The sequence below is a fragment of the Cucumis melo genome, chromosome 9, assembly GCF_025177605.1.
Source record: "Cucumis melo cultivar AY chromosome 9, USDA_Cmelo_AY_1.0, whole genome shotgun sequence".
Classification (NCBI taxonomy): domain Eukaryota; kingdom Viridiplantae; phylum Streptophyta; class Magnoliopsida; order Cucurbitales; family Cucurbitaceae; genus Cucumis; species Cucumis melo.
This window is the reverse complement of record NC_066865.1, coordinates 3,571,249-3,715,008: the sequence shown is the minus strand read 5'-3', so window position 1 is coordinate 3,715,008 and position 143,760 is coordinate 3,571,249. Positions and strand designations below refer to the sequence as shown.

Here is a 143,760-nt window from a genome sequence, read left to right as displayed (position 1 = left end):
GTAGTTCAAAATAGTCATATCTTTAAGTTGCACCAAACTGAAATTGATAAAGTGGAAAATGAGCTGAAGACTAATATGATGACAAATTCACTGAAAGTATGGCCACATTTGATGGGGGACAACTTCGACCAATGAAAAGTACCGAGAGTCTCAACTAGTCTAAGTGCAGAAGGAAATGCAAGATATTCAATCAGTCCCAGAAGCAATAATGATCTGCATGCATGACATGAAATGGAAATAACAGGCAACGAAATAAAGTACAACATTTATTCACCGTAACAAAGAAACTTAAAAGAGAATGAACCCCAATTTATAAGAAAAGAGAAACAATTTAATGTCAAAATTTTGCACACAAAAAAAAAAAAAAAATCATTGATGAATCACAACTACAAAGTAGTTTATCTTAAACTAGAGTGTTTTAAAATGAAAATTTGCAAAATGCTCATCTTTCTGAAAATATTCAAGCAGCACAAGAGACCAAACCACCTGACCTTGAGTTTTGTTTCTCCCTAACGTGGTCGTGCTCACATAATTGGTCAAATACAATGACAATCAAACTTCATGGTTTTCCAAGGAAAAAGGTAGGATAATAGATAGTGCTTTTTATCAAGTGCCGATTCACTTCAGATAAATGCTGCACGTTACTAAAATTATATCTCTACAATTACTTTCCTTCTAGAGTCTAGACATGATCAGAACCTGCAAGGTGTTTGAGTTTTGTACAAGATTTCAAAATTAATGCAAAAATACCTTTGGACTAAGCTCTGCTGAAGTAACTTTAAACCGCCCCTTGCGCTGAACAACTGTTCCATCCGATGCATCTTCAACTGAACAAAATATTTTAAGAATTTTGTAAGGTTAATGCACTTAATATGAAACAATTTAAGCCTATAGAGATATAGAAGCCAAAAAAACGCACCAGATGAAACATTATTTGTATCCCTCTTCTGGCGATATAATAGTGGACCACTGTAATTGCGCTCAGATGGAAGTTTCGACTGCAAATAGTCCCTTTATTGAAGTTTGAAAAAAAGAAGAAACAAAACAAGTTATGGTCAGACTTGCCTAAACCAGATGGTGAACTTTGACTTCCAAAACAAAAACACTTATTCAACCAAAAGAAAACATGTATCTTCTGCTGATAAAGCTCATTCTCAATCTTAGAATTAAAAGCAACAGCATAGATTCCATTGACACTGGTCCTTTTCAACTTGAAGCTCAAATTCAAAGATCTAGTAGAACACACAGAGTGATTCTCTATTAACAAGCTTGCAACAAGCTTATTATCTAATACAGAGTGAGGGCAGATGGACAGACTTCTCTGGAATTATAAAACCATTTTCAGGAAAACATAATGCATGCACAATAATTCAAATCAGAATAATAAAGCATACCTATCACCATCTACAGTAACCTTTTTAGGAGATACAGAATTATCAGAAATTAGTGAACCGCTGAAAGATCTCTTGTTCTCTGACATATAATGACGTGGTAAGGAACCACTTTGCCCTGAACTCTCACCCTCAGTTCTTCCATTTTCTCTATCCACTGGCCTTACACTGTCCGTGCTTATATCTTCATAGATGTCAAAACAATCTCTGGATCAAAGTATCAAGACACATGATTAGTCACAATAACTAGAAACTGTCAATTTGATTTCTCCTAAATTATCATATCAAACCTCATCTCACGTTTTCAAAAAATTACCAAGTAAATAAAAATGCAATATAAGTTAAAAAGAAAAAACAAAAAACAAAAAAAGTTGACAAATTGTTCAGAGAAATTTTATTACTGAAGTTTATTTATGATAAATGTTTCGGAATTTTTTTCCAAATAGCTATAATACAGCTTTCTGGGGAAGGGGAATAGAAAAAACCATACTTCAGTGCTTCAAGAGGTTTCATAGGGAAAGAAGCAAGGGAACTCTCCAGATCATGAAGATCATTGAAACCATCCTAAAACAAAAGAACGGGAAAAAAGATGTCAGTAAGTATTCAATTATAGGCAAAGATTATTCAAGCTATTGATTCAAAGAACAAATGCCTAGATTCTCCATGTCGACGTTAAAGATTTTAGTAAAGGTTATCATAGACAGTAAAACCTCCTGACTAGCTGCAGCAGTGGGGTGACTCAGCCTTTCAAGTGATGAACCCTCTACCGGAAAGGTAAATTCATTATTCTTGTTTCTTTGTTGTGTAGTATGTACATCTAGATCTTCTATGTTTGACATATCATCATCTTGAATCTGCAAGATACTCAGTAGTCAAAATGAAAGGATGACTGCAGTAAACATTCTTATATATTACTAAAAGCAAGCAACTGATACATATATGTACATACTAAACCAGTCAATATTGATACTTACAAGGGCAGCCTGATTCTTTAAATCCTCAAGGTTGAAGTTCCAGGCACTAATTCCTCGAATATACTCTTGCTGCGCAGGATAAAGGAATTTAGATAACAATGACACAAAGGCAAAACAGCAGATATTAACTTTTACAAATTAACATGAGGTACATTCAATGCTAGGACTTGAGTAGAGCTGCGCAGAGTTAGCCTGAAAACCGATCCGAACGGCTGAAACCAGCTGAACCAAAGAAAACTAGTCGAATTTCCTTAAAATCCAATCGGAATCGGTTTTATTCATAAAATCAAGGACTATAAAACCAATTTGTTGTTTATTCTCTTACATTTACAAATTATTTGTCTCCCACGAATGGTCTGGTAAGTTGCATCCTTCCACTTGCTAGAAAAACATGATCTAATATGGATCTCCATACTCCATAGGGTTCTTGACATGGGTCATGTTCCCGTGGCCCAACTACTTTTAAATAAGAGAGTTTCTGGCTTAGGCATCTTCAGTGGCACCATCGTTAAAAAGAACTTGGAAATAATATCCCCGAAAAGTTGAGATTTTTCTTGTTGGTTTTGATCCTAGGAGGAAACTAGAACGGCTGAGTTGGTGTAAAAAATAGGACATGGCACTTTCTACTCATTGCTGGGAAGTGTAAAATAGGCAGGAGAGCAAACATCACTTTTTGGTGCAATGCCTTTGCTTACAGGTATCGGCAAAAACTTAGCATTTCTTTGTGCTTCCCAAAGAAATCTACGGTGTATTGAGCAACTTGAATAAAGGCATCCATCTAAAGGTAGCCTACAGTTTTTTATCCATTAGAAAGCTTCAATGTACTGTGTTACTGGGGGTCTGCCACTGCGCCACTTGGTGCTTTGGTATTTCTCTTCATTTCATTTACCAATAAAATTGTCTCCCTTTCATTAATTTAAAAGAATATATACAAAAATGCAAACAAAAAAGTAGCTAAGCTTTTTTGGTGAAATGTGATGTTTCCATTTTTTTTTTTGGGGGGGGGGGGGGGGGGGGGGGGGGGGATTTGGTCAGAAGAAGTGTAGAATCTTCAAGATGCTTCTATAAATTTTGATAAGCGTAGACATCATGCATTTCATTAAGGTCCAGGAGCGTTTTCTTTTATCCAATATTCATTCTAATATACACCAACATGAGGTATTTTTCATAATTCTTTTAAGTTGCTTGAATTGGTGTTTTCTTTCCCTTGCATGCTTTCTTCTCACTTCAATGAAATATTATAGGGAAAGAAGAAGATTAGGGGGGAAAACAAGCAAGTCCTGTGTTGAATGCAACACACTTTGAAATCTAGGGGCCAAAGCCCAAAGGCTCCAGAAATTAGCAGAAGCATGCATCAGACAATGAGTTTTATAGTTGGAACCTGTGATAAATGCTCCTTGTCTCCATACAAAGCCTTGTTTTGTCCCAGAAGATCAGCCTCTTTTGCCTGTAAAGAAGATACGGCAAACCAAACAGGTTGAACAAACTATCCACAACTTCCAGAGAACAATCAAAGCTAGTAAAAGAAAGGCCTGAGATGAGCTTGGGACCTTCAGCTTCTTAAAGCGATCCCCTAATGGATCAAGGCCATCCAGGATCGTTCGAGCAAGGTAATCAACTGAACGAGCATGTTTAAAAAAAGGGTGCTTTAGGAGCTTCTCAGAACTTGGCCGTTTCTTTGGATCCTTCACTAAGCATGTAGCAACCATTTCTTTGAACGACTGAAATCAATTTTTTTCCATAAATTTTTAGTACAAAAGGAAGATATAAACAAGAATGGGGAGGAAAATATACAGAAAGCTCCTTAAATAACAAAATATAAAGAAAACTATACAAATTGGAGGGTATTTAAAGTTTCTTACGAGTTTACATACCTTAGAAAATCTCTTATCTCTTTCATAGTCAAGACCAGGCGGAGCATTTTGTAGTGTCATTAGCAAAACCTGTAATACCAAAGGACCGAGTGACATACAAAAGTTGAACTTGGTCAACTACAGCAGTCAGACTAATTTCACAAGGTTTCCTTGTTCGAGGAGAAAATGACAATGCCAAAGAACATGTGACAAAAGAAAGTTAAACTTAAACAATTACCCCAGCCATATACATCACTTATTTCACTTGTGTACACGCACATAAAAAAACTGATATGGGCATTGAGTACATACTTTCATTGGTGGGTATTTAGAAAATGGAGCATGCCCATGAGCCAATTCAAGTGCTGTTATTCCAAACGACCAAATGTCTGCCCTATTGCAGAGAGGAAGAAAAAGATATATAAAAGAAAACATATTGCAGAAAAAAAAAACCTTCTAGCTCACCCTTCTGCATGACAAAAATCACAAAGAAAGAAATACTATGAAATAAGATATGAGATATCACATCACATGCAGATGAGCAACCTACTCACTTGAAGTCATATCCGTGTAATTGCTGCATAACTTCAGGTGCCATCCTGAGGATTTCAAAAGAGGAAATGTCCAGAATTACATCCATTCTTTCTATTACTAGCTGTACATCAAGGCACAAAAGTGAGAAATGGAAGGGTACCAGCAAGGAGTTCCAACAAACGTGTTTCTTGAGCGTTGCCTATCTCCAGTATCAAACATGCAAGCTGAGACTCCAAAATCAGCTAATTTGACTGTACCATTAGAATCAAGCAAAATATTCCCAGCCTGCCAAAAAACAAGGCTTATGTCTTTACCCAGAAAGGGAGAAAGTCACCTAACAACATTAGGTTGAGTAATGCCTTGATATACTGAAGAACTCCAATGCATCGAATGGACAAAATACAACAAATGAGCTAAATTGTTCAATATTCATTAAACCCTAAACTCAGGGGACTTCTGTGGAACTACCATTGTTGCTAGGCATTACATGAAAATGTAGTTCAATGCAACGCATCAGTTATCTTAGAGGGAACAGGGAAGGAGTATAAAATTATATCATCTCTAACTTCATCTCCAAACAGGATTTCATATGGATAATGAAGAAAATTAGCTCTTCTCTGGGAAAAGTTATAGTTGAAAAAAACAAAATTAGAGGAGAAAAAAAGTTTTGCACTCATATCTAGTCTTGCAAGCACTTGACATGTTTTTCGAACAATTTATATTTAATACATGTGACATTTAGCATCACTTCTTACTGAACGTTGCATTGGCATCCAGCACCACAATCAAAAAGAAAAAATGAAAAAAGAACCATCTGCAGTTATTAAGAATATATTTGTCAAAATATGATAAGATCTAGGTGCTATAGACAACCTTAACATCTCTATGGATGTGGCCATGAGCATGAAGATAAACAAGAGCTTTCAGAACCTCCCGCAATAGGGTAGCTATGACAGGCTCATCAAAACCTTCCGAATAAGCAGATTTCATAATATGAAGGCAAGATCCCCCTGACATGTATGGCATCACAACCCAAAGGTGGTGACCAGCAGTGAAAGAACAATGTGCTCTTAACAAATTTGGATGATCAATCAAAGTCATTGTTTGAACCTCTCGCCGAATACCATCCTGGACAATTTCCTCCAACATTAGTCGTAAAGACACATTACATATAAAAAAAAAAAGACAGAAAAGAGTTTGTTGTTTAATATGTCAAATTTTGAGTAGGCAAGTCTACAAATATGTTCCTGATTTAAAATAAAAATATAGGATTACATAAGTAAATTCTATTAGAAAAGAGAGAGAGTATGTCCTCAAAGGAATATTCTTAATACAGTGACCATGAAAATTTCTTCAAAGTACATTGAATGATCAAATGAATTAAACACTACATCAGATCAAGAAACACACTAAAGCCGACAAAACAAAATCATCAACGTAAAATCCCAGCTTTCATGGTCCTTCAGAATCTTGATCCCAAAATGAAGATGATGAATACTTGAGAACAGAAACTCCACTAGATAAAATAAAATATTTAAGTTACGAAATAAAAGACATGTATAATCTTATTTTGAAAGTTACACTTATGACTTATGAAGCAAGGTAAACCGAATCTGAAAGGATGGAAAAAGGTTCAGAAATGAGCAATTAATGAAAGGAAAAATACAGGAGATTGATAGACATACTAGGTCATTGTTGCACTTCTCCAAATCAAGAACCTTTATAGCGACAATCTCATTTAGCGGAATGCACAGTGCCTTGTACACAGTGGCACTGACGCCTTCTCCAACTTCTTCATGTAAGTTATAATCCTTGGCATTCACTGGATACTTTTTTTCTGAAGGATTCTCCATAATTTTCTTTTTACATTACAGCAATGAACCTTTTTTATCCAAAGTTGTCCCAACTGACGTAAAACTAAATAAAATATATTCTGAAGAAATAATCTTCAAATCAATATAAGGAATTTTCCATCTTGATGGCATTTTTGTCAGATCAGCCGGACACTGTAAGTAACTCGTAACTGCATCAAGAAAAATGGAAAGTGAGTTCATCTGGTGAACCCCAAAATGTTGATGTCAATAAGCATTCCATCTCTTTAGCCTTCCGAAGTTTAAGTTCTAAGACCATCTACCAGTCCACAACCAACAAAGCTTCCAAAACCTCTAAAAAATTTCTGCACATATAAACATGATGGAACAAGTCATGTCAGAGGGAAAAAAAGAACAAGTTCGGTAAAGAAATGCAGAAATCCAACAAAGCTTCCAACGGAGACTTACTCTTATATTCGCAACTGAAAACAACCAAAGACAAATCAAAAGACAAAAGTTATTTCACTACACGAACTCTCTGAAACAAGCAACAGATCAGGGTCAAAAAATCAGCACAAAGTTTCAATTTTTAGATCGGATTTTCCAATAACAAAAATTATTAAGTGAACATTTCTTCCCGGTTTATTCCAGTTATAAGCATGACTTGTTTGAGTTTTATCAAGCACACATCTAAGCATAGAAAATACATAAGTAAAGATATACGACAATCAAAGTAGATTCAATTCGTCCATCCTGACATCTTACAGAAATAAGTAATTAATGCCTGTATTTTGACGTAAAAAATCACTAGACAGCCAGCTAAGTCCAAAGGTCAAACAAGGTATACATAAGGTTGTAGTAGCCACACTAACTAAGAATGTTAAGTATTGATAGGATCGAATTCGAATAGAGATCATATAGAACAAAAGATACAGAAAAATAATCACGTAATTCAAGGAACTAGGATGGCCTGCCCTCTAGTAAGTTCAAGCCAAACTAAAACTATAAGTCTGTAATGCCCTGAATTTAGGAGGGGAACATGAATGAGCCGATATCACATCTAAATGAGAGGGATCCTGAGGAGATGAAAGTATGGTTAAGAAAGACTTAAAAGAATTGAAAGTTACTACCTAAACCAACAAGGTGCACCTTCCTTTTCGGTGGCTAAATCATAGAAACTCGAGCACTCCTATGTTGGGTGACCTCTTAGGAATTTTTCAAAGATGCATGCGAGTGACGACAAAGCATGCTAAAGGAACCCGTGTTGGTTTGTAAGGAAAACTTTCACTCTTTAAAGCATTTAATACAAGTAAGGATGACGTAGCAGGGTCACAAGGAACGCAGGTAATGTCGGGGCCGTCAATTGCTGAATCCGAATTTTGAATCCTGGCCTGAATCCTAGGCCTAGGGCGTTACAAAAACTTTCCTACCATCATTGCATATTGCGCGTTTTCTCTTTAACGCTTTATGTTACTGTAAATATCCACACCTCTTTAAAGCTATAGTCTCTCTACTCAACTAAGGATTTGGAATTCTTTCTTGTAACTCAACTTCTATGGTCTATTGATTTCTTTCATCAAATGAAATTTTTGTTTCCCTCTCAAACACCCTCCATCTTGCATAATCCATCTATATAATCATCTTTAAGCTAATAAAGTCCCAGATCATGACTAATACAACCTTGATGACAAATCATAACTCATCTCTAAAATGCACCTTGTCCTCAAGATGTGCATCAAGTGTGTTGGCACCAACTCCTCCCAAATTCAAAGAGAGAGATTTGGAAGCTTGCCAGTTGACCAAAAATTAATGTTTTGACAAGGGAATATGACATTGTGTGAGGTTGAAAGGATGATCCAGACCACATTCTCCCAAACTTTCTCACGTAGCAGTGCAATGGCAGCTTGCATACTATCTAAACGTTCCATTAGTGCCAACTTCTGATTCCTACACAATAATATCTATCTCCAATCCCTTGTCACCCTCAACCATTGAGATACCACAGTGTCTACAATTAGTTGGCAATAATTGGCAATATCCTGCAGCCACATTGCAGCTATACTTGCAACTTTCATTAACAAAAACATCAGTCAATAACAGCTCCTGAAGGAAAAAAGAAAATCCCACATAATTCATAATTAGCCTCTTTCCTTCTCATCTGCTGTTACACCAAACCCCAACTACTGCCATCTCTGTTGAAACCCCAATTTCATCCATCTCAACTAGAAAGTGAAAACCTCAACTTCTTCCAACCTTCGTAGTATTAGTATTGCCCTTCTACTTGCCCTAATCCTATCTTAAGCTAGTAGTCCCAACCTAGTTATAGCATCAACCATCATAACTAAGCCACAATCATAGAGCCCAAGTATTAGCTCCTGCCATTGTAAAACGAAAAAATCCATACCTAAAATCCCCAGTCCCAACAAGCCTCTCTCCTTTCTACTTAATCTTCCATTGTTAACTAACTGAAGGTGTTGATTCCAATTGGTGGAGGAAAAATTTTAAATAAACTAAAAATATCTTTTTCCGAAAAATGAAAAATATAAACAAATTTATATAAATAAAAAGAGAGAGGGAAGTGGATGGAGAATCACTTAATTCTACACGGTCCACCCATATGGTAGAGGCTAGGAGCACAGTTATGCCTGTCAGATTCTCCTAAAATCACGCTACAGAAATAAAGATGCAAAAATACAGAAACAAATACAAAACTACATTTACTTATTTTACCCGTATCCCCCAACCCAACCTAGCCTTCTTTAACAAAAATTTTCAAACATTGGATTCAGAACTAAACTACCCATCGATCGCCTAACTCACAAGTAATTACATCCTACCCGAAGCACAAAATTTCGAGAAACACCACAACCCCAATTTCCAAATCTGCAAAAACTAAAATTCAGAACAAATACTCCCCACAAAACCCCCCAATCCAAACACCACATTCAAATCCCAGAAACACAACAAAATTTCAACCCGAACACGAAATCAACACAATTCCAACTCCAAGATGCACAATTGACACTCCCACAACAACAAAGCAGAAGAAACCCAAGAAAGAAAATAAAAGAGCTGAAAGAAAGTGTGAATCAGATTAAGAATGAACATAAAGAAGATAAGAAACACAGAAATTGACTTCCCAACAATGTCAAACTTAGCTAGGGTTAGAGGAAAGGAACTCCAAAAGAAAGAGAAAAAGGTAGAAGAAGCTTACAGAGAAATGAATCGAAGTGGAATTCTCAAACAGATTGAAGAGTCCAAGTAGAGATAGACGATGAAGCTTCAGATTTGGACTCCCTTCAGTGATTATGAATGAAATTTTACCTTTTCTTCCCCTTTGTATCCAACTAATTATTGACTCCGAGTTCCCGTGATCGAATCTCTCGCCGTCGCCGCTATTAAAAAAAACAGAAAAAAAAAACAAATAAATTGAACAAACAAAATTAATTATTTTATATAAATATATTTCTGGAATTTATTTAAGAAGAATTTCCAGAAAATATGAATTGGAGACGACTTTGATTAATTGCAAATGAAATGGTTTTATTTATTTCATAAAAAAAATAAATAAAGAAATAAATAAAGTAATGTTTAATTTAATAATAATAATAATAATAATAATAATAATAATAATAATAATAATAATAATAATAATAATAATAATAATAATAATAATAATGGTAACAAGATGGTGCAAGTGGAGATGGGTAGGGAGGGCCCCTCAGGGAGCTCTACCATTTCAGCCTTGTAACGTTTTCCTTTTCTATTTTCTATTTTTATTTCTAAGTTTTTATGAAACGAATATGTTTGATAACATTCCATGTTTCTTATTCTCAAAATAATTATAAATATTCTTCGTTTAATAAAAAAATCTATGATTTTGTTTGTAAGAATACAAATATCTTTGCCACCATGAAAAAGATGGAATATAGATGAAGTTAGGTAGACATATAGTTGGGTTGAGATATAAAATATTTGGATTTAGTTAAGAAATATTGTGGTTGGATAGAATAAGGAGAAAGAGGAATTGTAGTTTGAATTAAGGAGGATTGCATCAAACAAGATGGAAGAGAGATCAATAGGTAAAGAGTAGGGGTTTGGGAAATATTGTTTTGAATTTTGTATTTGGACATTCTAAAGAAGTCAACAAGTGAAACATTTGACCTTGGAGTCGTTGACTTGTAGAAGGAATTCAATTTCCATAACAAAGGTATATAGTAGAGGTTCTCACCCCCATTGATTTTCTCTATAATAGGCTTTAAAGGCTAAATTAATATATGTTTTAGTTTTTAATGTTGGGTTTGGTAGGTGGTGGATCCTTCGATTTTGCTTTTCTTTTTTTTTTTTTCCTGATCACTAATCTTTGTCTTCTCTCATCCTTCTCCTTACAATCTCACTTTCTTACTCTTATTCTTTTGCAATTTCTCTTTTTGCAATGCAAATTGAATAGAGAGAGAAAAGAAGAAAGACGAAGTTAGCATGAAGGAGGTTGGTCGCACTAGAAACAGAAAGAAATAAAAGTAATTTTATAAATTGCTTGATGATGAAATAAGCAAAGAAAAAAGAAAGTTACAACTCTAATGTACCAAAATTAGGATGAGTCTTTTAATTAATTTTCTCTTTTAATGTTTAGGTTATTGTTTAAAAAGTTATAATTTGGCAATTTCTCTCAATATTACTTAAATTTAGAAGTGAATTAAATATGTTATTTGAAAGACAAAAATTTTAGAATTCAGTCAATTTCTTAGAATTTTAGAGAAAGCAATTAAAAAGACAAAATAAATAACATTTTCAAATATAGAAAAAAAAAATATTTACAAAATATAACAAAATCTCCTATAATTTATTTAAGTAATTTTACTATATTTCATAGATAGTTTCAAATTTTTGCTATCAACAAGAGTTTTTCGACTAAAAATTTTGACTCACAAAGAATAAGTGGAAACTTTTTTTAACAACAGAAACTAAATTGTAAAAACACTTCGAAAAATAATTGACCATGAACAAATTCTTATATATCCACATGTATGTAGAGTTGTTTTCAAATATAGTAAAATGAATCAAAATAATTATAAAATATAACAAAATATTACAGTCTATTGTGATCTATCACAAATAGATAATGATGTTTTTTTATATTTATAAATATTTTTAGAAGTTTTATCATCTAAAATAATTTAGTTTCTCATATATATTAAAATAATAAAATTAAATACATTTTAGGAGGGTACCCAAGTTGCTACGTTCACAAAAAAAGCTTGAACTTGAGCTCCAGGTGCTCTTTTGGTATGGACTCATCGAATGGAATTGGATTGCAAGAGAGTACTTGAACGACATCTTCTCGAGCTAAGGACATAGAGTACTTAATTTAATTAAGCACATAGAAAGTTAAATTTTCTCATTTACCCCTTGATTCATTAGGCTCTTCCTTTAATACCAATCGTTTAGGATTATGTGTAGCATCGACAGTGCTAGAATAGGCCAATGTGGCCCTCGAAGTTGGAAGGTGTAAATGACAATCTCGACTCAATCATTTTTTTTTTTTTTGGTGAAAATCAACCAACTCAATTGGTCGACCAAAAACTCAATAAACTGACTTTCTTTTAATTTTGAGATGATGTGCAAATTAAACCCTAATGCAAGTCTCAGTCCCCAGTGAACTTAGAACATAGCTCTCGGTTGCTTTGGGATGATCCTCTACACATTGTTAAAGTGAGAAACTTAATTAACAAATCAATATATATAATTGTGTTTTTTTATATTATTATTATTATTTGAATCATGAAGTTGAAAATTAAATTGGTCAAACGAGTGTTCAATTACACATAAAACTTTGGTTATCTTAAACCATCGAAGTTGATACTTTGTGGCCTTAGTTTTTAGGTAGATCTCTACACAGTGCTTCCTTTATTAATATCTCTAAAGTTATGGGTCATGTTTCAAATGGTATATAAAGAGGCATGTGGCATTGTTTCAAATTGTGACAACTAAAAATACTTTTAATTTTCATACACATTAATGTATTTATCCTTTTCATTTTTCTTTTTTTAATTTACCATTGGTAGTCTCTCATTTGAGAGTAAGCAAAAAAAGAGCAAGTGATATAAAATTTTGAAATAGTTGTTTTTTTCCCTAATTAAGTTGGAGAAAAATTTATTTTGTCTGATTTTTATATAAGTAATTCTACCATTTGTTAGTCTTGTTATTTCATTTTAATTTTGAATTTAAGTGTGTTTGGTTCAAAGAGTTTGAAAGTAGGGAGAACCGTGAACTCTACTCCTTGTTTAGCCCAATGAGTTTGTGAGCCCTATCACTAAAAAAAACATCAATTTTATATTTTATCAACCATTTACACTGTAGGTCGCAGAAGTTAACAACTTTCTAAACTTCACAACTCTTTATTCCTTAATATTTCACTCCTTACCTCAAAAATCCCTTAATCAATCTAGAATTTTGGTCCATAAACTTCAAATATATCTAATATATTTTAGACTAATACGTAAATTACAATTTTTAGTCCATGTTTAGGCTATGTGTCAACTTTGTTCCTATGATTCAAAATGGATATGTTGTCGGTATCCAAACCTCAAAGATTTGATTGTATGATTTTAAAATCATGGGGCTAAATTGACATGTCGTTCAAAGTTCAGTGACCAAAATTGTAATTCTCTCTTCTTAAATTTATTTTATATTCAATATATATTAAAAGGAAGGCTTAGTCGACACACAAAAAACTTGTTACTCAGGATGTGACAGCAATTCTAAAAATATCAAAGATAAACTCAGAAAAACTAAAACCAAAACTAAACACAAAATTTGGAAATCTAGTTTGGTGCAATACCACCTACACTTGGGGGGAGTGTATCCATGGAAAGATATTGGAAAATTGTCAAAAATAAGATTATTTTTAGGAATATAGGGGATGAGTTTTTAAAAAGATGATTTTTAGGACAAACAAACATGTGCAAAGTCTATATTGCCCTTAAGTTAAAAAAAAAAAAAAAACCCTAAAAATCAACTTTATACAATTATTCTCCTTCTCCCTCACTCTTTTTCTTCTTGCATGCGGCCGCTCGATCAACAGGAAAATTTGAATTGTTCTTTGGGTAGAAACTATTCTTTCATTTCTACTCTTTTTTTTTTTTTTGCCTTCTGGGTTTTTGGTTTTCTAATTAAATTTTCTAATTTGTAAATTGATCTTAGTTGCCAAAATTTGGTATGAGTAGATTAAGAAAAAAAAGTTGTTATACATCTTTTACATTAAAATGTTTATTGATTTTTGTTGTATTTTAAAGTATTATTTACTTAATTTTTTGTTGCTTGCGAGATAAAAATTTGTAACTAAAAACTTAAGATTAGTAGAAATTCAATTTTGGAACGCATAGTAAAAGGTTTAGAATGTGTGAGATGTGTGTGAGATAATACACATATACTTAAAATGCTTCATAAACATGCATAAAAGCACTCCAAATGATTTAAGAGAGATAGAAATTTGATTTTGAAACACATAGTAAAAGTTTAAAACGTGCAAGATATGTATGAGAACGAGATGTGGTATTGCCTTTAAGCGATAACAGACAAATAGTCCACAACCTATACAATTCATGCGGTCCTTTCATGTTTCATCTTCTTTGGCTACGCAACCTAGCCAGCTTGTCGGCAACTACAACATCAAGTCGAGCTTCCCTCTCAACAATCTCTTTCCTTTTCTTTGTTGAAATATCATGAGCAATCTCAGCACAGTAGGTTCTGCAATAAAAACAATTATACATCAAACAAAGACAAAAAATGCAAAAATGTTAGAATAAGTGCACATCAGAGCTTGCACAAACCTGTTGTGCATCATCAAGAGTTCGAGCTCATTGACATTATGAATAACAAACTTTGATTATATAATTAGAAGAAATCGATAATTTAGGTGTTTTGCATCATAGATTGTAGCCATAAGTTAAGAGCTAAAAATGGAAAAGAAAAAATGTGATTAAAATAATATAAGAAATAAGATTTACAACAAAGATCATATGGTAGTGCATGAAAATATTCATCATTCAAATGCAATAATGATGGGTTATAATCATCACGCCTTGTTATGGGTAAGGGGAAGAGTCCACTGATCACTTGATTCTACATTGCTCTATTGTGGGTAAAGGTTGGTCTTTTATTTTAAATGAGTTCGGCTAATTCATTTGCCTCCCTAAGAAGATTGACGATTAGCTCTTAGAAGCACTGCCCAGAACTTGCTTCAGAGGGAAAGCTAAGATCTAGTTAGCTTATTAAGAATTTTAAGCTTGGAAGACTCTTTTGTTCATAGCATACAACACACCGACTTATTGAAAATTCATAGCTTTGGAGACTCTTTTGTTCATAGCATACAACACTTGACCTCTTGGTGGAGCACAAGTTACAAATATTTTTGGTAATAAGTCTCTCCCTTTTTTGGGAAGGGTTCTCTCTACTCCTTGCCCTAAACTCATTCCTTTTGTCATATTTCCTTTAGACCCTCGTTTTATAGGAACTACCACACGTGGTCAATGAATGATTTCCAACCAATTAGCCCCTCTACTATTACTAGAGCAAAAATGTTAACTTTTCTCCCATTACTCACAGTCCACACCTTGGAGACTTCAACATATAATTTGCTCTTTTATTTATCACCTATTCAATCCAGAAACAACCATCCTCGCTCTTAAATGGCTTTATTCGTATAACCAATTTTGGTTAATATGAGGAAGCTAAAAATCATTGAGCAATAATTGGTTAACCAATCTACTAAAAAGTGACTAACACGAGCTTTAGATCTCAAAGTTCTCAAACGCAGTAAAAAAAAAAAAAAAAAAAAAAACCTCTCTCAATTTTATGAGTACGATATTCGAACAATATGAATCATTCATTCTAAAATTCATACAAGATGCACTGCGATAGGAGAAGAAATCAAAAGAAAAGAAAAGATAATTCTTTTGGGACTTGATTCATCCTCCATTCTGACAGGAGCCTTGTTGGCACACAAGCTAATTAGAAGAGAAAAATGTTATACCCATTTTTTTTAAAGAAAAATAAAGTCTTTTCGTTTAAAAAGAAACAAAAAATATATTAAGTAAAGAGAAATAAACAACCTAAGAGCTAGGGAAGAGGAAACTCCCGCCCAAAGAGAAAGAAACATAAAAATACCTTGACGGAGATCTTTTGATCACTTTGAGAGACCTCTTGAACTTCTTGGTCCCCTTCTTCATGATCTTCTTCCTTCACAATCTTCTTTGACAACAAAGGCGCGCCATTTTCACATATATAATACTAGAGTTTCCTTTAGGTTTTTTGAAGTGAAGGGTAATATAGACTTTTCCCAGATTAATTATTTGTCCTAAAAATCATCTTTTTAAAAAACAATCTCAAAACTCTTTGTACCCTTAAAAACAATCCTAATTTTGGTAATTTCCCAAAGATATTGTCACTAATATAAAGTTAGTTAATTACAACAATATACTTATCTCTAATAAACGACAGTTACAACTTGAATAGTCATACTTAGAGAACGATCACTTAGGCTCCTTCTCAATGAATCTTAGGATCCTTCTATATATAAGAATACTAGTGAACGATGACTTCGGTTCCCTTTAAGTCTGAAACTCATTCTTAGCTCAAAATTTTATATTTTCCCACTTTAAATGAAAATGAAGACCACTTCACTTGGAATATTCAGGCTAACTTAAGTATGAGAAACTCTTCTTAAGATGCAGTAGAATGATTCAATATGACCTAAAAAATCTCTTTGGATCGACAATAGAACGCAAACTTCACAATCATAAGATTGACATACAAGGCAAATGTCTTTTCCAACAATCTGTCATGACAACATCTAACAACTTCAAACATTGGCACAAATTTTTCAAAAGTGTAAACCCTAAAAAGAGAACCATATTTGTGGGATGTCATATTGTCTAGAAGGATAATTATATTGCTTAAACATCCTCAAAGACAATCTAAGGTACGTATAAGTGACAAATGTTATATGGTCATTAGCCACAACATCCTTAAAAAAATATTGCCAACAATCTCTTAAACCTATAATTTTGTAAACAACTTTTAATTTTATGTAATAGGTCTAGACCTCTTACAGTTATGGAACATTTTAAAAGGATTTTACAAATCTATTTTGAAAAAGGGGTGGAGCTAATAGATGACACATTCTCAAGCATGATATCACAAACAATATATCCGATAAGAGGGCCATTATGAAAGTAAGTAGAAAAATAATGACACAGAAATCAATAACGTGGTTCGATGCAAAATCACCTATATCTGGGGAGATAGTGTGCTCGGTGGAACAAAACTTCACTATAAAGAGTTTAGCAATTATAACAAAAGTACTTATTTGATATACTATCTCTTTTAGTGACTTTTGTATAGCTTACTCCTCAACATTTCGAGTTAGGCTCCCCCTACTTCTACAAAAATGCTTCTTTTTTAAGCTTTGTATGAGATCCCCTCAATGCAATATATTGAGACTCCCCCTAAGAGTTGAGATCCCCTCACATTCATTATATTTTGGCTCTCTCTAAATAAAATATTAATATCGAACTCCTCTCAAGTTTAACAATGGCTACCAAACCAAAAGTCTCAGCCACAAACACAAGGATTTTCAATATCAATACATGAAGGTTGAGGCTTAGACAAACCCTAAGCTCAAAATGTTGGACACATTTTCCTAATGAATCGGCAACCCTAAAAATGAAAAAAGTAACATATACATTGGCTAGCCTAGAGAATATTAATTTAGGAGAGAATAAATATTACTTGCATTAGAAAAAGGAAGGCAAAAACGTCTAGAAAAAGAGACCCACAAAATCTGCAAATCATATGCAATTATATACAGAAAGAATCTTTTGCTGAAGCTACTACCCGACGCTCTCAATGTGTTATTGTCAATGTCTTTGACATGTTGTTCAGTATGTTGTGCAAATATTTTCTTTAGTAAAATCAGTCAACAAATGCAATAATATATATTCGACATAAAGCGAAAAAAGTTGTCTTAAATTTTTTTTTTAAAGTATAAACATTAGGATTAAACTAATAATTGAACCAAACAAAATTAGGAGAGAATTAGGAGGAAGTTTGTTATAGTCTTCCTTACAAATTCATTATTAATCTGAATTTGCAGTAATGGGATGAAGAAGCATTTATTAATGGTTTGCTTTCTTCTTTCTTTTTTCTTTAGGAAATATTGAAAAGGAGGATAATGACATTTGAAGAAGACAAACATGTTGAGAAAAATGTGGCCTATTGATCAAACATATTGTTCTTTCTTTGCTAGGATCTACTACATTACAATTTCAACTCATTTGAAATATTTTTTTTTTCATTTTTTCATTTTTATTTGTATCTTTTTGTGTTTTCTTAAGATTTATTTGTTATGGTTTTCACAAATCCTTGTTAAACACTTAAATAGCCAAATTCTATTAAAAAAATTACTTTTTAGGTGTTGTTTGGTAATTATTATTTGATTTTTGGTTTTTAGTTTAGAACAATTATTAAGCATATAAACATTTTTTCCCTTTTCTTTCGATAGCATGAGTCAAAATCAATTAGTAATGGGACGAGTAGCTCATCTATTCTTATACATAGAGTGTAATGTCTTTTGATTTTTTTTCAATATGGGATTCTCAACAATTATCAACTTTTTTCCATTGTTATGATAAAAAATTAGTTAGTCAAATTTCAAAAACGAAAAAAATAGTTAAAAAAAAACGAGTAGTTTGTGAAGTTTGAATTTTGGGTAAGAATTTAACTCTCGTACTTAAAAAAAATGAACATCAATTAAAAAATTACGGGAAAATATGCTTAATTTTCAAAACTAATAAACAAGATACAAAATTATTATTAAATGAAACCTAATATCAAGGTAAATAGTACAAAGTTTGTACGAGTTGACAAATGCCGATCATTTTGACAATTTAAATATCAATAATGGATTGCCATTTTGCCATCTTAAATACTAATAATATTTAGTTGATTAGTGCTCATTTTAACAGTTTTTTACGGAGGACGGGTAAAAAAAGTTTAATATTTAATCTAGTTGAATTACGTTCATTTTACGATTGGATTATGTTTTAGGGTTCCGAATTCAATAAATTCACAATAGACAAAAAAGATTTAAAATTTAGAATGCATGGTAGTAATTAGTAAATAGTAAAGGATACAAAATAAACTTTGGATATATTTTATGTATTTTTTTCAATGGTAGAAAGTAAATGATAATTAATAAGGTAGGGGGTGGCTCCTCTTATTTGATAGGATAGAATAGGATAGGATAATGACTTCACAATTTATTGTAAAGAAATTTTGTTCAACCTTTATTTCTTGAGGCAATATGGTTCAAAATTTCTTAAATGTGTTTGCAAAGTTATTATAAGAAATTATGTTTTCTTTTTATTTTAAGTAAATTATAAAGTTGATTGTTTTTCTCCTCAACAATATTATAGGTAATTAATTATGGTCAATTTCAAATTATCTCAATTCATTATTTCTTTCCTTCAAGTCAAATAATTTGTACATCCCAACAAATTTTGCAACTTAAGTAAGGTAAGATTACAAAAAGGAATCATATTAAACTAATTGCTTTGAGATATTACTAAATTCTAACATTAGCCATAAAAAATATGGACTATCATTCGTAGTCCCGCAACATTTACATATTTCTCTAACTTAATAAACTAAAATATTTACGACATATAACAAAATTTTAAATTTTATCAATACAACTGATAAAATTAAAGCATATCGGTCTCTATCATTTGATAAAATCTAAACTTTTGCTATATTTCGTAAATATTTTGTCAAATTTACCATTTTTCACAATTTTCCATAAAGATTCTTATTTAGACGATAATTGTCTTTCGATTCCAAATCCATTTTCGTTCTATGAGAGTAAACTTACTTGTAATTGAATCCCAACCATTTAATATTGACGATGTTGAGTTGATTTAAATTATTTTAACCTAATGATTTAAATTAAATTGATTATATGAATATAAACTCCTTATTTAGATTTTTAAACATTACTACTGTATTTTTTAACATATATTAAATTAGCAATTCGTCAAGGTCTAATTAGCTATGTATTAAAAGTTTGGAGTTATATAACTCAATTGACAAATAAATGTATTAACAAGTCAAGAAGTCTATAATCCGTATCGTATTTGTTTTCGTGTACTTAAAAAAAAGATTAGGTACGAAAACAAAACTCAAAACCATTTTAAAGAAACTAAGTTTTCAAAAAAACTATTTGAGAATAATTTTTTTTTAAGTGCTTTAGATATTGAGTATGTTTTCTCTTCCATATTAGAAGAGGTTGATTTTTTTTGGGTTGTTGCCGTTGGAATTGTATCCCCTACCTGAATTAAATTGAATTTAATGATCTCAATAACTTATCAATAAGAAAAAAAAAATTGAAGTTTTAATTCATTTTTATTTATTACAACTTATCATATTTGTTTGATAAAATAATTAAAGGTATGTTAGGATTGACTTTTTAAATATTTATAAGTGTAAAAAAAAAGTATTTAAAAATTTAGAATAATTTCTATTTAATTGATTTTTGTAGTACATCATTTTTCTTAGGCACATATAGGTGTTGGTTTTAATTATAATTAAAATTATATTCCGTCGTTGATATTATTACTATTATCGTTATTTTGAGAACAAGGAAAAGACAAATAACAAAGCAACTTAAGAAACGTTTAACAAATTATCGAACAAGGGAGACTTTGCCCATAGATGATAGTATTTGAACCAAAGGGTAAACAAGAATAGAATCATGTGATGGCGTACGGCCGATATTTTTATATACTAGAGCCTTAACAAGGTCCACAAATCTTGTGAAAAGAAAATGATGTTCTATAGCAACTATAGCACCACAATTAGAATTACGAACAACGACGCAGATATCCATGTCATCATTTGTCACATGAAAAAAGCTTACATTGAAAAAACTTTGAGGAGTGTGATTGATAGATGGATCAATTCTTCAAGTGTATTGGAATTAGATATTTTTGGATACTGAAAATCCATTTAGGAGTCCTCTTATGGTTATGGTTAAAGAAAAAGATAGAGCTTAGCTTCAATAATTTTCTTTTCTAGGAAATATGAAGAGTGACCGAGCTAAACCTCTAGCATTAATGAATGATTGAGAACAAAATATAATTATCGTTTTATCTTGCATCGTTTATAGAGATATTTATTTTCTTCACTGAACAATTAAGGTAAATGATAAAATTGTTAATAATATTTATAAAATATAATGAAATTTTAGATTTTATCGAGGATAAACATCGATAAACACTAATAGACTATCAATATTATTGATAAATTTCAAATTTTGTTATAAGTTATAAACGTTTTGGTTTATTTTGTTATATTAAATATGCACGTATGATATTTATATTTTGATTGTTATTCTTTAATCAATGACTTTAATAATTGGAAATAGTTTTCTTGAACCAAACTGTTGCTTTGCTTGGATTGTTTTTTGAGTTTTTATTTGAAAAATTGTTGTAAATGATAGCACTATTAAAAATATTTATAAAATATAATCGATCTTATCACTAATATAGACAGATAAACATGGATAGACGTCGACAAAATCTATCCATGTCTAATTAATAGAAATCTAACATAAATCTGAATTTTGTTATATTTTGTAAACATTTTGATTGATTTTCTTATATTTAAAAATGCCTATTTTTTATGTTTTTATTGTAAAATGAAATAATTTAGATAAATATAAGAGATCTTTTAAAAATAGAAAATTTTGAAAAACTATTTAATTTTAAAAAAAAAACCAACAAAATTCATTAAACTTATTTTTCTATAAACATAAACATTTAGTCAAAAGGTTCTATTTTTTCATAATTTTTTTAAGTTTTTATAATTTTAATTTAATAGGTTGTTATATTTGTTTATATTAGCATGTTTTAAAAAAATTTGGAAGATTTTTCAAATGAAATTAACTATTTAAATTAAAAATTTCAATGAAAAATTAGCCTTTATTTGGTAACTTCATTTCTTCTCAATCTTTTACAAAGATTTCCATTTTTCTTAGGCAAAATAGTTTTTAATTATTCTTAACCAAATTCTAAAAAAAAATTACTACTTTTTTAGTTTCATAATTCAACTTGATTTTTTAAAAACACCGATAAAAAGTAGATAAAGAAACAAAAAATTTAGAGATAGAATATAAGTATTTATTATTTTTTTAATCTATTTTTTTTACCTATATTTAAAAAATCAAATTCAAACGATTACCCAACAATAGTTTCAAATAGAATCCTAATTATTTATTTTTTTTCAAAAATTCAAATAGATGTGATAAGTCGATGATAAACAATCAAATAAAATAAATAGGATATTTAATGATGTGAAATAGAACGGTAATTAAATATGTTGAAAGAAACTTGTTCAATCTTTTCTAAAAACACGTTTTCTTCCCAAAATAAATTTTATGACATATATTGAATAATTTGGTTTATTTCTTAAGTCATAGTTCTTAATTTAAAAGCATTTATTAAAAAAGAAAAGAAAAACTTTAGAAGACATCAATTAATTATCAAACAAAATTTCCCATAGCTTTTTATTACCTTTTGTGTAGGGGATCTTTCATACCTAGTAAATATAAGGAAAAGGAAAAGAAATGAGAATAATTAACTATACATATTTCAATTTTAATTATTTATTAACAATTATTTTTTAAATTCATATACTACATCATAAATACAACAATAATGAAAATTATTACATCACATTCAAATTTCAATCTTTATCTCCTATTTTAAGCGGTTGCGGTTCCTTTTAAAGAAGATGGTATGCCAAAAATTATAAAGTACGTAGTAGCAGGTTTTTTTATAAAAGGGTCACTTGTCGTCCTTATCAAAAATTTAGATTGTTGGTAACAATCCTGATATACCCTAGTTTTTTTAGCACACAAAATAGTTATTGGTGAAACAAACTATCTGGTAGATAGAGTCTTCGTCTTTGTAATAGAAACCTTTTAGACTATAAGAAACTATTCCAAAAAAAAAACTAAGAGAAAAGTTCACATATTAAGTTATAACTTCTTCTTTTTTTTTTTATCAATAAATAAATGTCTATTTAATATGATAGAATTTTGAGAAATAAATGTCACAACTATATTATATGTGTGTGTATATTAATGTTTAGCACATATTTAAATTTTAAAAGAAACCACAACTCAATATTATGGATAATAGGTCGACATATGTCACATTGGTAATAATTATTATTTAAATAAATTTTTTTAAACAAAAGGATATGGATTGTTTCTTCTCATTAGATGCTTCCAAAATGTATAAATATTTCTTATGGTCTCTTTATAATTTCAAATTCATTTCACAGTTATTCTATCTAATATATTTTGTTTCAATAAATATAGGGTCATACTTTTTTTTTCTTTTGGGTTAATTTACAAATATATAATAAAATATTAAACTATTTACGACTTGTATAAACAATAGAAAGTTTGTTGAATTACACATTGTATTTTCTAATTATAGAGTTATCTTTCTTCTTAATTGAGCCAAATCTAGAACACCTACGATGTCTACGGTCCAGAATAGACCACCGAAATCAACCCATGTGTCTTGAGATGGAGATTTTGAGACCTAAAAGAAGAAGATGGAGATAATTCCAAAAATGTCAATGAGACAAATATTACAACTTTGCCCTCAACTACGACAATGGACTTTGATTGTGCTCGAGGAGCACTAATTGTGTATCTCGAATAGGAATAATAGATAGATTGCTACCTGTATCTATTTAATACATTCGAGCTTAGCTCTGATCAACTGAGGGAACTCCGTCTCTTTTTGCACTCCGAAGGTTCATATGTCCTTATCAATGAGACGGGTCGTCCGAACCCTTGTTTATCCACAGGCCTAATTAAGCTACGTAGGACGAGTCAGAAATCCATATTCATCTGTATTAAATATGATTTCTAATTAAGTGCATTTTAATAAAGATTCTAAATAGAGGTGTAAATTAATTCGCTAACTAACTTTTAACTCAACGTATTTCCTTTAATTATTTCCATTTTTAACATTATAGGTATCGCACACTTTAGTCACGATTGCTTGCTTTTATTTATTTACATACGTTTTTTCAATTGGGTTTCTTTGTATTCTTACATTTGTTTTTCGTCAAACTGCATATCTTTCTCATAAAATTAAGGTCGTTTGCACACAAAAAAAGAGAGGAGAAAGGAAAAAAAGAAACCTTACCCTTCCTACCCGAAATCTGCAATTACAAATTTGAAAAGTCTTAAAGCTTAAGTAATAATCAAGTCATTATAAGATTTAGTATATATAGAGTCGAAATCTCAAGAAGCCCTATTGAATTATTAATTAAATGTGTTGACTATATAATGGATCCACTAATTACAATTATAGCTTCGTTTTTATTCAACATTACCCCACCAATTGGAAAGAAAAGCCCACAGTTTATATATATATACACACACACACACACACACACACACAATGAAAGCTAATCTTAGTATTAGGTGAAAATAGGGAGAAAAATAAAATATTTACATAATTTATTGCTATTTCAACATTTTATTGACGTATTCATCTTATCAATTATGTCAAATTTTGATTAAGGAAAATGCATTTAATCTCCACGTGACAACATCAGTGAATTTATAATTTGAAGAAAGAGAGGATCTGCAAAATAAAGAAAAAGACTCTATACCTAAGTGACGAAGTGAGTTGGAGTGTAGAAATGAAATTAGAAATATACGATCAACTTGACTTACAAAACAGATTTTAACGGCTGGCTTTCAATTTTATTTCCTCTAATCACATAAAATAAACTAATTTTCTAAAATCTTTTAGTTATATAAAAAATGAATGGTTTTATTTATTCAAGTCAAATTTTGGTCAAGATAAAACTCATTTGATATTTATTTGCTTAAAATCAACGATAAATTTGTAATTTGGAGAAGAGATAAACTTAAAAAACAAAGAAAAATGATTTTAATGTCTAAATCGTTAAGATAATTATAGAATAAAAAAAAATTATGCTCTTAATTACTTTATATATGGATCCACAAAGTTTTCTTTTTCTCTCTATATTATATGGATCTAATTCTAATCTTAACGAAGCTTTTGTTAGATATTAATAGATAAATCCACTTTATATACTATTTCTCTTTAGTTATCTTATTTAGGATTCTACATGAACAAACCAACATTCTATCAAAGCAAATTCAAGTTTCATTTCTTAAGGCTTAATTAAGTTGCGTCTTTGGATATTGAGCCAATCTTGGAGGATTGACTTTGGTTAAGTTAAGTCGAGGCCGATCATAGTTCGATCAATTCATCCCATGGTCTATCTCTTTGATCTTTTCTCATGCCTTATGCATGGTTATATACATATTGAGTAGGAAGAGAAAAACATTAAAAAAGAAAAAGAAAAAGTGGAAACAAGACTTAGACTTTTCCATTTTAGACATAAGAAGAATTAAGAAGAAGGAAGGGGGTGGGTCGGCAAATCCAATTATTTTACTTATTAATTATTGAACAATAATTTAATATTAATAATTATTAATCATAATTTAATTGGCTCTCTTCTGTTCTTAAACAGTTAACCTTATGCAATGGGTCAACCTCTTTCTCCACACATACATTTAATAATTAATTAACTTATTTATATATATATATATATATATATAATTTCTTCTTCATCTATATATGTTTTTCTTTTTTAATCTTATTGTTATTATTATTATAAATTCCATTATTCTTTGGCTTCTAGAAGCTAAAAGAACATACCCCTAATGTATTCCTAGGTTTGAGCATTATTTATTTTAAATAAAGATTCATCTAATTATGTTTCTCCATTTTTTTTTAGTTCAATCTTCAATACTAAAGTCTTGTAACCATATGAATTCAATTAGTTAATAATGTATATATGTATATATATATATATTAAAATATCGTAAACTTATATTGTTCAATGATTTAAGTAAGCTTTCAACGGATATAGCAAACCATATTTAAAATATTACAAATATATAATATTTTAAAATAATTATAAATATATAATAATATTTATTAATAGGTTTATAAACTTTTATGGTCTATTACTTTATTACTAATTAAGTTTTATGTTCTATTGTGAAAAAACTATTTTTGATAGATTTTGCTATAATTACAATTTTTTTTTTATTTGTTACACAATTACTCTAATGATAATCTTCTATTCAATCCATTCTTGTAAATTGTTGTAATAGATCCAAACAAGTAGATGTACAAATAAAAAAAATTATGTTGTACTAAAAGAGAAAAAGTTTGTACACTAATATTATACCAACAACTATACTTATCTAAGGAAAAATAAAATCACTTTTTAGCTAAGAATTAAGTGTTTGTATCTCAATCAATTGAGTTTTGATTTGGTTGAAAATTTATTTAACTTTACATAGTGTTATCTAATTAAACTTTAATCAATAATTAAGAATTTGATAAATTTACAACAACAAAAATAAAAATATTAATGTGTTGTAACTATGAATCATAACATAAATAATAGAGATAAATAAGCTTCATATTTATTAGATACAATACATATAAGAATATTGAAACGAACCTAACTCAAGTGATACATAGACGTGATGTGTTGATGAACAAACGAAGTTGGGTTTGATATTATGTTAAAGCTTGAGGATGTGAACTTAAAAATAATTAAAGGAACTCAATGTAGAAAATATAATGTAAAAAAAATAAACAAGGTTCAAAGAGTCTTAAAATAAAATAATTTACAAAAGAAATGTGATTGATAGGACAATATGTAGGGCGTAGGATGTAGATTTTTGTTAATAAAAATTTAGGACTTTGAATCCACCAAAATATTTATTTTCAATCTAATTATAAATTATTGATATAATATGATCCATCAAGACTTTTTAAATTTTAAAATATGTATTTTTGGAAAACTATTTATACACCTTCCTACGAAGTTTCTGATGTGTGTTTCATAAGGAACAAATCTCTACTTTTTTAGATTATTTATAAGATGACTTCAAATTTTCAAACTATATATTAAAAAAAAAAAAAAAAACATATATTGTATTTTAATAAAGAATTGAAAAGTAATAGCTTATATAATTTATAATCTAACTTATTAACATTTTCTTTTCCTAGGTCGAGAAAAATACGAGATTTAATTGTTATTTATACCAATTTTAGAGATAATAATAATTTGTGTAACAATGTATTTAAAAAGATAAAAATATAGTAAAAAATTTATTAGTGTGATAGACTTTTCGATGTTTGCAATATGATCTATTAGTAATAAATTTTTATCATACTCACTCTTATTATGATAAACCGAAAAATCAAACCGACCAAAACCAACAAAATCGAGTGTGGTCAGTCAAACATAAAGAGTGGATTGATAATGTCAGTTTGAAAAAAATCCAAATCGACAAACCGACAACATTTTTAAAAAATTTCAAAAGCTTAAACTGATCTAAATAGACCAACGACCGATAATTTGTACTCCTTCATGGTTGATGTTGATTTGAATATTTACTAAACCGGTCATAGTTGGTTTGGTGGTGGTTTGGAAAACCAACTTCGATCGATCATACTCATTAGGAGTGAGTATGATAGATTGAAAAATAAAGCTAACCGACCAAACCGAAGTCGATTGGTCGGAAAACAAGAAGGGTAAGTTAGAGTTAGTTTCAGAAAGTTTCAAATAAAAAATTTTCAAAAATTAATTTTAAGTTCTAAAATGACCTGACAAAATCGATTGGTCCTTTAACTGTCGATGTCGAGGTCGTTTTGACACTTTACTAAACTAACTATGATCGGTTCGAAGTCGATTTTGTCAAAAACCGACTTCGACCGATCGATGTTCATCCATATTATTCATTCCTAATTGATAGACTTTAACTTTTTTATATTGTTATATATGTTAATGTATATTTATCATGGTTAAAAAATGGAATATAGAGTAAGAGAAATGAAACTTTCATATCTTAATATTGACAATATATGTAAGTTAAATATAATCATAAAACTGATGCAAAAGTTTTCAATTTGATATATTTATCATTTCAGTTGTTATTATTATTAATATGTTTCAATAATAATGGAATGTCATTTAATAATGATTGAAAGCATTAAAATAGAATTTAATAATTGCAAGAAAAATGAATTATTACATTATGATTATTTCTCATATTACTATATTTTCTCATATTACTATTGTGTTACCATGAAATGAGCTTTCAAAATGGTCTGGATTTGTTGTAAAGTAATAATAATAATAATATTAACAATAATTAATAGATAATGATTTGAAATTCATTAAATAAATATAATATTTTAAATGAAATAAGTGCATTTATTGCAGTTAAATTAAAAAAATCCAGTAATAATTTTAAATATTATATAGTTGGAATAGTAATTTTAGAAAAAGGGATTCCGGTACCATTAATTTTGTAAAATTAATTTCAAAATTATCAAATTTATATTTGGTAACACTTTTAAAATTGATTTTCACTTATTATATTTGATATCAAAAGTAATTTTAGAACTATCAATTACTAAAATGGGTATTTTGGGTATTTCAAAACTACATAAAATAAGTTGATGATTTCGGGTTGATCATGGAATCTACATAGGTAATGCTTCAAAAATCAATTTAATTTGAGTGATTTCTAAAGTGATTCCTTTCTTTAAGTTGCCAAACACCATAGTTTTATAGTTCCCAACGAGATTTCCTTTTACAATGTTTTCTTTCATTTGTTTTTCTCCGAGTTATTATCATTTATATATTTACATAGCTAAATTAAAAGATTAGTTTGAAAATATTCCATGTGAAAAAAAAAAAATCAAAGTTTTGTTAGATTTTTTCTTTTGTTAAGTTCCAATTTATCGTTGAATTTAAAAGGCATCAAATAGGATACTCATTAAATACAAAATTAAAAGCTTGACTTGTGAAATTTTTTAAATTAAAATACGTTCGTGAATTTTTAACACATCAATAGATTGTTTAGTAGATACAAAATTAAAAGTTTAAAAATTTTATGTAATTGTGTGTGCAATATGGGACCTAGAACTTTTGTTGCTCCTAAAAGTAGAGTTTAAACTTAGTCTAGAGGGAACAATAAGAGACCTATTTACTCGCATGAGCAGGAGCCCATACCAAGCCTATATGGAATCCCTTTGAACCCTAGATGAGCCCTCATATGTGTAAGTTCCAATTATAGGATTCCTGTTTTAAGAACTCAAACTACAGTTGACAAAATAATATTTAGGATTTTTTTAGTAGAATGGATACAAATAAAAATTGAACTTTCACCTCCAAGAATAGCGTCATTCTACACAAGCTTAATTTGATACATTAAGGTTTAATAAAATTCATAAAATTATGTGTTAAAATGGAAAAGAATTTAGGTAAGTGATAATTGAGATGAATTTGTACAGGAGATAAAAGCAACTAAACATTTTAATAAAATTAATGTAAATATAAATATAGATATCATCATTTTAACCTGACTTCCTTTTTATGTCATTTTCTCTCTTCAACAACCCGCCTTTATATAAACGTGAAGAAGCTTTTTAGCTTCTTCAATTGCCCTGCCATGGAAGCTGAAGAGAAGGAGGAAGAACCACCGCCTCAATTCCCCCGGAAACTTTCTTCTACTCCAACTATGCAAGAAGACGCCGGCGCCAATGGAGCTTTGGATCTCTGTCCAAGCTTCAGCAGCTACTCTTTCGACGGACCTGCAGAAACTGCCGCGAGAGTAGCCATGGAGTTTGAAGGAATGAGTGGAGAAGGCGATGGCGGTGACGAGAATGATTTCGAATTTGTTTTGTTTCAAAAAACGGAGGACGAAATGATTTTAGATTCTCCGATTACTCCTGTTTTTCCTGTCTTCAATCACGACCTATTCAAGAAGAGCGATGAAACAGAGGTTAATGAATTGAACAACGGAAATGCTCCGGTTATAAGGATTTCTCTCCAGAAGCTTATAATTGACGATCGTGAGCGTGAACGTGACCTTGATCGTGATCTTCCGTCTGCCTCCTCGTCTGAAACCGACGAATTGGAGGGAATTCCACCGGGAACATACTGCGTTTGGACGCCTAAGTCAGTACAAGCAGCGGAGCGTGGAAAATGTAAGAAGAGTAAGTCCACAGGATCAGGAACAGGATCGTCATCTTCAAAACGGTGGAGGCTTCGAAATTTACTTCCACGAAGCAGCAGCGAAGGAGGAAAGAATCTGTTCGTCTTCTTAACACCGTCTTCAAAATCGACAAGGAAGAAAGAAGAGAAATCGGAGAAATTAGGCGAAGATGCAAAAGGAAAGAAGAGCTGTTCGGAGGCCAACAAGGCCATCATCAGAAAATCGAAGATCAAAGGGGGCTCCGTGGAAAAAGCATCATCGGCGCATGAATTGTTTTACATGAGGAACAGAATGTTGAAGGAAGGAGATAGGAGACGTTCGTACCTTCCATACCGGCAAGACCTCGTCGGATTCTGGGCAAATCTCAACACCGTGAGCAAAGCATTACCTCCATTCTAAGCCGCTCAACAGGTTCTACTACTAAATTCAATATTTAGATTAATTATTTTTTATTAATTTTCATCATCGTAATTCTCCGAACATATCCATGAGTTTTTGATCATCTTCAAACACAAAAACGGTTGGATTATTTGACTGTATATATATGAATAGTTGTTTGATCTATGAACTCCATGATTTCTTAGGTGTTTAGCTTAAGAAATGTAGTCGATATAGATAGGAGTTCTAAACTATACTCTTTGATTTACCACTAAATTTGTTTTCTAAAATTTTACTTCATTCCTTTGTAAGAGTTTGAATAATTTTCATTGATCGAATTCAGTTTTTCATTTTTTTTTTCACCAAGTGGGTATCTCTTGACTTTCTTTCATCTAAAGTGTAAGAAAATATTATATGTGGTATGTACAAAAGACACTAGAAAACTAGAAAACAATTGAACGATGGATGAGTTGACAAAAAAAATAATGATTTGTTACTTAAATTAAACAGTTCTAGAACTTCAATTTTTTTTTTTTATTAGATTCCAATTGTTGGTTGGGGGGTAAAGTAAGAAATAAGTAGGATTCTTGATGGATAGTTTTGATGGTTATGGTTAAACGATAAACTCACGTAGTATAATTCTCTTATCAACCCTAATTACTAAATAACATTCCTAAATATTTCCTATCGTTTCAATATATCTTTTTTTTTTTTTCCATCTTTTTCCCTATTTAAACTTAAACCTCGATTTAATGGAACTAGAAGACTAATTTACCACTAGATTACCTAAGGACAATGATACCATATGTGTTAGTTATCTATATAAAGAACGTAGAGTTGAGGGATTCAAGATGCATGAATTTCTTCTAAATTCGTCGGTAATTACAGCTCATTGGCTTCTTTTGAACCATTTCAATATAAGACCTAAAAATAGAATAAATTGAAATGTTATATATAACAGTTGAACATGGATTTAAAAGAATTGATGTCTTATAATTTTAAAATGGCTTGCTTGACATACATACATTTGTGTGCAATAGGCTCTTGGAATACTTTTTGAAGAATTCTAAGTATACATTATAAAAAATATAAATAAAGGTGGAGGAGATGGAAGTTGGAAGTTGGGGGAGAAAGGTGGGGGTACAAGTGGGAGTGATTTGATGCCACAATCTCTTACAACGCTACACCTAATATCTCTCTCTATATTGGATTCAGAGTTAAAGAAAGCCGACACAATTAACAAATCCTCAAAATTATCTCAAAACTTACCCTTTCCTATATACATATATATATAAAACCTACATTTTACACCCGTGGACTATAATATTTTTATAAAATATTATTAAAATTTTAAATCTATTATTATTAGTGTAATACTCATATCTATCCTATCTATCATATCTATCGATATCTATCATTAATAGAATATAAAATCTTGTTGTTTTCTCTACACATTCATGTATCTATATTTATTTATTTATTGAAGTATGTGAACTAAAACCTCAAATTTAGAAAAATTTTCATTTTAAAACTAAGCATGTCTAGGTTTGCCGTTAAATGTATTGTAAAAATATTTGAATGTCAGATTCAAACTTCAAGGGGTGAAATGAACTATAGTAACATACTTCACGTTTGGAGATCAATTATAATAGTTGGAACATACAATTAATTACAGTGTTATTATTTCAAATTTGTTTCGAGTATAATGTTTACTATTTGTTATCGTGTTTATTGTTTTTTATTCATTTTTTTTTTCTCTTTTTTATTACATTATTTACTATTTTCTATTTAAATTAAAATAGTCAACATAAAAAATATATTTTATTATGATCCCTAAATTAAAATAATTTACCCCTCAAATAACAATTATTATAATTCACAAACTATAATAACTAATTCACCGCCTTAGATATCTCTCTATAAGTATCTTTCTACTCTTGGGGACAAATTGTAAGCGTGGCACAAGCAAATTATGTGCTCATTTACTCATATATAATATATAATATATTTTGCAAACAAAAATATCCTAAAAGATTTTAAACTGTTGGAGTATCTTTTGCATATTTCACAACAATATTTGTAATCTATCTAATCATATTTGTCCACCCAATATTTGAATTGGTATTCTTTTAAGAAATAAAAAACTGAATGTCATTATATGAAAACGATCACAAATATGGAAAGAGATAACCCAATCTCTAATTGTAAGATTGATCAATTGATAAATTGATAAATTGAGTTATGTCATTTTGACCGTTTTAATTTACTATTAATTTTAACAATGACTTACGGAACTTGTGTATTAATTAACTATAAGATAACCATAATAGTTATATGTATTTTACATTTTGTTATAGAATCAATTGAAAGTTAAATCTTTGGACAAGTTAAGAAGGGGTGTAATGCAATCTTTGAACTTTTTGAAGGGCACTTTATGTTTGCATCTCTTGTATCTAATAGACTTCTAATCCATTTTAAAATCTTTAAAATTGATTTAACTATTGGATACAAAAAAATGAATTCAAAATCTAACCAACTTCAAACTTCCACTTTTTAATTTTGTTGATCCATAAAATTTAAAACATGACGAACAATTCTAAAACCTATCATATACAATTAAAAAAAAAAAAGTCAAGAATCTAATTGAAAGTTAAAAAATCTATAAAATGTTTTAAAAAATTGTGAAAAAACCGTAATTTTAATATTTAAGGATCTATTAAACACAACTTAAAACATCTCAAGACTAAACTTGTAATTTAACTTTTTACGATACGATTCCTCTGCCCAAAGAAAAAGAAAACGAAAAGTGGAATTATAAGTGTGATTAGTTGAGAAAAGGGCCAGAGTGGCAGCCAGAATAGACTATTTACAAACAGCTTATCAATATAGATTAATGTAATGTACAAAAAAGAGGAGAAAAAAAAAATAAAGACAAACTCCCAACTATGTTTGGCTCAAGATTCGTCAGGCTTCGGCTCCAGAATTACTGGAATTTTCTCCATGTGATCACCACGTAGTACCTCCACAGTCACCTATATCATCAAACAAATTTGTTACTTATCATCATCATACCCTGTTCTACTATACCACACATTCGTGCAAATATTTCCTTTTCTTCATACAACTTTTAGGGTTAACAACTAAGCATATGGTAACATATTCAAAGAATTGCAAATATAACAAAGCCTACAAATGGTAAACTCTATCGTTGATCAGTACTAGACATTGTCATTAATAGACTTTAAGAGATGGATCTAAAGTTTGCGATTGCTTTTGTAATGTTATATCGATTAATATTTTGAGTCTAAGTGCTACATTTGCAACTGGCCCTTGTTTATTGAATGCTTAAAAGTTTAACGGTTAAAATAAAGATTTTGAAAGTTTGAGGACCAGAACGAAATAAGGCTCGGGTTTCATGAACAAAATAGGATTAAAACTTCGTTCTTCTTTGTCCCAATTAAAAAAGGCTGATTCAAAGGTTTTGTGGCTGTGTAATGTCACTAAAAGCCACATGCTATGCTACTGTTCAGCATTATTAGGCAATATATCTGATGGCAATGGGATTTTATCACATGGGATCTTGCTGTCTTTTTCATAACTCAAAGTTTTGAAGAATATTCATTAGTTCAAGTGGATAGAATCATTTAATAATTCCCACTGATGCATAAATGTGTATTATAATATTTAGTGAAATGAATTTTGATAAGGCACATGATCGATGATGCTACATGAAAAGATATTTCAACTTTTAAGATACTATACAATAAGAAACTTTCAAAACTCTAAGAAGAAACACTTCATAGATAATTCTATAAGAAAGAAAGGTTGATAAAAAAATTCATAAACAGACTTTTACCGGGCATGAAAATTGGGTTTTGAAATGTAAATATAAAATTATATTAACTTTGTATATTTAAAAGCAAGCTCGTAAATAATTTTGAACATGACAAAAATGATTTTGACTAATTGGTTCCAAACATGCCTTAAGCCCTTCTCAGTTAATTGAGAAAAAGAAACGATTATTTAATATCTTATGTTATTGAAAGTTCCCCGTGTGCGCACACAAAGAATTCAATCGCAAACAGTGCAGGGATCCAACAGATTCTATTAAACCAGCCTATTTACTAACTTTGTTATGGATCCACTCAAGCATGAACCAAAGTTTTAAATTACTTCCCAAACATCTTAAAATAAAAGCAGTATGATGCCTTTCTTCAAAAGTTAAAAAGTTTAAACAAGCTGAAGTAAAAAGATCAAACAGGTAAATGCAGGGTACCTTATCACCAACTTTACATTGGTCAAGAATTCTATACAAATCGCTTCCATTTGTGACCTTTTTCCCATTCACTGATGTTATTATGTCTCCCAATATAAGTCTACCATAAGCATCGCGCTTAGTCGGTTTCAGGCCCTGCATAATGTCAAACGATTAGATCTTCTTGAACTGAAGTATTAAGGTTGGGGTCGTTTACAAGTTCTTGTAACCTTAATGGAATATTGAAACCTATAGGAATATAAGAATAGGAATGGAGATAGGAAAAGAACAGAGAGGAAATGAGTACAGCTTTCCCAGCAGGACCATTAGCAGGAGCATCTAAGACAAGCACTCCGCTTACACCCAACTGTTCGACAGACTGATCGGGAGCAAACTTGATTCCTAAAATTGGTCTTGTCACCTTCCCAAATCGCACCAACTGATCAACAATACCACTCACCTGAATTGACAAAATGTTAATGGATCATGAACTTCAAAGATCAAACTAAGGGAACTTCAATTTGTTAATTATATGTCATGTGGACTAACTGTGTCAACAGGGATTGAAAATCCAACACCAGAGGACGCCCCAGAAGGAGAATATATTGCCGTATTTATTCCGATAAGGTTCCCCGAACTATCAAGAAGTGGTCCTCCACTGTTTCCTGGATTAATGGCAGCATCTGTCTGTATGACATCTTGAATTGGCCTACCAGTAGCCGCAGAACTAATTTCTCTCCGAAGGCCACTGTCAAGGGCAAGTTGAATGTTTAGTATTATAGTTTCAAATAGGGTGAGCATGACAGACCCCAAACCAAGACGACCGAGTGGGTTTGGTCAGAGGGAGTAAGAGAGGGGATCAATATCGGTTTGCATTTTTTCAAAAACCGAATGGTCACAGGTCTAGTCAGAACCGTCGATGAGGCATTCAGAGAGAATGTCTGTTTTCCAGAAAAATTTTCAGGAAAACCAACCATTGTCGGTTGGCTGACCGATTAATGATCACCCAAGCCTATGAATACAGGTTTTAACGGGAACCAAATAGTAAAAACATAACATATCTGATGAGACTAAACCCATTTTGCATTTGAATGATCATGAAGAAAATAAACAATTTTAGGAAAAGTAAAAAGGAGACGGATATATAAACAGAATTATTTTCAACTCTAAAACAAACATCATCTTCGTGATTATTGTTGATTAAATTTGCGATCTCTAATAATTTGTGGGGGCTCAATTATAGTATAAGATTAACATAACTAAATTAAAATGTAAATTTCTAAAGAATTTGTAAGGTATATAATGCATTAAAACCTGTGGGTTTCATACCTGATTACACCAGTTGTAAGAGTATGATCCAGTCCAAACTGCACAGACGAAAATTATTATATCTTAGTTCATCAAATGGGGAAATGTACAAGATAAAAAATGAAGAGACTGGCTTCAGGGAAAATAAAAAAGGGATGATCATCTACAAACTAAGACTATGATTGGTTTAACTTTGTCCAGAATTTAATTTTAAAACCAAGACATTTTAGAAAAATTTGAAGTGTTTGACAACCACTCAAAATAGTTTTTGAAATAGTTGTTTTTATCGAAAAAAAAAAGATTTACATACAAAAAATTTAAACAATTTCTTTTCTAGTTAATCTAAACAATGAGTTCATTCCCCCTGACTAATTTTGTAGATAAAACTATAGGATATAAGGATTGTCCAATTAACGCAAAATTAATCAGGGGTTTTCCTCTTTTGAAAACATTTTAAGAGGTTATCCTCTTTCCAGAGATTGCTTCATCCTAGATTTTTCATTTTTGTTTTAAGAAATCAATAGCATGAACTTTGATATAAAAGATGAATGGATATGATAATGTGCACATACACCCAGGGAAAAAGGCAATGAATAGAAAAACTTACAGGGTTTCCAATAGCAAAAACCTTTTGACCAACAAGCAAATCTGCTGATATACCAACAGGTATAGGTCTTAGTTTGTCTTTAGGTGCATCGATACTCAAGACAGCAACATCCTTGTCTTGGTCAAATCCAACAACTTTCGCATCGAAAGTAGTTTGGTCAGCTAGAGTGACTCTGTACATAACTAAAACCAGATTAAATGCGAGTAATAAGCAGCCACTGCTAAGTCTCAAGTCTAACGTCAATCCAATTCTAGCTCATTGCAAGTATAAAAGAACTTGATGGTACCTTCTTTTTTGCATTTTGCTGAGGCAAAAAGAGTTCTAGAGAACAGTCTAGTTGATTTGGGGAAAATCTTTAATACATAAAACTTGAGAAAGCCTAATTTACTCATAAAACTCCAAATTTCCCTCAATACAAACATCAAAACTCCACTTGGCTAACCACCACTGGCTGACTCTGTGGTCAATATATGCCATGAAAATAACAAATGCCTCAAAAGAAAAGGGTTTAAACAACGGTGACTTACTTATGACTTAACATTCTATGAGTTTCTTAACAATCAAATATAGTGGGGTCAAGCAGTTCTCCTATGAATATGAGAATATTCAAGAATGAACAAGCTAAGTCTAACACTCACGAATATCCAAACAAAGAAAAAAAGATAACTTGTCTTCACAAAGAATCAAGAGCCATCCTTTTCTGGACTAATTAGCTAATTATCAATCCAAACGTTGAAAACAATCTTAGGCCAAGAAATTTGGAGTAGAGTTCTTGAAAGTGTTCCAAGATTTCCCCTTTGACCTCAAGGGAAGGTGGAAAAGTTAAAAATTTCTGCATTTTAAAAACAAATATATTTACTGATAATGCCTTCATATCTTCTTCCTGATAGTTCACATAGCAAAAAAATATGCTATGTGAATTACCACATAACCAAGACAAATAATTCATATTTGTCTCGGTCGAAAATATTTACCGATAATTTCAGAGGTTATTATAAAAGAAAATCACATAGCCAAAAATATGATATAGTTCTGCCTATGTGGCTGCACATATCTGAAAATATGAAGCCTAAAAACATTTTTTGAGGGCCATTTGCAACATGGTGGTTCTACAATCAAGTACTTCGATGATGCTTCAATGAGTATGAACAGGCTATACATAATAGAAGTAATAACACAGCATTAAATGAATAAAGCCCCCAAGGTAAATGAACATACAAATCAATACAAGCTGAGGAGGGTCCACATACTACTGCGACAAATAAATATACTCTTTTAAGTCTAAACATAAGTAAATCCAATAACTGCAAACCACGGAAAAGGGTTCATAACTAACCTGAGATCAGAAGCACCACGAATAACATGATAATTGGTGACAACATGACCATCCTTATCCCACACAAATCCAGAACCGGACCCCTGTGGTACCTCCAGCACGTCTAAAGTAAAAGCATCCTGCCTAAAATTCAAATTAAATCATATTTCAAAGCAACATTATGTACCAAAATCTGTAACAAAGATCAAAATTTCTCTAACACTATTATTGACATCCTGGCATTTCTTTTGCTGGGTCATCCGTTTTATGGTACAAAAAAGACTGTTTGGTAGGCCATATTGCATACTTCTTTCCGGATATTATGGGGCAAACATAATAAGCATCTCTTCAGTGATTCCTCTACTTGTTTCGATAGTTTAATGAATTTGGTTCTATCTACTGCGTTGTACTGGTGCAATACTAAGAAAACTCTTAAGAGTTTCAATCTTTCTTACTTAGTATCTGATCGGAAATCATTAGTGGTGCCTAGGGTCTCCGCTTACATCATTCTTTCAATGAAATATGTCTTATATTAAGGAAAAAAAACAGTAATCAGAACTCAGCTCCAAAAGGGTATAATAATACAATTACCTAGCAGCAAGATTCGTGATATAAACAACAGAAGGAGTATTCTCCTGAAAAAGACGAACTGTAGCGAGCTCATCCGTCTGCAATTTCCTCGGCGTAGTGACAACAAAAGCAACCGCCGGATCAACATCTGTAACAAAAAGAGCAAAGGACAAGAGCACCGAAGTGGAGAAAACAAGAAGCGATTCGCAAATTGAAGCAAAGGGGTTAGAGGGAATGGGGAGTTTTAGATGAATTGAAGGTGAAATTTGAGAGTGTTTCTTATTTTGGTGAAGAAGAGAGAAGATTGGGTATCTAAAATGGCGGGCGGGATTGGAAAAATTGTGAAAAGAGATGGACTTTGAGAGAAAAAAGGAAGTGGGTGGCCTTTTTGGAGGGCGAGAAAGTGAAGAAGGCAGAAGAGAAAATGCAGCAGCAGCAGCCATTAGTTTTCGGTTTGTTGGACAGTTGCTGAAAATTGGATCGATGAATGAAATCCAATTTCAACCAGTTTCTGTTTATGATAATATTAATTTTTGTAATAAATTTTGGTTTTTTAATATCCACTATGGTTCTTGTTGTTGTTAACTTTATTGTGTTATTGGTGGACATGACAGGTATTTCTCATGTTTTTTATATGGTGTGTATAAAGTCTTTCTTTTATTATTATTGTTATCATAAAATAATATATTATTTAATGAATTTTATATTTCATATAACAAGTCAATGTATTATTATATATATAAAGACAAATTTCTTATAAGATCTATTTGCTTCCTTTTTACTTGAAAAGTTTGTGTTCGTTTCTGATTGTTCGAGTAGAGAGTGAACATAAAAAACATAGCATTTGATTTGAAAAAAGTGGGCCATAAGGAAGAAAGAAATTTTCCATCTAAAGCCACAAGTTTCTTTCTTAGCTGGTACAGACATCTCGTTGATGGTATAAACATGTCGGTATAAAACTCATCCACGAGTGTTGCTTTTGTTTTACAACGTATTGCATTAGAATTAGTCATATTTATTGATAACCTTAACACGATAATTATATCTATCATGGTATTTCCATTTTTCTAATGTATTTTTTAGTAAAAAACATGTAGATCGAAATAGGAATGGTCATCGCATTAAGACTATGCATTAAAACTATGTGTGAACATTTATTGTGTTTTTAAGTGATACGTTATAAGATGTGTAGGAAGAAAAAGAAGGTTACTAACCTTAGAATCGCTTGTGAAAGGATCATTCATACAAAAAAAAAAACAAAAAAAAAAATTCAATTAAAAAAGTTGTCTCAAATTTTCTAACAATAGCTTCAAAAGTCGACAAATATAAGTCTGACATAATTGCAATGGTTTTTTCAACTCGACGATATGATCTTTTACTAATACTCTAAAGGCTAGATTTGAATCTTGTTATATATGCAAACTTTATTGGCATTGTCTATATTGAACGTTGCAATATTTGTAACTATCCCTTCAACTAAGATCAAGGTATGTATTATTAGATATTAGAGATTTGATTCCTACCTGCAGTAAAGAAAAAAGAAAAGAAAATTATAAGTTAATTGTCCATCATCTGACTAAGGGAAAGGAAAAACAACTCCATGGGGTTCCTATTAAACTATCACCATAGCCAACATTACAAAAGCTTCATCATCTGTTCTTCAGGATAAGAAGCAACCTTTGCTTCTGTTTCATCAGGTTAAAAATTGACAGGAAAACAAAGCTCACAAAATTTTGTTTAAAGGTCTTAATTCCTTCGGTATGCCATCGAAATTTCCAGCATTTATATCCGACTGCAGCATCGGTCTCTTCCCAATTTTCCAAACTATTCCCTCAGCCAAGTGCTCCTTGCTCGGTGTAAGCATCACAAAGTTTGGATCAGCTCTTTGATAACTGCAAAACATTGAAGTCAATCTATAGTTAGTCAAAGAGATTGAATGATATGCCTCATCAACTCAAACGATTCAAAACTCAAGGCAACCCAAGATTTCATATATCTAAATTAGAAAGTTTTACAATAAAACATGTACAACAACAATAGAGGATCATCATCATAATAGTGGAGAAATGATTTATTATATGCGGAAAAGTATGGAAGATGAAGGAGAAATAAGGCTTTTTACAACCTGGCTTCTCTAAGGTTTTCAACACGGATGCCAAATCCATATGCAGTTCTTCCAACAGTACGATCCCTGACAGCTGCATAACAGTGAATAATTATTTAAAACCCGTAAGATAATTTATAATTATGATTCATTATAGCATATAAAGGCTCGAGAGAAAATGCAATTACACAGGTTTCCTTCTTGTTAGCTTTGGTTCTTTTTTTTTAAGTATCCTTTTATGTATTTTATAAGTTTACCTCAGGGTGAATATGATTTACCGTGAATTTATAAGGCCCTTAGGTTGTACTTGAAGTATCTTTTTCATTCAATAAAAAGTTTGTGATCAAATCAAATTACTCTCCTAGATTTGGTGTGGAAGTGTTCTTTCTTTTAAGTATCCTTTTATGTATTTTATAAGTTTACCTGGTGATTATTCTTTACCATGAATTTATAAGGCCCTTAGGTTGCATTTGAAGTATCTTTTTCATTCAATAAAAAATTGTGATCAAATCAAATTACTCTCCACCAAGATTTGGTGTGGAAGTGTCCTATCTAAAAGCTTGCAAATTTTAGAGCCCAGTTCCACGGATTCTAATCCTGGATCTACTTCCCCATGTCCTTACTAGGAATCAACTCCGAAGAAAGTTGAAAACCCCGAAATGTCATTAAATTGTGCAGTTCATGCTAGATAAAATCTAGGTATTACTAAAACTAGTAGATACTTGGTTACATGTCCGGAGTTTCAATCAATTTTGGGTTGGTTGTATCAGAGAACTAGAATGATGGCGATAAAATTAAGATTGGTTAATGTTATGTTACAAAAGCTTAATCTGGCATTTATCATGGTGTGTAAAGTAGCACATGAAACACTGCTAATACTTCTAATAGGATACCACACAGATGACCTTATAGTCTCTACAAATATATCCGTACCTGAGATGCTGAAAGTAAATGAAGGTTTCCACCATGACTTGAATGCCATAGCAAGTGAGGAGCTAAGAGGGCCCACCTTCCCCTGTTGAAGGTAAGATATAGTTTTAGGACTAGGTATTCCCCGATGTAAATACATAAATAAGAAAAAGATACAAAGCTTGTCATACCTTCAGTAAGAAATTTTTGTTCGCTTGCCATGACGCTGCTATTTGGAAAGTGGAATCAGGAATATTATTTGCTGCTTTGACATCATCAACTCTAAAACAAGATTAGATTATAATATCATAAGAACATTTGACAATTCCATTTGGATCTGCTCTAACTTATTACTCAAGAATATACCTTATCTGCGACTGCAACTCAAAGCCAAAGTCGATGTAATTTGTGATTCCAACAATTTCATTTTCTTCAAGGGGGTTCTTCACCTAATTGATTAAAGCAGCTGAAATATTGTAAGTCTTGGATACAAGTAGAAGAAGGATGGATTCTCAAGCGAACAGGTGCAAGGAAAATATAATGGTATTTGGTAGATAAAATCCCTGGTAGAAAGGATATATATACAATGTACAACAACTGAGAAATGGTAAGGAAAAAACGTGATCATGGCCGACAAAATGCAGATTCAAGGGAATACATATGTTGATCTCTCAAAATTAGTGATGTCACATATCAATATCTAGAAAGCTTAAATTAAACAAGTTACTTTTACCCTACTAATGACAGTGTAACAATATTACTTTAAGAAAATATAGAAATTCTTTAGGTCCAGCATATGTTGCTTCAATTTGCTATTGGTAACAGTCAGTTGCCCGATTATTTAGAAGCTATACTGGATGTTGAATGTTTTTGGATGAAGGAATAAGTTTGACCTTCTAAAATTTTCCAAGTAATAGACAAAGAGCAACAGCTTAATACTCCATCTGCATGTTGACTAAATTTTACAATAGCAAAGCAGGAATGTGAGAAAAGAGTCATACCCTCCGTTGAACCACCACATGTTGATAGAATGAGGCAATGAACTGCAAAACAAAATCCGCAAAAAAACTTATTAGTTATCGTCATTAATAAATCGAAACGTGACATTTTCAGAGCCACTCACAGAATGTTTTAACGAATATGAAGGGGTTCTGGAGCTTTGGAAAATATAGAGTTCTATAAAAGGCTATGAATTGAACAGAAAATTCAATACATTTGTTCTTGGATAAGAAACAATAATTTTCTTCGAACATATATGAAAGATACACAAATAGGGGAAAAAGAAAAAGTTCTCCCCAAAATCCAAAGAGCTCAAAGTAATGTTCAAAGAAGAGACATAAAAGACACAACTATAACAGTTATTTGGCAAGAGCACACCATTGAGAAGTCAAACATAGAGAGCTAGATCCACATCCCTTACCAGTGCTTGCTTTCGCACAAAACATCTACTATTTCACCCCAATAAAATTTCCCAGATAGAGCTAATCCTCCTTTTAAATTTGTGACCAAAGAGTAACTGCTCAAATGGGTACTATGGATGAAACGAAACCAAAAAATCTTCATGGACGAGGATCATCCCTCTGAAACATTCATTGCCCTCACTATTTTTTGGAGTAAAATCTCTGAACTTTTTGCTTCATATTCATATGCTATCTTTCTCAACAACTAGAATAGCCTATTATAATTCCAAGCATTGTATAACTATATCCTTTATGTAAATTCATACATCATTTAAATTGTTTCTTAATTTTTTTTTTTTAACTTTAGAAAAAGTAAAAAGTAACTGCCCCAATTTCTCCAATAAGCTATCCCCTCTTGAACTCAGCAGTGTGGCAAAAAGATTTAGTTCCATTGCAAAATATAAATATAAATACAATTGTTTTTAGTTAAAGCATTCGTTATTTTTAATTAATAGAAACTTCAAATATTGAAGCACACTTTTAGCACAATGATAATACCCATTTAGATTAATTTGTGGACTATTCCATTATCTTATAGGCTCACATGGGTAAGATGTCCATTCTAGATAAGTCAAGATAAAAGAGTCAAACTATATGCAAATTTGACAGAGTACACTTTTTTTCACCCAAACACCAACAAATTGGTTCCCATGCTCAAATCCAACATAAATATGGTAGATCTTATAAAATCAAATAACTAATCATCTTACAAACCAAATAACAAACTCTTACAGTCAAAAGGATAGTGGTACATGCAATCATTAATTTAATTTATGCATAAACAAACCTGTGAATTTTTTGCAAGTTCAAGACCAAAATTGAAAGATGGGCTCAAAGGGCTCCCTGAACCCACATCATAGCCAATTGCGCAACTCCAATTCATTAAATTTTGTAATGACGCACCATCTTTAATCCCATCTAAAAGAAACAAAAATAGCAAGATCAATTTTTTAACAAGTTCAACAATTAATATAAATTTTCTGACAGGCATTAAAAATGAAAAATAAAAAATTATTTGATTACTCTTGGGAAAAAAATTATTTAATGGTTCTTGGAGATTTAGATGCTAGGGAAAACATAAGTTGGTCCTTAATCATAATGTTAGTGAATTTCAGTCAAGAAGCTCAAAAAGGAAATGTTGTTGATATTGTGGGAGTGAACCAAAAGATTTCCTAATGGTATATATAATCTTTCCATTCTAAAAAAAGGGAAGGAAGATGATGGCAGCTAGAGGAAACCCAGTAAAAACTGAACTATATTATACATTAATTAAAACAAAATAGGGGGCACCCCAGAAAATTTTGTAATCCTTAATTTTACATGAAATATTGTTGAATTCTAAGAAACTATAGAGGGAGACTAGAGGACAAGTTTAAAATTTAGTTACTTCGTATGAATACACTTTTAAATTACCACCCATCCCCCCCCCCCCCCCCCCCCCCCCGTCCACCTTGATCTTGGTTGAGGAAGCTTGACAAACAGACGGGTAAATTCATGTATGTTTAACACTTATGGTATTTAATGAAGAATTTCATTGGTTATTCTTGAAGATTTAGATGCTAGCCTGGTTCATATATAGTTCATGTATAGTTCATATTGTGTCATCCTCTTGGTGAATAGGTAGTAGCCATGAAGTCTCTTCTTCCAGGGCTCTTCAACTACAATATCTTATTCAAATTCCCAAGACTTTCAGTTTCAGCTTTTAATGATGTTTCGCCAATAGAAGCTCTACACGTGAAATGACTATCTTGCCATTTTTCTCTCAGAACACGAAAAAAGATAAGTTATGAGTCCTTGTGTGGTCAAGGCATACTTTTCAAGGAATTGGATTCAGAAAAAAAATCTTGAACCTTGGGAGATATTTGGGGATTAAGTAGGATTGTGGGACAATATCATTTTTTCAGTTTCTTGTTGCGTACTCATTCTAGTTCTTTTTGCTTCTACAATCCTCTTTTTATTTACACCAACTGGAGTAAAATATGTCAAAATTAGTCCTTTCAGTCAAGCCCTTGTTCATTGAGGCGGTTCGGAAGGAGTGTAAGAAAAACTAACATTTGTAAATGGGTTATTGCAAAGTATTACTTACACTGTGGCTCATACTGCACTCCAGTAGTTAGCCTCCCAATCTTGCTGACAAGCCACGCACTCTTTGGGAGCTCATCTTTTGCTGCAAAGCAATGAAACATTATGATGAGAACACAGAGGTCTCTGACTCATTACTAGAAATTTGGAAAGTCAAAAACAATGACTGACATCAATGAAATTCCAATCATTATAGTAGTTCAATACCTATAAGCACAACAGTGCATTGAGAAAGGAACATTAGAAGTCCTGAAGGATTTACTAGAATGTTATTTCCTTTTATGGGGAAAACATTTTGATCAGTACTAGAAGATTACCTTTTATATACAGGAGAAACTTTTATTTTTCTACAAAAATACTGAGAACTAAATATTACTTTTAGTATTATTTGATAAATCAAAACTAAGAACGTGTTTCGCAGTACTATTGTAGTATATTTTATGTCCCTTCCTGAGTTTAGCTTTATCGTGTGCACACACAAAAGTGGAGATTTGGGGGGGGGAAGGAACAGAGAGAGGGTCAAGAAGAGGGAATAATGAAAGAAAAAATAAAGAACAATAAGAATGGCTAGATATTCAGGACCCAAGGAGGGCACTTGTTTCCACCCTATCAATGCAGCCATAAACCAATTGAATTTCCACCTACAGCCATATCAACTTGAGGAGGATTAGACAAAAAATCTAGCTCACACGTATACACCTACGTCTATTACATGTTCTTGTCCTTAATATCCAAATAAATATTTTAATTTGAAACTAATGAGCCCTGAACACATGTAACCATAAATTTTTTTACATAATTTGATATTTCATAATGGAAGACTTAACATGAAATAGAAGATAACTGATGTTATGGTTGGGATATGAGAGATAACTGACACATATGATCGAACCATACACCCACACCAACATGCTTATCAGAAGGTAACTCATTAATTACAGGAGAAGGGCGTAAGTGTGACTCCAGCTGACAGATTCCTCGAGCCATATCTAAGTCCCATAAGACCAAAGTCCTCAGAAGATAATCTGCAGATAGTGAACCATAACCATGTCAACATATTCCTCGTAGTTTTCAACCAAATAAATCTAAATGCACATTTTGTTTCCTAAAAAATTGGTACAAAGTAAATAAGTGCATGTATTGTATATAGGTGCGGTGTGTTGCAAACCTTTTCTTCCTTAGGAGTGGGAAGATACCAAAGGCTCCAAAGCCATATTTGGGATAGTATGCACATGACCTCATTTGTAAAACCCTGAAGCCATAAGCCAGCATATAAAAACCACTACAGCCAACAAGCATGGATACATCAATGAACCAAGAATGAAATTTAACTTGAAGGAGTGTATCTCTTACGGATCAGAGTTCGATACGTAAAGGTCCACAAACGTATGTGGATCGTCAATGTCGCTGCCCAACAAAAAAGTCTTTTCATCTCAAAACGGAATCACTAAGGCCCCGTTTGGTGATTATTTTGTTTTTGTTTTTTTGTTTTTGAAAATTAAGCTTATAGACACTACTTCCACCTCCAACTTTCTTCCTTTGTTACTACATTCCACCAATTGTTTGAAAAACCAAACCAAATTCTGAAAACTAAAAAAAATAGCTTTTAAAATGTTGCTTTTGTTTTTTGAATTAGGCTACGAATTCCATCATTGTACTTAATAAAGATGTAAATCATTGTAAGCGTGGAGAGGAAATAGGCTTAATTTTCAAAAACTAAAAACAAAAAATGAAATGCTTACCAAACAAGGCCTAATAGTCTAAGAGGCTTCTGTCAGCTCAGTACTGTAGCCAGCATTAAAAGAATACCTTTGCCATCGAAACAATGCATTCCCTACAATCTTATCATCAGGCTTATGATCAAGAGGACCTGATACCTAAACAGGTTAAGCAGAAAACCACGATCCTTTGCAAAAATACACGTATACCCAATGGAATAGTAATTAATGATTCTCTAAAAAATGACATTGATAACAAATAGATTCAAAGGGATACAGTCGCAACCAAATCCACGTGAGGGTCATCAATGGGCTTTAACATGATCACCGTACTAAAATTCCTAGCCTCATCAAAATAATCATCGAAAAGACATTTCAAAGCAAGTTTCCCGAACAATAGATTATATGAAGACTCCAACATCCTGCATTGCAGTTCACGAAATATAAATACTAAAAATCCTAAAAAATCAACAATACTAATGACTACCAGGCACTGTAAACATGCATATACGCCATAACTCATATTCCTCCTAATCATATAAGTTACCTGGTACGAGCAGCAAGAGGAGGGTAGTCGAAGAGTGGTGGAACGAGAACCATTGGAGGTGGAGGTTCCTTGTTGAGCCAATTTCCCATGGCTACTGGGTGTGGGTGTGGGTGTGATTGAGGAGGAGAGGGGAATTGGTGAGTGGATTGAAGGGAAGAGAAATTAGGAAGAATGATGAAGATGAAGATTGAAGAAGAGGGAGACGGTTAGGGAAAAGGCGAAAGAAGTGAAATGGAGACCGCGCATTTCTCTCGATGAAGAAGAAACTTTCAAAAAGCTATGTTGAAGCATACAACAATTTTTCTACTTACGTGTCGCTTTGTGTCCAAACCTTTGTGAACAAATCCTTCCATATAGTAAAATAATTAGAGTCAATTGAATAATGAATCTTATAGGGCTGCTAGTGACTTTCTTCATTTCTCTATTTAATTAATCATTTCCCACAAGACTTTCTATTTGCCTCCAAATTCCCTTTTTCATCATTGTGGTTTATAAGCCTCCATGCATTTCTTCCCCATAATATAATATTCTCTTTTCTTTTCGTTTCTTTTCTTTTGGTTTGGTTCCCACTTAAATTGACTCTTCCCATGTTGGATGACCACCAACTCTTCCTTAATTTTTATTTATAAATAAGTAATTTAGTTATATATATATATATAAAAGTATGTATGTATCTCGATTTAAAAGATTTATAGTTTAAGAGCTGCAATCAGACTAACATTATTTAATGGACCGGCTACTTTAAAAATCCTCATATTTTACATATACCTTTAAAAAAATTCATAATTTAAATCTCTCACGTTAAAAAGAAAAACATTTTTATTTAATATCATTTAGATTCATTTTTTCTAGGTCTATCTCTTATCAATGAATCTCTGTTATGTTATATTAAAGTGAACTTAGTTTAAGAATAATTTATTTTTTGAAAGTTCAAGCATCTCAATATACACTTATTTCTTACCCTTACTTTTAATTATAAAGTAAAAAAAAAAACATTAGTTTTTAAAATTAGTTTTGTTATGTAATACCTTATTATTGAACATTTTAGTAGATTGTGTGAAATTGAACTACTTGCATATGTATTTGAGTATTTTTTTAATGAAGAGTAATTATAATGAACAATAATTTTAGAGATAATTAGGTGTATAATAGTATTTTTAAAAAATTATAAATATAACAAAGTTTATTAAGTGATAGGCTTCTATTGATGATAGACGTTTATCGTCTATTAGTGATAAACCAATTTTTGCAATATGATCTATTAGTAATAGACTTTTATTATTCATAACTCTAATAGATTTTTGCTATATTTGTAATTTTTTTTAAAATATTGCTATATATGTTAATACTTCGATTTAATTGTTATATTTGCAATTATCTCTTTCCTAAATTACAATTTGATGTTATTTTAATAATAGGTTTGAATCCCTGAATTTTTATTGATTATATATTAAACCCATCAAAACAAAATGTTTGTTAAACAAGTAATCAAATGTAAAGTTTTCGACGATATTAAATTGAAATGATATCAAATATTTGTTCAATCATTAATAAAGGGTTAAATTAAAAGTTTAGTATAAAAAACTTTTTAAGCTCTAACTCAACTTAATTCATTACTCTTTTAAGTTTTTAAATTTTTAGATTTATAAAATTTTGGTCTTTAAACTTAGTAATTATATTTTAAACTTTTAATTTCGTCACTATCATATTTAAATTTTAAAAAATTAAGAAGTAAGTGATACATTAAGTATAACATTTTAATTTGGTTATAAATTTTCACAAATGTGTAATAAAGGGGATAAAGTTAACCATTGTTTAAATATTCAAAGTTTGAACTCCCATCTTTTCTTTTTTAAATTGAAAATTTACTTATATAAGCTTAGCTTTAAAACTTTAATTGAAAATTAGAATGTAAGAAAGTTAAATAGGTAAATTATTTTCAAAGGAACGAAGACTTGCAAAATTCAAGAAGAAGGGATTTTTTTAGAGTAAAATGAAGATTTCAAATCAAAATGAAGATTATTTTATTTTTTTGTATTTTCAAATGCAATCTTAAAAGTTGTTGTATACTCCAAATTCCCATGTTTTTCTTTTATTATTGGACCCTAACTCTTTGAGAAAAAAGAAAACAAAAGTAGAGCTATCACTCTTTGGACCAAACACATCATCATATCTCAATTCCATACCAAACGACTTTACAAAAATTTAAAAGGTAATTATAATAATAACAACATTTTTATAATAATCGAATATATAACGACGTTTTAGAAAACCATTGCACAAATATAGCAATTTCTCAAAGAACACTCCCTTTGACCAAGTTGTTCCTCTCATGGTCTCCTCCAAAAAGGAAAAAAGAAGAAGCTTTTTGTTGATTGTCAGCCAATAATGCACCTTATGGCTTCTTCCACCATTACTCTTGTTCAACGGAACTCAAGAAGAAAAAAAGTAACAGAAGAAGGCAGTGCTCTTTTTTGATTTTGATTCCGAGTGAAAGAGGAAGACGACAAGGAGGAAAGAAGGCATTAGGGAATTGGGTTATTGGGATTGTTGCATTTAAGAATGGTATGGCGCCAATTTTATGGTTGTGGCGCATCGACCAAATAGTGGGTGGGCAAGCTTTATGCGCCTCTGCTTCTTTCCCATTCCTTTCTCAACTCCATTTCCTCTTCCACACATTTATTTTCTTCCCATCAATACCTATAATTTCTCTTCTTCTCTCTTCTTTCTTCTTCTTCTTCGTTACGTTCTTTGGATAGTTTCACTAGCAACAACAAATCCCATATTGGGATTTAGCCCTTGTTTTCGTTTATCTGTTTGAGGTTTGTGAAACCCAGAGAAGAACGATCATTTTTGGTGTTTGATCGAACGTCTTTTTGCGGTTTTCGCTGGTAATGTTTATAATTTCATCTGGGTTTACAGTATTTTACTCTGTTTTATCCATTAGAAGGACAGTCGAGCTTTCCCATGTCCACTAGATCCATATCTGTTTAAACCCTGTTTAAGCTCGATGGATGTTGATTTGTTGGTCTTTGGAATTTATGTTCTCTCTCTTTCGTCCTTTTTCCTTTTTTGCTCGAGATCATGGTTACTTGAATTGGGTCGATTTTCGTATGAATTTCAAAGTAGAACGCGACGTGTCTTATGGGTAATTTTAGGGGCTAAAGAAGCTTTGTGAATGAATGAAAGAGATGGTGCATGCAATGAAGCAGATTAGCATAACCTTCTTTAAAATCTGTTTCATTTAAGAAAGTTGCAAATGATTAAGGCTCCCAATTGTTTCTTGTTCTCTCTTGCGTTTCTCTATGGACCGTGTGTATATACCTCAGTATCAAATGAGATTTTAAAATGAAGCATCTTACTGAAACTACTCTCTTACTCTTGTTGGCTGCAGGGCTGCAATGGCGATTTGTATACCTGTTGGAAGCTGCAAACTGTTTTGCAGGGCGGTAGACTTGAAGGGGCAAGGTTGTAGAAGAGCTCAATGGGACGCTAGCGTAGCTTTCAAAAGATGCTTGCAGGATGAGTTCTCGAGGTACGGGTCATAAATATCGAACATAGGAGCAATACTTGGGTGCAACTTGAGATGCACTAATCTTTAGGCCTTTGTCATCATAACACATAAAAAATAAATTAAATATTTGAGAAAAGAAGTAAAAAAAAGTATGATAGGACTATTTGGGACGTACACAAAGATAAGGGTTGCCGTCGTGTATTTTCTCAAAAGGAATTATTATGTACTGTATTCATGCGTGGAATACAATAAACAATAATTTGTTTATCACTTGTCATTTTGTCAAAATGATGCTTGTTTATGGGGTCCAGCTGGAATGTACTTGGGTTTCATAGTTCTAGAGTTGATATTAAAATTGATCCTCCAAATATAATGGGTCAGGGAGTGACTTTTCTGTATACCCCACTAAACTTTTGACATTTCACTTTATATAAGACGATTTTTTGTTTTTTGTTTGATAATTTATTATTATTATTTTTAATCTTGTGTCTGGTTATGCTTGTTCAATGAAATCATAAGCTGTTGCATCTGTCATGTTAGAAAATGCACAAGCTGAAATCATAAACTGATCCATTGTGTCAAAAGATGCACAAGCACATCGGGGTCTACAAACTGAGAACAATTTTGATTTGCTAGTAGTGTAAGATGACTTTTGAGATATGTATTCATTTTCTTGTCCTATAAGTGAAGAAAAGATGTGATAGAATAGAGGTCCCTTTGGGGACATCCGGTAAAATTGGAACAATATGATAGAAGAGAATTCTTTGTACATATGGAATAAGTATTTCTTAATGGGATTTAAATTTAAACCTCTCTTTAGGCATTTGAAGACACTTTTGTGTGTTACATGGGTAGGTGTTTAAAATTCTTCAGTCCTACAGTTTGATACCATGGACTTCAGTTTACTTATTGTTTGGCTCTACTATTCAGGTCATGTGGGTTAAGTAAGTTCTCACATGTACATAAAAGCAAGGCCTACCAACCTATAATTTGTGAGAAATGGAGAACTCTGGCGGCAGTAACCTCAGCGTGCTTGAGTGACGGTTCAACAAAGTATTTTGATTTTGTTGTTATTGGTAGTGGAGTTGCTGGCCTTCGTTATGCTCTTGAAGTTGCAAAGCATGGATCTGTTGCTGTGATCACCAAGGCTGAGCCTCATGAGAGCAATACAAATTATGCTCAAGGTGGTGTTAGTGCTGTTCTTTGTCCTTCAGACTCTGTTGAAAGTCACGTGCAGGACACCATCGTAGCTGGGGCTCATCTGTGTGATGAGGAAACAGTTAGAGTACGGTTTTCTTCCCATCTTGCATATCATACTTCCGGGTCTTTTGAAAGTTCATTGCCTTTCTTTTTTCTTGCTTTCTTCTGATTTTGCCCACTTTTTTAGGTTGTATGTACAGAAGGACCTGACAGAATCAAAGAGCTAATTGCTATGGGTGCATCATTTGACCATGGGGAAGATGGTAATTTGCATCTTGCAAGGGAAGGGGGACACTCTCATCGTAGAATTGTTCATGCTGCAGACATGACTGGAAGGGAAATCGAGCGGGCTCTTTTGGAGGCCGTTGTCAGGGATCCTAATATTTTTGTGTTCGAGCACCATTTTGCGATAGACTTGCTTACTTCTGAGGTTTGTGTTTCTCTGTTACTTTCAATAACAAAATTTTTGTTCTAAAACATTTTCCTTTCTTCTGGTGAGTTTAGCAATTGTATTAGAGAATAGAATACAAGAAATTTAGATGCCAGAGAAATATCAAGAGTATAAATCAAATGCTTTAACTGCAGTAATGTGAAATGACGTTGTTAATATTGCAGGATGGTTCTGACATAGTTTGTGTTGGTGTTGATACTCTGAATGCTGAAACACTAGAGGTGATAGCTCGATTCATACTCAAATTATCAGGTCACAGTTTAGAGTCATAAAACAATTCATATATTCTGTCTTTTAATTCCTTTCTTCTCATGTGGTTCCAGGTAACACGGTTTATTTCAAAGGTGACTCTACTTGCCTCAGGTGGAGCTGGTCATATGTATCCATCAACGACAAATCCGCCGGTACTTTTCATTTTCCAATCTACAACTTTCTAAGTGAAACTAGTTAGTTGGAATCTGATAGAAGTTAGTTTTATAGTTAGAATAGTAGAGGCACAATATAAAATAGTCAAGATATTAGTCATAAATAGAGGGAATGGGAGGAGATAGAATTAGTGAATGATTTGGTAGTCCAGACTGGGAGGAGATAGTATTAGGGAATGATTTGGTAGTTCAGACTTGGATGATCTCAAGAGAGGAAGGCTCCAAGTACTTTCCATGTTTGAGGCTGTACTTATTTAAGTTCTTTTCTTTTATTTTTTCAATGCCATTTTAGTTGTTTGGTTCCTATCAGAATCTTGCATGCAATCAATTCTTGTATGGTAGATATATTTTCTCTAATGTTGGTCAACATCTGCTTAAAGGTTGCCACGGGAGACGGAATTGCCATGTCCCATCGAGCTCAAGCTGTAATTTCTAACATGGAGTGAGTAACCACCTCAGTCATTGTGATTTATTTTACGTCTATTCTTATGATTATTGCTGAGTTTGGTCGATTGATAAGAATACATAATACATCATCTATCTTACATTTATAGCATTTTAGGACTTTAGAGGATGCAGATGCAGCTGTGTTCTTGTCATGTTGGTTAACTTTTAGTTATGTCACATTTCCTGAGGTGGATTTGGAGAATGGTTAAAAGGATGATAGGAGTTATGGACTTATGGTTGTGATGACATTTTGTTATCTAATGCAGGTTTGTGCAGTTCCACCCAACTGCCTTAGCTGATGAAGGCCTTCCAGTAAGACTAGAAAAACCAAGAGATAATGCTTTTCTTATAACCGAAGCTGTTAGGGGCGATGGAGGTATCTTGTACAATTTAAGTATGGAAAGATTTATGCCATCGTACGACGAGAGAGCTGAGCTCGCCCCGAGAGATGTCGTGGCTAGAAGCATAGATGACCAGCTGAAAAAGCGAAATGAGAAGTATGTGCTCTTAGATATTAGTCACAAACCCAGGGAAAGTATCCTCTCCCATTTCCCCAACATTGCTGCCGAGTGCCTCAAACATGGTTTGGACATTACATGCCAGCCAATTCCGGTAGTCCCAGCCGCTCATTACATTTGTGGAGGAGTTCGTGCTGGGCTTCAGGGGGAGACAAATGTGCGGGGTCTATATGTTGCGGGTGAGGTTGCATGCACGGGGTTACATGGAGCCAATCGCCTAGCTAGCAACTCATTACTCGAAGCCCTAGTGTTTGCACGGAGGGCTGTTGAACCCTCTGTTGATCATATGAAGAGCTCAAGTCTTGATTCCGGTGCCTTGAATAGGTGGGCTAGACCTTTTGTACCTGTATCCCTAGGAAACGATTTCATGAGCAGAATTATATCGATGACCAAGGATGTAAGGAAACAGTTACAACTAATCATGTGGAAGTACGTTGGTATTGTTCGGTCAACCACCAGGCTCGAGACTGCAGAGCGGAAGATCAGTGAGCTAGAAGCAACATGGGAAGAATACTTGTTTCATCAAGGATGGGAGCCAACGATGGTGGGTCTAGAGGTTTGTGAAATGAGGAACCTATTTTGCTGCGCGAAACTGGTTGTAAGCAGTGCCCTCGCTCGGCAAGAGAGCCGTGGGCTTCATTACACGATCGATTTTCCTCATCTTGAGGAAAGTAAGAGACTTCCAACCATCATATTTCCTTGTTCACCCACCAAGAGTACATGGAGCTCAAGGCAGCTTCATTGGCAACCTGTATAGTGTAGTAGTAAATAATGTCTCTGCTTCTTATAGCAAATCTAGTGATGCCTAAATATTTATATTTATAGGACAGATTTATATTATCATTCTTTTGTGTAGTCTCATTAGCCTAAGGCTACATGTCTTGCACTTTGCAGCATTTATTGCATACAAATGTTTGTGCTGCTTAAAAGTTTTATCTTTACAGAAAGGTTCTTCTGGTTGGTAGTTTTCATTTTGTTTCTATTATGTCTCTCTAACCATAAGATTGTTTCAGTATTGGCTTTTAGTACAGTCAATATCAGTTTGGTTACTTAGTCTGAAGTGGAAAAGATTTCAACCTAAACATGCTTCATATAAACATTGGAAAATATAGTTGGGACCTGTGGGTTTCTTTTTCAGAATTGTTTCCTTTAAGGTTGTTCAGTATTGATTTACTTTAATATTAGATTAATACTTTAATTTATTGAATTTTATTTGTATCATGGCTGAATTTAGACCAAGTTAAATTTTATGTGGGGGTTCTTATAATATAGCAACATGGTGATAGAAGTCTAAATTATTATACTTAATTATTTAGTAAGTCAATAATAATTTACTAAAATGTTTACTCTATTTCTTTATACAAATAAAAACATATTAAATGAATGTAATTAGACGCAATGAGTAGTAATTTAAGAATAAAATTTTGCAACCTTATATCCTATATTTGAGATTTTGCAGATATATCACAAAGGTTTTTATATTTCATTCATTCGTTTTTTCGTAATTTCTAAGTTGCTCCATCAAACAAACATCTATTTGCAGTTCTAGAGAAATTGTAACTTAGATCTAGATCGCTCTAGTCGACGAGAACTCGACCATCACGATACAAGATCAAATTAAGTAGAAAGAGGAAAAATATAAGACAGAAATATATATATATATATATATATATATATATATATATATATATATATAAAGGAAACTCTAAACCCTAAAGTGAAATGCACTTCATGAAGTTGTAAACCCTAAAGTGAAATGCAGTTCATGAAGTTGATGACATTACAATAACTACTGAAAATCAGACCCAAAATCATACCAATATTACTAAGTCAATTCTACTTTGGATAAATTTGGTTATTTTAACAAACATTGAAAGTGTGGGTTATGGATTAATTAGGATTTTGACAAAATAAGTTTAAAAAATTAGATCAAGCAGCACAGACTTATTTACTTTTACAAAACTGACAAAAAAAAAAAAAAAAAAAAAAGAAGAAGCAAACTCAACCCATGTGATACACTTGATACACCACTGATACATAATTGATACACTCGATACAGTACTACTAATATGCACTATCTACTTTGATACATTATTGTTATTCACTTTGATAAACATGTGATATACACTTGATAACATTCCAATAACCATTTGATACACTTGATACGTGGTCTATGCTTGTTATACATTTGGTACACATTTGATAGATACTTAATACACCTGATACACACTTAATATACCAAATAATCGATTTATTATAAAAGACTTTGAATTTTTGTTAAAGGTCTAGAATAAAAATATATATATTTATTATAAAATATAAACTACAGACGCGTAACTATTTAACCTAAATTAAAACAGACATAAACTATTATAACCTATACTATAATAGAGTCTCTCTACCCTCTATGCCTCTAAAAAGTGTTTCACGTTTTTTTGCTCTAAAACTGTTAAAAATCAACTATTGCAACGTCACATTACTTTCTTTACTCAAATTTCATTAGACATAATTAATCAATTGTCATAAAATTTAAAACCTTTAGGGTGTGTTTGGGCCTCGGGTATGGGGGGAAAAGAAAAAGAAATTTGGGCCAAACCTTGTTTGGCCCAAGTGTTATGGCAAAAGGGGATTAGGAAAACCCTAATCCCCATATCCCCTATTTTATCCTACTATTCAGCCGCCGACTGCCTCTGTTAACCCTACTATTTTCCGGCCGCTTTCCGTCGATTTCCCTGTGTTTTCCGTTCCCTTTTTGTCGCGTTATCTTCGATTATCTCCATTTTACCTATCTCTTCTCCCTTCCTCTTCCTCTTGAAGTTGATTTTACCTATCTTCGATTATCTCCATTTTGTTGAGAAAGTTTGCTATATTTCACCGATTCGTGACATCCGAAACGCATTTGCTCCTCTTATCCTCTACCCGAAACGATCTGTTCGTGTTCCATTATTTTACCCTAATCTCCCCGAAACGCCTCTCACCCTCTCTATTTACGTTTCGTTGATCGGTTGCGACGAATGTCCGTGACCTCCGAAACGCTTCTCATCCTCTCTATTTTTCGTTTCGTTGATCGGTTGCCACGAAAGTGCGTGACCTCCGAAACGCTTCTCATCCTCTCTCCATTTTTTCATACCATTTCGTCCATCGAACAAACCATTGCCGCTCCCCACTCCTACCGATCGTATAACCAGTTTACTGCACTTTTTTTCTTTAACCGAAGGGGTATGTTGTCATTGATTCTACACTAAATCGAGGAAAGGAACTCGAGTAGGGGCATGGGAGCATGGCAGTGGTTATCGGTGTGCACCAAAGGTATGACGTGCCTATGATGAGGATTGTGGTGGTGGTTCTGATTTCATGTTTCCATGTTTGTTCTTATTTTCAGTCGATTATGGATTCATTTGTTCTTCATACTGCCAGTGATGAGTTCAATTATATATTACTGATTCTGTTCATTTTGTTTTAAATCTTTGTTTGTCAACTTTGTTAACCATCATCCGACTGTTGTTGTTGTTCATATGTGATAAATTCTGGATTTCTTTGTTGTTGATCTTTGTGATCAATTGTGTTATTGATGTTCAATTCTGGATTTCATTTGATTTTTGTTTCCTCTGTCATCATTTATGTTGGAACTCTGGATTTCTTTTATAAGTTGTTAAATTTCATTTCATTTTTCCTTCCTCTGTCATGATTTATGTTGGAACTCTAGATTTCTTTGTTCTTGATCTTTGTGATCAATTGTGTTATTGATGTTCAATTCTGGATTTCATTTGATTTTTGTTTCCTCTGTCATCATTTATGTTGGAACTCTGGATTTCTTTTACAAGTTGTTAAATTTCATTTCATTTTTCCTTCCTCTGTCATGATTTATGTTGGAACTCTGGATTTCTTTTACAACTTCCTTCCTCTGGATTTCTTAGTTTAAATTTCATTTGTTCCATTGAATTTCATTTTTGCTGCCTGTGTACTTGTGTTGAAAAAATTGTCTGCCTACTCTGTACAGGGTTTGACTGCTTTTCTCAAATCCCCTATTTTATGGGATTCTTCTTTGACTAAATTAATTCTTGTATACCTATTTATTACTATATATTTGGATGTTCTCACAGCATTACATGCCCCATTCTCTTCCCGTTTTCTTATACTTTGCAGTCCCCTTTGGTATGTTCATAAGATTTGTTTCCTCTAATTGCTTTTCATTACATTTGCCACTTTAGCCACTGTTTTCACTACTTTACGATTGAATAATCTTTAATCTAACTTTTAAAACCACACCTGTTTGTTTTTTACAATTGCCACTTTTGCTATGTGCTTGAAATTTTTCGTACTTAATTTTTTTTTACAAAACAAATATGGTTGTTGTAGTTTGATTTCTCCCTATGGCCTCTTTTTGGTGTTGTAGTCTGTTTTCTTCCTATGGTTTTTTTCCCTTTGCGCACTGTATTCTCACACTCCCGACGTTTTTATGAACATGTTGATCTCTATTTTATGTCTCTCGTTGGTTGCTTGTGTTTTACATGTGATGTTACGAAGTCCACCGCACTAAATTGTACCATAAATGCGTTCTCTTGAACGTCTTTGATGGTATTTATTAACTCTGAGGCAACTTTCTTTCCCATACATTATGTACTAACACTTTTTTTTGGTACGGTCCCATGGATTTGTAAGCTTTGGTTTCTTTTTAAGGTATGTTTCATATGCGTTTTTTCGTTTATTTTTTACAATACATAATCTTTACGGCCACGCATATGTAATGACAATGTTGGTTGGTTGTGTAAATCTTCAGGTTGTCCTACTTAAAGAATTCGTAATTGAGGTACAACGGCTTTAAACCTCATTCATTTATGAAGTTTATGTATATGTCCTGTAATGAATTCTTTTCTTTCTTTATTATTCATTTCTGTTTCTTGTATCAAACACTTGGCATTATATGTTAGAAATTGTATTTTTCTTCGTATGTTAAATTATAGTATTCTTTATTAATTTCTTTCCATACTATATTTGCCACTGCCCGTATGTATGTTAGCTACTGTTTTGAAATTAACAAAACTTGCCACTGCCCGTATGTATGAATTTTTCTTACTATCGATGAATTTGATAGTCATTACATCAAAATTAATTAACATTATTATTTAAGAAAAGTTGATTGTATATGTAAATGAATAATAATAACATAGTGAGCTATAGAAAATTAAATAAACGAAGATGTTTCAACAATATTATTGAGATATTCATGTATGTAATTTGGGTGGTAATGTTAAATGGAAATAGAATTCAAAATAATATTTTTGAACTAACTTTATTTTATGTAAGATGTAGTGGGTTACAAAATTACTAGCTTCCCTAGTTAATTTACAAACATTTTGGTTTACAAAAAATTTAATTTAGAAACTCCTTCAATTATTTTACAACAAAGTAATGGCAAATATATTTTACAAACTCCTAAAAAATGTATATTTATAAACATAATGTAAAGAAATTCTATTTATAAACCAATTTTACAAAATTTCTCCATTAATTTATAAACCAATTTTACAAAATCTCTCAATTAATTTACAAATAGCACCTTTTTTTTTGTCATTCAAATAAATTATGTTTATTGTTATTATTATTATTTTTTAAGAAACAAAAATTAGTTTAAACTCCCATTATTAATGTAAAAAAAAAATGTATATTTATAAACATAATGTAAAGAAATTCTATTTATAAACCAATTTTACAAAATCTCTCAATTAATTTATAAACCAATTTTACAAAATCTCTCAATTAATTTATAAACCAATTTTACAAAATCTCTCAATTAATTTACAAATAGCACCTTTTTTTTTTATGTCATTCAAATAAATTATGTTTATTATTATTATTATTATTTTTTAAGAAACAAAAATTAGTTTAAACTCCCATAATTAATGTAAGAAAAATGTATATTTATAAACATAATTTTACAAACTATTTACAATTAATTTGAAATTAAATAAAATTTCAAAACATATTTTCGCATTTGTGTCGCTTCTAAATGCATTTCCAATGGACGAACACATAATTAGTTTAAAAAAATGGGTTTCCAAATATACGTAATGAAGTTTCCAAGAACGTATTTTCAAAAAAGTAGTACAAGTCAATTACTTAATTTGTAAACATATTAAGTTAGTTTACCTTTGAAGATATTTCCAAAATTTCAAAACCTAGTTTGGTAGTATGTGATTACGTTAATAACATTTCAAATTAACACGTTCTTAGGATTATTTTCCAACAGGGTGTGAATCTATAATTTATAATGGATGAACATGAGTTGGCATCTATTGTAAATGCGTTCATAGCATCCCAACGACAGTTGTTACTAATGTTGGAGCTGTTGAAGAACGATACGAAGAGGATAACGCACATCCCGTATGAAACTAGGCATAGGATTAGACAGTTAGCTTACTTTCGCATGATTCATGGGTCAGACCTTGTCTGTCGCCAAAGTACGAGAATGGACCGAAGATGTTTCGCCATTCTGTGTCACCTACTGAGGACCATTGCTGGACTAACGTCGACGGAAGTCGTCGATGTTGAGGAGATGGTAGCAATGTTCCTCCACATTCTTGCGCACGATGTGAAAAATCGTGTCATTCAACGAGAGTTCATGCGGTCGGGCGAGACAATTTCACGCCATTTCAACATGGTCTTGTTGGCTGTCATTCGACTTCATGACGAGCTGTTGAAAAAACCACAACCAGTGCCTAATGAATGCACAGATCAAAGATGGAGGTGGTTTGAGGTACACATTTGTCTCGAACTACGTACTTCCAACACAACGACGTTAGTTCTTCTCAATAATTTTTAGTTATGCGGTGCAGAATTGCCTAGGTGCATTAGATGGCACGTACATAAAAGTCAACGTTCCAGCAAGTGACCGGGCTAGGTATAGAACACGCAAGGGGGAGGTGGCCACAAATGTACTTGGCGTGTGTGACACGAAAGGAGATTTTGTTTACGTACTTGCCGGTTGGGAAGGATCAGCTGCGGACTCACGCATCCTCCGTGATGCCCTTTCAAGACCTAATAGGCTTAAGGTGCCCAAGGGTAAGTAACAAGGGCATTGTACCTATGAATGGAATTTTAGAAGTAACAACTGCGACATTTTAATCTTGCATTGTGATTACAGGCTATTACTACTTGGTTGATGCCGGGTACCCAAATGCGGAGGGTTTCCTGGCACCATACAGAGGGCAACGCTATCACTTACAAGAATGGCGTGGCCCTGAAAATGCACCTTCAACGTCCAAAGAGTTCTTCAATATGAAACATTCTTCTGCTCGTAATGTAATCGAAAGAGCATTCGGTGTCTTGAAGGGTCGATGGGCGATACTACGGGGAAAGTCATACTATCCTGTAGAAGTTCAATGTCGCACAATACTCGCATGTTGTCTCCTCCACAACCTTATCAATAGGGAGATGACAAACTTTGATATAGAAGACAACATAGATGAGGTTGATTCCACCCACGCGACTACTGCTGCGGATGACATACATTACATAGAAACGTCGAATGAGTGGAGTCAATGGAGGGACAACCTTGCAGAAGAAATGTTTACTGAATGGGAGTTGCGTAACCAATAGAAAAATTAAAATGTCGCAGTTTTTGTAACATGATTATTTTGAATGTATTGGTTAACCAATTAACTTACTGCCAAACTGTTTTTCAGCAGGAGTTCATTGTACTATGAAATTAATTGTATGTATGTTATCTAATCATACGGAACTTAATGAAACTAATATGTTTTGCGTTTTACGTCTAGCATGACAAGTTCATCGAGACTACCTAAACATACTTGGACTAAAGAGGAAGAGGCAGGCCTCGTGGAGTGCCTCGTGGAGTTGGTAAATGCTGGTGGGTGGAGGTTCGACAATGGGACCTTTCGTCCCGGGTACTTAAATCAGCTGGCGAGAATGATGGCGTTCAAGATCCCAGGTTCTAATATCCATGCTTCAACCATCGATAGTCGAATCAAATTGATGAAGAGAATGTTTCACGCACTTGCGGAGATGCGTGGCCCAAACTGTAGTGGTTTTGGGTGGAATGATGAAAAAAAATGCATCGTCGCTGAGAAAGAAGTCTTTGACGATTGGGTAAAGGTGCGTTACTAGATATTTGAACACTTGTTTGATTATTTGAATACATGGACTAAAAATTTATTATTGCACATATACAGAGTCATCCGGCGGCGAAAGGCCTCCTTAATAAGTCGTTTGTCCACTATGACGAACTGTCGTACGTGTTTGGCAAAGATCGTGCAACAGGAGGTCGGGCTGAGAGTTTTGCGGACATTGGGTCAAACGATCCTCCTGGGTATGACGCATTTGCTGCTGATGCTATGCCAGATACGGACTTTCCGCCAACGTACAGTCCGGGTTTGAACATGTCGCCTGATGATTTGATGGAAACAAGAACCGCTAGGGTCAGTGAACGTAGAAATGTTTCAAGCGGGTCTAAGCGGAAACGTCCAGGACATGCCACAGATAGTGGGGACATAGTTCGTACTGCCATTGAGTATGGAAATGAACAACTTCATCGCATTGCTGAATGGCCTATCCTACAACGTCAAGATGCTACCCAAACACGTCAAGAGATTGTTCGACATTTGGAGGCCATCCCTGAGCTCACATTGATGGATAGGTGTCGCTTAATGCGTATACTTATGCGTAACGTCGATGACATGAAAGCTTTCCTTGAAGTTCCCGACCATATGAAGTACCCGTACTGCACCCTCATTCTTCAAGAAAACCAATGACTAGTTAGTTTGTTTTATTTGTATTAATGAAACTTTTCTTACTTGGACTATATGTTATTCTTCTAACTTGTTATGTCTTATTATATAACGAACTTTAAATTCTGTTGAAGTTAATTAGTTTGTAGTTTCGTTTCGCTTTAAAATGTAATGGTATGAATTGTTGTATTATCCTATTAATGTAGTGTTTTCGTTCAAGTTTTTTTTTTTACAATATTTATAAGTTGGTAATACGTGGAAATAATTTGGTTTAAATACGGTAATGAATTTACGGATTTACGAATTAATTTTGGACGACATAATGTAAGAGAATTATATTTTCAAAACCTAGTTACAGAATTATGTTTAGATTATTCTAATTACATAATTGAATATTGATCATGAAAAAAAAAATTATATATTTTTTATTCTTATATTAACATTCCTTATTTAAAAAAAATAACATAAATCTAATTAACGTAATCTTTGTCCCAAACAAGTTTTATAATAATACTACAATCATAACTCTTCCTCCAAACACATTTTATAATAATACTATAATAATAATCTTTCCCCCAAACACATATTATAATAATACTACTATAATAATTCTTTCCCCAAACACATATTATTATAACACTACTATAATAATTCTTCCCCCAAACACATACTATTATAACACTACCAATAATAATTCTTCCCCCAAACACATATTATCATAACACTATCAATAATAAATCTTCCCCCAAACACATATTATCATAATCCTAGGATTATCATAATCCTTTTCCCCCATAACTCTTTCCCTCCCCCAAACACACCCTTAATATTTGTCATTTACAACATTTATGTATATAAACATTTACACGAGATGTATCGAATATATATCACATGTTTTTTTTTTTGTTATATTTGCAAAAACGACCCACCACAATTTTCTAAGATGTAGTTTTTCTCTCTCTTCTTATTTCAAGTAATTTTTTTCTCCTTTTCTTGTGAAGAAATTATTTGAAGTTCGTCCCTCAAAAATTGTTGTACAAAGAGCTGGTCACGGGTTGGGTTTTGGAGCATTTTCTTGGGAAAGCCAATCCATTTATCCGCCATGATCGATGATAAACAATTCCTGTCAATAGCATGTGCACAGAAGATTAACATCGTCACAAAATTCCAAACATTTCTCATACAATATCATAATAAAGCCACAGCCAGTATGCCGTCAACGACAATGCTTTCCTACAACCACGCTCAAATTTGAACCATATTTCGTTCAAATCCCACTTTTCGCTCATTTTCTCTCAATCTGCTCTCACTTTTCCAAAATGGGTACGAACCCACTGAAAATCTGAGCACCGAAAAACCACCCACGGACTGCTTTTGCTTTGCTCTGCTGCAAAATCATGGACCCATTGAAGCTCCGCCGTGTGTTGTTGATTCTTTTTCTGGGTTTTGTGGGATGGCCGATGTTGTTGATTGGCGCCGGTGGTTTGGGGAGTTGTCGATTTCCGGCCGTGTACAACTTCGGTGACTCGAACTCGGACACTGGAGGAATATCGGCTGCATTCAATGTGATTGAGTCACCTAATGGCATGACCTTCTTTGGACACCCTTCTGGGAGAGCCTGTGATGGCCGTCTTATTGTAGACTTTATAGGTAAGTAGTTACTAAATTCTCTCATATCTCTCTGTTTTTTAATACTATGCACAAATTGTGATCTGAGTCTGTAAATTTTGGTTCAATAACTTATGTTTGAGCTCTTTATTATTATTTCTTTCAGTACAATAATTGGTGTGGGATTCAACCTCCCTCTTCCAGATATTTACTCGCTTTGGCGCTCATGTTTAAGCTCTTAAGATTAGTGTCTAATGATGTTTTAGTCTTTGTTCAGATGGTTGAGACTTGAAGCCTTTCAGTATTATTTAGAAGTAAAACCATGCTGATTTTAGATGTTTAGGGAATTACAAATAACAGAGGAAAATTGGAATGAATGTTAAAAAATAAACACTTAAAACAATTAGAGTGAGACGTGAATATCTTGCTCTCTCTTTATGGAGATTAAAGCTATGTATATTGAATTTCTTTTGTACAACAAATATTCTATGGCCTATCCTATAGGATACAACAATATGAACCGTTGCGTAGCTCGTTCTACATTAAAAAGTTGAACTTAATGCCTCACAATGTAAAACACCCTTCATTTGGCCAATTGGTCTTAGAAGAGCTAATGATAGAAAATAAGAAGAAACATGTTTTTTAGTATTCCTTATTGTTATGCTATTTATAGTAAACTTTTGGATTCAAAATTTCATGTATAAATTATTCTTTAACCCATCTCCAGTACGTTTTTGCCAGAAAAGGAATGAACTCTCTCTTTTAACTCATATGAAACTTCAACTTTAGAAAAGTTATTAAATAATATGAAGTGTAACAACACAAACTATCAGTGTCATTCTGTTTTGAAACCATAGAGACCAGGGAGTTCCTTTTGTTTGGTAACCTTGGGCTAGGCTTTTGACCATGCAAATGGCTTACAATACAATAAGTATGTTCATGTATCTAACAGAGTGAATCGCTTTGAAGCATCAATCAAGATTCTCTGCGCTTGGTAACCTTGGGCTGTGAGTTTGTCGTTTTCAGCTCTAGCAACTGATGTATCTGATTCTTTTGCAGCTGAGAAGCTGAAATTTCCTTACCTGAATGCATATTTGGATTCAGTAGGAACAAACTTTAGGCATGGAGCTAATTTTGCAACAGGTGGTTCATCAATTCGTCCTGGTGGTTACAGCCCTTTTCATCTTGGCCTCCAAGTGTCACAGTTCATCCAATTCAAATCCCGCACCACGTATCTATACAATAGACTTCAATCCAACAGTTAGTTTCTCATTAATTACTCTTTGCACACTACACATGTCAATTCATCGTGTGAATTTTCTCACAATGTCGTTAACAATGACTGTAAATGTTGGTTACTTGGTGACAGACAGGACAAATATTCCAATCAAAAGCAGTATAGCAAGGCCCCAGGAGTTCTCGAAGGCGCTATACATGTTCGATATTGCACAAAACGATCTCTCGTATGGTTTCCAACACTCATCTGAAGAACAAGTTAGAGCGTCCATTCCAGATATACTTAACACATTCTCTGAAGCTGTGCAAGTGGGCAAATTCTAAATCACTCACTCAACTATGCACATAAAACACTAAAACCTATAAATAAAACCTTGATGTTCTTTTTGGTGTATGTTTCAGCAAGTATACAAGGAGGGGGGAAGATATTTCTGGGTGCATAATACAGGTCCAGTTGGATGTCTGCCTTTTTCTATTTTGGATAATCATAGGCCAGGTAATATAGACAGCATAGGGTGTGTGAAGAGTGCGAATGAAGTCGCTCAAGAACTCAATCGACAACTTAAGAATCTGCTGGTAAAGTTGAGGAAAGAGCTTCCTTTAGCTAGAATTACGCTCATAGACATGTATTCAGCCAAATATCTTCTCGTTAGCAAGGCAAAAACTGAAGGTTGTTTCCCTTTTTCTCGATGTTGATATGAAATTATTGATTGGAAGAAAGTGGAAGAGGACTGATTTCAGTATTGAAATTGGTGCAGGTTTTTTAAGTCCAGTTAGCTTTTGCTGTGGGAGTTTCCATGGCTTTCACCTTAACTGTGGGAAGAAAGAAGTTGTGAATGGAACAGTTTATGAGAATAATGCTTGCAAAGATCCATCAAAGCATATAAGTTGGGATGGCATACACTACTCTGAGGCTGCAAACTTGTGGATTGCTGACCACATTTTGAATGGCTCATTTTCAGACCCACCGTTGCCAATTGACAAAGCTTGTCAAGCTCTCTAATAATGCATGATAATGATAGTTTTTAGTTTGTTGAATTTCTTGTTGATTCTTGTACAACAGTTGTTTCTAATTTAGTCTGTAATATGATCAAAAGCAGCTTTGAATTTTTCATTTGAGGATGAAGATATTACCACCTTTTTTTTTTTTTTTGAAAATAACATTTATGGTCCTAATGGATTCTCCTTTCATTTTGGACACTGCCATTAATTATTAAACACTCATTTATTTACAATATATTTGTTTGTACAATACACAATATTATTCAAAGTAAGACAAAGAGCACACCGATTTACGTGGAAATTCGAGAACTGAAAGAATAACTATATTTTGTTTTATTATTTCCTTGTAATTACAGAGGTACAATTGAGGAACTTAAATAGAATACACGGGCCAAAGACAAAAAGGAAAAGAAATATTTATGGTAAGTTTTCCATAAATATTTTTTCCATAAATACAAAAATCTAACACCCCTCAAGTTGGAAAGTAAATATCAATGAGGCCCAGCTTGCTAACACAAAAATTAAAGTTTAGTCTGAGAAGCCCCTTGTTGAGAATATTAGCAACTTGTTGCTCCTTGTTGAGAATATCATCAACCTATTGGATAGAAGGAATCTACCAAATGCGCTCCCACTGTCAAGTCTTTCTTTGATGAAATGCCGATCAATCTCAACGTGTTTAGTTCTATCATGTTGAACTAGGTTGTTAGCAATACTAATAGCGGTTTTATTATCACAAAAGACTTCAATGGAGTCTCACATTCCTAATGAAGATTAGACAAAACTTTATGGAGCCAAATTTCCTCACATATTCCCAAACTCATAGCTCTGTATTATGTCTTAGTGCTACTCCTGGCGACAACACTTTGCTTCTTACTCCTCCAAGTTACAAGATTGCCCCAAACAAAGGTACAATAACCAGAGGCAGATTTTCTGTCAACAACAAATTTCGTCCAATTATAAGACTAGGCACATGCAAAACATTATTTAAGAAGAGCCTACACATGGAGAAATCTTCCTCTTTCCAGCAATGGGGGCCAAGGAGCCATTTGCAATTCTAATTGTTTCGTTGCCAGCACAAGTATAAGACACAAAATGTTCAGAGGACCCAGTCAAATGATCTGTGGCCCCAGAATCCAAAATTCAGGGGTTCTTCTCATCAACATTAATAAGACCGAAGGATTGAGGTATACCTGATTAGACAATGACATATAGAGTAGCGGGGTCGTGCTTGATCTGGTTCCCTTGTGACTCAGGTGGTTGAGAAGGTCTAGCAGACTCACTCACGTTGCTCGCATGTGTTCTGTTTATCTTTGGGAGGGCATTTCTTACCTCATGGGGAACAACCATGTAACTTCCAACACTGTTCTTTGGTATGCCATTGTTTTTTACAAGAATTGGTTTTCCATTGTACTTGTCATTGCCACTGGTAGAGAACCTCACACTAAAAGCAGTTGAGTCAATAGAAGGAGTTGTAGAGATATTCATAGCACTTGTGCGATCTTCCTCGAGGCAAATTTCAGAACAGACTTCCATCAGGGAGGAAATCGGTCTCTGGCCTAATATACGCCCTCGAACTACATCAAACTTAGTATTAAGACCAACAAGAAAGTCATAAATCCTATCAACCTCTTCAAATCTAGAATACTACAAACCATCGGTGGGATCTCTCTAGACCAGTTCTCTACACAGTTCCATCTCCTGCCGGATAAGAGAAAGCTTATTAAAAAAGGATGTTACATCCATGGCTTCTTGCTTGCATTCATGAATCTGCTTCCTCAGCGTGTATAGGCGAGAGGCATTCTGACGCATGTCCCAAATATCTTTGGCAGTTGCAACAAACAGTAATGGCTTGCCAATTGGGGTTCCATACTGTTGATCAATACTGATCGAAGAAAGAGTCCTTTGCGTTCCAGTATCGTTCTTGTAGGTTACTCGGTGGAGGGCGAGGTATTTTTCCTGTCAGAAAGCCAAATTTATATCGTCCTTCAAGGACCATCTTCACTGACTGGGACCATGAAAAATAGTTATTGCCATTCAACTTTTCCCTTGTAAAATGATACGCGGTAGACTGAGTCATTGTATTAGTCACATAAGGAGAGGATAAAGTAGCGAACGACGTTACCGGATTCTCATAATACATCGGTACAAAAGTATTGGATGTTGTCCCTAATGTAGCCTTAAGTGCTACAATCTGTTGTCGAAGTCCTTCCAGTGGAATGTGTTGAGCTATTCCCGATGAAACTTGCACGTTAGGATTGGAATGTGTTGAAGATTCGCCAACCACAAATGTTGAGTGAATTTTAGTATTCTTAACATCGGAATGATGGCTTAGATCAATGGGTGGTAGGGCATACAAATTTGACGGTAGAAGCGGTGGTTGTCGGCTGGATTTAGGTGGCAGTACACAACTCTGGGCGTGCGGAGCAATATAGATCGCAGATGAAGAAAATGGTTACACGAATGGGGAAAACTAAACTTCCAATTCACTTGTGGGCTTGAACTGCCAATTAAACTGGGTTGAGGCCAATTCACCCAAAAGCTTAAGTTGGTGGTTGAGGGCAAATTTAATTATATACCACCAGCACTCCCCTCACTTGTGGGCTTGAAATATTTGAAAGGCCCAACAAGTGGAAATCAATTTTACTCACTTGTGGGCTGAAATATTTTGAGAGGCCAAACAAGTGAAAATTAATTTTAATTGGAGAGGAAACGACAATGTAGGGGCTTGGACACAGGACCTCCCTAGATCACTTGCTTTGATATCATATTGAAAATAAGACAAAGAGCACACATATTTACGTGGAAAACCGAGAACGGGGAGAAAAACCACAATGTTTTGTTTTATTATTTTCTTGTAATTATAGATATATAATTGAGGAACTTAAATAGAATACAAAGGGCAAAGAAAAAAAGGAAAAGAAATATTTATGGTAAGTTTTCCATAAATACAAAAATCTAACAAATATCATTCTTGTCAAGGTTCAATACTCTTTGTTCTGTTGGGCTTTCCTGCTCATATTCTATATATTTTCTATATATTTGGGAAGATTTCCATAAACTCATGTCTAGTTGTCTTAAACAATTCCTAGGTAAAATATCAATTTGAATCCTAAATTTTAGGGATCATATCAATTTAAACTCTAAACTAACTATTGTATCCAAACTCTAAATTTTGGATTGTAACAATTTCGACTTTAAACTAATAGTTAAATCAAATTAGACCATGAATTTTTATATTATTTAAAACCTCTCATAGAAAGCAAAAGAAAAAGAGAAGAGGTTAGAGAAAGAGAAAACTGTCAAAATAGCAAAATCTTAGATAGAAAAAGGAAAAATAGTAAATCCCAAAATTATTTTGATTTATGGCAAAACCGACTGCCAGATTATTTTTTTCAATTTTTTTGGCCCCAGTATACCCCTCAATGAATGATAATTGCTCACATACAAATATAGTATATTTGTTGAGATAAAAAAATCAAACAAAATATCACGGAGTAGTGTATTTGTAAATCCAATCACTTTTGGTAAGTCTTAACTAAATCAAATAATATTCTATTGTTGCATAATATTGAACCAACATCCCTAAAAATATGACTTTAGTTTCAACATCCCCTAATTATTACGATTTAAATCAAGTAATTCACTATTTTTTATATTTCATATTATTTATAAAAAATATATTAAATAATAAATATCACAAATTTTTAATAACAATTTCAATCTACATTTTATATCATCCCCTAGAATCGTCAATTTGATCCATTCAATTTTTACCTCGTATCCTGAAATAACTCCAAACATAAATTCAACTATTTTGCATTTTTTATTCTTCAAATTATTTATCAAAAAACAGACCTAAATAATACATAATATATATTTGGTATTTTAACATTATTTCCTATCCTAAATCGTTAGTTTTAATTCAAATTTTTAACATTATTTTTAAATTCAAATTTTACACTTTAATTATAGATTTTTAGTTTGAGTCCCTAAAATTATGCTAAAGATAATATATATCCTAGCCTAATTTTTCACATTAGTTTTAATTCAAGTTTTAAAATTATTTTAAATCTCGAGTATACCCCTCTACCCCTCTACCCCTCTAGGAATGGCAATTGCTCACAAACAAATACAGTATATTTGTTGAGGTCAAAAAGTCAAACAAAATATCTTGAAGCTACAGTGTAAATACAATCACTTCTGGTAAATCTTAACTAAATCAAAAAATATTCTATTGTTGCAGAAGATTGAACAAATATCCTTAAAGATTTGATTTTAGTTTCAACATTGGGTCTTTTCAAAAATATAAAAAATGGCAAAATATTTACATCCTATAGAATAATTCTAAAAAGTGGAAAAAGCATAGAGGCCCACCATGTAAAATATCAAAAATGTCCCGTCAACAAGTGCGCCTAATATATTTGCGATCATTTAGATTTGGTTATTGTTTTATACGCGATCGTTTACATATGACTAGAACGCGATCGTTTAGATATGACTACAATTTATACGCGATCGTTTATACATGACTACAATGCGATCATTTAGATATGGCTACAATTTATACACGATCGTTTAGATATGGGTACAATTTATCTTTTCAATTCCATCGTTTAATTTTGTTACACGATTAGATTTTTGTAGACGATCATTTACTTTTTTTAGACAATCGTTTACTATTTTTTACACGATCGTTTACATTTGGCTACTCCAATCAAATGAATTTTTTTCAACATTTTTTATACGCTATCTTTTATTTTTTTTACAATCGTTTATGTTTTTTAAACGATCGTTTACATTTGGCTACTCCAATCTAAATGATTTTTTTTTCAAGATTTTTTACACACAATCTTTTATTTTTTTTGACATGATCGTTTATTTTTTTACACAATCGTTTACATTTAGCTACTCCAATCTAAATGATTTTTTTTCAAGATTCTTTATACACGACCGTTTACATTTGACTACTTCAATCTAAACAATTCTTTACACACGATTGTACACAATCGTTTACATTGTAAAAATGAGGAAAAGAAGAAAGACGATGGAAAGAAATCGCAGAGGAAAAGTAGAAAGACGATGGAAAGAAATCGCAAAGGAAAATCAGAAAGACGATGGAAAGAAATCGAAGCAAAAAAAAAAAAAAAGAAGAAAAACGATGGAAAGATTAAACGACGTAAATAAAGAATTGAAAAATAAGAAAGATGATGGAAAGAAATCGCACAAAAAAAGGAAAGAAGAAAGACGAAATCGCAGGTAAATACGAAATAGTAAGAGGAAAACGAATCGCGAGGAAGAAAAGAAATATGGAAGGGCAAACCTGAAATATTTAAAAAATGTCTAATTTTATAGGTTTTGTTACACGGGCTTAGAATTTAAATCAAATAATTCATGATTTTTTATATTTCAAATTATTTATAAAAAATATATTAAATAATACATATTACAAATTTTAGCAACAATTTCAATCTACATTATTTTATATCATCCCCTAAAATCGTCAATTTGATCGATTCAAATTTTATCTCGAATCCCTAAAATAACTCCAAACAACAAATTAAACTATTTTGCATTTTTTATTCTTCAAATTATTTAGCAAAAAGCAGACCTAAATAATACATAATATATATTAGATATTTTAACATTATTTTTAATATTATTTTCCACCCTAAACCGTTAGTTTTAATTCAAATTTTTAAATCCAAATTTTACATGTTAATTTTAGATTGTTAGTTTGAATTCCTAAGATTATGCTAAAGATAATATTTAATATATTTCTAATATATATCCCACCCCTAAAGCCTTAATTTTAATTCAAATTTTAAACATTATTTTGTATTATTTATGAAACAATATTTTAAGATACGTAGGGATGATTCAAATTGATTCTGCAATTGTCCTACAATTGTGCTGAAAATTAAATCTTGCCAATTTAATAATATTTTAGCACAATACTTTTCAATTAATTATTTTCACAGATTTTGAATAATTTTGCCAATTATTTTCACTCACCGAAGATTTGAAGGTACAGGAAGAAAGGAACTCACTGTATTTTCTTTGAAGGAAATTTGAAGAACTCACAAAAATTTGAGGAGTTTGAATCCCTTTTTAAGGAAACGGTGAACGACAGAAAACATTAAAGATACAATGGTCGTGGTCTGCGTACGAATGACAGAAAATGTTGAATCCCCTTTGAACGAATAGCTAACAGGACCAAAGATTTGAAGATGCGAACGCACGAAGTGATGAAGCAAAGGAGGTGTGACGAAGGCTCGAACGGACGAACGAAGAAGCGAAGAACGGATGAAGATTTGATGGGTTTTTTTTTTGATTTGGGGGAAGTAGAATATTCTATTGTGGGTGCAAAGGAATATTTAATTATAGAGTATTTGGGTATTAGTAAACAATGTATTTAAGAATTATATTTGTCACTTAGGTATGGGCATTTAAGACATTGTTCTTCCAAATTTTATTTAAAAATTCTATGTTTTGCTATTTTATCAATTTAAAAATAAATTTAACCATTTATCGAAAGTAAACCTCTAAATCACATTTTTCATTATAGCCTTGTAGAAAAGTGGTGCTTATGGTGGGTTAGGTTTAGTTTTCGGCAGATTTGTTTGCTCAGCCCAATGGCCTTCCATTTGAAATCTACTAAGCCCAACCCAACCTCGCCTTCACTCCCAAACAAATTTCTTTAAAATTCTAACAACATGATGAAAATATAAAACAACTACTTAGAGAAAAACAAAAGAGATAAAGTTAGTGCCTTAGCAAATGAAAAGAAACTAGTAAGTGTGAACTAAGGAAAATTAGGGGCCAAAATGAGTTTGCAATGGGAGGTTCGGTCTCCTATCTCTATGGTTGTTGTAATTATTAAAAAAACATTGAGTTTCAAATACTTTTCCTCCTATTCTCCCTTAAATATTAGAAACCCTCTAAAATAATCTCTTACACCTCTGTCATCCAATTAACAAAATGAAAAGAGAGAACTTTAGAATTAGAAAAGCAAGGTCTCGTTCACCCCTTTGGCTATGGCTACATACAAAAAAGATATATTTGTTCTCATAAAACAGGATTTACTAAACAGCTTTAGTACTTTTGTTAACATCACTTATTTCAAAAGAATACCCAAACTTACTTAGTTTTGCCTATGCAATTATGTTGGTAGACCCAATCAAAAAACCACATCAACCTATAAAAGAAATTTCCTTTTAAGACTTTGCGTGGATTCAATATAGACTTTGTTTTTTCACTCTCAATATTCAAATATAATAATTATATTCAAACTATTATATATAATAGAACTTTTAAAAAATTACAAATATATAAAATATGTCGTAATCTACCAAAGGTAGAAATCTATCATTAATAGGTCATATTGTAAATATTGATCTATCACTATAGATCGTAAAAGTTTATCAACAATAGAAGTAAATAGGATTATATTCCAAAATTCATTAAAAGAGATGCTCTAGGTATTATTTTATTGGAGTTTCGTAGAATCAAGGGGTCTTTTTAAAAATATAACAAAGCTGCAAATTATTTACATTGTATAGAACAATTCTGAAAATGGAAAAAGCTCAGGGGCTCACTGTGTAAAATACAAAAAATGACCTGTCAACCACGACATCAATAACGTGTAATATATTTGCTACGACCGTTTAGATTTGGCTATTGGTTGGTGCACGATTGTTTACATATAACTACAATTTATTTTTTCAATTTTATCATTTAACTTTGTTACACTTTAATTTGGTTACGTTTAAATTTGGTTACACTATCGTTTAGATTTGGACCCAAATCTAAACAATTTTTTTTTTCAAAATTTGGTTACATGATCGTTTAAGTTTGACTAAACGATTTTTTAAAAATTCTTTTGCTACACCATCGTTTATTTTTTTTACACAATCGTTTAGATTTATTTACACGATCATTTAGTTTTGGTAATTTTTTTAGTTCTTTTGGTACATAATCGTTTAGATTTGTCTAACCCGATGATTTATTTTTTTTACACGATCGTTTATATTTGGTTATTCTAATCTAAATGATTTTTTTTAAGATTCTTTATACACGATCTTTTATATTTTGCTATTTTTTGTACATCCAAATTTAAACGACGTAAAAAAAGGAAGAGAAAAAGAAAAAAGACGATGGAAAGATTAAACGACTAAAAAAAAGAATCAAGAAAGAAGAAAGACGATGGAAAGAAATCGCAGTAGAAAAAAGAAGAGGAAAAGAAGAAAGACGATGAATCGCAGGAGGAAGACGATGAAAGAATCGCAATGAGGAAAAGAAGAAAAGCGGAAGGGCAAACCTGGAATATTTAAAAAATAGCTAATTTCATGACTTTGTTAAACGAGTCGTAAATAGTTTGATGTTTTGTTATATTTATGAAAATTTTCCTAGAATCAATACGCCATGCCATGCGGATATGTTAGCATTATTTTGGTCACTAGTTTCCAAAGAAAAAGGGAGAGGAAGACCATAATACCATGGGAAAATTTTCCGTTGGTCAAGGATTCTTTTGTTACTTTTTCTTTATGATATCTTCAAGGAAAGACCTATTCTAATCCACATCTTCAAGTCCAAAGAATCCATCTTTTGACTAACCAAAAAAAAAAAAAAAAAAAAAAAAAAAAGAGTAATTAACACTTTTTGACTCTCTAACTTTATCATAGGAGTGTTCTTGAAATTAAGTTTGATTGGATTGGAGTATATTTTAGATCCAACCTAATTGTTTAGATTTCAAATTTCTACCATTCAAATTACCCTATTTTTGTTAATAGTTTGTCTTCTACTCTATTTTTGACATTACTTTTAAAAAAACACATTATTTTAAAAAAATTCTGATTTGAGTCGTCTAAACTCTTGAACCAATCCAACCCAAAATAATTGGTTGGATTTATCTATTTTTTCGAATACCCTTACCATTGAGAAAAATTAGCATCATAAATTACTTTTCTACCCTTCTCACCTAATCCTCCAAATTTTAAACATCAATATCCATTTTCCAATTTTTGAATATTAGAATTTTTTAAATTCCAAAATTTGATAACGTCATATTTTTCATATTTAATTGAAAACTACTCTTAAAATTGGGATATTCTATAATTGTTCTTTGTTGCCATTTGCAATGCCGAACTTTGGTTGCCTTCCTTCCTTTCACGGCTCTATATAAATTCTTGGTCACTCGGGTATTCTATTCAACTCGGCACAATTGTTTTTAACTTGTTTTTCTTTTGTAATTCTTCCGTCCAATTATAATACTATATTTCAATCCATCATGATGTGTATGCCCCAATGTGATATATTCATGAATCCTACGTCAACTTTTGTTGTGTTTAGTCTGTAAAACACAATGTTTGTATGATAAACTGCAGATGTGCAACACATGTTTGGATAAATAGGTCAATATAAATCCAAATTTCTTGACCATTATGACATGATAATGCAAAATATCAAGTGTATATAGTGTTCAATTAATCTAAAGAAATGATATACTAACAACATGTTGACTAATTGTTTGTTCACATGTATGATATCATTAAAATAACTATAAAAATAACAATAATGAATCACTAATTATAAAGGATGATTATCAAAGTTAGTGAAGGTGATTGTTGAAGTTGGTTGTCTAAAATTAGGTCGTGGTTGGATGTGGTAGCTGGCAGTCACCAAAGGTAGTGGCTTTTATGAGCCGCCATGAGCGGTAGCAGAAATGGAAACATAGGCATCGATGTTGAGGCTAAGTGCACTATTAAGTCATGAGTATAAATTATCACTCTATACAAAGTTGGGCACTCAAACACCGATTAACTTATATCAACTCAAGAGTTTTGATGGCTATCACCGAGTTGGGATGGGAACTCAAATACCGAAATCACTATTACAATGTAGATCTTTGTAATCCATGAATTTTGATTAATGGAAATTGGAATGCACCTCATCATTGCCATGTGGTTTTCCAAGTCGGTGAGAGAGAAAAGGACGACGTCTCTCCAAATTTACAACGTTCATCCCTTTTGTCCACGCTTGTGGACCACCGACTTGAAGTACTTTTGTCGAAATTAGCTACTCTAAATTCCACTTTACGATCATTTCAAATCCCATTAATCAAAATGGCAGTGATTCACTTCTAATTACTTCGATCCCCTCAACGATCGAACAACTACGAAGTGAAAATCATGAACTCATTGAAGCTTCGCCGTCTTTGGGCGCTTCTGATTCTGGGTTTAGTGGGACGGACGGTGACGTTGTTTGGCGCCGCCGCGGGGACTTGTGGGTTTCCGGCTATATACAACTTTGGCGACTCGAATTCAGACACAGGAGGAATATCGGCGGCACTCAATGCGATTCAACCACCCAATGGCGAAACCTTCTTTGGACATCCTTCTGGGAGGGCTTGTGATGGTCGTCTCATTATAGACTTTATAGGTAACTTTCCTATTTTTCTCTTATTTCTTTGTTTCTGAAGATTGTGCACAAATTGCTATCTGTATCCTTTCTTAGGAAACATTGAACTCTTAGGACTAGTAATGGTTTAATCTTGGTGTAGATATTTGGTGGGAAGATGATATGCCTTCAACTATCAACTTAAACTTTTAGGACACAAATTATTATTTGTTTCCTTTCTTTGGAACATTGAGCTCTTGTGATTATTGATGGTTTAATCTTAATTTAGATTATTGGTGTTAAGATGATATAATATTAAATTTGCACACCCATAAGCTTAAACTTTTGCGTCACAAATTGCTATTTGTATCCTTTCTTAGGAACATCGAGCTCTTCGGATTAGTGATGGTTTAATCTTGTTTTAGATTACTAGAGTTAGATGATATGATACTAAATTTGGCTATATTCATCAGCTCAAGATTTTGGGTCATAAATTACTATATGTTTCCTTTCTTTGAAACATTGAGCTTTGGGATTGGTGATTGTTTAATCTTGGTTTAGAATATTGATGATATAATATTAAATTTGTCTGTACTCATCCGTTTGAGTTTTTGAGTCCATCGATGATTTAAGATTTGTCTTCGATGAAACAATGATAAAAAATGAAAGAAAACAAGGCATAAAGAAAAACCAGCACGACAAGATACCCCAACTAAAGAAAAGGGGTCCAACTAAGTGAAATGTTTCTTAAAGAGTAATTACAAAAATGTTTCGAAATTGAATCCCAAAGGAAAATGTGAAATCTCGTAAAATCCTAAACCTTCCAAGGGTCCTTTCCTCTAAACACTCTATCATTCCTCTGCCCCCTAAGGAATGACTATAATATTACTAAAGGAAGAGGTCCGGTGTTCAAACCTTATAACTACAATTTTTCTCCCAAATTAGTATTAATTTTCATTTGTTGGGTCTTGTACATATTTCAAGTTCACAAGTGAGAGGAGTATTAGGTGATATAATATCAAATTTGCCTTCACCCAACAACTTAAAACTTTTGGGTCAATAAGTGATTTAAGAATTGGGATCATGGCCATGGGATTTGAGTATAGACCTTTTGGGTATAATCCAGAAGTAAAACTATGCAGGTTCAGGTACAGAGAGCACTGCAACATCATTTTTTTAGGAAGATATAGAGAGTTCTGCTGTTTAAGTTTATAAGCTCAGAGGGGTTGGGATTTTTGAATGAATTGCTATGAAGCAACAATCATTTTCTGCATTTGGAAGCATTTTTGGGTTGTGAGTTTGTCTTTTTCAGATCTATTCACTTACGTATGGTTTCTCTACAGCTGAGAAGCTGAAATTGCCTTACCTGAGTGCATATCTGGATTCAATAGGGACAAGTTTTAGACATGGAGCTAATTTTGCAACAGGAGGTTCGTCGATTCGTCCTGGTGGTTATAGCCCTTTCCATCTTGGGATTCAAGTATCACAGTTCATCCAATTCAAATCCCGCACCACAGATCTATTCAATCGACTTCGCTCCCACAGTCAGTTTCTGATTCTTTACTCATTACATTATACATCTCAGGACAGAACAGAGCTTTATCTCTTATGTATGAATTTTCTTAAATTGTGTCAATAACAACCACTATAATGTTAGATACTCGTGACAGACAGGACAGCAATACCAATCAAACATATTGCAAGGCCCCAGGAGTTCTCAAAGGCGCTATATACGTTTGATATTGGACAGAATGATCTTGCCTATGGTTACCAACACTCATCAGAAGAACAAGTTAGAGCCTCCATTCCAGATATACTAGACACATTCTGTGAAGCTGTGCAAGTAGGAAATCTAAACCACTCACTCAACAATGCGAACACTTAAAAGCTTAATTGAAAACTCTGATGTGATGCCCTTCCTGGTGTATGTTTCAGCAATTGTACAAGGAAGGGGCAAGATATTTCTGGGTGCATAACACGGGTCCGATTGGATGTCTGCCTTACTCTATATTGTATAACAAAAGTCCAGAAAATCGAGATAGCAGCGGATGCGTGAAGAGTCAAAACACAGTTTCTCGAGAATTTAATCGGCAGCTGAAGAGTCAGCTGCTAAAGTTGAGGAAAAAGCTTCCTTTTGCTAGAATTGTTCACGTAGACATGTATTCAGTCAAATATCTGCTCATTACCAAAGCAAAAAGTCAAGGTTGTTTCATTTTCATCATTAATGATTTGAAATAATGATCAGATACTAGACGAATGACTAACTATAGTATTAAAATTGATGGCAGGTTTTGTTAAGAATCCAGTTAAGTTTTGCTGTGGGAGTTACTATGGCTATCACATTGACTGTGGGAAAAGGGAAGTTGTGAATGGAACAGTTTACGGAAATCCTTGTGAAGATCCATCAAGGCAGATTAGTTGGGATGGCATACACTACTCTGAGGCTGCAAACTCGTGGATTGCTAACCACATTTTGGATGGCTCATTTTCAGACCCACCATTGCCAGTCGACAAAGCTTGTCAAGCTCTTCGTGATGCATGATAAGGATGGTTAGTTTGAGAAGTTAATTGTTAATTCTTCAAGAGCAAATGCTTCAAATTGAATTAGAAATCTGATCAGAGAAGCTTTGAACTTGTCAATATCAATTGATTCTCCTTTCATTTTGCTTTTGTTTATTTTCGAATTTTCGTCATCTATTTTAATCGTTTGATTGTTATATGCAAATTTCTATTATAAATATGTGCAATACCCTCCTGTTAAGGTTCAATACTTATTTTGTTGAAGATTTCAAGAAAAGAGATAACAAAGAAAACTCTTTTACCATCGCCCCCATGTCCAATGAAAAAAAAGAGTTTGAAATCCTTTGGGATATGCTCTTAGGCTTCTCATGGGGGAAAGAAAGAGTCATAGATTTAGAGTGTGTTCGGAGTGCTAAAAGTGTTTATAGAAGGAAAGTCAATGCTGTCGATAGCATTTGAAGTGCTTACAGGTGTGTAAATGAAACACTTAAAAACACTTCCAAAAATATTGTAGTTAAGCATCAAACTGGATCGTCTTCAGAAGTAGTTTTTTTTGAAGTGCTTATGCTAAAATGACTTATTTGAAAAGCACTCGTACTCACTGTATCTCCCTAGGCCTAAGATTCAGATTAGGGTTCGAAATCCAAATGGCCTTGACATTGAAATCTAGGAGAACATCCAACATAGGATTGTTTCAAGCCAATCACACTTAATTTTAATGTTCACATGATTGCTCCATAAAAAAGGAAGGTGCACCTTGTTGGTATAGGCAGTAACTTTCAATTCGTTTAAGCATTTCTTAGCGATACTTTTAATCCATAGGATCCCTCTCATCTAGATGTGATTTTGGTTTAAATTTAGGCATTACACTAGAAAAAACACAACACAAGAGACGTCTCATGGAAAAAAAAGGAAAATTCCCTTTTAGAGTATGAGATTCGAAAGGTAGGAAAGACCGAAACATTCCTTGTTCAAGAAAAAGAATCGAAAAGTAACCTAAAAAACATTTCATTGCTTAGCAGGGAATTAGAAACCATTAGCTTTCAACAGATGAGAATAACGTCAGCAAGTGTCCTTCACTTTTTCTATCTGGTATCTTCAAAGAAGAACCCTCTCTGGTCCACCTTTTCTCAGTCCAAAGAATCTTCCATTGACGGATCCCCACCCTGCTTCACCTTTTTACAAAGTCAAAATACTTCCTCCCATTTGATAGAATTATTTTTGTTCCGTGAGACTATTATAAATAGTCTCATAGAATAGCTATGATATAATTGCTTTAATAGCTTCACGAATGTGTGAGCTACTGAACTAGAATTGTGAAAAACAAAAAAATTGGAAGAAGGATATAGAATTCGAAGTAAGATGAAGAGGAAAAGAAAGGTTTATTACGGTGCCTAGAAGCTACATTGCAACCTAAGAAGCACGGATACGGATACAACATGACAAGGGCATGACGACACATCATATTTTAAAAATCTAGAACATGACATGAATAAGATATACTTATTAAAATAAACATTTTTTTAAAAAATATATATCATTTTTATACCAAAAGAAAATTTAAAATAATTAGGTCGATGCTAATATATGCTTAAAAAACTTAACTTTGATGATCAATACTCAAAAGTTATTATTATTGTCATATATGTGTCTTTTAAGTCTAATTAACAAGTGTCGAATGCATGTCTAACACATTTGTTGAACCAATAAGTGTCTGATACGCGGCGAACAAAGTTGGAGTGTCCAAGTGTTCAACAAGTGTTGGACATGAACATGCTAACCAAACTAAAGCGTCCGTCCTTGTTAGGTTGTAACCAAACAAAATAACAGTTTGACAATGTCATATTGTCTAATTACTGCAGATTTTCACATCAGCATTTGCTTTCATAAAAAAACATGCATGAACCTTTGAAATTTGATACCTTGCACGGATGACTCAATCTATATGAGCTAATGCCTAATGACCTACCCCTAGAAACCAATGAATGAAATCAATCTTCTGCTTACATCACATAACTCTAAAAAGCCTAGAATTTCTTCCCATAGTCACGGCTTCTCCACCCATTGTGAAATATGCGAATTTTAAAAGCAATTTGAATCTGTTTTTTTCTCTTAAATCAATCGCTGGCAATTTACAGTCGTAGGCACCTAACCGCCGTGAAGTTATAGTGGAGCGGCGGAGCCTGGTCTCAATTTTAATTTTTCATCAGTATTTTTAATTTCTGATTTGGAAAAATTATAATTGTGATCGAACTCTGCATAAATTTTGCAGTACTTGGGCCCCTGGGACCTTAAGTGACCAATGGGGAAATTTTGAAAAAGAATCGCGATGCAGATTCGAATTGCATAAGGGATTCACATATTTCTCAATTGGCGAGAAGCTATGACTACGAGAAGAGGTTCAAGACTCTTTAGTGCTTTGTGATGTAAGGAAAAGTTCATTAGTTTCTAAAGGTCACTCAACATTAGCACATTTAGGATTGAGTCATCCATACAAAAACCTTGGGGAATTTGATCCACTGACGGCATTGAGATGATACCTTACGATTTTCTACACAAGAATTGTTTGAGGTGCCATTTTTAGGAGAGAAACATTGAGAGATTTTAAGCTGAACTATACAATTATGAATTGGGTGGCCTAGAAGATGATTTTGGAGCTTAGGAAAGGACTTTTCAAGGCTCGAGATCGTGGAGGCTGTATTAGTGACGATAGATTGTCACACTATTTCTGATTTGTTCTTTTCTACCCTTTCTTTTATAGTTCAATATATATGGACTTTTTTGCTTATATTGTAACCATGAGTGGATAAATTCCTTTTCTTAGGGGTTGATTTAGCGATTGGATTTTATATGGTTTAATAAATTGAATGCTTTTTAGGGCTTTCTCTAAGACATGGGTTGGGTTGTCGGGTTTATTAATTTTTTTTTTCCATTCCTAATGTACTAACTTCCAACAATTTATGGATAAATCACAAAAATACACTAGAGAAAAACTACACCGTACCCAACTTCCAACAACTATGGAACTAAATCTACTAAAATTTTTAAACTCAAAACACACAAAAACTACTAAAAAATGTAGATCTAGTAAATTTTAAATGAAGAAAAAAAAATCAAAATAAATAATAACTAATATGAAGTTCGAGAAGTAGACTGAGAGAGCTCAGACGGAAAAAGATGAAATGAGAAGTTGACCAGTGGCGGATATAGAAAATATATTGATAGGGGCTAAAAGAAAAATAAGAAAAATATGAAAAATAAATTAAATTGGTACAATTTGAACCTGGGTCAAAAGGGGACTAACTATAAGTATTAAAAATTAAATAGTTTTCTTTATATATATTATATAAAGACAATAAAGTTGAGGGGACTTGAGCCCCCTTTGGGCTTATACTAAATCCGTCGGTGAAGCTGACGACGATGGACACTAAGAGAGAAGTCGAGATGAGAGGGGAGAGGGTATCGTTCACGACAGTGTGAGATGAGAAGCCGAGACAAGAGGAGAATGGTAACGTAGAGAGATATGAGGCAGCGTGAACTCGTGAAGTAGCCAAGCGGGTCTGCCGTGTGTGACCTAAATTTACTTTTACTAAACTAATAATAAAATATATGTCACTAATTCGAGTCGGGTTGGGTTGAGTTGAATCAGATTTTTCAACCCTCACTATGAGACCCAACCTAACCCTCAAAAAACAAAGTTTTTGAACCCAAAATTTAAACTAACCATCCAACCCAATTCTTATAATGTGGGTTGGTGGGTAATTCGGATTGTCGGGTTATTCGGATTATTCTTGTACGCTTAATTACGACTGAGATTCAGTCATTTATACAAAATTATTTTGTTAGAAGATCATTATTCTTCCATTAAGGGTTGTTGCTTCTATCATACAATAAATCAAGACCAAAAGTTTCCTTGTCAAATTTGTTTGTGGTTAAAACAACTTAACTTGTATATTGTAGGTAACGAACATGGTGAACCTAGTCTCCAACACTTCACGAGTACAAATTGGTTCGAATTATCCACTCCACAATATAGAATGTGCATTGCATTTGCAGCCATGCCTTGGGTGCGGACCATGTTTGTGTGGAGTGAAGCTTCTAGTTAAAGAAAGGAAACGTGTGAGTTCAAAGACAGCCATGTTTGTCGCCATTCCCAGGTGGGAGCAATGTAATCTTATCCATAAGAGAATCAGATTGAAGCTTTTAGAATTGGTGGAGGCCAAATTCTTGCATTTTTTGTTGAAGGGTTACTCTTCCTTTTTATCTCTCTATGTAACAATTTTGTATCCCAACTTGCAATTTGGGTGGTTTGCTTTTTGGATTATTTTGGTCAATAAGGTGGTTGATGCCTTCATATCCTGATCGCTGACACAAATTTTGCTTTTCAAAGTTGGATAGAATCAAGAGAGAGTAGACCACACAAACCCCATAACTCCCATTTTCATGCACGTTCACCTAAACTTTTGAAAAAAAAGAATGTTACATTGTTTTGTTGCCCCTTCTTTCCCTCTTTTTGATAGGATAAGTTCAAAAAGATTCAAATCACATACATCTTGATCGCTAACACGTATTATATGTTATTTGAGTTATATTTATTGTGATGATGTAGTTGTCATTTTTTAATATTACTAGTTTTTTTGCTCGCCATCAATCCATTATGTCTGATTTAATATTATAAAGTTTATAGCGATACATAACAAAATAAAGAATGTGATCATTTATAAAATTTTACCTTGAAGCACATAACATGGTAGGTGGAGCATGTCCTCTTGGTGAGGACACTTAAGTATTAGACTTGAGGTTGGCCAAGACAGGTGCTCAAGGCGTTGTGGCATGTGGGCTGGCGCATGACAAGCTAATAGGAGGTTAGCGTTACGTGGGCAGGCAACACACTTTACATGGTTAGAGGTTAGAAGAGGTTAGCACATGGACAAAGCATAGGAGGTACACATGAGAGTGCCAAGGGCCTTGTTCAAAAGGGCTAGCAGGCATTCATATCTGACCTTGCAAGCACTTTAAGCATGGCACGACACACGTCAACAATAACGAATGCACATGCGTGGCCCATACGGGCAGCAACACTATCAAAGTGAGTAGCACTTCGTGTGCTCAACCCTAGATAGACGCGGGGGCATAGGCCCATGGTAGACAGCGAGTGACAAGGCAACATGCACATCATGTGCGTGGGAGGTGCAAGCTTGGCCCCCATCGTGCACAAGCTACCAGGTGAGCTGCTTAGGTGTGGGTACGAGCTTGGTCCAAGTGTGAGTTAAAGTGGAACAAAATAATCTTAGAGTTGGGTTACTTTGACACATGGTATATATATTTTAGAGGTGTCCAGAAGTAGAATATTATTAATGACAACATTTGTCTAGCAATCCTAACAAGGACGCTTGGAAGTTAGTTAATAGATAAGTTTGCTCTTTAAGCACTATCACTTTTGAGGCATTATTTATTCTATTCATTTTGTAAGTTTTGTAACATTCTCTCTAATAAAATTATCTTCATGGGTTGGCTAACAAATTGTTAGTGAACCACGTAAATCCTTGTGTCGATCTTCTCTATTATTTTATCTTTTTTGTATTCTAAATGCTATATATGTATATTACACACACTTTGGGTGCTTGTGTGTATGAAAGGCCCAATGCGTACACATATATAAATTTGTTTTAGAACTTGGTTTGAATGTTAGTCTTTGAGATTAGTTTTAAATAGTCTTTCACACATTTAATCTTAGTAATAAAATGTGTTCTAATGTCTAAATCTAAACTATATTATAGGTAAATTTGATGTTTTTGGAGGTGCCTTTTGGAGTCGCACAACCTCTAAACATTATTCTTCAATAAGACTCCTCTCACTTTTATATTTGTCTTAAAGGATGTTATTTGCACCTTTGTTCTATTTGAATGTATAGAAACAATTTGCTTAATAATTATTCTTTTGGATTTGAGTTCTAAATTTTAGTTTACAAAGCAAAAAAGAAAAAAAAAAAAAAAAGAAAGAAAGAAAGAAAAGAAAAGAAAAGAAAAGAAAAGAAAAGAAAAGAAAATAACCCAGACATTGTCGGAATGTAACATTGTTGTTGTGGAGTGAGAAGTCATAGGAACTCTGAATGACCTCAACATACTGTTAGGAGGTATGAGGATCTCTTGAGGTGGACAACAACACACGTTGGGAGATTCGAACTCCCCGCGATGCAGTACATATGAGTCAAGAGAGATCATCTCTTAGTGTATTTTCAGCTCTTTTTCGATGATTTTATGAGAAAATACTTATTTCTTGTAGTGGGTGGAAAAAAATAAAATCAAAAGAGGGAGTTGAGTTCGTAAGTTTCACTATAGAAAACCAAAAACCTAATAGCTTGGTATTTTATCAATTAGAACATTGCTGGTATATGTTGTTGTCTATACTATTAAATAAAATTATTTAACGAAAAAAATCTATATATATCACCGGACTAGGAGGACACTAAAGTTATAGTCTTAAAGCCTTGTTTGGTAATCGATGCATTTTTTATTTTTCACTTTTTTTTTTTGAAATTTTTGCTTACTTTCAATCAACTTTTTATAACTATTTGCATTTTACTCAAAAAAAAAAAAAAAAAAAGTTGTATTTGCCTAATTCTAAATTTCAAAATATCTCTTCTAGTTTTCAAATTTTAACTTCAAATATTAAAATCTTTTAAAATAAAAATTATATTAAAAAAAGCAAGAATTTTGGAGGTAGGAGAAGCCTAATTTAATTTTCAAACACTAAATGGTATAAAATTAGTCTAGGGAATTATAAAAGCTAACTTTACAATTATTTTAATTTAATTAATAGATACTAATGAAAAAGATGAAAGCAACAAAATTGAAGTTAAAGTGTGGATATTGAAATTTATGGACTCAAAATTGAAACAAAACTTAAATAATGTGTAAAAGTATACCATTTTAAAACTTTAAAGAGTTCAGAATGCTGATTGGTTAATATAAGTTATGACCTAAATATTTTGCGAACATGAATGGAAATTTACTACTAACTTTATAATATGACAACAAATAATTTATTCTCACTCAAAAAAAGAAAAAAAAAAAGAAAAAAGATATACGCATAAATATTCTGAGGTATAAGATGTCTAAAGCTGTGTCAACACCTGAGCTACACAATCCTTAAAAATCACAATCACTCAACATTAGTGTAAGAATGGAATGATCAAATCTTCCTATCCTTTCCTTTCGTCCTTTGAGATCGTAATAGGTGTCTTATTTATTCGTATCGTATAAAAGATAGACATTGATTTTATGAAAAAAAAAATCTTTTTAAACTCCATCTTTAAGAATTTTTGTTTAGTTGGTCTCTACATTTCAAAATGTGATCATATGAGTTTTGAGTTTAATTTCTATTTTGATTCTTATTAAGTTTTAGGATGTTATATCTTTGTAGGATAATTGAAAATGTAACAATTAGACTAACAGTATTAGAATGTATAACAAAATTTTAAAAATATTGCAAATATAGAAAAAATTTGTTACAGTGTATCAATGACAGAAATTTATTATTTTTAGACCATATTGCTAATATTGGTCTATCACTATGGATTATAAGAATCTATCGTTGATATATTTTGCTATAATTGTAATTTTTTTTTAAAATGTTGCTATACGCTATTATAATCTACAAAATTATAATTATTATTATCTCTAAAATTACTATCCATTATAATTACCATTTTCCCTTGAGTTTGGACTCCGTTTGATTGATTTAATCTCTTAAACTTAAATTTACATGTTTGAATTTACTTTTCATTCATTTTCAGTTTTTAATATATTAATGTCTACTAATTATTCTAAAAGAATTTAATTAATTATAATTAAATTAGCTTTCACTATAATATCTCATCACATTAGAATTAATTAAAATTTTTCTCTTCATGATTAGTTTTAAATCAATTAATTAAGAGTTTATTATTAAATATACAAAAGTTAACCTAATCTAATATTCAAAGAGTAAAATTGAAAAATATTGAAAGGAAAACTCAACTCGATATTGAAAGGAAAAAAATTTAACATTATAAAACAAAGAGGCTAAATGAAAATAAACTCAAAACGCTTATGGGGTACGACTATAACATCTAAAAACGTAACGACGAAGAGAAACCTACAATTAAAACCTAGTAACAAAAAGGTTATTTCCTCCTAAGTTTATATTTATCACCAAAATGAAACTCACTGACCAAAGTGGATAACAAATGAAAAATTTATCTTTTCCCAACTTCGTCCTTTCTACCCACACGATCATGATTAATATTTAAATTCAAATGAGGTAATTAAAGAAGCAATTTTTATGAGTTGACCTTGGTAAAAAGATGTAGCTAGGCTAATTCGAAAATATTCTTGTTCTTCTTTATTGAGGGCCCAAACCTTTTTGTTTTGTTCCAAGCCACACCCCAAAGTTACATTATTAGAATATACTTTTGTTGTTGACCCTAAAAAGCTTCATAAAAGAATCCTAATTTCTCACTATATAATACCTTCTTTCTTTCCCATTTTCTCCCATCAAAAACTCTTCCAAATCATCTTCTCACAGTCAATTATTGTTGCCTCCTAAATAACTATTCTTTTTATCAGAAGAAATGGATCATTCACTTGAGACATCGAGGTTTCTCTCTCTATCTATCTCTTTGCATGTATATATATACAGAAAGATTTAAGTTTCTTACTCCTAGCTTGGTTTATATATATATATATATATATGTTTTATGTTAGTTAAGCTATACTGACCGATTTTTAAAAAATGTTTGGTTTTTGTGGATGAAATAGGCACAAGTGTGCAGCTTGTTTTAGGCAATTCAATAAGATAGAGCATTTGGTAGATCATATGAGGACTTCTTTTCACTCACATCATGAACCAACTTGTGCCATTTGCAAGAAACATTGTCGATCTCTTGATTCTCTTAGAGAACATCTCATTGGTAATGTCACTTCTTCTAATTCATAATTGGACTTAATTAAGAAATTCTTTTTGGAACATACCCACCTGAACCAAAATATTTACAAGATAATTTTGCTAAATATCACAACGATGGATCGTGATAAACCAATATAGACTATTAGATATGTCTATCTGTATCATGATAGATATATACGGTGGTCTATTGTCACAGATAGATTGTGATATTTTTTTTGTTCTATTAGAGAATATTTTTAGAAGTTTTGTCATTTAAAATAATTTTCCTCGAAATTAAGCCCAAAAGTTACGACATATGTTTGATCTCATAGTATGTTAAAAATAATTTCTAAGAGGATGAGTTATGATAGATTTATTCTTAGAATATTATCATTCCTGTCTGTGCACTTTGAGTTTCATCAATAATTTTTAAAGATAGCCACTTTATATTTAGTTTAGTAAAAAACTAGTCTCTCTAACTAGAATTTTCGTTATTATAAACTTTGGATAACTTTTTTCTCTATTAGTATAAGTCTCTCTACTGAAAATATTAGGGACTAAATGGAATGAAACCGAAAAATAAAAATATTCAAAATAATATTTCAATATAGTGTAAAAATTTGTAGATCAAGAATCAAAACAGGTGAAATAAACATTAATATTCGAGAAGAAAAACGATGTTATAGGAGTTCGAACACCAAACTTCATTCTCTAATATATCATGTTAAGAGCTTAAATTGATGGGTTAAGATTCTTACATTTTCATTATTGTGTTATTAGGGCCACTGCCAAAACAAGAATGCAGAAACATCTTTGCTACAAGAGGATGCAAGTTTTGCTTGGCCATCCTTGACAGTTCTTACTCACAAAGACTCCACCAAGAAAGATGCCAATTCTCTCCTGTTAATTCTGTATGAATCCTAAAAAAACATGCATCAAAATATACTTTAAATTCTTGTTGATTTTAAAATCTTGATTTTTTTTTTTTTTTGCTGTTCTGGGATATCAGGGACTTCTTGCTCGTTTCGCCAACTTGGGAATTCGTGATGGTTCAACCATCATCGACAGCGGGAGAACTCGAGGCTCAGGGGCCATCGCGCTCGCTTGCAAATATGTAGGTGGAGGAAGTGATGGGTCGCTGGACATATGTGCTAAGGTTTGCCTTGTTGATGAGGGTGAAAATGTCATCTTCTATAGCTATGTCAAGCCTATAATTCCTGTTACAAATTATAGGTAAGTAAAATTAAATTCATGTATATAAATTTGAAATTTAATATTATTACTCCTTTGCTTTTTTGGAATTTTGTCAAATTTTTTAGAAAAGTTAGGGACCAAATAAAAACCCGTTTGACTATTTTCAAACCTAAAAACCAACAATTTTGTAATTAATTTACTTTATAATATTTTAATACCGTAAAATGAAATAGATAGAACCATGTGATCGAACCGTTGTCAACACATGTATATACATATCATTAGAATTTAATTCATAGTTAAAATTTAGTTGTTATAATTTTATAAGAGCAAAGATCAGGTTTAATCTAGGTTAATTACTTTCGATCTCTTGCATCCTATTCAATATTTTTTGTCACTTAATATATATCTTGGGTGTTGTTTTAGGTTTCAAATATAAAACAAAAATTCGATCAACTTAGATTATAGTCAAGTTTTGTTTGGTTTCGTTTGATAATACTCTAATAAAACCCAAAACAATACCTAATTTTAAGTCGAATAATTTATCAAACCATATTGACTTAAATTCTAACTTTCACCGAACTAAATTTGCAATTTACCCTAATAATATAACCCATAAAATTTTATGAATATATTTGAAACTTTGTCATAACATTAACCTATATTAAATCTTCCATTTCTAATTTAAAAATTGAATTTTCTCAAAGCAAACACAAAATACAAAATTGAAATGATTGTTTTAACCTTTGATATGTTAAAATTAACATTAGGTATGAAACAACTGGAATTCGTCCAGAACATATTCGAGATGCAATGCCAATGAAACAAGTTCAAAAGAAAATTCAAGAAATCCTCTACAATGGAGGTGAGAAGGCTAGGATTCTTGTGGGTCATTGCGTCGAAGACGATCTCAAACGCCTACAAATTGGTTACCCATCCGTCATGATAAGGTAAATTGCTCGTAATAAAATTTAAATTTGTTGTAACCCATCAGCCTAAGTCGTTTTTAAGTTTCATATAGAAAATAACAAACATGGGTCCTCTAAGGATCTACTATATTTGCATATATATTACTTTTTTCTTGCATGAAAAAGAAATGGTCAAATTCAAACTTCTAACCTTTAAACTAAAAGTTTTTTTTCCTTCCTAATTTAAGCTATTAGTATTATTGGTGAAACCCTTTTCACATCTTATTGCATGTAGAAGTGAGCTCTAAACATTTAAGTTTTGTTGTTTGATTTAGTTTTCTGGTTTTTAATAATTTATGTTTGTTTTCTCTCTGTATTTCAAAACTAGTTGGTTTGATTTAACCTTTGAAAACATGAGTAGAAAGTGACTAATAACAAAAACACTTACCTGTAGAAGTAGCGTTATATAAGCTTTAACTATTTTTTAAAAGAAAAAAAAGTTATCAAACAACACCCTTGATTTCTTGATTTTATGCACCGACCCGCAGGGACACAGCAAACTATCCACCATTGATGAAGTCAAGCAAGCTTTGCAATTCTCTCAAGTATCTAGCTCAAGTGTATCTAGGGTAAGTTGACCCTTTAAACAAACTCTTTTTTTTTTTTTCTGAAAAGTCCTCCCTAAAATTTTACTTCAATTCTATTCATCTTTTTCATTTAAGGATTGAGATCCATGAAATAATACATAAATATATATCACTTGATGGGTCAAATTGGTGAAAGTAAGAAGTAAAAGGCAGATTTAGTACACTAGTACTAGAAAATTTTCCATATATATATTTTTATTTTTCGATAATATGTCGTTTTTCTCTATAGAAAATGATTAACTAAAAAGTGTGTTTTGTTAATTGTAGATTTGATCTTCAAAATGGTATACAAGATCCTTATGAAGAATGTATTGTTGCTATGAGATTATACAAGAGAATGAGATCACAAGTTCATAGGAAAGAGAGCTATCCAATGGCTTCTGACCCACAAAACAAAAATAATTTTGCTATTTGGAGGGAAAATGAGCTTCAAAGGATGAGTCCAGAACAAATGTTGGAGATTTCTAGGTCTGATTATTATTGTTGGTGCATGGATTTGAGGACTTGAGAGCTTCATATATTCTTCTCAACAATGGTGGAATTTAAATTTGGGTTGCCATAGCACAATTAAGTTCAAGTTCTTCATTGTCAAGCAAATATAGATTTATTTGGTGTGATGGGAATTTTTTGTTTGATTGTTTTCATTTTTATTAACCAATTTGGCATAATGTAAAAGTCAAGAAAAAAAGATGGAGACATGTGCACGTGTGTGAATCATTTCTCTTGTTGTGTGGTTAATTGGTGTACTGTGAACATGTGTGAGGATTGCATTTTTTTAATGGAAGGGTAATTACATAAAATGTCTTATTAATTATATTATGCTATCCCAAGAAAGTAATTAATTAAATCAACCTAGACTTCTTAAATCCACCTAGACTTGTATTATCAATATTAAAGTTAGAGATTTAAAAAAAAAAATGTTTTATGTCAAACGTCCAAAATTGAACCACACAAAGAAAAGATGCACAAAGTTTGCTTTTTGGTAAATATTAGCTTACCCATTATTAAAATCAATATTAATTGAAGATAGAGAAAACTTTCTTAGAGCTTTTTTTTGTTCGTAATTTAAATTCTATTTTATGTTTCTAGATTTACTGAGTTCAGTTCACACATGTTTAACATACAACCCAAATTCTGTTTTTGAAAACTATTTTTTGATGGTGGGATCAAAATTGTACAAATTCTGAAATGAACACAACATTTTCCCTAAGTAATTGAGTAATCTTTAAACCGATGATTATATATTAAAAAATATCCGATAAATAACACATTTAACAGAGATTTTTTTTAGATGCCTCAATGATTAACGACTTGAATGTACTATACTTATGTCAAAGCGCTCGTGCCACACATTTTATATAGCATTATGTTAGGGACGTCGTCTATCCTAACATGGAATTTTTTGCAACGCCTTCATGATTCTGCCACTCGGTTTCACAGTTGCCCAACTATTGAGCTTCTTGTTGTGATTTTTTAATTAAATAGAATCCCCAAAGATTCATGTTTTCGTAATTTCAACCGTTGTGTGCTTGTGCCGATGTGTTAACTATGGTATACCTCTATTACTAGAAATTGGAACTTTCGTTTAAAAGACATGCACTATTACGAATGTACTATATGGGTATCGTAGGATGTTTCATGTTTGTTCAAATGAAAATAGTGTGAAATGGGTTATTCTTGGTAATTGTTGGATATGACCATTGCGAAAGTAGTCGTTCATTAGCATATCACTATATAACTTAGCTAGGTTTTTTTATCATGGATGGTTTTCATAACTTGTGACTCGCGAGGTAATCATGTAGGTTTTAGGTGTGAGCATTTACCTTTAAGATTGCTTGGTTTATGTCAAAGTGAGCTTAACTAATCAATAATAACTGGTGTATCATCTTATATTCAACTTAACTCAAGTTTATAATATCTAATATCTATGAACCAATAGCACCACAACATTGTCCTGTGGTGTCCGGCCATGCCTAGGAAAATTTGAAAAGCTTCTCGCGCAATCTGACAATGTTGAAACCTATAAATTAGACCTTATGCATTTGGTGCAAGTAACTCCACACTCGACCTTTCTATCCAACTGCCACACTATTTTATTTTCCTTGCATTTTCTCTGTATCTTCTCACAGTTATAACATATCTTAGTCTCCTAAACTTGTATATAAATGTTGTCTTATGAATTGCTTTTGATTCTTTGAATGTGTTTTGAAATAAAGGTTATCTAACACATGACATAAATTCTTAGGCATGATGTTACAACATTTATATAAACATTATAATTACACGAGAAAACAAAAGAACCACAATAAAATACATAGTTTGGTAATCCAGTTCGGTGCAATACCATCTATGTCTTGGGAACAATGTGCACGTTGAAAGAAATTTTTACTAATGTAAAGTCGAACAATTATATACAAGGATGTACTTATCTAAATATAGACTATAATTATAGTGTGATACTCAAATAATCCAACTTGCTCTTTCTAAGTATAAGGTTCTCTCTCGATCAAACTTAGGTTTTAATATGGGTAAGCACACGCAATAAAAATTATTTCAAAATGGCCAAAGTCGAGTATTGTCATCTGTAAAATTGGTTTGATCATAAACTTTTAATTACTAAGAGATTCTTCTAATTTTATCCAGGGACCCAAGTGTAATGAAAATCTATTATAATCTATTTCTAGAAAGCAAAATAAAAGATAACACCAGAATGAGAGAATAAACAAAATACACATTCTAAATCAAGATTTAATTGGTAGAATAACTACTAAAAGAAGCAACTTGAGAGACCGAAGATAAGATGAAGAGTAAGTACCCCTCATTCTTTAATTAAGAATTTCAAATTTCGTCAAATTTCGAGGACGAAATTTTCAAAAGGAGATGAGAGTTGTAATACTCATATTGAGATCGTGCCTTATTTTGTCATTATATTTCGTATGAGTGCTGCGACGTTTGATTTGAAAGCTACAACGCTCAAGCATAATTTTGAAAAGAATACAACGCTCAAGCATTTGCATGTCTCTCGGCTTTCAAACGCCGTTATTTGTAGCTGGGGTTGCACGCATCTTCTAAAAATTTACCAAAATGTCCTTGGTCTCGTTTCGGTCCGTTCTTGTTCGTTTTAGCTTTGTTTTATGCGATCTTCGTCATGTTGTGTTTCGTTGTGATGTCTAGATTATTATTCTCTACGATGAATTTAGTGAATATGTGTAATGGTGGGGAAATAAGTAGATATTAAAAATCACTATAAATATAACCATAACATTTATTCATGGATGACTCTTTGTGGTGCATAAATAATTGGTTTTGTTGCAGAATAAAACTGGTTAGACTACTTAAGCCTTACTTGGTAACTACTAATCTTGGCATTATATCCCTAAAACTTAACATGGTTGATTGAAATGTTTAGACCTAATACATCTAAATGTGTGATATCGATGATTATGAATTTAGTGCATGTCCAATATATATATGAACAACTAAATTACATGGGTGTGGATCCCAATGCCTAACCAAGAACAATTTTTTTCACTTTATATACTCACCTACTTTAATTTTCTTTCTTTTTCTTGTTATTTACGTTCTTTGCACAAACAACAATCACAAAACTCCTCTTTGGTTACTTAAGAAAGTTGAATTTTAATTAGAAGAAAACAAATCGCCTGTATTGGACCGAATTGTCGACTCATTTGGTACTAAACACTACCTCTTGTAGGAGAAAATTTTTGATCGATTGTATAAATTTATTTGGTTGGCCGTTTGATTATTAACAAGTTCTCTCCATCAATGAACTCTTTACCTTAAAGGTCGGACGTTCGATTTCTCATTCGTACAATCGTTACATACTAAAAAACGGATAAATGACAACTTGCAAATGTGACAAACTGTGATTGAATAATTTCGTTGGATGCTACACCTTATCTTTTTTCTTTGAAACATACTACGGTGAGAGTGGGCCCCGTGAGTTTTTGGCAGTGTTCTTCATGTTAACTTAGAGTTGACTTTGAAAGATCCCTTCTCAGTAGCAGTACCCCAGAAAATGACCACACACAAATGAGATCCTTACCCTTTGAATTCTAACTTTGTTCTATTCTTAGTATCTTCAAAGGAACATGAAAGACAAACCCTATTTTGTCCAAAGAATAAATTGCTGTCTGACCAATTCTATTCTTTCCCACGTTTTCTAAAAGTCAAACCCATCCCCATCAATTCCCAATAATATGTGGTTTTTTAATATTTCATCTTTGAATCCGGTTCAAAACCCTAATTCTAATTTTATGTGGATATTCAAAGATGATCCTTGATCTTGGATCTTGAGCTATGATTTAGTATTTTTGAATTATTATGTTTTCAAAATATTGCACGAAGGTTTATTTGTACAAATAGTTTTAAAATTGTTACACTAGAAGAAATATGACCTATAATGTCGGTTGAAAAAAATGAACACGGATCTTTAATGTCGGTTTTTAAAATACGGATCTTTAATGTCGGTTTTAAACCGACATCAAAGATGAAGCTTTAATGTCGGTTTAAAACCGACATTAAAGACTCCATCTTTTACAAACCGACATTAAAGGTACATTCTAAACCTATATCCAAACACCCCACAAACTATCCCATCAAACCTAACTCCCAATAACCCCTACATATAAATGCCTTCTTTAGGGTTTTTTCAAGCTCATACACTCTCAAACTCCTCATTATCATTTTCATTGTAGCTTCTTCAATAACACTAATCATGGCTGAATGAGGAGGAGATCGCGGCGGCTTTGGCAGAGGCTTCAGTGACAGAGGTCGTAGTAGCGATCGTGGCTGTGGACGCCGTCGTGTTGGCTGTCGTGGCGAAGAGGAGAAGCGGGTTCCAGTCACCAAGCTATTTATAGCCGTGGAGGAGTGGGTTCTAGTCATGCTGGCCGCCGTGACGAAGAGGAGACTGTGGCCGCGACTGCTATTCCGGTGAACTAATATTCTGGTGAGCAAACAAACAAGAACAATGGATGTACATTATCTTACTAAAATCTTTTTCTATCTCGAATTAGTAGATCATTGTTGCAAGGTTGTATATGCAAATTGTTTTATAAAACCTTACTCTCAGAATTGATCAGGTGTAACAAAATACTCCCCTCCCTCTCACTCACCGCTTCACATGGTAGAAACTTGGCTCTCTTTGGACTAGGAAATTTTCACAATTGTTTGAAGAGACCAAAGTTATTCCCGGGTATGGTGTGATATTAAGGATTTGACATTAAAAAATCCACTGTTATCCGAATTCCAGATCTACAGGCTTTACCCCCTTCCTCCTTTCTTTCGTTCTATTACTTTTTATCTTCTCTCTCTCTCTTTCTGTTTGTTCTCTTTATATCGTGGTTGCTAATCCAAATTCGGAGGGAAACGTGAGACGAGGGAGTGCGGGAGTTGATTCAGACGGAGACAGCGCCCCCGCCTTTGTCCTTTTCTTCTTCTTCCTTTTGTCCATTACTTTGGCGTTGCCGTGTGGCCTCTCAGATCAAGTGAGTTGTTTCTGTTCCTCTTCCGGTTTTTTGTTTTTTTAATAATTTCCTAGCACCTCATTCCCATTCTTTTCCTTTTGAGATCTTTATCTAGACATTCATATTTTTTTTCCTGTAGTAGGAAACCTTTTTTAGCGTCTTTGCGTTACTAGGTATTTGTTCTTTTTCCTAATCCGCACATGGGTTTCTTAGATCTGGTCTGAAATCACCATTGTTCTTTACAATATGTTTAATTGAGGATTTTTGTTGAGGTCTGGGGAGTTCGGATAATGCCAATTATTTTGCTCGCCCTATTTATAACAATCTGGCACTATGGAAGGATGCCTTACTTTTTCTTATTTCTCTTCGTGTCTCATGATAATACCCTTCTACTGTGTTTAAGATCTGGAGAACTGAATATTGTTGAGGCTTTCTTTCGAATTTCTTGAATGATTACCAATTCGTTGTGTACCAATGTTCTGCAGTTTTTCCCCCTTCTAATTTCAGTCAAATTTAGAGTCCAAATCCAGGAAAATTGATTAGGGACGTGATGAGGAAGACTATAGTTTGACAAAAAAAAAAAAAAAGGGAAATTTTCATCATAGAAGTACCTCGTACCTGGGGGTTCCCTTCTCCATAGTCCAAAATTTGACAGTTTTCCATTTTGTGTTGGGATCTGCAGAAATTTTGAGGCAAGACTTTCCTTTTGACCGCATCATTTCAATGGAGTTAAACGGCAAATCCATGGTCTCAGAGCCTGCAAATGTTATTTTATTGAACATTATGCTCTAAACTTATCATTTTATGTATTGAAAACATGCCTCTAGGAATCCTTTTGGGAGGCAAAGTCCGAACTTGCTGCTTATGAGAATTTAGTATTTGGAAAAATTAGAGGTTTGTACCTCATTTATCATTGCGATGGAAAATTGATTTTACCTTCCTTCGTTCTTTTCTTTTCTTTTTTTTTAACCATCGAATATTTAAATAACTGAAAACTATTTTGAATTTTTTCTGCAGATGGTATTCTTGTTGCTGCATCACATCCACTGATCAGTTGTGGAGTTGCAACTGGCATGGGTTTCTTAGTCTTTAAAAGTATGATATCATTTATTGATGGGTTTTAATTTGATGATAAGATTTTTTAACGTATAGTTATAAATTAATAGATTCGTTTACTTCAAATGCATTTTTTTCTAATAATTTTTCTATATTTCATATCTTCCAATATTGAGCTCTCTCCGTATTTCTTGCATAAGGTCATTTTCATTCTTTCAAGTGTGAAGTAAACTTTCAATCACTGAAGTTTTCAATTCTTTGTAGTATTCTCTGAAGTGTTTGTTAAATTTGATATAAAATAAGTAGGAATGGATGGATAATGGAACAGTGGGAAAAGAACTATTACATCAGTTCTATTGTTGGTGCTAATAAGAACTACAAGGCGTGGGCATTTTATTTTGTGCAGAATCTCAATGTAAATTTAAGTCTGTTGGATTTGATTTCAAGATGCTACCATTCTGCTTCTTATTTGTATTTGTATTTGATGTGTTTTTTACATCTCTTTGGACTTGGACATTTACTTTTTCCGCATCAAGGGCTCTGATTTCTCACTTATGTATTTTGTGGTCTTGCCTTGGTATAGTTCCCTTTGTGTTTATGGTATAGTTCCCTTTTTCTGCATCAAGAGGTTTAGGTTCCACTGGTATGAATTGCCTCATCTTCGTGCATTCATAGTATTGTATCTTCTTGGGTTACCTTTGCTTTGTAGTTCATGAATTGAGTTTCAACACTTATAATTTGAAGAACGGGGCACTGTAGAATTGATGAAAAAGGAAGGAGAAATGCTCTGTTGCTATGTGAAAAGAAATGGGTAACATTCACTAGGAAGTAGGATTAATTGCTAGAGCTGCGAAAGTAGGTTCGTAGTGCTGAAAATACTAAAATATGTTAACATGTTAATTGAGTTTTTGTTAGATGATCTTGCTGGGTAAAAAAGGTAATCAATTTATTTTTTATTGTTATTATTATTATTTATAGTACCCTTAACTGAGATTCCTATAGATGCTTGGCAGAAACTAAAACTGGGTTTGGTCTGAGTTGATTTGTTCGGAAGTTAGTCTTGATTACTTTGCATTTATATATATTTTTTAGACATAATGGCAACGAAAAGAGAATGTAAAAAAAAAAACATAATTCCGGAATATAATCTTGTTCATCCTTGTTTGCTTTCAAGTTGCATTGAGTTTTACAAGCTTATTTAGGTTCCCCTATTTAGTACCAAATGTATATTAATTCGAAATAGTGTGACAGAAGGGGAAATAGGTCTAGTGATGATGAATGATACATTTTCACTACAAATGAGTACTTGAAGGCCTTTTAACTTTCTTCTTCTTCTTCTTTATGTAATCAATTTTTGTTGGCATAAATGGTGCTCAAGACCTCACTTCCTCGGCAAATGCATATTGTAACAAGGTTCACAGGTCTCAGTGGCTTAGGTTTGTCACTAAACCTTTTGCAACATATGCTGATGGTTAGTTAAATAGTGAAGAACTTGTGGACATAACTGGTTGTATTATAAATAACATTGTGTTTTGAACCTAATTGGGAGACCCTTTGAACTTTCTGTGTGTATTATATGTGGTGTAAATGAAAGTCAATGATTTTGGCTGTTAATTCCTCCCTTTTCAGGGGACCCTTTCTTTCTCCTATGAGTCCCCACAGGCTATAGAACTGCTTATTACTATGCTTGACATGTTTGTTTGCAATAATGGAGATGATATCAGATTAAATGGTTTATTTTGATATTGCTTGTAGAATGATTGAAGTCATCAGATTGAAAGCTAAGCGATTGTCTAGATAGCCAGGCAATCGTTGAAGGTTGAAAACTGAGAAGACGTTTAGGATTTCTTATTTGTATTAGGATCTTGTTTCATGTACTATTGTAGAATGTATATATAAACACAATATTAAGTTTTCATTTTGTGTATTTGTAAAAGATAAATATCGTAGTTTCTAAAATAATATTAATTTGTTGGAGCGAGAAAAAAATATTTATCTATATGGATTCAATGTTGGTTTATAAAAAATGGACAATAATACAACAATTAAATAAATATAAATTTCTAAAAATGGACAAAAACAAGCCTTTGATGTCGGTTTTAAACTGACATTATTGGCCTCTTTAATGTCGGTTTTAAAACGACATCATAGCCCAATCGACATTAAAGGGCTTCAATAACACTATCAAAGATGTCGGTTTAAAACCGACATTAAAGCCAAACCGACATTAAAGGGCTTCAATAACACTATCAAAGATGTCGGTTGAAAACCGACATTAAAGGCCTTTAATGTCGTTTTTAAACCGACATTAAAGAGGCCTTTAATGTCGTTTTTAAACCGAGATTAAAGTCCAACCGACATTAAAGGCCTTTAATAACGCTCGCAAAGATGTCGGTTGTCAAGTGACATTAAAGCCCTTTAATGTCGGTTTTAAACCGACATTAAAGGTCAAATTTCTTGTAGTGTTAAAATCATTTTTGCCATGTTCAATGTCAGGTTCAAAATCTACTGATAGATGTTAAGACAACTAGGTGAAAATGTTCGGATGTAGCTACTGACCCATCATATAAAACAAATATCAAGTTCAAAACCACTCGAAATTATAATTAATTTTACAACTTAAAATTAATTTAATATTTCATTCTATTCTTAAATAATGTAGTTTTCTTAATAATTGAATTTAGTTTAAAAGATAATGATGTTTTAGGATGATATTAAAAATGAAAAAAAAGTGATTTTTAATAATTTTAAAATGGCACCCAATCTTGTTCTTGGTACAACATCTGTCATATAATTCTCATAGAAAATATACAACACGAATTACCACAATAACTTTTTTTAAATATAAAATTTAGAGACCATAAAGTTGTACAGCTTAATTACGAAGTTTTCCAATTTATAACCATTTGCTTTTTTTTTTTTTTTTTCGTTTTTTATTTTAAAAATTAAACTTATGAAAACTACTTCCATGTGCAAGTTTGTTAGGTTTACTTATTTCAATTTATAAAATCAAATAAAATTATGAAAACTAAAATCAAGTAGATTCAGTTTGATAATCCACGGTTTCATAACCATTGGACTTTTTGTTGATGACATTTTTAAAAATAGAAAAATAAATCAAAATATTTATAAACTATAGCAAAATTTTAGATTTTATCAACTATAGAAATTTATCACTAGAAGAAATTTGGCCTTTAATGTCGGTTTAAAACCGACATTAAAGGGCTTTAATGTCACTTGACAACCGACATCTTTGCGAGCGTTATTAAAGGCCTTTAATGTCGGTTTAAAAACGACATTAAAGGCCCCTTTAATGTCGGTTTAAAAACGACATTAAAGGCCTTTAATGTCAGTTTTCAACCGACATCTTTGATAGTGTTATTGAAGCCCTTTAATGTCGGTTGAGCTTTAATGTCGGTTTTAAACCGACATCTTTGATAATGTTATTGAAGCCCTTTAATGTCAATTGGGCTATGATGTCGTTTTAAAACCGACATTAAAGAGGCCAATAATGTCAGTTTAAAACCGACATTAAAGACTTGTTGTCCATTTTTAGAAATTTATATTTATTTAATTCTTGTATTATTGTCCATTTTTTATAAACCAACATTGAATCCATATAGATAAATATTTTTTCTTGCTCCAACGAATCAATAAAATTAATATTATTTTAGAAACTATAATATTTATCTTTCACATTTGTATACACAAAATGAAAACTTAATATTGTGTTTATATATACATTTTACAACAGTATATGAAAAAAGATCCTAATACAAGAGGTAAATAAGAAAAATTCTAAACGTCTTCTCAATCTTCAATCTTCAACCTTCAATGATCGCCTGGCTATCTACACAATTGCTCAGCTTTCAACCCGATATAACTTCAATCATTCTACAAACAATACCAAAACAAAGCTAAACGTGAGGTATTTAAACATTGAGGTAGAATATATGCATCTAATAAGTAGTTAAATTCACTTATTAATCACATCAAAACAAGGAGATTAGGTAGAAAAAAGAACTCGAAATATAACGTGATCCTATATATGTAACTCCAAAAGTCCAAAATGAACATAGAAATTAAAGAAATTGCAAATAATTAAACCCAAAATTTACTAACTCCAAAGTCTAAAATTAACATATAGAGATTAAAGACATTGCAGATGAACTAAACCCAAATTTTACTGACTCCAATGTCCAAAATTAACTTATAGAAATTAAAGACATTGCAAATGAATTAAACTCAAAGTTTAGTAACTTCAAAGTTCAAAGTTAACATAAAAATTAAAGAAATTGCAACATCGGCAATAACAAAGTTACCACTAGTACTCCTAGTCTGCATTGTCCATTTTAGCATCATCCATAACAGCTCGTCCAACAATAGTAGCAGAAAAAATCCAAAAGAAAAAACACAACCCAGTATTGAGTACCATTTAGTTAGATTATATAAGGAAGTTGGTTTATTGTGGAATATAAGACTAACGCTCCCTTTCAATGAGAAAACAAGCATTTTTCCACAAAATGGATGCACACACAAACAGAAAAAATTCAAAAGAAAAAACACGACCTAGTCCACATAAAAAAGAAACAAATGAAAAGGAGGAAAGTGAAAGAAAAATGGTACCTCAGAGACGTGAGTGTTGTAAGAAGCCCGAGTGGTAGAGAATGAAGAAAAGAGAAGAGCAGGGTTGTTCCTTTGAACTAATTTGAAGTTGGGACAAAATTTGAGTCCACCCATCTTCCTCCACAAAATATTCATCTTCTTTTCTAATATTTTCAATTTTTCAAAAAGGAAAAAAAAATATAGAAATAAAAGTAAATCAGTATATAAAAAAAGAAACAATTCATCATACCAACTTAGTACTCCTTAGTATCTCAATTATCCTTCAAGATAACTAATGACAGCTTCTTTCTTCTAACGATGAAATTATGATATAGCTGAATCAATACAAGCTATAGTACGTATCAATGAACGTGAGGAGAAAAGATTTCTCAGTTGAAAGAGAGAAAGAGGAATATACCAGAAAGATAAAGAAGGAATTGGTGGTGTCATTCCAAAAATGGGCTGTTTATTATGAACCAAATTTGGAACATCGCACTGTCCACGTTCAACCAAAGCCTTCTCATTTTCCTTTACCTAAAATTTTCAAAGTACATGAACATATTACATTCTTAGAGGCTATTCAACAATATTAAATTACTTCAATTAATTTATATATAGCACTGAAAATATATAGGACATAATTAATTTTATACCTTATTTGCTAGCTGCCTGTTCTCCTCTTGCAATGCCTTTTCCTACAATCATTTTATGAACCAAATTTTACACCATGGAAAATAAAAAATTATAGTCCTGTATGCATAATTAATGAAGCCAAAACATTAATTACTCTAAAACTAAGTTATTCATCTTTTTGTGCAATATTGAAATAGATTCTTGCATTCGTTGGTTCTGCAACAAAGTAACCCCAAAATCATTTGCATCTATTATATATGAGCAATATATAAAAGAACTCTCACAAATTTATAAAGAAGATGTTAATGAAATATCAATAAAGTATTTTATTTGGATATATATATATATATTCCTAAATAGTGAACAATTATCGGTTCTACAAACTGATGCCAATGCTGTATGAAGAAATTATATTGGTGTAATTCATTACAATAAAACACAGCATATGCAAAATGAAACTTACATTCCCCAGTGAACTTTTTTCATCAGTGGTGCCTCCAAACTGAACTTTTCCATCCCCCACGTCTCCCTTGGACTTGTATTCAATCACTTTCGCATGCTTCTCATCAACATTTCCACCATTATCTTCTTCCTTCACTCGATCCTCAAACCGCTTTCGGTCCCTCCTTGCCCTACCACCCAAGCTTGCTCCATCGTCTTTGACTCTTTTTCACCGTCAGCAAATCTCCTCCGCTTCTTTTTCTCGTCCATCTTAGATGAAGAATATAAATATTAACCAAAACCTTTTAGTTCAATAACAAAAGAAATAAATAATACAATGATACAATATGTTTCCTATGTTAAAACCAACATTCCTTAGGAGTTTGCATCTTTCGAACAACCTATATTCACAAAAATAATACTAAAAAACCAAACAAAACGCTCACTCAATGTATAAGAAAAAGAGACTTTTACGAGACATTTCATCAAACATCTTATGAGCATAAACTAATAACTCAAGAATGCATCTTCCTCATCTTTTCACATAGCACAAGGTGAAATCTAAATTCCACTAGCAAATGAAAAATGTATACATGGTTATACCTAAACTTGTTATCATTTGTTATCAAGAGTTGTTATCATTTGTAAACTTGTTGTGAATTGTATTGTAGGTGACTGGGGTTGAAGCTCTAAAGGACTTTTCAGGTCATTTTTTCAGCCCATATGAACCAACAACCAGCAGAGATTCAATAGAAGAATTGGAGAGGAAAATATCAACGTTGAAGCAGCAACTGAATGATGTTAAAACTGAGCTTGATAGAATTAGAAAAGGGAAGCAAAAGGCGTAGAGCCCCCACTACACCCTTTCTTTTCCCCAACTCCCTATTTTCCTTTGTCTTTTGTTTTTATTCGTTCATCTTTTCTTTGAATTTATTTTTCGAGAATTATAATCTCGAAAGTGGCATCCCAGGTTAAACAATGCTGCGTAGGCTGCTTTTCAATTAGCTTTTATTTATTTTGGAGTATTTTCTGGTGTATCCATTTTCTGGTTAATATATAGTTGTTCATTCATTGTTCCATTTTCTTCATCTTTTGTTTTCAAGTTTTATTTCCTAATGGTAGCTGACATTACGAGAGACCATTCCAAAATTGAGCTTGTAATTTAAATAAGACTGAAACCTTCGAGATTCCTTGTTTTCATTCTCATCATTTATCATGAGGCTGTAGAACAAAAAAAGTCCACCTCCACTTGGAAATTAAATTGCAAAGAACTCCAAAGAACCAGAACTTAAATCGCAAAAAAAAAAAAAAAAAAAAAAAAAAAGAGAAAAAAAAGAAAAAGAAAACTTACCAAAAACGGTGTTAATCGGGTTCATGGCGACCTGATTCTTAGCTGCATCACCGATCAAGCGCTCAGAGTCGGTGAAAGCAACATACGACGGCGTCGTCCTGTTGCCCTGATCGTTGGCAATGATCTCAACTCGATCATGCTGCCACACACCGACGCAAGAGTACGTAGTTCCAAGATCGATTCCGATCGCCGGACCTTCTCCTTTACCGGCCACAGTAAATCTTCAAATCGTCGATGGAAAAAAGAATCATCCAAGAAAATTTGATTGGTGGCTGCAGAATTTAGGGTTAGAAGATTTCAAAGTTATAAAGAGGAAAAAGAAGAGAGGAGGAGAATTTATATAGAAACCTTTAAGGAAAAAGAAAAGGTAAAGTAAGAGAGAGGAAACTTGATTTTTTACCAAATTAAAAAAAATAAAAAAGAAATTACAAAGGGGCTTTAATGTCGGTTTTCAAAAGGGGGTCGTTTAATGTCGGTTTTAAACCGACATTAAAGCTCCTTCTTTAATGTCGGTTTAAAACCGACATTATACATCCGCCTTTTGAAAACCGACATTAAAGCCCATTTTTCATTTTTTCCACCCGACATTAAAGGCCAGATTTAGTGTATAGACTTCTATCATTGTCTATAATGACGCTGATATAAGCATATCACTATTTGTCAATATTTATTATATTTTGTTAAATTTGCTATTTTTGACAATTATCTTTTTTGTTATTAGTTTCTGAAAATTATACTAAAGCCAATGTTTTGAAACACTAAAACAAAAATTTAAAACTAAAAAGATTTTCTTAAAAAAATAAAAGTAGTTTTTATAAACTTATTTTGTTTTTGTTAGAATTTGAACTCTTAAATTTAAGTAAAGATGTAAATCATGGTATGTGTTCACATGAGATTTATGAAGAAATTTAATTTGTGGAGTTGAACTTGAGTTGATGTTGTATTTATGTTGATTTGATGCAATGTGATTCGATCTCTAGAATATGATCCTCCGATTCTCTCTCAATTGGATGATTACGTTTGTATTTGAAGTTGGAGTCTTGGAAGAAAACATGTATCTTAAGGAGTTAGGAGAATTCTCTCGACCTTTTAGAGTAAAAAATTTTCAACCTCTACAAAGGAGAGTAAAAAATTTTCAACCTCTACAAAGGAAGAGAACTCCTCTATTTATATGGTGGCTTTTTATGGTCTTGGGCCTAGTTACCTTGATTAAATTAAGTTTATTTTTTGACTCAATTGAATTTTAGCCTAAGTAAATAATATTTAATTGAACCAAAATAATTAACTCGATCCAACGGTCATAATAAAGATATGTGAATCAGAATTGACCAATTTATATCTTTAATTTTAATTTGAGATACATGTCAATTTTTTAGTTAATCCCAAATTCAATTATTTTAGTAAATGATGTGACAATTTGTGATTGGTTACAAAATTTCTTATTCAAAGGTGTGAGATTGAGGAGAAAATATATTTAATTTTCAAAAACCAAGAGCAAAAAATGAAATAATTAACATACGAGACATTAGTTTTTCTTTTTAATTTTATAAATCAAGCTCATAGATACTACTTTCTATTGCTATTGTTACTTTATTTGTTATCTACTTTGGAGTTAACATTGAAAACTAAAAATGTTATAAACCCTATTTAATGTAACTATTTGATTTTTTTAAAACTAAGTCTATAAAAACTACTTCTATCTATTAAAATATTTCTTTCATTTTGTAGATGTTAGGAGTTTTAGTTTCAAGATTCAAGCCAAATTTCACCTACTAAAAAAAATGTTTATAAGAATGCATCCACTCACAAAAGATGAAAACCATGGTTAAAAGCTCGTGAGAAGACAACATTTTTTCCAAAAAGACAAAAATAAAATTTTATCAAATGGAGCGAAAATTTTTAAAAAGGAAAACTTTCATAAATATAACAAACAGATAAAATATTTACGGTCTGTGTAACAAAGATCATATAGTTAACAATTTTTTTAAATATTTCATGTTTGCCCTTTCCTTTTATCGTCTTTCTTCTCCCTCTTTCTTCACTCTTCATCTGCAAATTTATCATTTGCGAATTTTTTCGTCTTTCTTTTCATCGCCTTTCTTCTTTTCTTCTTCTTTTTTTTCTAAACTGTTATTTGGTTTAAGATTGTGTATTAAATATAAAAGATCTTTCTTTTCAAACTTTTATTTGGTTGTTCACAAGATGATGTTACTAAATATAAATATAAAAGATTTGAAAAAAAATGTCATTTAGATTTGGCTACCAAAATCTAAACGATTGTGTATAAAAAATTGCAAAATTTAAAAAATCGTGTATAAAGATTCTTGAAAAAAATCATTTAGATTGGAGTAGCCAAATGTAAACGATCGTGTAAAAAAATATAAAAATCATCGTGTAGATAAATCTAAACGGTTGTATACCAAAATTTGAGCAAAATCTAAACAATTGTGTAACCAAATTTAAACGTCACCAAGTTAAACGATAGTGTACCAAACAATAGCCAAATCTAAACGATCGTGTACCAAATATATTATGCTAGTGTTGTTGACGGCGTGGTTGACGAGACATTTTTGGTATTTTCTACGATGAGCCTGTGAGCTTTTTCCATTTTCGGAATTATTCTATACGGTGTAATTATTTTTCCACTTTGTTATATTTTTGAAAAAGCCCCTTTTAAAAACGTCTCCAAATTTGAAAGAGATAAAAACCATGGTAAATGTAAGTTAGAAAGCAACCACAATTTTCAAAATAAATAAATAAATAAACTATTAAAGTTATAGACACTACTTGCAATTCTAAATTTTTTTCTTTGCTATCTACTTTTTACCAAATAGTTTAATAAATAAAGGGAAATTTTCATAAATATAACAAACTACTAAAATATTTACGGCATCTGTAACAAAACCTATAAGATTAGTCATTTTTTAAATATTTTAGGTTTGCCCTTCTATCTTTCTTCTTCTCTTTGCGATTTTTTTATCGTATTTCTTTCTTTACTTTACTTTTTTCTTTCGCTGCGATTTCTTTTCATCTTTCTTATTTTTCTCTTCTTATTTTTACGTCGTTTAGATTTGAGTAACCAAATTTATTTCTTTTTATCGCCTTTCTTTGTTTTTTTCCTTGCTTTTCCTCTCTTTTTTTACGTCGTTTAGATTGGGTAACCAAATCTAATTTCTTTATATCGTATTTTTTCTTTCTTATTTTTTTTCACTGCGTGCATTGTATTTCTTTTTTTTTTTTTTTTTTTTTTTTTTTTTTTTTTTTTTACGTTGTTTAGATTAGGGTAACCAAATCTAAAAGATCGTGTAAAAAGAATCTTGAAAAAATTGTTTAACAAAATCTAGAAGATCGTGTACCAAATTTTGAAAAAAGAATCATTTAGACTTGGGGTAGTCAAATCTAAACGATTGTGTAACCAAATCTAAATGATCGTGTAATCCAATTAATTAAACGACCGTGTAACCAAATTAAACAATAGAATTGAAAAAAAAAACAAATCATTTAGATTTTGGCTATCCAAATCTAAACGATTGTGTACCAAACAATAGCCAAATCTAAACGATCGTGTACCAAATATATTACGCGCGTTACCTAATATATATGCGCGTTGTTGACAGGACATTTTTGGTATTTTTTATTGTGGGTCTGTGGGCTTTTTCCGTTTTTAGAATTGTTTTATACGGTGTAAATATTTTACCGTTTTATTATATTTTCGAAAAGACCAAAAAACCAAACTAAATTTTGGAAGCTAAAAAGAAAAACAGCTTTTAAAATTAATTTTTGTTTTTAGAATTCGACTAAAAGAATTCAATCATTATATCAAAGAAAAATTCACATTATGGTAAAAAGTAAAAAAAAATATCAAAAGACAAAATGATTATCAAACAAGTCGTAAATAGCTATAGATTTGTAGTTTTCAAAATCTTATTATGTTTTTAGAATTTGAATAAAAGTTTAAGTGTTTTTATTGGATAAAAAAGAATTAAAAGAAAAACGAAGGGAAGGTAAGGGTTATGAAAGAGTAATATGTGCTAAGGTTGATCTTTGATCCTACTGATTCGATGTGCTTTGGGTTATCCAACTTTTCGTTCTCCTTTGTTTCTTTTACTTTATATTTATTTATTTATTATTTATTTTATTACCACTTTTTATTATTCACTCTTTAATTCTTTATTCTTGTTTACTAGAGAAAGGAAAAGACAAAAGAAAAAAGAAACAGAAAACAAAAAAGAAATCGTGTGCATTATAAATATATTTTGTTTTTTATTAAAATGGGACGTCTTTGCTTTTAATTATAGAAGTGTTTATTTGGTTAAAGTATACTTTTTCATTCCTAAATTTTCATATATGTAACAATTTAGTAATTAAACTTAAATTAACAACTATTTAGTTCCTATATATCAAATTCATACAAATTTAATTTCTATGTTTTAGATTCTTTTTTTTTTCAGAATTTAGTTCCTCTAATCATAAAATTTGTGTTAAAGTATCAACTTTTATTAAATAATGATTTAATTTTTATAATATGTAAATAAAATTTGATTCTTTATTAAAATTAAGAAATTTTATTAAATGTTAATTATATTTTACAACGTACTAACATCGTTAATCATGATCCAAATCTACTCTCATGGAAGTTAAACCTTTAGGGTACGGTTGAGGGAAGAGTTGATTTAGGGAAGGGTTAGTGTTATGATAAAACTAGTGTTATGTTAAACCTAGTTTTATCATAACCCTTGTTCGAGGGAAGGGTATAGAAATGTAGTTTTATGATAATATGTGTTTGGGGGAAGCGTTAGGTGGGAAGAGTTAATGGGGATTTTATGATAAAATGTGTTTGGGGGAAGGGTTAGGTGGGAAGGATTAATGAGGATTTTATGATAAGCAAATAAGAAGTAACCCAGGTCGGTACAAACATAAACTATCTCGTGATGTCTCGTAGGAGGACTCTACAAAATCTCTCCCTCTCATCCTCAGGCATGAGTACGAAACCCTGAAGGTCGTCCATACGAGACAGAAGATGCCTTTGCAATAGCGCCCTATCCAAACTCGTTAGTTCTGGCATCTCACGCAATATGCGGAAGAATTCCTTGCGCACATGGTTGTCATTTGCGAGGGTGTGTGCAGACCACTCCGCAATCATTCTAAGTTGCTCGTTTGTTTGGTCGAGTGCCAGATGTATGCTTTCAACATCCAAGTCTCGCTGACTTCCCCTCTTCCTCTTGGATCCACTCGATCCGGTCCTATCCTCTGAAGCGCGAGAAGGTCGGGATGCACGTACATCGTCCTGCGAGAGGTCAATCCCCTGGCTGTACATGGGCAGGAACTCCTCGTTTCCATCCCCCATATCAAATCTTTCATACCCGCCAGGCTCGTTAGACCCCACGTTGGCGAATGTCTCAGCGAACCGACCCGTCGTCCTATCGCGACCGAACACATATGTAAGTTTGTCGTAATACGGGAACAGTTTGTTCAGGAGTCCCTTCGCTGCAGGATGCGACTACGGGGAAAAAAATTTCACTTATGAGTACTGATGGAAAAATTGTTAAGTAAATGTACATTGCGAACGTTGTGTGACGTTTATAATATTTTTCTTACCCTAACCAAATTATCAAATAATTCTTTCTCCGCAATGATACATTTCTCTTCATCGTTCCACCCAAAGCCACTGCACGCTGGCCCGCGCATTTCGACGATGGCCTTGAATGTCCGCTTCAATGTCTTAATTCTACAGTCAATTACAGTCGTTGCGCGGACCTGATATCCAGGTAGTTTCTTCGCCATCATGCGTACCAACTGGGCGAGGTAACCTGGCCGGAACGTACCATTATCCGATTTCCATCCCCCATTGACACCAACTCTATTAAACACTCCACAAGAGTGCCCTCCTCCTCCTTTGTTCAGACATGTCTCGGGGCACGGTTTGAGGTTGATATTATGAGAATCACAAATTACAAGGAATACATGGAGTACGTTAGTAATTTCACAATTTCACATTTGATAGTCACAAACAAAAGGCATGCGTACATTTCATATGCAACAGTATATTTTATAGGTGTTAGAAATTCGCATACAATCGATGACTTGTAATGTAAAATTGTCTTATCTAAGCGTTACGCAACTGCCAATCAGTGAACATCGATTCGGCTAGTTCGTCGCGCCACTGAGACCACTCTTTTGTCGTCTCAATATACTGAATGTCTTCTGAAGTAGTGGTCATCGCGTATGTGGAGTCTCCCTCATCCACGTCGTCGCAATATGTCATTTTTCTGTTGATCAAATTGTGGAGCAAGCAACATGCTAGTATGGTGCGACACTGGACTTGCAGGGGATAGTAGGACTTCCCACGAAGAATGGCCCAACGACCCTTAAGAACACCAAAGGCGCGCTCAATAACATTCATTGCCGAGGAGTGCTTCATGTTGAAGTATTTCTTAGCATTTGTTGGTGCATTTCCTCCACCACGCCACTCTTGCAAATGGTATCGCTAGCCTCTGTACGGGGCCAGAAACCCCTCCGCGTTTTGATAACCCGCATCGCAAAGATAATAATATCCTGTTATTAAAATACTGTTTAAGCTCTTCGAATAGGTAAGTAGAAAGTGGCGTTGTTTTATTATAAATAAGATATACCCTTTGGCACTTGTAGTCCATTTTCTCGTGACAGGGCATCACGTAGAATTCGCGAGTCTGTCGTCGATCCTTCCCAACCGGCGAGGACATAAACGAAATCTCCTTTCGTGTCGCACACGCCGAGTACGTTTGTGGTAATTTCCCCCTTACGCGTTCTGAATGTAGGCCGATCTGTTGCGGGGACGTTCACCTTTATGTACGTCCCGTCTAATGCGCCAAGGCAATTCTGCAAGTTGTAATAAACACGCCGATATAAGTGCCATGTACATTAAGGTCAAATACATTAAACTTGTACCATGCCCACCTCGAAACACTTCCAACGTTGATCATTGCAGTTGTTTGTCACCGGAACAGGTCGCTTTATCAACTCCTCGTATAGTCGGACGACAACCAATAGTACAAGGTTAAAATGTCGCGATACTGTCTCACTGGACCGTACAAATTCCCTTTAAATTACGCAGTTCTTCACGTCATGGGCAAGGACGTGCAAGAACATTGCTACCATTTTCTCAACGTCGACAATCTCGGTGGACGAAAGACCAGATACAGTCTGAAGTAAATGACATAGAATTGCGAATGTTCGTCTGTCTATTCGCGTGCTTTGGCGATACACAAGATCTGACTCGTGTATCATGCGAAAGTATGCAAGCTGCCTTATTCTATGGCGTGTATCGGACGGTGTATATGTGATACGCCTATTGTTGTTCATTAGTAGCTCCAATGTTAGTAAGATCTGACGTTGGGCCAGCGTGAACGCAAATTAGGACGCCAAGGAGTGTTTGTTAGTCCATTACAAACTATGTAAAGTTTCCTAAAAATATGTACTAAGTGAATTAGTACAATATCCATATACATTATGTAAAATCCGTAATTAAATATTATTACGCACTTAGTAATACCCTAAACTTAGTAATTTGCTAAATCCCCCTATTTAATATGCGATACATGTCATGTATGAAGCTTATTAGAACTTCATTCACTCACCTATACTTCATGCCTAATTAGTTCTTAAATTTTACCTACGAAACTTAATCATAACTATTCTTTTCATGTATAAAAACTTAATGGAAGAAATATGTACTATTTTTTCTTTAGTAACAAATGGAAGAAGTAAGGACAAAGACAATATTAATTGGAATAATATTCTTTCTTTTATAAAGTCTATCAAATTTTAATAATATATTTTGTTACATTTTCATTTTTTTTAAAAATGGTTATATACTTATCAATTCTCCTTAAACTAGGTTTACAGTTTTCTTTTTGACAAAATGATTTGGTAGACTTGACGGAAAAAAATATAAAGAAAGAAGAGAGAAATAAAACTTTGAAAACTTTTTTCATAAAAAAATTGTGAACTTGTAGAATTGCTTGTAGAATTGCTTTATTTGTCTTACTTACAACGATTGTTCAAACTTTGAAAACTTTTTTCATAAAAAAATTGTGAACTTAGAAAAATTGGTATGTTAATTTTGTTAGGTTATTTGCTTTATTTCTCTTTGTTATAAACATTGGTATGAAAATCGGGTTGAAAGGACGTTTGTTGAACGTGAAACCTAATTTGAACAAAAGTCCAAAACATACAATGGAAAGAAAAATAATATTATTCAATGTATATAAATGAAATGTCCATCAAAATAAATTATTACAAAACAAATAGTCATAAGCCATCAAAATACATACATACATAATTTATAATGTACTTAAATGAAAAAATAGAACATGGACGTTTAATGTACATATGCGTAACCCATAATACCTCTTGTAAGTGTGGGATAACGGGGAACGTTCTGGAAAAAAAATGAACAAGTTAGTATAGAAGTGAGGCCGAAAATAATACACGTTTTTCAAATGCAACCTAATTGAAAAAAAAAAACGGAAGAAGTGCATACCTTGTATTGAGAACCATTGACCCGATATTGAAATCGTAAAAAAAACCATTAAAAACAAAAAATAAAATTTGGAAACAAATGTTAAGCTGCCTTAGAGTATAGAAATCGGTTCAATAACTTGAACCAGATTTCATCGTGTTTCAAACATCAATTAAGAGAGATAAAAAACAAACAACAAATGCAGAAATACATGTAAAAAAAATAGGCAGAAAGTAGGTGATAAGCATCACACCAACATACGGGGAAAAAACTGTTCATAACATACAACATAGTGGACATAGAAAAGAGGACAGAAACAGTGAGAGAACAATGCAGAAACTGAGAGAGAAGAAGGCATACAAACATAGACATACAAACTGTGAGAGAATAAGACATAGAAGCATAGTGGACATACAAAAGAGGGTAGAAATAGTGAGAGAACAATGCAGAACATGAGGGAGAAGAAGGCATACAAACATAGGCATACAAACTGTGAGAGAATAAGACATAGAAACATAGTTGACATACAAAAGAAGAAGAATATGAAGGAAAGAGCCATTTACCTACGATAGAAGAAGAAGAATATGAAGGACATAGCCAAGCAATGAGAAATGGAAGTGGTAAATCATAAGTAGAAAACAAGTTTATATAGAGAGGATATGTGGATTAAATATGGAAATAAATGACCCAACCAAGAAAAGGCAGGGGAATCTCTGCAAAAGTAGGCTAGAAGATAAGTCAAACAACAGTCAAAAGTAGATTTACTAAGCTATTCTACAACCAAGTACACATCAGAAGATAAAGACAAACCATTGAAGAGACAAAACAGAAATGAATAGATTTTTCCAAAATCTATATATATATGGAATGAAGGACAGAAACAAATTGAAGGGCAAGAAAGTAAACCAAACTAAAGGCAGAAAAGAAACAATTTGAAGGGCAAGAAAGTAAACCAAACTAAACCGATACAATGAAAACCTAACCAACATGTAAACCAAAGTAAACTGAAAAGTAAGCAAATAACACAGAATGGAAGGCAAACAAAATTTTGTACAACATAAAGGAAGAAGACCGAATGCAACATATATTGGAAGAAGACAGAATGCAAGATATATTGGAAGAAGACATAATGCAACATATATTGGAAGAATACAGAATGCAACATATATTGGAAGATGACAGAATGCAACATACATTGGAATAAGACAGAATGCAACATATATTGGCAAGAAGACAGAATGCAACATATATTGACAAGAAGATAAAATTCAATCCGAACATATTGGCAAGAAGATAGAATGCAATCTCAACATACATTACATAAATCAGAAGAGATATTCCTAATCAGGGTACATACACATATGGAAAACAAAAATGGTAAGAAAATAAGTTTGTGTAAAAAGCTTAAACTCATCATCGGCTATGGAATTGGATTGAAAAAGAGTCCAATAGCTCCCTACCAAGCTCGATCGACAACCATTGGCAGACAAGGGATGAAGTTTCTGCCTTATCAGATTAGGAATAACGAAATGGCAAGCCAAACACCCAGCCGCAACAATGGAACCTCGAGCGGCAAGGATTTTGCAATTAGGATCGCCTTCAACAAAACGAATTTGGAGGCAAAACAATAACCGAAAGGTTATCGTGTTTGGAGCCAACACTATGGAAGGGTCGGCTTCAACAAACACGACGGATCCTTTCGAGAGTGAGAGAGACGGATGAGAGAGATGTAGCACTACTACAAAAACTGACTCTCTTGACAGTTTTAAACTGTCAAGAATGAGTATTCTTGACGTTTTCAAAACCGTCGTTGAATCCAGTGTCAAGAAAGGCCATTTTCTTGACGGTTGTAAAAAGTGTCAAGAATTGATATCGTTGACACTTTTTAACCGTCAAGTATTCAATTTTTCATGACAGTTGAGAGCCGTCAAGAGAATACGTTTTTATGACTGTTTTAAACCGTCAAGAATGAGATGATGAAGCCCGAAAACCGTCAAGAATACGATTATTCATGACATTTCAAAACCGTCAAGAGTAAATTTTTCATGACATTTTAAAACCGTCAAGTATTCAATTTTCATGACATTTACAAACCGTCAAGAGTTCATTTTTCATGACATTTAATAACCGTCAAGAGTACTCTTTGCCATGACATTTGGAACCGTCAAGAGTGCTTTTTAATGACATTTTAGAACCGTCAAGAATTTTGTTATTTATGACATTTGCAAGCCATCAAGAAATATATTGTTAATGACATTTGAAAACCGTCAAGCAACTTTTCATTTTTTTAATTGTAATTTATTTTATATTATTCTTCCTGTATTATGCTCCCATTGGTCAAAAAATTCAACTACATATAAACAACAAATATACATCAAATGGCAACTAAACATCATCCATTCAATATCATTTCCAAAACTTTGCATCATATTCATATATCATTTACAAAACCAATATATATATATATAAACAATTTCAACAGATTTCCAAGAATTGAACTAAACATCATCTATTTAACTAACCTAGCCCAAAAGTATATCATCCCCAATCCATAAACTTTCATAATGGCAACCCCCTACATATATGAACAGTTCACCTTTCAACAATTCACCTAAACTCTAATCCTCTACAAAGTCTCAAAAGTATATCAATTAACCTCTACCCTCCATATGAACATTTCAAAAAATCAGCCACAAAAAATAAAGTTAATTTCCTTTTGCAGAGATGACGTCATAAGTCCTAGATCACATGTACGAACCCAAAAACTCTACCAACTCAACCCGCACCTCATCTAACTCGGCTTGTGAGTATGATTTTCGTGTATCAATCTGTAGACATGCAAAATAAATGAATTAGTATTCATGAAAATTATTATACGTACAAAAGAAATAGTTTGATATATAACATACCGAATCCGAGATGACAATGCTTCCCCTATTTACAATTTCTCTCATATACCTCATGACATAGTATCCACACGTAGTGCTCCCGACTTGTAGTGGACACTATAAAAACAATAAATTAGAATAACGGACTAGTCTTAATTGCTAGTTATCTACAAAATACAATTGAATTTAAATATTTATACTTGCCTTTACTGTTCGCCATAAAGTTTGTTTCCTGCTTTTATTAATGTTCTTTTGCGAGTGAAATATTGCTATTGCTCTGTTTTGCCAAGATAAGATTGCACATATCTTAGAATATTGTACATGCATTAGAATTAAGAGCACTACATGATATAAAAGATTAAACTTACGTGTCGGTTACATATCTTGTAGTTGCTTTTGATGTTGTCCTTAGCGAGTCAAGGTAAAACACTGTATCCTCATACGCATTTATAGCAAGCAGTGCCCAATGACCCCTAATTATACAAAAATGTAAGTACTATTTTATTGTAAATGCAACCAATACCCTAACTAAACTTACCCGGGATTAAAAGGAGCAAGAACTACTTGGTCGGGTTTGGACACCATCAATCTACTACACAAGTTTCGAATTCGAGATTCTTGTGTGTTTCCAGAAGAGATCAGGGACGGATCTACAAAGACATACTGCATATTTTCTTTCGAACCACTAACAGACGAATACAAGTACCTACAAAATATATAAACTCGTAAAAGAGATACATAAATTTAGATGCAAAGGAATGAAATTGACTTACATCATATAGGCCACCAATGTAAACGTTTTCACTTCGTTCATGTTACAAAGATCAATGATCAGTTAGGGCTACAAACATGGCCAGCCCAGCCCAAACACTTCAACAACCTTAATCTTCACAAATCCTCCATTCCCTCGTCCATTTATAAATCTCCCCATCCTTCTCATCTTCATCAGTAAAAAGAAGGCAGAGTAAAACAAATAAAAAAAAAAACCATATTCATTCGTCATCATCTTTATTATTATTATCATCCCAATTATTTTCTTTTAACTACTTTCAACTATACTCAAATTTTAAATTATTGTTGTTTAACCACTTTTAACTAGTTCCAAACCCAACTTTAGAGTATGAGAGGTAGAACTTGCATTTACTTTTTTCTTTTTTCCTTTTTTCTTTTTATAAAACTTCAGCATTTTTGGACCATGGCCCATTCTTGTATCTATACTTTGTGCAAAGGTTTATTTGAGTTTAGAGAATTTGGACCAACTCAAAAATTTTCAATTGGTTGGATTGGTTATTATAAGATTCAAGAAATGTGGTCTCCAACATAATGCTTAGATTTTTGGCTTGTGTTAGATTATATAAAACTCCAAAAGAAGACACGGTTTATTTCTTTCACCTTTAATTCAAATTCTCCATTTTCATTTTTATGTTTTGGTTTTTCTATAAACAACCTTTTTCTTTCAACCAAAAAAAGAGAAATCACAGCATTCATTCCCTTTTCTTTGTTATTCTGTTTATATTATCTCAATTCATCCATATCATTTTTCTTCTTCTCTCTTTCAAATCCTTCCAAAACTGTGATAAAATGACAAAATGAGTATGATAAAATGAACTATGAACTCAAAATCAAAACTCAGAAATCAAAACTATGATAAAATGACTTCAATTTTGAACTCAGAAATCAAAACCATGGCAGCAAAGTCACTTCAATTTTGAACTCAAACTCAGAAATCAAAACTATTATAAAATGACTTCAATTTTGAACTCAGAAATCAGAACCATGGCAGCAAAGTAACTTCAATTTTGAACTCAAACTCAGAAATCAAAACTATGATAAAATGACTTACGGCTGGGTAGTCATCGATGAATGAGGTGATGCGGCGGTTGTCGTCGGAAGAGACGCGACGGTTGTAGTCGAAGCTGCTGTCGTCGAATCGGAAGAGACGCGGAGGTGATACGGCGGTGGTCGTCGTCGTCGTCGAAGAGACGCGGAGGTGATACGGAGGTGAATGGCGCGAGGCGGTGGCCTTTCGTGATGAGGAAGAAGAAGAATGAAAGCCACGCGAAGCCTCTAGGGTTTTTTTTAGATAAATAAATTTAATAATAATAATAAAATTTAAAAAATTTAAAAAATAATATAAAATAATAATAAAATAATAATATATTTTTTAAAAAATAGGTTTTTTTTAAAAACATTCTTGACGTTTTTAAAACGTCAAGAAACATCAATAAATTTGAAAATGAAATTTTTTGACGTTTTAAAACGTCAAGAATTTAACGACATTTCTTGACAGTTTTAAAACGTCAAGGATAAATATATACATTTGACGTTTTAAAAAAACGTCAAGAATATCAAACTCATGATAATTCTTGACGTTTTAAAAATGTCAAAAATGTAAAATAAACAACTTGACGGTTCCAAAACGTCAAGGAAACATTGCATATTACTTGACGTTTCAAAACCGTCAAGAATTCTGTAAATTGCCTCCCCTCCGCCTTTTAATCAAAATTCTTGACGGTTTTTTCATTAAACCGCCCTTTTCTTGACGGTTTTTCAAGAAACCGTCAAGAAAAGAAAAAATCAATCGTCAAGAAAGGGTCTTTTTCTAGTAGTGTAGATAGAGATTCGGCTAAACAAATCGTCCCCAATCGGCCAAACCCTAACCCCAAAATCCATTTGCAGGAACACAGATTGAGGAAGAACAGAGAACCAAATAAGGAGAAAAAAAATGATTCAACGACTCAACCGAATAGAGAAAACACACAACGAAACAGACGGATTGAACGAACATGCAACCATTTTTGCATGAAGACGGATTGAGGGAGAACACACAACGAAACAAAGATTCAATCATTTCTTGAGAAAGAACACAGAACGAAATAGGGAGAACACACCGAAAGAGGGAGAGCACACTGAAAGATGGAGAACACACCGAAAGAGGAAGAACATAGAACGAAAGAGGGCGGTTTGAGGGGATTTGATGAGGGAGAATTATGAAGGAAGGGGAAAAGGGTTTCGCAAGAATACAGATTGAGGGGGAAAGGGTTCTGTACGAACACGGATTGAGGGGGAAAGGGTTTCGAACGAACATGGATTGAGAGGAAATGGTAAACACGGATTGAAGGTGAAGAGGCAGGGAGGGTTTCGGCCGTTTGCGGGAGATTGAATCCGTGTTAAGGAAACCCTAGGGTTTCCTTAATACTCGGCCCAAACGGGGGTTAGGGTTGGGCTAATCCAAGCCTACAGTGGCAACCCTAACCCCAAACAGTCCTTTAATATTTTTCGTGTAGCTCCCATTATTACTTTTTTAAATTTGATATTTTCTCTCTTTCTGAACTATATCATCTTTGGTAATTCATAAATGATTCCTCACAAATCTCATTATGATGCAATGTTTGATGAGTAAGAGGATCACTTTCACAAAAGAAAGTTTGTTGTTTTTCTTTTATTTTTTCTTTCATTTCAACGTAAAAGAGGATTCTCTCTGAATCATCAATCATCCACGATTTTTATAGTGTCTTTAAAATATACTTTCAAGTGTTTATATTTTTAAAAGAATAAAGTCTAATTTGGTTTATGATAAAGTCTAATTTGGTTTATGATTTATTTTTGTTTTCAATGGGTATGATTGTTTTTAAAAACAGAAAAACAATCCTGAAATAGTCCCTTTTAAAAAACAGAAATAATAAAAATTACCGTTTTCTTTGTTTTTAAATGTGGTTTTCAAAATTTATGAACAAAAAATATATTACATTTTCAAATTCACAACAAAACAAATAATTTAGAATTTTTAATTCAAATTCTTTTCAAATACTCTAATTAAGAAAGAAAAGTGTGGTTTTGTAATTTTCTATAGAAATTCTTTGTTTTCTAAAACAATTTTCATATCACAAACCAAACGGGACTTTAATTATTTTAAAAAAATTGGAGTTCTTGACAACCATTTGAAAATAGCTTTTGATGTGTATCTTGAATAATTTTAGGGGAATTGTCAAAAATATCAAATTTGACAAAATATTTACAACATATAACAAAATTTCAGATTCTATCAATAATAGACCTTGATAAACACTGATATGCTTCTATCATTGACATTGATAGACAGTAATCAAAGTCTATCAGTTTTTATCATTGATAGAATTCAAAATTTTGCTATACCTTGTAAATATTTTAATTTATTTTACTATTTTTGAAAATGCCCCTTTTATCTAAAGTGTTTAAATAAAAGCGAGTTTTCTGAAAAACACTTTTGTTCTCAAGTCAATCCAAGTGGACCACTAATCTCTCCAATTTCAGGCGAGGAAAAAAAAAAAAAACAAAAACATCTCCTTTAAGATGGACATATTTTTTGTTTCTACACATATGTATACACATCATTGTGAAATTGATAATCAAAGAAAATAGAAATTAATCTTAAACAATAGAGATCATGTCGACAAAAATTTACATGGTTTACAAATAGTGTGTTGGCTAACGATGTCCATGGATACACATGAATAGAATTATTGTTTATAGAGAAATATCATATCAGTTACAGAGACACCTCTAAGCACCATTAAGACATCTGGTTAGAAAATTTATATATATAATGTACTCTTCATCGTCATGTAAAAGACAACATATAACAAAATCAAGAAACTTTAACACATTAAAAATGCTAAGGAGACTTCATGCTTGATTGTTGGAAGCATCAAAATAATAAATTTGTACGTCCCAAATTTTTGAGGTAAATTTCTTAACACTTTTATCCTAAATTTTGAAGATTTTATTTGGTTGGGTGTTATATTATTTGAGTTTGATGAGGAAAAGGAAAAGAAAAGGGAAACGAAAATATAGTCGGTGATAAAATAAAATAATAAAATAATGTTAAAATAAAATAATAAAATAATGTTTTTTCTTCTTCTCCATCCTCACGCGTGCACCCCCTATCTTCTTCTTCTTCTTCACCGACCAGCTGCTGTCGTCCCACTCCCATCTCCTCTCTATTCCGCCTAGCGCTGCCACACCTCAACTATCTTCTTCTTCTTCATTCAGCTGTCTGTTGCGTTGAAGCCGAGCTACACGCTGCCGATGCTACATTCTTCTGACGGGTTGCTTTAGTCGTCCGTCGTGCCATTCGTCTTCTCTATCGCACGTTGCTTCCGTCTGTGAGCAGCCAAGTTTTCCAAGCCATTGGTTCCGTCCGAGCCAAGTTCCAAGTCGTGCACCATACTCGAGTCGAGATCTCCTTCGTTTGTTAGTCGCCAAGCCCATCCCACAGTCACAACCATTCGCATCCACTGGCTTCAGGCCTGTCCGCGTCGCACACCCCATTGGATCCAAGCCACCATTCTTCTTGTAGCCATTATTTTTTCGTCGTTGTACGTCGTGGTTAGCTCAGTTCATGCGCGGTTGCCTCCCTTTTGCTGTGGACCACTGTGAGTGTTGGGTAAGGGTTAACTTGGTAAGTTTTGTAGTGGTTTCTATAACCGATTTCAATATAATTGTTGGAATAAAATGTTGGATTGATTGAGTTCATTACCATAGATTTTCTTGTAGGTTTGGAAGTCGAATTCTTGAATTCTACGACGAATTTGTTTAGAGTTTGATTCTTTATTTGCTTAGGTAAGTTGTAGATCTCGTAAATTGGGTAATTTGATTGGGCAACTTGCTTGTTTAGTATTTAAATTCCTTATGTTATGTTTAGGTTGGATCGTTGGATCTTAGTTTGGTTAAGGAGCATAGCTAAATCTAAGATAAGGGATCTTTACTACTGGACTTGATTTAGAACTTAAATGTATTGACTGACGCGAATGTTATAATTAATGAATGCACTGATTTGACTGCTAAGTATGAGAAGAAAAGTGTTGTTAGTTTACACTTTTAGTTGAGTATAGCCGACGTGATTGTCATATGTAACTTAGGTATACTGATGGGTCGTGCTGTTAACTGAATATAGTCAGATGATATGATTTTCATGTGTAGTTTGGATCCGAAGGGTTGTGCTGCTGTTGGGGTAGTGATATCTGAATGTTCTATGTAGTTTATGCATATTGGTGGGTTATGCGGTGGACTGGATTCAGGTAATGTGACTGTATTGTGTGAATTGAATATATGTATAGTGACAGATGATTCTATTGATTGAACCTAGATTGTCTGACTGATTATACTTAGAGACTGGACTGTTAGTTTGAGCTATACTGTTGACTGAATCATGATTGTTGTAGACTATTTAGAATGAACTGAGGGGTAATAGTTAGCTTTATCTATGAGATAGTGTACCTTGCAGGTACGGTGTCCTACGGGATCACCACATGCTGTGTACCATTCGGGATCACTAGACTAATATGTGTATCCGACGGGATTACTAGACTGATTGACGTTTGCGTTCTACAGGATGACTAGACTGTTATGTTGCAGGGTACCCCTTAGTAGAAAGCTAATTGTTATTACCCTAACGGGACTAGTAGTGGGTCTCTTACTGGGTATATTTTATACTTACCCTTTTTACGTTTAACTCTTCCAGGTAAAGGTAATGTACGAGGCAGACTGACAAGGAATAAGAAGGATGCTTGAAGGCCATATGAGAATGTCTAGTTTTAATGCTTTCGCTCAATGTCTTTGCTGTTTTTGTTTTTGAGGATTTTAATTTAAGTTTTGGTTGAAACATTTGTTTGTTTGTTTTGTTTGAAATTCCGTAGACTATGTTTTGCAACTTTTGAAATTGATTTGAAATAGGGTCTGAAGACGATTTTATTACATCTTGAAGTTTTAATGAATTTTGAATAGTATTTATTGAGTTTTTGTGTTGGATGTCGTGTCTTAGCAGTAAGTAATAACCTCACCTTAGACTGAAAAGTTAGGTCGTTACAAGATTCAAGACAAATTCTAACACGCGTGAATCTTCGTGTACGCAATAAGAATTAGGGAATGATATAGTTGAACAATCTATTTTCATATTAATTTCCACACACATTAGAAAAAGGGAGAGTCATATCACAATATATAGCCTTTATAAGATGTAAGGTTTTGAGATGCAACTCTGCCATACATATTTTAAATATCTTAGGGTTTGAGTTTATTTGACAATACGCAAGAATCGTGCTTTGATCATGGTGGTCTTCTTCTTCTTCTTCTTCTTAGGTAGTGCATCTAGGTATTAGTAGGTAGTGCATCTAGGCATCCTCAATAGGAGACACTCCCTTAGCACTCTCATCATCCCCACTTCATTAAAGATAATACGATCAAGTACATCGAAACAAGTGAGACAATAAAATGGAGGACTAGAGATAAGTCCCGCTAAAATAAAGTTATACAAAAGCCTATAAATTTACAGCAATGGTGCTCGGACTATAATTGGCAAAGAGGGCTGATCTGTTGGTCCAGAAACCTATGAGGGCGCAAATGTGTTCCTAGAGATCGATGACCGATTTGTGTTGGTCTTTGAATATTCTATTATTTCCTTCCAACTAGGTGGATCAAATTAAAGGACAAAAGAAATTGCATTGAAGATTTCTATCAGCCTCTATCAGTTGATCATAGATGATAGTGAATTATCAGTATCTATATCAACATTGATAATCTACCAGTGACAATATAATTTTGTTATATTTGGTAATATTTTAGTTCATGTTGCGATATTTTGAAAACTATCCTTTTAGAAAAAAAAAAAATATTGTGTTTCCAAAACTGAAAAATTGAAATAATTGTTTTGAAAGAGAAAAAATAAAAAAAGTAATAACCATGACAGTAACGATACTAATAGTAATAGTAGTAATTGTAACAATAGTAATACTAATAATAGTAATACTAACAATAGTAATAAGAACAATACTGATAATAAGAATAAGAAGAATAAAAATAATAAGAATACTAAGAGTATAACGATAAGAATAATAAGAATAATAAGAATAAGAAGAATAAAAATAATAAAAATACTAAGAGTATAACGATAAGAATAATAAGAATACGAAGAATAAAAATAATAAGAATACTAAGAATACTAACGATAGTAACGATAAGAATAATAATAATACAAATAATAAGAAGAAGAATACTAGCCTTTCAAAAGGAAAATAAAGTCATCAAATAGACTAAATAACTAAAATTAGGATTTAGTATATCCATATGAGATTTGAATAACTTTTGTGAATGACTTTTAGGCCAAAGCAAGTATCTCATTCAAAACCAAAATTAACATATACTCCTTTGAATAAAACTTTTGACAAGCGACAAAATTGTTTGATTTTGTCTTGAGGTAGCAGCAAATTTTGCATCACTAAATCTATGAGAGATCAAAAACTATATAAGTACCTCAATATAAATAACGATTGTATTATGAGACAGGTAGATTTTTAAATCTACATTTAGCAATTATTATAAAGTATAAACCATGACCACTCTCATAGAACAATTTTTTTCCTCTAAACAAATAAAATTAAATACCAATATGTAAAGTTAGAACTTAGGAGTTCAAATTCACACAACTCCACATTTCATTTTATTTCAATTTTTGCTCAAACAATTCTAAAAAGAAAAAATAACTCTTGCTAATAATCTTAAGAGTTAAAGAGAACCAAACATACTTGTAACCCTAGGCTGCAATCACACATAGTGAGTTACCTAAACAGTTTCAATTCTATATAAGATATTATTTTCCTCGTGAAAAGAGATAAAACGAATGATGACGTTAAAGTGGTTTTTTATACATTCCTGAGCGTTTGAGATCACTTTATGAACTATTTGACTAATCTCACATATGACAATATAGCCTAAATACTCTACAATATTTGGATGTCAAACCAACTTGTAGGATATATTTAATGCAAGTGAAAATAGTAGTTTTAATCCACTTCCTTCTAATCCTTTATTAAGGGTGTGTTCGAATTGCATTTTCAAGTGATTAAATTAAGAAATAAGTTGTTTTGGAAAAAAATATCTATGTGTTTGACAACCACGTAAAATAAATTTTGAAAGAATGAATTTATAGAATAATGTGGTTTAGGATAAACACCTAAAACCAACTTTTAGAAAAATAAATTTTGTGTGTTTAATGGTCAATATCCCTAAAGTTGTCATTTTTTTGTGACCGTTGTTGGCTTATTTTTATCAATTGTTTTATGGTAACCGTTACTGGTCAACTTTTGTCAATCGTTTTTCTATGTTAATTATCGGCCAACTGCCAACAACCATATTAGCATTTTACGGTGAATGTCCCCGATCACCTCAAACCACCATCCTCGATGATCGTTGACGAATTTCTATCAAAATCTCCACGAACAAATTCTATATATATATATATATATGTATATATATATATGTATGAATCTTTTACTATTTTACAAATCAAACAATTTTTTGTCTAAGAACAAAGAAAAGAGTTGCAAACACATGTGTTTTTCTTTCAAAATTAAAGAGTTTTTAGAAAAATGTTTAAATAAAAATGTACTTTTTAAAAACCATTTTTTTCTTACGTTATTTCAAATATGCCCTAACTATTCGTCTAACCTATGGTGATTCAAAAGTTGGTCAAAATGAAGAAAAGCAGCTCTCATTCATATTTTTTTACTATTGTTTTTCTTATAGTGGAAGTCATATTTACTTCACCTTGTGTATTCATATATAGCTGATGAGATTTGCACATATATATATATATATATATATATATATATATATATATATATATATATATATATATATATATATATATATTCTTGTTTCCTTTATTATGGGGCCCAAACCCTTTCTAGATCAGTCCAAAGAATGTTCGCTCTTTACAACTTAGAACCAAAAGAAGAATTAGGGTTTTAATATTCACTTCTCAAACTCCATTTTCTCCCTCTTCAAAATCAAGTGGCATTTGTGGCTCGAGAACCCGGAGCTACCATTATAAATATCCTTCTCTTTTACCACTATTCAACACAGTATAGTAGGAGTGTAAGTGATTATTAGTTTTGACTTGATTTCAAGTGTGCAGCATATAATATGGATCATCCATATTCTGAAACTTTAAGGTGTGGTCTCTCTCTATTTGTGGGATATGTTTTTTTTGAAATATTAATAAAATGATAACAAAGTTTTATTGAGATTATGAACTCATGGGAAAATTGGGCAGGCACAAATGTGAAGGTTGCTTCAAGCAATTCAACAAAATAGAGCACTTAGTAGAGCATATGAGAATCTCATTTCACTCAGTTCATGAACCAATTTGCTCCTTTTGCCACAAACACTTCAGATACTTTGATTCTCTTAGAGAACATCTTATTGGTAATACCTCAAACTTTCATGTTTCAAATTCATGAATTTTCAAGTTTTTATTATCATTATTTTTTTGTTTTTAATGAAAAATTAGAAAGGTATGTGGTAATTTAGCAATTGATCCTTTAATTTGTTTCTTATTCTCTATAAAATTTTTAAATCAATGAGAAAGAAAAATGTATAGATTTTATATATATTTGATATCCATTGATTTTATATATTATATTTGTTACATCCCTTTTTAACAGGGAGAAGTTTCCATTTTGGTTATTGCTTTGTAATATACATCTTTAATTATTTTGTTTAACATGGCAACATTTATATATATATATATTTATATATATGTCTTTTTCTAGATGGAGCCTATGACTCAATTAACATATAAATGTGTTCATAACTATGAATGATTGGAAACAAAAAATTCTCTCTCCTAATGTATTCCATTTTGCTTATAAACCCTTATTTTCAGGGCCATTGCCAAAGCAAGAATGCAACAACATATTCAATGCAAGAGGATGCAAAATCTGCTTAGCCATCTTTGAGAGTCCACTCAAGCTCAACCTTCACCAAGAAAGATGTCAACTTAGGCCTATGAATTCCGTAAGTTTCATCCAATTTTATACTTACCATTTTTCATATCTTTCTGCATTTTACTCGAATTATGCATTTGAAAATATATGAACTAAATGCATTATCGATTAAAGTCTAATGTTGAAATTGTAACTTCCACGAAAGTTTAATGATCTAAGTGTTTTTTCAACAAAAAAAATTATTTTTTAAAGAAAAATCTAAAAATAATTTGCAACACATAATAAATTATTATTGAACAATTGATTGAGATGCATGAAGTTTAATATTCATTTTGTTCAGTACGCTATAAATCCAATTACATATACGATAAAGTCTACATTGATATAATGTATCAAAGTAAGAATTATCTAATACTTGTTATATCAAACCTAAACATTAGAAGTTCAATTTTCTCGACTCTACATAGTCTCAAAAGGAGAAATAAAACTTCACATTAATGTTAAAAGAATTTTACCCTAGGAAAGAAAATGAGTTTGTTATATTCTCACGGTGCTAAAAATCTTAATTCGAGTTATTACAGAGTCAAAGTAGGAGGCGTTTAGAGAAGATGGAAAATGGTGAGACAAAAGGCAACGAAGCAGTGGCATTGAGTTGCACCATGGTGGGCGCTGGCAGGGACGGCTCGCTAAATATTTGCGTTAGGATTTGCCTTGTTGACCAAAACGAGTCGCTCATCTTTTCTACTTATGTCAACCCATCCCTTCCCATCACAAACTATAGGTATATATATCCAATTCCTTTTTTTTTTTTTTTTTTTACAATAACTATTGTTGTTTCTTCTTCTTTAATTAATAAAGAAACACAATAATAAGATTATATTTAGACCCCCATTGGATAAATTTCTAATTTTTGAAAATCAAGTTCAAGAATGGTTTAATTTGCATGTAGTAGCTAGATTATTATAATCTTGTTTGAAGCTCTAATTATAATAGTTGATGTTTTCTAAATTTTGTGAATATTTTATAAGTTTTTGTTATTTGCGATAAATTTTTCTTTATTTTATCTCAAAATTCTTAAAAGAAAAATTTAAAGGTAAAAAATTTCGAAAGTGTTTAATTGTTTCTAAACTTTTAAATTTATATGTAATAAGTTTCTGTCGTTCTAGTAAATAATTCTTTGAAAAATTCATCATTTTTTTTAAAATGAAAAGTATATATATATATATATTTAAATGTAAGCAAAAGTTTCTTATTATGTTCTCTTTATATCCTTGTTACGGTACTTTATAGCTATTTGTTACAACTAATGTTTGCTATTTTTTATCTATCATCTTTTTTTCTCTTTGCAATCATGTTTACTATTTTGTACTCATACTTAAAAAGTTTGCACTCCAAACACAAACTGTTATAACTCACTAATTATATGTTAGAGTCAACTCAATGTCTTAGCTAGACATCCTCTAAGAGTTTATTTTGTGTCATTCGATTGGTACCAATATTTTTAAAAATCAAATCAAGCATTGAAAACTAAAAAACCGAAGTTTTAAAAAATTTGTTATTGTTTTTAGAATTTGAATAGTAATTTAATTATTTCTTAAAAAAAAAAGTGAAAACACACATAATATGAGATTTAGATCAAGAAATTAAGCCTAACATAAATTTTCAAACATAAAGAAAAATTGTATCAATTGAGATCTTTGAGAATTATTTATGATCTCTTATTCTTTCGTTTTTTCCAAGATGTAGAGTTATATATCTTTTCTTTTTTCCTCTTTTTCTATTCTATGTTTAAATTTAAAATGTAAAAAAATCTCCCAAGAGATTTAAAAATATAAAAAGTATTTAAAGTTCATGATATATTTTATTTTTAAACACTCATTAATGTCAAACATATATGTTACTAAAAAATTAGCAACAAAAACAAGGAACAAACAATTTTTGAATTATAGTAACAAAGAAAATCATAAACAATGTTAATAATACCAAAGATATTAAGTGTCTAAAAAACATAAAAACAAGAAACACATAGAACACTCGATTGGGATTGATTTAAGGTTTATTTGATAACTATTTTGTTTTTGTCAGTTTTAGGTTTTTAAAATTAAGTGGGTAGACACCACATTTTCATCTTCAAGTTCCTTTCTTTGCTATTTACTTTTTACCGATAGTTCAAAAAACCAAACCAGAATTTGAAGACTAAAAATAGTAACTTTTTGAAAAAACATATTTTCGTTTTCAAAATTTGGCTAACAACTCAATAATTGTATTTAAGAAAGATGCAAATCATTGTGGAGAGAAGATAAACCTAATTTTTAAAAGTTAAAAACAAAAATACAAAATTGTTTAACAAATGAGACCTTAATAATTTAAGATCAATGCGTTTGCATTGATGTTTTATTTCAAATATAGCTAAACGAATCAAAATATTTATAAATATAATAAATTGTTTTACTTTCTATTTACGATAGATCATAGTAGACTATTATCTATGTATCGAAATAGATCAATAGACCAAGAATAGTAACATATCATAGTTTATTATGAATAGCTAGAGACTATAATATTTTGTTATATATGTAAATATTTTGAAAAATCTTGTGATTTAAAACAAAAATTGGTTTGATATTATTGGTTTTTGATATGAATTAGATTGTGTGGGTATAGGTATGAGTTCACAGGTGTCCGTCCAGAACACTTGAGAGATGCAATGCCATTGAAACAAGTCCAGAAGAAAATTCAAGAGTTTCTGTGCAATGGAGAACAAATGTGGAAGATTCGTCCTGGATCTACTCGAAAAGCAAGAATTCTTGTGGGTCATGGCCTTCAAGAATACCTTACATCTTTGCAAATTGACTACCCTTCAATTATGATCAGGTCAAAAATTTATCTTTGTTAGATATTTGATTGCATCTGGAATTGCACATCCATTTTTACACAGTACTTCTTACTTACGTAGTCCATCACAAACTTTCCATGTCAAATGTTTTATTTAAACTGCAGGGATACTGCTAAATATCCACCATTGATGAAAACAAGCAAGCTAAGCAATTCTCTCCACTATTTGACACAAACATATCTTGGGCAAGTTTTCCACATAACCCTTAACTCCCTCATAATATTGTTATTTTTTCTTCCTTCACTGGCTAGCTACATACCTCAAAGTAGGAGTAAAAGTTTTTAAAAAAGAAAAACAATATTTGGTAACAATTCCGTTTTAGATATAAAAAATGGATGTCAATAAGAAAGAAATATATATTATAGATGAAAATAGGGTTTATAAGAGTAAGTTTTCTTAAAAAAGAAAAAGCTTGAGCTAAATCAAATTACTAATCTCTCATGATGGTAGTTTGTGTTTCATTATCGCATATCAAAGACTCAACAAAATGATAATATAAATATAGATTTAGATAGAAAAGGATATTAAAAAAAAATAATTTAAAAACTATGATCCTATATCAAATCATCCATCAACTCAAACGATTAAATTAGTTAACGAGTTTGAGCAAGTTAATTACATATACAGTACTCCAACATTTGTAAAGGCAACCAAACAAAATATTTAAAATACTAATTAATAAATTTAATATAATATATTTGTTCGATTGTTTTAAAATGTTTAATGAATCTATAAACTTCAAACGTTCTACATCTAATAATAATATATTGTATATTATTTGGAATTTTGTTATGCAGATACAATATGGAAAATGGGAAGAAATCAGAGGGTTATGAGGAGTGTGTTGCAACAATGAGATTGTACCTGAAAATGAAATCTCAAGTTCACAAGAGAGAGGAATATCCATTGGCTTCTGATCCACCAAATAAATTTAATTTTGCAATTTGGAAGCAACTTGAGCTTGAGAAGATGACACCACAACAGTTGTTGCAAATTTCAAGATCTGATTACTATTGTTGGTGTTTGGATGCCACCCTTCAATAATTCCATTCATTACAAACCTTAATCAAACACTAGTTTCATAAATTAAACGTCATAATGACAAATATTGGTATTACAACACAATTTTAAATATTTTGAAGTATTGCATGTTTTTTTTTTCATGTATGGGAAATCTAAAAATGCTTGTTATATATGCTTGCTTTTACATGTTATGAATAAATTAAACTCAATCTTTTTGTTAGTGTTCTTTTTTTTTTCTTAATAAATTCTTTTGTTCAATTAATGTTTTCTGTTTGCACAGATGATTATCACCGTTGATGGTTAGGTTGGGTATAATGGAAAAATTTAGCTTAGCAATAATTGACATACAACTACTTTAATTTAACTTAGCAACAATTGACATATACTCTCTCTTTTGAGACTAGGTTTTCAATTTTTTATTTTCACATCTATGGTAACCAATTATATCAAAGTGCTGTTTATGGTTTCAATTCTTATTAAAGAACATTGGCTAGTAGCAATAACAATTTGATGTAGTGAATTCAAGATTAGACAAAATTCATGGCAAAAACCAAGGAAAGTTTAATTAATACCTTATAATGAAAGGAAATATCTTATAACGGAAGGGAATCTTCCAAGTTAACGATAAGGAAAATTGTTTTAAATGACAAAATTACTCAAAATACTTATAAATATTGTACAATTGTACTTTCTATTAGTGATGAACTTAGATAAATATTGATAGATGTCTATCTAGGTGATCTATCGTAATAGAAAGCAAAATTTTGTTATATTTGTGAATAAGTTAGTTTATTTTGCTATATTTGAAAACAATCAACTTTAAAACTTAGTACATATTGTCATCTCCAAAGGTAATACCTTAAGCCCTAAAACCCAAACAAAAGTAGATTGAGATGGAAATTCTAGAAGGTCTAAAGGAAGGATGTACTTCGTCAGTAGGAGGGAGACCAGTCGATCTATACACGCATACATATTACATACCATCAGACTTTTTAATTCATCATTTTAACAGATGAGTTCTAGTTGACAAGGAGCAAGAGCACAAGATAAGAGGAATACGAGGAACGAGAGAAAGTCGAGGATAAAAAGTCAAGATAGTTGACTAACGTGGATCAAAAGCGAGAATCGAGAGATATGGAAATTGTTGGTTATTTGGTGGAACTTTCTTCATAAAAAGATGTTTATTTGTTCAGAAAATATTATTTTGTCAAATTAAGAAAGATTTCCTTACGAAGATCCTCTTATGACAAGATTATTTTAGTTGACAAAAATAATCTTGTTAAGGAAAGATTTTATTCATCCGAATATTGTGTGGTGTAATCTCCTATATATACATCCGAATTGAAGCAAGGCAGTACAACACTTAAGCATCTTAGGATTATAGTTTACAACAAACTTCTGAGTAAAAAGAAAGAACCGTGCAATTTTTCTTAGAAAATCATTTGGTTGTCTTGTGGACCTTGACTGAAGAACCAGTCGTGTGCGATGTTCGCATTGTGTTCATTAATCTTTAAGAGACGTTGAATTAAGGGGGAGAATTTTCAAATACTCTCTGTATTATCAAGCTAGAAGAAATACTTGAAATAGGAAAAGTATTACTTATTTGATTTGTTCTAAGTGATCTAGGTTAATTACTTTGTTAATAGCATCGCTTACAGTACAGAGTGTTAAAACGACTGTGTAATCTCTGTACTAAAGATCATAATATTGTTGTTATGATTTAAATAAAATTAATAAAAACTCTAGCTTTGGATCAAGGACCCCATGTAAACCCAAGATTCTCATCGGATTCTTTGCTATTGTCATATAATATAAGAAGTTGAATTTGAGTTGTATAAGAAAATGACAAAGCTTTTGGTTCAAGTTGTGTTAATCAATTTGAAATTAAAAAAAAAATGAAAAGAAAGCAACGAAAAAAGAAAGCAACGGAAAAAGAAAGCAAAGGTGAAATTATATATATATATTTGTGTTTAAAAAGAGAATAAATAAAAGAAAGAAGGAAAGTGGAAAAATATCATTTGGTATTTTTTTTTCTCATTCATCTTCTTCACTGCCAAAGCTCTCCCCCCCCCCCCCCCCCCCTTTTTCTCATCCCTTTTGATCTTCAACTTCAGCTCTATGTTGAGAGAAGATTTGTAAAGATTGGAAGCAAATATTCTACAATTTGAAGGTTGAAAAGGATGGGGAACATCAAGCTCAATTCAATTTCTGGACATATTGAATTCATAGAGACATATTCTGGTTTTTGTATCAGTTTGAACTCCTCAGAAATAATTAAAAGGTGAGGTTTATTTTTTGGAAATTTCATTCAATTTATAACAAGTCTGGGGAAGGAAGTATGAGCAAATTCTGATTTTAGATTGGTGTTTTTCGAAGAGGCATTTAGGTCATAAATTTGGGTGTGAATTCGTGAATGCTCTAGTTTTTCAAGTTTTTCAGATGGTATAGAGGGAGTTAGAAGCTCTATTAGGTATGGTTGAAAATATTATAAAATTCCCTACAATTTTTATGAAGATATCATGAGCTAAATATGACTGGAAGTAAGCTTAATTTCAGGAGCAAATTAGGGGATAACAGAAAACATGAGTTTTGACTCTCTCTACTTCGGGCCATTTCTGTAGCAATCTGTTGAGAATCGTATTTTCTTTGCTTCAAGTACGTTGTAGAGGAGTTAAAAATAAAGAGTTTATTATAAAGTACATTAGTTTTGGTGAAGTATTAAGATAGTTATGAATGTTTGAAGTTAAGCTATTAAATTTAGAAATTTATGGGGAAATAGAAGAAATACTTTTTTATACCTAAATTTAGAATATTTGAATGTCATGGTTTGTGCGTCATCAAAAGGTAGTATAAACATACCAGACTATATAAGGTTTTGACGTTCAGTTTTGGTTTGTTTGATAGGAAAAGAGGAAATAAGTCGAGTCTACACATCTAGAACTAACCTAAGACTGTGAGTGACAAAACAAATTTCAGAACGTATTTTTAAATTGTTAGCTATGACTAGATTTCTATGAACAGTACATGATTTCTGTGAACAGTTTCAAGCATAAATTCAAGCTAAAGTTCTATGATGAAATTTATATGTGAGCACATTAATTATTATCGACTTTCTGAAAAGTAGCTGAAACCATATCATTTTAAGCAAGTATTATTTTTAGATTTTCAGTTTTTCCACGAACAATCTCAGTAAGCTTGAGTTTTACGAAAGATAAAGATAGCAAGCATGTTTTAATGTTTTCATATGATTTTTTGAGGATTCCTACTAACTACATGACTGAGATGTTGAGCCCGAGGTTATATGGTACCGTGTGCACACAAGTTAGATTCCATTGTTGACGTTGAGAGTACTCCGTAACAACGATGCTGTCGTAAATTCTAGGTAGGCCCCATTACGACAAAGACAATGGAAATGCTGGGTAGACCCCATTACATCGTAGAGAAAGCATTCACTACAAGAAATCTGGCCTTTAATGTCGGGTGGAAAAAATGCAAAATGGGCTTTAATGTCGGTTTTCAAAATGCGGACGTTTAATATCGGTTTTAAAGGGATCTCTGTGGGTGAAGTTGCGAGTTTAATTGAAAGGAATCTCTGGATTCAAATTTGTAATCTTATTGAAAGGGAGCGTTAGTCTTATATTCCACAAAAAACCAACTTCCTTATATAATCTAACTAAATGGTACTCAATACTGGGTTGTGTTTTTTTTTTTTGGATTTTTTCTGCTATTATTGTTGGACGAGCTGTTATGGATGATGCTAAAATGGCAATGCAGACTAGGAGTACTAGTGGTAACTTTGTTATTGCTGATGTTGCAATTTCTTTAATTTTTATGTTAACTTTGAACTTTGAAGTTACTAAACTTTGAGTTTAATTCATTTGCAATGTCTTTAATTTCTATAAGTTAATTTTGGACATTGGAGTCAGTAAAATTTGGGTTTAGTTCATCTGCAATGTCTTTAATCTCTATATGTTAATTTTAGACTTTGGAGTTAGTAAATTTTGGGTTTAATTAGTTTTCAATTTCTTTAATTTCTATGTTCATTTTGGACTTTTGAAGTTACATATATAGGATCACGTTATATTTCAAGTTCTTTTTTCTACCTAATCTCCTTATTTTGATGTGATTAATAAGTGAATTTAACTACTTATTAGATGCATATATTCTACCTCAATGTTTAAATACCTCACATTTAGCTTTGTTTTGGTATTGTTTGTAGAATGATTGAAGTTATATCGGGTTGAAAGCTGAGCAATTGTGTAGATAGCCAGGCGATCATTGAAGGTTGAAGATTGAAGATTGAAGATTGAAGATTGAGAAGACGTTAAGAATTTTTCTTATTTACGTCTTGTATTAGGATCTTTTTTCATATACTGTTGTGGAATGTATATATATAACACAATATTAAGTTTTCATTTTGTGTATACAAATGTAAAAGATAAATATTATAGTTTCTAAAATAATATTAATTTTATTGATTCGTTGGAGCGAGAAAAAATATTTATCTATGGATTCAATGTTTGTTTATAAAAAATGGACAATAATACAAGAATTAAATAAATATAAATTTCTAAAAATGGACAACAAGTCTTTAATGTCGGTTTTAAAACGACATCATAGCCCAATCGACATTAAAGGGCTTCAATAACACTATCAAAGATGTCGGTTTAAAACCGACATTAAAGCTCAACCGACATTAAAGGGCTTCAATAACACTATCAAAGATGTCGGTTGAAAATTGACATTAAAGGCCTTTAATGTCGTTTTTAAACCGACATTAAAGCCCAACCGACATTAAAGGCCTTTAATAATGCTCACAAAGATGTCGGTTGCCAAGTGACATTAAAGGCCAAATTTCTTCTAGTGATTGGTTGTACTGGGCATGTCCTACATAACGTGGATTTGTCATGTTAGTCGTTAAAATGTTTTGATATACTTGATATGCCTTGCTAGATTTCAGTGACGTACATGTTGAGTATTTGAGAAAGCTATTCTTATTATTATACGATTATATTTATAGCTTGATTAAAGAGATTTATATGTGTGAAGTTTTTACATGCTTTTATCTTTAGATTAACAGTTTTAAACTGAGTCACTCATTAAGCTTTATAGCTTACCCTTCCAAAATGTTTTACCCATTTTTCAGGTAGAGTTTGAGCTCCCAATGTCTGATAGATTGCTTTAGTTTCTGAAGCTCCCATATCGATTGCCAATACGTGGTTGGAGTTGTACATAAAGTGTGTTTTGTTATGCTGTATATGTCTTTGTAAGATATAGACACTCTACAGTTTGTGTAAGCTCTAGGCCTTGCGGTTGTGTAAACCTTTGTTGGATATGTTTTGGTTATGGTGTCTCCATCAGGTTTATTTGCTAATCAGTTATTTCAGAGCTGCATTCATGTATGTCTATGATTGGTCTAGGTTATACTGTGTTGTGTTGCATGTAAAATAGTTTATATACTAGATTAACATGTTTATCAGGTTAAAGAGTTCAACAGAGTCGACAGATATCGTCTTTTGGGCTAAGCTAGTAGGTAGTCAGGGAGGGGGTGTGATACCCCAGACGTAGATGCATGTTTCAACTAGTCACACCTATGCTAAGAAAGTATGGAAAGAAAAAAAGGTAGAGACCCATTCCAACTCCAATGTAGCTCTTAAAACTGTCTATACATAAAATGTTCAGCATTGGTATTTCGACAATGGATGCTCAAGGCACATGACATGAAACTCCCTATTTTTTTTTCAGAACTGACAGAAAGCCAAACTGGACAAGTCACATTTGGAGATGATGCAATAGAAAAATTAATTGGAAAAGGATGGATTAATTGTCCAGGAGCACCTTTGCTTAAAGAAGTTAGACTAGTAGGCAGTCTATCTGCTAATCTCACCAAGATCAGCAATTGTGCAATCAAGGGCTTCAGGTTTGATTTTCAAAAGAAAAATGTGAAGTACTTGATTTAAAACAGATCATTATCATGACAGGTACACGTCTCTCAGACAATTGCTATCACTGGAACAGTAAACCTGAAAATCTACACTACAAGAAATTTGTTATTAAGTGACAAAGTTTTGGTGACGTAACTAAATTTTGTTAGCTTTGCATCTCGATCGGTGATTTTTGGAAGTTTCCATGTATTTAGGTATTGAACTTAGATCGATTCGGGTAAGACCTAAGGCAGAGTTTAAGGAATCTGACAACAAACCACTCATTCTCCATCATTCTATCCTAGCTGGTGCTTCTCTTTTGATAATCAATAGTTCTTTCTTGAGCCTTTGGCATGCCCTTCTTGTTTATTGACTTGTCGAGCTATTCAATTTCGTGGTAGGTTTGTTGCTTAGTGTCAGGGGCATAATTGTCCAACGTATTACTTACCGTTGGTCGTATGCCCGAATACCCCCAAATCACTTTATCTTTATGTCTTGAAAGTAGTTTAGGTTAATTCTTTCGTTTAGGTGTCGCCGAGTCATAGTGTGACATTTCGGCTTTTTCATATGCAAGCCTGCCAAGGCCAAAATTCTCAATATGTACTATATGAGGTACATGAACAGTCCGACCCCCGCCCAAGCCTTGTCGCACTCTTTGCATGCTGAGTTATTTTCCTTGCAATTGACAGTCTTCAATGCTTTCTTTATGACGTTTTCAACTATTTACTTTCTCTCTCCCATTTTATAAAAACATTTTCCCAAGAACGGGGAGGGAGGCTACGTCATACTGCGAGTTTGTCCGCGGATTCCGATTATCGAACGGCTGACTTGCTGATTGAGCTAAGCAAGTGCCGCACAATCGTGTTGAGAAGTTACGATTGTGACAAGTGGTATCAGAGCCAAGTTGGCTAATTGACGATTACACCAAAACATGTCGTCGTCGAATCCATCGGGCAAGGCCCAGAGAGACCGACTAGTAGAGATAGAAGAACAGATGCTCTACCTAGTCGAAGTTCCTGACTCCATCCGCTACTTGGAGTCCCGTGTCGAAGAAATTTCTGAGAAAGCTGACACGATCGATGCGGTAGCTGGCCGTGTCGAAGGGTTGCCAATACAAGAGTTGTTGGCAAGGGTTGACGCCCTAGAAGAAAACACCAATGCCAGAAGAACTATTAACTACGAGCGTGGGGAGAGTTCCTCAGGCTTTGCTGCCCACATGGAAGAACGTGTCGGCGAGCTTGATAACGCTCAGAAGACACTATTAGAGATGATAAACGGCATGTCGGAGGATTTTAGAGTCACCCTCGATGTCGTTAGGAATGAAATCGCAGACGTGAACGCAAGACTGAGTCTCACGATGCGAGCAATGGCAAGCCAAGCTCCAGCTGGAGGAGCAATTGCGGTTAGCAAAGTAAAAGTCCCAGAACCAAAGCCCTTCTGTGGGGTAAGGGATGCAAAGGCCCTGGAGAACTACATTTTCGACCTTGAACAGTACTTCAAGGCTACAAACACTGTGACCGAAGAAGCCAAAGGGACATTGGCAACGATGCATCTGTCTGAAGATGCAAAGTTGTGGTGGAGGTCCCGATACGCAAACATACAGGAAGGACGTTGCACTGTAGATACTTGGGACGCCCTGAAGAGAGAACTCCGCTCGCAATTTTTCCCCGAGAATGTGGAAATCCTGGCTCGGCGAAAATTGCGCAATCTAAGACACACTGGCGAGATTCGGGAGTACGTGAAGCAGTTCGCAGGGTTAATACTAGACATCCGGGATATGTTAGAGAAGGACAAAGTTTTCTATTTTGTCGAGGGGCTGAAACCGTGGGCGAGGGCCAAGTTGTATGAACAAAGGGTCCAAGACCTCACGTCAGCGTATGCAGCAGCCGAACGGTTGTTCGATCTGACAGGTGACACTCAAGATGTGAGACGTCACAAAAGCTCCTCACCTGGAAGAAACAGGAATAGTCGTCCGAGTTCCCCCAAAACTGTCAGGAGAGAGGAATACACTGGTAAAGACCGAAGATCTCACCAGTCAAACACAAAGAACACATGGCAAAGGTCGAATAATCAAAGCCCACCCAAGCGCCGCCTGAGTTGTTACATATGTGGTAAGCCACATATGGCAAGAGAGTGCCCGAATAAAGTCGACTTCCATGCGTTTCAGGCCTCACTAATTGCGGATTTAGACGATAAGTCAAATCGTGCTGAGGACGAAGTGGACCTGGTAGATGGAGGCGAGAAGACTCGGATTGGGGCCATAAAGTACATGTCGTCTCTCCAGAAAAAGTCAGGGGAGAGACACATACCAACAAAAGGGGGCCTAATGTATGTTGACACCTGGATCAACCAAAAACAGACTAAGAGCACAATGGTTGATTCTGGTGTAACCCATAACTTTATTACAGAGGTAGAAGCCAGGCGTCTAGGGCTCCGTTGGGAGAGGGATTCAGGAAAGATGAAAGCCGTGAATTCCATTGCCCTACCTATCGTCGAATTGGTGAAGCGAACGACAATAAAGTTGGGAGGATGGAGAGGCCCCGTAGACTTTGTGGTTGTAAAGATGGACGACTTTGATGTAGTGCTGGGAATGGAGTTCCTCCTTGAACATCAAGTCATTCCAATGCCGTCAGCCAAATGTCTAGCGATTACCGGATCCTTCCCCACGGTAGTGCAAGTAGATATTCGGCAGCCTAACGGGTTCAGAATGATATCGGCCATGCAACTAGACGAGAGTCGCGCCCAAGAGGAACCACCATCTGTGGAGATCCTGCTTGGGGCGTTGGAAAAGTCGGGGGAGACAGTCCCCAAGGACACTTTGTATGTCCCAGAGAAGTGCCATGGTGTGATGCCAAATAGATGGCCCAAGTCCTCGTCGATGCGGAGGAGAACCGACCATGGGGTAGAGTCGCCATCAGAGGCAAACGCGCATGCGAAGAATGCTTATCGCATGGCGCCGTTGGAGTTAACAAAACTTTGGAAACCATCAGAGATGTTATCGAGTACAGGGTGCAGTATACCTGTACAAGCTCCGTATGGAGCCCGCGTCCTTTCCTTGAAGAAGAAGGACAGAAGCCCACAACAGTGTGTTGACCGTCGTACCCAGAGTAAGCTCACGGTCCGGCGTAAAGGTCGACTCCCCATGCTCACGAGGCGGGTGGACTGCCGACGTGGAGTGAAGCATCTCCTAAAGTCAGACGACCGACCGAGGCAATATCGAGTAAGAACAATGAAGGCAAAGGGACTCGAGAAAAATTGTGTCACTAGGCATGAAGCATACGAGTTCCCCGTGGTGCCGCTGGGTCTTACTGATGCCAAGGGAGGAAAGTGTTGTTCTGTGCAGGGCCAGGTGAGCGCGCTGATTCATGTGGGGGAGTTCCACCAAGGTGGGTCGTCGAGAGAAGAAGACACTCAGTGGAGCGAGAACCTCGAGTGTCGGGTCGCCTTTAATGGTTCGAAGCAAGCCATGATCGAGGGGCCAAGTCTTGGGGTCGTCGATGCGACCAAGACTCCTGAAGTCGAAGCCGAGCAACTCAGCTGTGTGCTCGCAGAACACCTGCATCATTGTGTTGATGGCAGACAAGAGAATTGGGTTCAACTGCTGAAGGTAACCTAATTCGGTTATAGTGCTCAGACCGACTCACTGATCAAGAGAAGTCCGTTTGAGATTGAAGATAAGAGGCATTCTGTATTGCCGCCCGTTGCTGATGGCCCTTGTCTAGGGGACCGCCCTCAAGTCCACCGAGTTGGAGAAGAATGTGAACAGATGGCCAACATCGCTCAAGTGTGCCTAGAAGAAGCTTCAAGGCCGATGGAGGAGAGGGGAGACCAAAAGCGATGCCCTCTCGAGTTAGAGGGGATGACCAAGCTTCAAATTGACGGTGCAACAACGCCGTATGATTATCTGTCAACCTGGACCTGGAGGAAGATAGAGAAGTCGAGGAAGGCCTTGCTGACAGAGTAAGGACTTGTAGAAGGCCCACGAGGGAGATACATAAATTCCTGGTGAAGCGGAAGAAGCCCTCGTGGAGGTAACCAGTGGAAGACCTGTCGAAGATTTTGAAGCGTGGATGCATAAGACCGAAGAGCTCCAGCTTCGCCAGTTGACGAGGACGTCAACCGTTTAAGTGGGGGAGAATGTCAGGGGCATAATTGTCCAACGTATTACTTACCGTTGGTCGTATGCCCGAATACCCCCAAATCACTTTATCTTTATGTCTTGAAAGTAGTTTAGGTTAATTCTTTCGTTTAGGTGTCGCCGAGTCATAGTGTGACATTTCGGCTTTTTCATATGCAAGCCTGCCAAGGCCAAAATTCTCAATATGTACTATAGGGGGTACATGAACAGTCCGACCCCCGCCCAAGCCTTGTCGCACTCTTTGCATGCTGAGTTATTTTCCTTGCAATTGACAGTCTTCAATGCTTTCTTTATGACGTTTTCAACTATTTACTTTCTCTCTCCCGTTTTATAAAAACATTTTCCCAAGAACGGGGAGGGAGGCTACGTCATACTGCGAGTTTGTCCGCGGATTCCGATTATCGAACGGCTGACTTGCTGATTGAGCTAAGCAAGTGCCGCACAATCGTGTTGAGAAGTTACGATTGTGACACTTAGCACCCTATTCATTTCATCTATCAAATTCTATTATGAATTCATGGATATGATTCGGCAAAGAAGACCACTAAGTCCCACTCTGCATTCCTTTTATTTAGAGTAAAAAAATTGGAAGTACATAATTCTTTGTCTTACGCTGGTCTTTCTAAATTTCATCTTTAGGCTTTCTTCTACTGCGTAGTGGGTTAACCTGACTAAACTTTCTCTTTTCTTGGACTTGTTTATGGAATTAGATTCTTGTGGCTCACGTAGTACGAGAAGCAAAGAATTTGCGATTAGGAGAGACTTTCTTCTTCATTGAACTACAACTCTCGAACGTTCAAGTTGCTACTACTTGTTGGCTTTTTAACCCTTAATCTCAAATTAATTAATTAATGTTTTGATGATAACAAATCTAAATTTTTTTATTGATAATTTTATTATTTTGAATAGTCTATAATGTAGAGCTCGAAACAATGATTCTAATGCCTCTTGAACCACCCAAATCGGAGTTCAAACGAAGAAAATATTGCTGAAAGAAGCTTAAACGAAGAAATATCTGAGATGGTGATGTGGCGGCTAAATAATCAATTTGATCCAATTAGAAGAGCCACTTGAAGCAATGAAGAAGTAACACATGTGGCTTTTAAAAAAAGAAATGAATTTTAAAAAGAAAATGAATTTAATATTATTATTATCTTTGTGTCTAACGACTATTTTTTTTTTAAAAAAAGATTGTGAAATTGTTTTATTGGGCTTTAAATAAATTATTTTAGAAAGGATATATTATTATATTATTATTCAACTTTGTGTCTTAACACCTAGTTTTTCTTTAAAATATTGTGAACTTGTTTTTATTGGTGTTTAAACAAATTGTTTTGAAAAGACATTATTATATTATTATTTGTGTTGTGTCTAACGGCTAATTGAGTTTAAATCTCAACTATTCATTTTTCTTTTAGTTACCTCGAATGACCCAAATGATTTTGAATTTCAATATTTCCCTTCTTTTTAAATACTCTATTTTCCCCCAAATTTGTTTAAGAACTTTGTTTATCTTCACAGTCCTAAAAAAGTTGCAAAAAGCCACCATTGTTATTCTCTCTAAAGCTTTCAATTTTCATTCTTTTCATCATGTCCTTGAGAGAATTTTTTATTGTACTGTGAGGATTAATTATTGTGAGCATAAAATTGTATATTCACTCTTTTAGAGAGTTTTTCTTTTGTGTAGTTTAAAACTTCAACATATTGTGACGCTTCGATCCTAACGCATGGAAAGGATTGGGTTTTCTCTTGAACCCAAAAAAGGAGAAGTAGTAGTTCGACTGTAATTCGTGGAAAGAGTCAAAAGAAGGTTTTCAATCAAAATCCCAAGAGGTGCTTGGGAAAGTGGATGTAGGTCGAGTTCGACCGAACCACTATAAAATTACGGTGTCTTCTTCTCTATCTATTTTCTAATTATTTTTTAAATTAATTTTTGTTACATATTCTTGTTGGTTGAGTTAATTTGATTGCAAACTCTACATACTTTTTATCATCTTGTTATTTAACATATTTTAGCTAATTTTCTTTGTTTAATTTAAAATGTATCTAATTAGTTTAATCTAGGCTTATTTGTTAAAAAGTTTAATTAAACCCTATTCACCCCCTCTAGGGTTGCCATACCGGTCCAACACTACTGAGTACGCGGAGATCACCGATTGAATTTTCTTTTTGAGTTGAGATAGATACCCCAATTTGAGAGAAGATACTCCGAAGCGTAGCGTTTAAACAACCACTTGATCCCTTTGTTTTATCCAGCAGAGTGTTTAAATAACCACTGATCCCGTATTTATCCGTAGCGGAGAAAGAGCCGTAGCGTAGCGGTGAAACCACTTTCTCATTTATTTATCTTATGTGGGGAACTACTTGATATTTATCCGTAGCGTAGCTACTTAATTTACTTGGCTTGGAGCATAGCTCCTTCATCTGCTCTTTCCTTTCTTCTTCATATGCTTTTTGAGATAGCTAAACTGTAGCGGACAGCCTGTGAAACTACTTTCTACTTATCTGGAACTACTTGATTTGCTATTTATTTGGAACTACTTGATATTCAGGAACTACTTTCTATCCGGAGCTTAGTGACTTCATCCATCTACTTGGCTTTTAGGGGTTTGGTGGCTGCCTGTGGAGTGGGTTTGATCCAGTGGAGCGTAGCCTTTAAATAACTACTTTCTCCCTTATTAGGAGCATAACGACTGAATCCGCCCTTTCAACTTCATCAACTTTCCTGGATGTTTATGAATCTGGATTTTTTGGAGTGTAGCGAACAGTCCTAAACAACATTCTATTTATTGATTCGAGCATTATCAATAGAAAGAAATTCAAAAGGTTCAAAGAAAAGTAAATATGAAATTTCATGAGTCCTAACCTTAGTATCCTCACAGCTCCGTGGGTTGTAGGAGTAGTTTGATCCTCAATATTCTTTGAGCCTTTTGACCTTTGCCTTTTTCTTCCTATGCCTTATGAATTTTCTGGAGTTTGAGGCAAGTTTCCTTACTCAAGAGATGACGCTACTGAAACTTCAATTAGAACTGCTACTGCCTCCCCTACTTGCCGGCCCGAACCTTGAGTATCTTTTGCTTCTGACTCACCTATAGGGTATAGTCGAGCCTATCTCCTACTTCTTGGGGAGCTAACCTGTAAAACAGAGATTCTCTTTGGATTCTTTTTTATATAAAAGGAATAATAGAAAATGAAAATTAATTATATAATATTTTTATATAATTAAAGGTTTTATTTAAAAAAAAAGAGAAAAGAAAAGATAAAAGGAAAGAAAGAGGAAAAGAGGGA

At 32.7% G+C, this 143,760-nt stretch overlaps 11 protein-coding genes and 4 long non-coding RNA genes across 23 annotated transcripts in view; 8 read left to right on the top strand and 7 right to left on the bottom strand.

Annotated features, from left to right (window-relative positions):
* The window catches only part of LOC103498074 (serine/threonine-protein kinase BLUS1), a 12,565-nt gene extending 2,457 nt beyond the window's left edge, over positions 1-10,108 (bottom strand). For 2 of the 6 annotated variants that reach the window (XM_008460545.3, XM_008460546.3), the window contains exons 1-16: positions 9,778-10,081; positions 7,032-7,101; positions 6,438-6,928; positions 5,626-5,880; positions 4,913-5,037; positions 4,773-4,817; positions 4,531-4,612; positions 4,240-4,308; positions 3,916-4,086; positions 3,747-3,812; positions 2,366-2,434; positions 2,102-2,245; positions 1,882-1,955; positions 1,395-1,598; positions 920-1,011; positions 751-827 (exon numbers count right to left, since the gene is read on the bottom strand). In XM_008460545.3, coding sequence (XP_008458767.1) covers positions 751-827; positions 920-1,011; positions 1,395-1,598; positions 1,882-1,955; positions 2,102-2,245; positions 2,366-2,434; positions 3,747-3,812; positions 3,916-4,086; positions 4,240-4,308; positions 4,531-4,612; positions 4,773-4,817; positions 4,913-5,037; positions 5,626-5,880; positions 6,438-6,605 — 1,641 coding nt within the window. In that variant the 5' untranslated portion in view covers positions 6,606-6,928; positions 7,032-7,101; positions 9,778-10,081. Of the gene's footprint in view, positions 1-750; positions 828-919; positions 1,012-1,394; positions 1,599-1,881; positions 1,956-2,101; positions 2,246-2,365; positions 2,435-3,746; positions 3,813-3,915; positions 4,087-4,239; positions 4,309-4,530; positions 4,613-4,772; positions 4,818-4,912; positions 5,038-5,625; positions 5,881-6,437; positions 6,929-7,031; positions 7,102-9,777 lie in introns of all 6 variants that reach the window. The other 4 variants (XM_008460544.3, XM_051089636.1, XM_008460543.3 and 1 more) reach the window with 3 other exon arrangements.
* Positions 10,109-13,991: 3,883 nt separating this feature from the next.
* LOC127150901 (uncharacterized) lies at positions 13,992-15,822 on the bottom strand. The gene is made up of 2 exons (XR_007823456.1): positions 15,732-15,822; positions 13,992-14,312 (listed from the first exon to the last, which is right to left on the bottom strand). It is a non-coding gene; the product is annotated as an uncharacterized LOC127150901 (long non-coding RNA).
* Positions 15,823-29,143: 13,321 nt separating this feature from the next.
* LOC103498073 (uncharacterized) lies at positions 29,144-30,509 on the top strand. Its single transcript, XM_008460542.3, has one exon. The coding sequence runs from the start codon at positions 29,227-29,229 to the stop codon at positions 30,169-30,171; it is 945 nt and encodes a 314-aa protein (XP_008458764.2). The 5' UTR covers positions 29,144-29,226; the 3' UTR covers positions 30,172-30,509.
* Positions 30,510-32,943: 2,434 nt separating this feature from the next.
* LOC103498072 (protease Do-like 1, chloroplastic) lies at positions 32,944-38,762 on the bottom strand. The gene is made up of 8 exons (XM_008460539.3): positions 38,227-38,762; positions 37,657-37,779; positions 36,321-36,492; positions 35,735-35,772; positions 34,955-35,153; positions 34,713-34,865; positions 34,427-34,561; positions 32,944-33,182 (listed from the first exon to the last, which is right to left on the bottom strand). Exons 1-8 carry the CDS (start codon positions 38,646-38,648, stop codon positions 33,105-33,107), a joined length of 1,320 nt encoding a protein of 439 aa, XP_008458761.1. The 5' UTR covers positions 38,649-38,762; the 3' UTR covers positions 32,944-33,104.
* A 972-nt stretch (positions 38,763-39,734) lies between these two features.
* LOC103498071 (uncharacterized) lies at positions 39,735-47,372 on the bottom strand. The gene is made up of 14 exons (XM_008460538.3): positions 47,026-47,372; positions 46,756-46,900; positions 46,570-46,637; positions 46,114-46,167; positions 45,929-46,012; positions 45,700-45,785; positions 44,765-44,845; positions 43,466-43,596; positions 42,220-42,261; positions 41,585-41,667; positions 41,410-41,500; positions 41,243-41,324; positions 40,331-40,403; positions 39,735-40,097 (listed from the first exon to the last, which is right to left on the bottom strand). Exons 1-14 carry the CDS (start codon positions 47,112-47,114, stop codon positions 39,929-39,931), a joined length of 1,278 nt encoding a protein of 425 aa, XP_008458760.2. The 5' UTR covers positions 47,115-47,372; the 3' UTR covers positions 39,735-39,928.
* Positions 47,373-49,276: 1,904 nt separating this feature from the next.
* LOC103498070 (L-aspartate oxidase 2-a, chloroplastic) lies at positions 49,277-54,551 on the top strand. The gene is made up of 8 exons (XM_008460537.3): positions 49,277-49,916; positions 50,420-50,560; positions 51,470-51,824; positions 51,927-52,169; positions 52,355-52,411; positions 52,514-52,594; positions 52,996-53,057; positions 53,329-54,551. The coding sequence occupies exons 2-8, from the start codon at positions 50,427-50,429 to the stop codon at positions 54,335-54,337; spliced, it is 1,941 nt and encodes a 646-aa protein (XP_008458759.2). The 5' UTR covers positions 49,277-49,916; positions 50,420-50,426; the 3' UTR covers positions 54,338-54,551.
* Positions 54,552-60,049: 5,498 nt separating this feature from the next.
* Positions 60,050-61,179, top strand: LOC127150984 (uncharacterized). The gene is made up of 2 exons (XM_051090062.1): positions 60,050-60,212; positions 60,725-61,179. Exons 1-2 carry the CDS (start codon positions 60,050-60,052, stop codon positions 61,177-61,179), a joined length of 618 nt encoding a protein of 205 aa, XP_050946019.1.
* Positions 61,180-63,272: 2,093 nt separating this feature from the next.
* Positions 63,273-66,285, top strand: LOC103498069 (GDSL esterase/lipase At3g27950-like). The gene is made up of 5 exons (XM_008460536.3): positions 63,273-63,977; positions 64,995-65,195; positions 65,305-65,480; positions 65,574-65,841; positions 65,930-66,285. The coding sequence occupies exons 1-5, from the start codon at positions 63,725-63,727 to the stop codon at positions 66,172-66,174; spliced, it is 1,143 nt and encodes a 380-aa protein (XP_008458758.2). The 5' UTR covers positions 63,273-63,724; the 3' UTR covers positions 66,175-66,285.
* A 9,710-nt stretch (positions 66,286-75,995) lies between these two features.
* LOC103498068 (GDSL esterase/lipase At3g27950-like) lies at positions 75,996-83,570 on the top strand. 4 transcript variants are annotated; one of them, XM_051089632.1, is made up of 6 exons: positions 75,999-76,610; positions 77,912-78,112; positions 78,239-78,411; positions 78,504-78,771; positions 78,857-79,118; positions 83,049-83,570. In XM_051089632.1, the coding sequence occupies exons 1-5, from the start codon at positions 76,361-76,363 to the stop codon at positions 79,108-79,110; spliced, it is 1,146 nt and encodes a 381-aa protein (XP_050945589.1). In that variant the 5' UTR covers positions 75,999-76,360; the 3' UTR covers positions 79,111-79,118; positions 83,049-83,570. The 4 variants fall into 4 exon arrangements, with proteins under 4 accessions (XP_050945591.1, XP_050945589.1, XP_050945590.1 ...); XM_051089633.1 differs by lacking the exon at positions 83,049-83,570 and adding an exon at positions 81,361-82,898; XM_051089634.1 differs by lacking the exon at positions 83,049-83,570 and having other exon boundaries at positions 75,996-76,610; positions 77,960-78,112; positions 78,857-79,352.
* A 4,058-nt stretch (positions 83,571-87,628) lies between these two features.
* On the top strand, positions 87,629-91,565 carry LOC103498183 (RNA exonuclease 4). Its single transcript, XM_051089630.1, has 7 exons — positions 87,629-87,728; positions 87,890-88,041; positions 88,797-88,927; positions 89,026-89,249; positions 89,981-90,160; positions 90,667-90,747; positions 91,033-91,565. Exons 1-7 carry the CDS (start codon positions 87,703-87,705, stop codon positions 91,271-91,273), a joined length of 1,035 nt encoding a protein of 344 aa, XP_050945587.1. The 5' UTR covers positions 87,629-87,702; the 3' UTR covers positions 91,274-91,565.
* Positions 91,566-96,054: 4,489 nt separating this feature from the next.
* Positions 96,055-97,385, top strand: LOC127150900 (uncharacterized). The gene is made up of 3 exons (XR_007823455.1): positions 96,055-96,275; positions 96,937-97,148; positions 97,272-97,385. It is a non-coding gene; the product is annotated as an uncharacterized LOC127150900 (long non-coding RNA).
* A 3,616-nt stretch (positions 97,386-101,001) lies between these two features.
* LOC127150898 (uncharacterized) lies at positions 101,002-102,612 on the bottom strand. The gene is made up of 4 exons (XR_007823453.1): positions 102,569-102,612; positions 102,334-102,449; positions 101,937-102,079; positions 101,002-101,204 (listed from the first exon to the last, which is right to left on the bottom strand). It is a non-coding gene; the product is annotated as an uncharacterized LOC127150898 (long non-coding RNA).
* LOC127150899 (uncharacterized) lies at positions 102,611-104,608 on the bottom strand. The gene is made up of 3 exons (XR_007823454.1): positions 104,341-104,608; positions 103,012-103,259; positions 102,611-102,764 (listed from the first exon to the last, which is right to left on the bottom strand). It is a non-coding gene; the product is annotated as an uncharacterized LOC127150899 (long non-coding RNA).
* Positions 104,609-115,318: 10,710 nt separating this feature from the next.
* Positions 115,319-116,511, bottom strand: LOC127150897 (uncharacterized). Its single transcript, XM_051089629.1, has 5 exons — positions 116,267-116,511; positions 116,097-116,201; positions 115,933-116,005; positions 115,750-115,845; positions 115,319-115,668 (listed from the first exon to the last, which is right to left on the bottom strand). The coding sequence occupies exons 1-5, from the start codon at positions 116,395-116,397 to the stop codon at positions 115,585-115,587; spliced, it is 489 nt and encodes a 162-aa protein (XP_050945586.1). The 5' UTR covers positions 116,398-116,511; the 3' UTR covers positions 115,319-115,584.
* A 9,060-nt stretch (positions 116,512-125,571) lies between these two features.
* LOC103503241 (RNA exonuclease 4-like) lies at positions 125,572-130,528 on the top strand. The gene is made up of 7 exons (XM_051089628.1): positions 125,572-125,717; positions 125,819-125,970; positions 126,431-126,561; positions 127,073-127,272; positions 129,156-129,365; positions 129,492-129,572; positions 130,185-130,528. The coding sequence occupies exons 1-7, from the start codon at positions 125,689-125,691 to the stop codon at positions 130,429-130,431; spliced, it is 1,050 nt and encodes a 349-aa protein (XP_050945585.1). The 5' UTR covers positions 125,572-125,688; the 3' UTR covers positions 130,432-130,528.
* Positions 130,529-143,760: the final 13,232 nt, after the last annotated feature.

Coding starts and splice junctions, on each gene's coding strand:
- LOC103498073 (XM_008460542.3), top strand. CDS start 29,227: ATGGAAGCTGAAGAGAAGGAGGAAGAACCACCGCCTCAATTCCCCCGG.
- LOC127150897 (XM_051089629.1), bottom strand. CDS start 116,397: ATGCAGTATGTCTTTGTAGATCCGTCCCTGATCTCTTCTGGAAACACA. Junction 116,202..116,266: donor CTTGCTCCTTTTAATCCCGG/GTAAGTTTAGTT, acceptor TTGTATAATTAG/GGGTCATTGGGCACTGCTTG. Junction 116,006..116,096: donor ACAAGATATGTAACCGACAC/GTAAGTTTAATC, acceptor TTGGCAAAACAG/AGCAATAGCAATATTTCACT.
- LOC103498070 (XM_008460537.3), top strand. CDS start 50,427: ATGGCGATTTGTATACCTGTTGGAAGCTGCAAACTGTTTTGCAGGGCG. Junction 50,561..51,469: donor TTGCAGGATGAGTTCTCGAG/GTACGGGTCATA, acceptor TCTACTATTCAG/GTCATGTGGGTTAAGTAAGT. Junction 52,170..52,354: donor TAGACTTGCTTACTTCTGAG/GTTTGTGTTTCT, acceptor TTAATATTGCAG/GATGGTTCTGACATAGTTTG.
- LOC103498068 (XM_051089632.1), top strand. CDS start 76,361: ATGAACTCATTGAAGCTTCGCCGTCTTTGGGCGCTTCTGATTCTGGGT. Junction 76,611..77,911: donor TCTCATTATAGACTTTATAG/GTAACTTTCCTA, acceptor GTTTCTCTACAG/CTGAGAAGCTGAAATTGCCT. Junction 78,412..78,503: donor CATTCTGTGAAGCTGTGCAA/GTAGGAAATCTA, acceptor TGTATGTTTCAG/CAATTGTACAAGGAAGGGGC.
- LOC103503241 (XM_051089628.1), top strand. CDS start 125,689: ATGGATCATCCATATTCTGAAACTTTAAG. Junction 125,971..126,430: donor TCTTAGAGAACATCTTATTG/GTAATACCTCAA, acceptor CCTTATTTTCAG/GGCCATTGCCAAAGCAAGAA. Junction 129,366..129,491: donor TACCCTTCAATTATGATCAG/GTCAAAAATTTA, acceptor TTTAAACTGCAG/GGATACTGCTAAATATCCAC.
- LOC103498071 (XM_008460538.3), bottom strand. CDS start 47,114: ATGGGAAATTGGCTCAACAAGGAACCTCCACCTCCAATGGTTCTCGTT. Junction 45,786..45,928: donor CCACTCCTAAGGAAGAAAAG/GTTTGCAACACA, acceptor CACTATCTGCAG/ATTATCTTCTGAGGACTTTG. Junction 41,668..42,219: donor ATGTGGTGGTTCAACGGAGG/GTATGACTCTTT, acceptor TTAATCAATTAG/GTGAAGAACCCCCTTGAAGA.
- LOC103498183 (XM_051089630.1), top strand. CDS start 87,703: ATGGATCATTCACTTGAGACATCGAG. Junction 89,250..89,980: donor ATTCCTGTTACAAATTATAG/GTAAGTAAAATT, acceptor AATTAACATTAG/GTATGAAACAACTGGAATTC. Junction 90,161..90,666: donor TACCCATCCGTCATGATAAG/GTAAATTGCTCG, acceptor ACCGACCCGCAG/GGACACAGCAAACTATCCAC.
- LOC103498072 (XM_008460539.3), bottom strand. CDS start 38,648: ATGGCTGCTGCTGCTGCATTTTCTCTTCTGCCTTCTTCACTTTCTCGC. Junction 35,773..36,320: donor TTTTTGCTATTGGAAACCCT/GTAAGTTTTTCT, acceptor TCGTCTGTGCAG/TTTGGACTGGATCATACTCT. Junction 35,154..35,734: donor CTTACAACTGGTGTAATCAG/GTATGAAACCCA, acceptor TGCCCTTGACAG/TGGCCTTCGGAGAGAAATTA.
- LOC127150984 (XM_051090062.1), top strand. CDS start 60,050: ATGGACCGAAGATGTTTCGCCATTCTGTGTCACCTACTGAGGACCATT. Junction 60,213..60,724: donor ACGAGAGTTCATGCGGTCGG/GCGAGACAATTT, acceptor TTGTGATTACAG/GCTATTACTACTTGGTTGAT.
- LOC103498069 (XM_008460536.3), top strand. CDS start 63,725: ATGGACCCATTGAAGCTCCGCCGTGTGTTGTTGATTCTTTTTCTGGGT. Junction 63,978..64,994: donor TCTTATTGTAGACTTTATAG/GTAAGTAGTTAC, acceptor ATTCTTTTGCAG/CTGAGAAGCTGAAATTTCCT. Junction 65,196..65,304: donor CAATAGACTTCAATCCAACA/GTTAGTTTCTCA, acceptor ACTTGGTGACAG/ACAGGACAAATATTCCAATC.